The sequence below is a fragment of the Anabrus simplex genome, chromosome 14, assembly GCF_040414725.1.
Source record: "Anabrus simplex isolate iqAnaSimp1 chromosome 14, ASM4041472v1, whole genome shotgun sequence".
Lineage (NCBI taxonomy): Eukaryota > Metazoa > Arthropoda > Insecta > Orthoptera > Tettigoniidae > Anabrus > Anabrus simplex.
In genome coordinates, this window is record NC_090278.1 from 58558923 (window position 1) to 58703101 (window position 144179).

The 144179-nt window shown below is 39.6% G+C and overlaps 3 protein-coding genes across 4 annotated transcripts; 1 reads left to right on the top strand and 2 right to left on the bottom strand.

Moving 5' to 3' along the window:
• Positions 1 to 3325: 3325 nt before the first annotated feature.
• On the bottom strand, positions 3326 to 53968 carry Tango11 (transport and golgi organization 11). Of its 2 annotated transcripts, XM_067158267.2 has the most exons (6): positions 53899 to 53968; positions 53704 to 53783; positions 53354 to 53570; positions 39388 to 39482; positions 20546 to 20694; positions 3326 to 8384 (listed from the first exon to the last, which is right to left on the bottom strand). In XM_067158267.2, the coding sequence occupies exons 3-6, from the start codon at positions 53568 to 53570 to the stop codon at positions 8171 to 8173; spliced, it is 675 nt and encodes a 224-aa protein (XP_067014368.1). In that variant the 5' UTR covers positions 53704 to 53783; positions 53899 to 53968; the 3' UTR covers positions 3326 to 8170. The 2 variants fall into 2 exon arrangements, with proteins under 2 accessions (XP_067014368.1, XP_067014367.1); XM_067158266.2 differs by lacking the exon at positions 53704 to 53783 and having other exon boundaries at positions 53899 to 53934.
• A 287-nt stretch (positions 53969 to 54255) lies between these two features.
• On the top strand, positions 54256 to 69954 carry RpLP1 (Ribosomal protein LP1). The gene is made up of 4 exons (XM_067158492.2): positions 54256 to 54466; positions 54568 to 54721; positions 61625 to 61726; positions 69849 to 69954. The coding sequence occupies exons 1-4, from the start codon at positions 54395 to 54397 to the stop codon at positions 69860 to 69862; spliced, it is 342 nt and encodes a 113-aa protein (XP_067014593.1). The 5' UTR covers positions 54256 to 54394; the 3' UTR covers positions 69863 to 69954.
• A 20083-nt stretch (positions 69955 to 90037) lies between these two features.
• mRpS14 (mitochondrial ribosomal protein S14) lies at positions 90038 to 119226 on the bottom strand. The gene is made up of 3 exons (XM_067158524.2): positions 119072 to 119226; positions 118822 to 118962; positions 90038 to 90365 (listed from the first exon to the last, which is right to left on the bottom strand). The coding sequence occupies exons 1-3, from the start codon at positions 119144 to 119146 to the stop codon at positions 90183 to 90185; spliced, it is 399 nt and encodes a 132-aa protein (XP_067014625.1). The 5' UTR covers positions 119147 to 119226; the 3' UTR covers positions 90038 to 90182.
• Between the last annotated feature and the right edge of the window lie 24953 nt (positions 119227 to 144179).

Below are 144179 nucleotides of genomic sequence, written 5' to 3' on the forward strand. Positions count from 1 at the left end.
TCAACCACAGACGCCCAAGAGAGATCCGATTTACTCTGTCTGCCATCCAGCAGGACTAGAGTAAAACAGAACATCGAAATTGACGAGCAGACAGCCAGATGGTGTCAAATTGAAAATGTCTGCACACGGTAGCTGAGGCCATACGATTATTATTATTACTTTACAAACATTTACAGCCTCCATAACCTCTGTGTGTTCTATGTTAAAAATATTGTGGAGATTGTTAGTTTCCATTCTTTCAATGTGTGCTTAATGGATGTCGGATATTTTACCACGATTATATTACTGCAGACAGTAAATGCCACTGATCACTTGTTGCTATACAATGCTTATACAGGGGTCTTGGTCTGTATAAGGAATTCAGTGAATAACTTCAACAGATGTATACACAGGAGGCTTATACAAAGTTTATTAGTAACAAATTACACATAAACAGGGTATAAAGGTTATACACCATTTATGAGGACTGCTACTGTATACTGCAGAAGCTTGCCTTTTATTGCTAATTCTAAGCACCTAAATTTGCACAAAAGATAACCTAATGTGTTTTGGGATTATTTTAAATTTAAAAAAATACATTCTTTTCCCAAAAGACTGAAATAAAAAAAGTCCTTTTCTGTATGGATTTAGTGATCAATGTTTCACAGTTGTCACTTTTAACTAAACCATTTCCCGTGATCTCTGTACATAACTTTGTACATTCTGTAGCCTTTAATTTACTATAGTAAGTTCACATGAAAGATAGATCCACTTTGAAGAGATATCACAAGTACTGTATTTGGTCCGTAAACAACTTACGGCACCACAGAGAGCAAATATACTGGCAAGGATATTATCAGTCAAATTCAAGACTGGAAGGATGTCTGTATATTACAGTAGGACAGCTCAGTGGAAAAAGAAAAAAAAAAAATTCTTGGTAAGAAGGAAGAAGCCAGAATGTAAGACCTTAAGAGATGGCAATGATTTTACAAATGGTGGGAGTGTAGTTGATAGGAGTAGGTTGGGTATGGATGACAAGTAGAGTGCTGTCATGGAAATTAAATATTACTATTTTTTTTTAATCTGTCTTGCAATTTGCTTTTCATCGCACCGACACAGATAAGTCTTATGACAACGATGGGATAAGAAAGGGCGAGGAGCAGAAGGAAGCGGCTGTGGCCTTAATTAATGTACAGCCCCAGCATTTGCCTGGTGTGCTTATGGGAAACCACAGAAAACCATCTTCACGGCTGCCAAATGTCTACTTTGTAAATCTACCACCATGCAAGTTAAACAGTAATCTCTTCAAATTTGCATTGCAATCCAACCACAGTAACAAAATATTTTTTAAAAGAATTTTTGATTGGATTCACCCTTTACAGTAACAAGAATAGATTGTGACAGGAAATAAAAACAGACATTTTTTACTGTAACCAGAGACAATTAGTATCAACAGGCCAACAGAGAAGACCGGTATTTACAAAAAATGTCTCCCAAATGCAAGTTGACAGCTACATGCCCCAGACCATATGGCCACTCGCTCAGTAATTAAATATTCACTCTACTGAATAGCTTCCTAGCAAGATACCGCATAATACTTACAAGTAGAAAGTGGCACTTCTAGCATATGCTAGATTTTGCCATCGTCCCTGCATGGATCTTATTCCACAAAGTGCATAGTGAGGAGAAACAAGTCAAACTGTCTTGGATAAAACTTCATGCAACTTGGGATATACAAATTGCAAAAGAAGAGGTAGTTCAAACAATGCACTTTTGCCTCCTTAAGTGAGAAAGGGACAAGTGGCTAGGATTCCTCCTCCTGACGTCCACAAAGGACTCCACTGATCACTGGTAGGGTGTCGTGGAAACCAAACAGGGGTATAAACATCGTTCCTGCAAAGCGATTTAAAACCATCCATTGTGAAAAATGTGAAATGCCTACGTGTTGGAAAAAAAATGAGCAAATGTTTCAAAAAAGATTATAATAAAATACTTTACATCGCCCTAACTACTTCTACAGTTTTTGGAGACGCTGAAGTGCCGGAATTTAGTAGTGCAGGTGTTCTTTCACATGCCCGTAAATGTACCGACATGAGGCTGGTGTATTTGAACACCTTCAAATACCACCGAACTGAGCCAGGATTGAACCTGCGCAAGTTGGGGTCAGAAGGCCAGCGCCTCAACCGCCTGAGACACTCGGCCCAGCTGTTTCAGAAAAATCAATGTTGCCTAGATAAATATTGTTTGTCGTGCATGTCAATGCTTTACACTGCACACAACACAATTTAAGAAGGCTGTAAAAAAAAAGTGTTACTACAGTCTGAGTCAATATTATTATAAGACTCAGTGCAAAATTTAGCCTTTTGGAACATTAATAATGGCAAATGGCCTCCGGAGAGGCTTGGTGCAGATCTTTCGATTTGATGCCTTATAGGTGACCTACCTACAGCGAATTCCAGTGCTGAAGACGGCACTCACACCCAGCCTCCAAACCATTGGAATTAACCAATGAACATTAAAATGCCCGACCTGGCCGCGAATCGAACCTGGAACCTCTAGGACCAAAGATCAGCAAGTTAACAATTTAGCCATTGAGCAGGACTTTCGAACATGAAAAAATGGGGGGGGGGGGCCGAGAAAACATTAATCAAAACTGTTAAACATATTTTACCTTGATTTCATTCACATTTCCCTTTGATCAGAATATTTTGTTCAAAAATAAAAATCATGCACTGTAGTGTTAAGAGATGGCAATCGTTTAGATGTAGTAGTGGGAGGGAGATTGACATGAGAGGGGGTGACAATTTCTAAGCATACAAGTCTGTCTCTGAGGCATTTTAAAAAAGAAGAGAGAGAGAGAGAGGGGGGGGGGGGGGGGGGAGCTTTACTATGCTTATCTATTGCATACTTTCCATTGCAAAATTAGCTGCAAACATTCAGCATCCATTTTGCAGTTGTGGACAGGGACTAATACAAATTCAAGTTAATTTTCAGAAACTACACAAATGAGTGATTATACAACATAAAGTGCTGATCTTCACTACTATTACGGTGAACACCACCTCTTAAAAAAGAAAGTTTTCCTTAAACAGAGTTTCCCTATAGAACCGCAGTGTACACTAACAAGCACATTACGCTTGTAACTTAGAAAACAAAATATACAACAGTTTGTTTTCATCTGAAGCAATATACTGATGAAAATTATTCAATCAATTTGGTTAAATCAATTATATTGTTTTATTGCAAAGATGTGAAGATATCCATCATCTCCAATTTGTCAACGCACAGAACAGTGTGGGCCTACATTACAAGATTATGGATTAGGATGCGTAACTAAACAGCCAAGAAAATTAAAACCACTTTACTGAATTATCATACATATCAAATGCAACCTTTCTATGGAAACATTTTTATAATATAGACTGGATGTATAATTTACGCTAAGCAATACGAATTTTATATTGATCTATTAATAGTCACATTTGTTGATTCGAAACAGCTTTCTCATTCACATGAACCGATACGTATTTTGTAGGCAATTCATTGTCCTTTGAAAAGTATTAATTTGGCGTGCATCTGCCTTATAGTCTCTTCCCCAATGATCTGTGTTTTTGCAACAGCAAACCACATGGCCATGCTTTGAAAAGTAAGTTTGTCTTTCTCATAGATGTTGATGACTTCAACTTTTTCCTTTAAAGTCAGTCGTTTGCGTTTCTGGTACATTGTGGCATACATGACACACACTTCAAGGTAACCACAATACTGACTACTGTATTTATTTTATTTTTATGCAATTTGCTTTACATCGCACCGACACAGATAGGTCTTATGACGACGATGGGATAGGAAGCATTGTGGCCTTAATTAAGGTACATCCCCAGCATTTGCCTGGTGTGAAAATGACTGTCTACTGTCTGCACTTTTAGAAAGAGATACATATGGCAGTACCATGAAACGACTGTAACTTCTTTAAGAAGTTTAAATTGCATTACATTGGAGAGGTAGTTTTCAGTGTCCATGTTTGTTATTAAGAATGTCCAGAACTGAGAAGTAATACAGCCACTTAACCCAGGGAATTTTAAAATGTCCATAATTTAGAGGTATCCGCTACTCAGAAGTATCTGTTGTAAGACGTTTCACTGTAATAAATTATGTATGAAATATAAATTATTTTGTAAATCTACCACCATGCAAGTTACACAGTAATCTCTTCAAATTTGCATTGCAATCCAACCACAGTAACAAAATATTTTTTAAAAGAATTTTTGATTGGATTCACCCTTTACAGTAACAAGAATAGATTGTAACAGGAAATAAAAACAGACATTTTTTACTGTAACCAGAGACAATTAGTATCAACAGGCCAACAGAGAAGACCGGTATTTACAAAAGATGTCTACATGGTTTCAAATATCAAAGTTGTACAAATTCTAGGCAGAATTCTTATATTGTTAAGATTTACAAAATGCTTTTATGTAGATAGTTATCCTAATAATTAAGGCATCCATCCAAGTAATCAGGAACCATCCGTATAGAAATGGTAGTTTGTGGCAAATATCTTTGTTGTCATGAACAATACAAGTCATATTTTGCTTTACTGCTCATCATATTTTAAATTCCAGTACACTTTTGTTAATTTGGCAATCTACCATAGTAGAACGTCTATAAATAATTCAAGTTAAATGTAATCATTAACTTGTAAACAATATGCAACAGGCTTCCACTATGTATTGTACAGGGCACAAATTACCGTATATACGCGAATACGCCATGCATAATTGTCTGTCAAAGGCTGGCACCGAAAAATGCACATACATGCAAAGTATGGCTGCAAGTACACATCTTAAGAACAGTTTCACGTTACTGAATATTGGAAATCATGCAGCAGGAAGTGAGTCCAGTATCAGAAAAAGTTGAAGTAACAGCTGTCACAAAAACAAAACTTGTCCGTAAGAAACAAATTATTAATGGCTAGGCAGCCAAAAAGCGAAGCATCTGGACATTGAAAATAGACTGTGCAATTATGTGAATGATAGAACTGAGGACGAAGATAACAATGATTCTTCCGCTGGCGATGATGATGATGAACAGAGGTAAGGAAGCATGTAATTATTGGCTTTAAAAAAGTACTGCACTTATTTGCACCAGTTTTAGAAGTTATAAATTACATGCTTTATTTTCGTAATGGCAAAATTTTAACTGACGTTACAACAGTGTAAAACAAGAGCTAAAAGTTTTCCACTTATTCAATACTCGTTTAAGGTAACCTAAAAAAGTTACATATATTTAAAACTAGTTTTGGTCTTTTTAGAGATCATCATCAGTCAAAATCATAAAGTTAAGGCAAGACGTAAATTATAATAGATAACATTTATAAAATCAGAGTGTGTTGTTGACATTCGGTGCAAAACAAGTAAAGAGTTGAATGATAAACATTCATCACGATCACACTTGTTTCAGCTGAACTGAATTCAGAAGGATTCTCCAAGTGCTAGTATTTTAAGTGTTTGGCCTGATCTTTTGGGAGATGCATTCTTCAAATTGGAAGAAAAAGTTGAGAACTTACACTAGAACAAGTGTGATCGTGATGAATGTTTATCATTCAACTCTTCACTTGGTTTTGCACCAAATGTCAACAACACACTCTTATTTTATACATTTTATCTATTATCATTTACGTTTTGCCTTAACTTTATGATACTGCCTGATCATGGTCTCTAGCAAGACTGAAACTATGTTAAAAAATATGTCAATTTTTTACCTTGCAATAAATGAGTATTGAATAAGTGGAAACCTTTCACCTCTTATTTTACATTATAGGTCAGTGTAGGAAGAGGAAGCAACAGAAAGGTGAAAAGGACAAACACAGAAAGAAATTAAGATCTCAAAGTTTATCATTTTCATGTTCCGTATTGATGACAATATAATTATTGTAGACAAATGAGGTAATCCACCTAATCAATACAATATAAAAATTAGTACTTCAATTTATTACAATATAATTAAACCTTAATTACTCACGTCAGGTCACAGAGACCCGAGTGAATTTTCTTTTATCAATTTTCAGAGATAGAGTGCTATGTAACTTTATCTACTGTTGAGTTATTTGTCATATTGCAGAACGGGTCATTGTTCACAGTAATTTCTTGCCCGTCTGCTACTGTGACTAGATTTGACCCAACACAATTGTGTGTTTTCTGCTACAAGATATATTTAGAAATGACTAGAAAATTAGTGAGCAGCTAAACAGATGTCTTATTTTATGTGTACTGCAAGTGTTACATTTAACTGGTTAGCATTCTGGCCTTTAGTCCAGGGGTTGCTGGGTTCGATTCCCAGCTGGAGCTGGGACAGAGATTTTGACATTCATTGGTTATTTTATCCAGCTTGTGACTGGGTATTTGTGCCACATTCAACAGTAGATTTCATCATGTGCATTGCCCCATTCTCACAAGTGGACAGGTCACCCAGGGGCATCATCTCAAAATACATGCAGCAGGCCATTATAATATATACAACGTTCTGTAACTGTCAGGAGTGTGGTGTGCTATATGTGTATTAAGATGGACACAAATATCCAGTCCCTGATCGAGAGGAATCTCCCATATGAAGTCAACATCCTAGTCTGGCCAAAAATCGAAGTCAGAGCACTTTGAACCGAAGGCCACTACGCTGATCATTCAGCCAAGGAACATATTTCGCATAAGAATGAATCATTTCATTCACATTACGCCAGGAACACACTTATATTTTGTTATTTGGAACTGTGGGTCAAAAAGACCTGACGCCAGTGTTTCTCACATGCGAGTACTTAAGGGTTAATTTTATAGAAGTGTTCAACAAATTATTTATATATCTTTAAGACACTGATTTATATTTATTGAAGTGAACCAAGAGATCATAAGAATTTTCAAGTGTGGTGTTACATCCTCAACACAGTAACTCATTTTAGACAATATTGAATATTGGATCAGGACTATTTTCAAGTATTATGCTATCTGTTTTTGTTATATGTATGGCAAATTAGTTTTTTAGGTGGTTTAAGACCTTATGGCTGACTAGTCCTATGATTATAATAAACTGAAGTACTAATTTTACATTGCATTGATTAGGTGAATTACCTTACTTGTCTACATGAAGATCTGTCAAGATGGTCCCTCAACGACTGTTGATGCTCGCCTTTTGATGAAGCTGGACAACAGAAACAAGCTCATAGGGGGGTGAGAAGAGATGGACGCAGAACTGGGATTGATGAGGGGAGAGCTTATCTACTGTATTTGATGATGGCAGTGTATGAAAATATGGAGACTGTCCTTATGTGTTCTCATGTATGATCTTGTCTACTTTTTCTGTTGCTCCGTCTTCCCACTCTGACCTGCCAATTGCTTGTCCTACTGTGTGTTCCTTTTCTCCTCCTCCTCTCTACGTAAGACTTGATTTATTGTTTCACAATAATAATAATGTTAGTAGCTTTATGCCCCACTAACTACTTTTACGGGTTTTTATAGACGCCAAGGTGCTGGAATTTACTCCCGCAGGAGTTCTTTTACGTGCCCGTAAATTTACCGACTCGAGGCTGACGTATTTCAGCACCTTCAAACACCACCGGACTGAGTCAGGTTCGAACCTGCCAAGTTGGGGTCAGAAGGCCAGTACCTCAACCATATGAGCCACTCAGCCCGGCTATTGTTTTAAAATTTCTCCTCCTACAATTAGGATATGCAGGTTATTCGCATACATACGGTATTGTCAATATATGACATTTCTCTATTCAGGTAAATAAGATGTGTGTGTGCATCACAATCAGTGCGGCTTATGTACATAACAGTTAAAGTCTAACTCCACATCCACATCTTATACACGAACCTATACATTCATACTACACAAGGGTTCCTTAACAAAATTAACATAGCACTTACTTCATTATGTATGTAATTAAGATAAAATTAACAAGTCTACATCTATTCACAGTAAAAAAAAAAAAAGGCAAAGTATGTACAAAACAGTATAACAGAGGGATTATTTCTATAAACCAACTGAAAAAAGTGTCTAACAAGGTATGACTATACGGCACGTGAACAAGAAACTCAAAAAGATAAACATTTCAGCTGAAAGGAAGTTTAACAAGATTCCTATTTCTGTTAAACTGGCCTTTACTAACTGGTTGCTAGTACCACGTCCACTGCACCAACTACGATGTCCGGCTCATCCACAGCAGGGCTTTGATGACAAAGTAAGCTACTCCAAGGGCACACAAGACCTTCTCCCGCTGTTGCCTCTGCAGATTGTCTAATTCGACAGCCATAATGCGCCGGTTTAACTTCACCATCTGACGGCGCAGGTGTGCAAGCTCTTCTGCAGTTGTCAGACCTTCACCACCAGAACAAATAGGAGGAGTACTTTCTCTGCACAAAGAAACACCAACGTTAATGACTATTTATTGGGAGGCACTGCACACAAGCAAGAATCATAAATACAGTCAAAACTGGTTACAAAGACTCCGAAGCGATCGTTAATTAACGGTCATTATAGGAAATTTAGATTAATAAACTTGTTTGTCATATTGAACCAAGATTACAACGTTTTATTAAAAGTTTCAATACCTTACAGTTTTGCTGTGTAGGTGTAATTACAACATATTATATTTCATTCAGTACTAGTTTCGATGCTGTACTGCGTCATCATCAGCTGAACAGAGGTTTAGAAAATTTAGCAATCATAAGTTTATCATCATCAACTTCATCACATTTAAAATCATATTAATAACAATGAAACTGTGTTAAAAAGTATACTGTCTATTTATCCATCCTTATTTTTCAACAAGTCGAAAACTTGCGGGTCTTTATGCAACAAACTAATAAAAACATAAGCAAACCGGTTTGCTGAATTATAATATAAAGTGAATTCAAAGTAGAACAACAGAATAGGAAATAGTCTTGAAAACAATTTGTGCTTAATTGATCGCACTTCGTAAAACATCACGTAGTATCGTAGTAAAAATAAGTTCCTTTGAAAGTGTTCTTTAATGAAGCAAACCTAATAAGGTGGAAATGAAAACAAAGTTCTTTAAGATATTATCAAGAACAACATTTCCCAGTTCAATGTAGACCTCAAAAGGTCGCTGACTATGCGAAGTGCATATTAAGTGTTTTAATGCTTCATGAACTGCAACTGGTGAAAGATTTATACATAACCTAATGTTTTCCTGTACACTGTTCTTTATATTTTAGGTGATCGGCTGATGATGACCCGGAACAGTGGTTGAAACCAATACCGCTTGTAATCAACTAGGAATGTAACATTACATTTCTAATTCTACTTGTATTGAAAAGGTTGAACCATTATATATCTTATTTTAATTTACTTGCAGTACTACACTGCCGATCTAACAGTCCAAAGTTCCAGTGCTGGAATGACCAGACCACAGACTAGAGGTGTGACGGTCCAGAAATAATGTGTCACTGCTCCAACTGCTACAGTGACACGACTGGAGCAGTGACACGCTGCCGGTCCAGTGACAAACCGGTCCAGCCACAGATGGAGCTGAGGACCATGGCTCCGCGGTGACACGCTGCCGGTCCAGTGACAAACCGGTCCAGCCACAGGTGGAGCTGAGGAGCATGGCTCCATGGTGACACGCTGCCGGTCCAGTGACAAACCGGTCCAGCCACAGATGGAGCTGAGGAGCATGGCTCCGCGGTGACACGCTGCCGGTCCAGTGACAAACCGGTACAAGCACAAATGGAGCTGAGGAACATAACATAGTAGGCTTACATAGTCAGCGGATGCACGATTTGCTCTGTTCGATTATGTCATGATCACGCCTGTCTTATCTGATTCAATAATGGCACACTGGTGGTAGGTTGAAAGAATCGAAAATATTTTTTATCTTCAATTAATAAATATACACATAATAATGTTATTTGTTTTACGTCCCAATAAGTACATTACGGTTTTCGGAGACGCCGAGGTGCCGGAATTTTGTTCTGCAGGAGTTCTTTAACTTGGCAGTAAATCTACTAATAATAATGTTATTTGCTTTACGTCCCACTAACTACTATTACGATTTTCGGAGACACCGAGATGTCGAAATTTAGACGCGCATGAGTTCCTTTACGTGCCTCTAAATCTACCGATACGAGACCGACGTATTTGAGCACCTCAAATACCACCGGACTGAGCCAGGATCGAACCTGCCAAGTTGGGGTACCGACCAAGCTACTCCACCCCGCACAATTTTATTTCAAGAAGTAAATTACAAGTAGACTTTTTGGAAAAAGTAATGATTACAAGTAATTTTTTAAATGTAATCGTTAAAAGTAATCCGAATACTTTTACCCAGTTACTTCCCAACTAGGAAAATGTTAATATTTTGTGTGGAATTCTTCCCTAAGATTCTGACATGTGAAGGACCTATAATGTTTAGAAATCGCCGATGATCATTTTGAAATATCTAACGTTTTAAAAAGTATTCAGTGTTGTGAATTTAAAATGTTCATTGATCATATTCGCCAGATTAAATTATTAGTTATAGTATTAAAAGTGACGTTTAACTATATTTTGACTATGTTAAGAAAAACAGTCATTAATAATATTCACAATAAATTATTATTGTACCGGGCGGTACACCTCCACTCCGCTAATTTAAAATGTGCGCCTGTGGAAACTCCTCTGCTGGAGGAAGTCTGAACTTTATTTACCCTATTAATTTTCTAGTTTCTCAGAAGATGTCACCACCGGGAAATTTTTGAGTTTGTGAACTGTGTCATTTTCGACGTACTTTTGTTTTACTTGAAGTAAGAAGTGTGAACTTTCTCTTCTAGAGGACACCACTGAAAAACTACAATAGTGCACCCTAGTGGGAAGAAAAATAACTGTTCTTTGGAGAAAATTTTATTTCAAAAGTTTGTTCTTTGTTAAATTTCTTTCTGTTATTGTTTAAGTTGGCTGTATACCCCTCTCTTTCCCCTTGTTTTGCATTTGACCAATCCCGAATTTCTGGTATTAATTTCTGACCAATCATAGGTATCTTCCCCCAACTTGAATATGTTTCTATACCCTAGCCAATAAAAAGTTTGTGGGAGGGTGTTTTCTTTCCCCTAACACCTAGAACCTTCCGCGAGAGGATATAAACTGCTGATTTTTGGGTCTCCGGGCCACTTCTGTTCCATCTTTCAGTGTATTAAGTACATAGCAGGAGGCGGGAAGCGCCTCTTTCTCCGGCAGCGGTCAACAATAAGGTAATAGCCGATTAATAAATTCTTTCTTTGCTAGCTCAGCAGTTTAAACTCTCGGGGCGGGTGCGAAGCGTTCCTCCATGTAACCTTTTCCTAAAATGTAACGATCTTTTCTTCTATTCTATTTTAAGCTGCATTTTGGGATAGAGAGTGCTAACCCTCTCGAGCTCCCACTCACATTGTCTTGAGGTGAACTTATTTTCTTAACCTATTCTTCGATAATGTAAATCAAATTGCTCTTTTCTAAAGTCACCTCGGTAGTATGGGATTAGCCCTTGTATTAACGGCCTAGCGCCAAGTATGTCTTAATCTAGTGTATTAGGAGTGCAAGTTCGCCTCCTCTCAAATTGTTATTTTAGAGGTCATTTAATTAACATTCTTTTCGTTTAATAGACCTCAGTAGATTGGGTATTTTACCCCTGTTTATGTCCGTTGAGGACAGCTTGAAGGTGAAGTTTGGTGTGGCCTGGGAGAGGCTTAAATTTGAGAGCGAGTGGCTCTTTTGAAAATTGTATGTTGTATGCCTCGAGGAGGCTTTTCAGTGTAATTTGGAGCAAGGGCTCCTAGGTATGAATGGGGTTTTCTGCCCCTCTGTTAAAACTTGTGTTTGGGGTAAAACTGAGCTGATTGCCCAAGCATTGTGAACTCGGGGCGCGAAGCCCAAATTCTGTAAATATTGTAACTACCTTATTTGACTTCCTATTGTGTACCTGCCATGCTTGTTACTTATTTATTTTGAAAAGAAAATATAACCGTATTAAATTTTAAATTTACCTTACAGGCACTATAATTTCGTAGCTTGAGATCCATTCACACCCGCACCTTCTTTCACCTCTACCTACCGCTAAAACTCGGTAACAAGTGGTAGCAGAGCGTGGTTGAATGGGTCTCAATTTAGCCCCTTTTTGACGGCTACACATTGTTTTGATCCGAACTCTAACCATTTTCTCAGTTGCTGGAATTTTTTGACTTTTTCAAAATTGTTCTGTCATCATGCCAGGCCCTCGCGATGTTCTCCATCTTAATTATTTGCGCAAAGAGGAGTTGATCTATGAATTAACTATCAGAAATGTGCAATCTGGAGGCACGGTTGCAGTAGACACTAACAAGCTTAGAGAGTCCCTTGATTTGCCCATTTCCATCCCCAATTTGGGAGAGAAAGAAATTGATGACTCTCTTTCCACGATCGTCGAGAATATTACTGGGCTAGCTTCTGTAGTTAGTTTTTTTGATGAAAATGATCCGTCTCCTAATCAAATTAAGCGTGTGCAAGGCAGGCTATATCATTTTTCGAATAGGGTTAACGATCTGTTGTCTCTAAAACTGAATGACGTTCAGAGGAAAGAAGCTAGTACGCTCCTGGAAAATATTTCCGAATTATCTAGTAAGGTCACTCTATTGTTAACTGGGGAAGTTCCTCCCAAATCTGATCAACCCACCATAGTGAATGCAGGTAGTGAGGAAGCGCCTCCCAAGGGAGAAGTTAATAGGATAACCGTTGCTGCTCAAACTATCCCTGCCCCATTGGACAACGAATCTGAACGTCGTGCATCATTGAGTAACATCCGTTCTGAATTAACTTCCTTGCCATTGAAACCTTTACCTACTATGTCACCCGGGTTTAGCAGCTTGCCTCATCCTTTGGCAATGTTGCTCAGAGGTATTTCTAAATTTTCTATTAATACCACCAGTGATGTAATTTCATTTTTAAGATTTCTAGTTGAATTTCAGGATCATGCCCTTGTGTTTTCTCTTTCTCCATGTCAAATTTTGCAAATTATCTATCCGTATGCTATTGGTATTCTCTCAGATAAAATCGTAAGAGCCATTGCCGAGCAATCATCTATAGAGGATTTCCATGCCCATTTGCTAGCTAATTTCATCCCAGCTAGGGCCAGGTCCTCCCTTATTCAGAAGTACTATTATCGTGTACAGCGCTTGGATGAAAACTTGGCTGATTTCATACAGGACATTAAGTTTTATACTAGGGTGTTTGCCCTTCATTTTCCTGAAGATCAGATTGTACAGGCTATTGTAGAGGGAATTTCACCTCCCTATAGGTCATATTTGTGTTTCGCGGCGTGCCCGCAAAGTTTCTCTGAACTTGAAGCATTGGCCGTCTCAGCGGAAGGAGTTAGATACGCCGATTCCTTGCGTGTCGCGAAAGAACCCCCGCCTTCTTTTAGTAACACTCGGCCTCCACCTCGCCGACCAGTCAATCCCCGTAAATGTTACGCTTGCGGGTCGCCTGACCATCTGCGCAACAAGTGTCCACTGATCAAGTCAAGTGGGACAAGGAATGGAGCCGGGTCATCACAAGGCTGTTTTAAGTGTGGGGCCTTCTCACATATCGCCAAGAATTGCCCAAACTCAAATAGCACCCCCTCCTGCTCAACTTCTGGTGCAAATTCCACCTATGCCAATAATAAAAAGTGACTAGTGCCTTCGGCTGAGTCGTATAATCCACCTTCCCGAGACTCAGCCCCGGGTAAACAGGTTGTAACTTCAGGGAACGAGCAATTTTCAAATTCATCTTTTGAAGGTCCCAAAGAGTGTCTTAGGATTGCGGCGGATACCCCCGCACCTGTTCCTTTTCTTAAGATTGAGTTAAATAACGAGCCTATAACAGCTCTCTTAGATTCAGGCAGTGTTTGTTCGATTATTTCGGCTGAATGGTATTCTAAATTGAAAACGATTTGTAAACTTCCTGACTATGTCTCTTCTCCTGTTCAATACGTATCGGCTAATTCATCTCCATTAGAAATTCTAGGTTCCTTACTGGTCAAAATTCGTATTTTTAAGTTTACATGGAAAGTTAAATTGTTTGTGGCCAAGCAATTGTCTTGCCCCATTATATTGGGAGCTGACTTTATTTCTCACACTGGTCTTGTGCTCGATCTCCAGTCTAGGTCGTGCACATTCAAATTTGCTTCTAATTGTAAAATCCCACTATTAAAGTGTAATTCTGTGTCATGTTCGTCTATTTCGCCTACCCAGGATGAGATGTTGTTAGACCTTAGACATCTACCTGAGGAGCAGGCTGATAGTATTCGCAAACTGTGTCAGTCGTTTCCCGAGGTGTTCTCTGATACTCTCGGTGTTACTGACCTTATTGAATACAAAATTGAGGTCACGGATTCGATTCCTGTCCGTTTTCCACCTTATAGGCTATCTCCACCTAAAATGAAGGCTCTGAAAGAAATTATTGATCAGATGTTGAAGGATGGTATTATTAGGCCCTCTAAGTCGGCGTATTCATCGCCTATTTTTCTAGTCCCGAAACCCCAAGGAGGCTTCAGGCCTGTCATTGATTACAGGGCTCTCAATCGGAAGGTGGTGTTGCAATCTGTGCCCCTTCCTGACCTTCATTCTTGTTTTTCATGGTTTCGTAAGGCCAAGTTCTTCACCATCTTGGACTTGAATCAGGCCTATAATCAAATTCCCCTTGCCGAAGAGTCTAAACATCTTACAGCGTTTGCCACGGACTGGAATTTATATGAATACAACCGCGTACCTTTCGGGCTCCCCACGGGGGCAGCTGTGCTCACTAGGCTACTAGATATGGTCTTCTCCGACATCAAATTCGAGTACTTATATCACTACTTAGATGATGTCGTCGTATTTTCAGAGACTTTTGAAGAACATCTAGATCATCTGCGAGAAGTTCTCGATCGCCTTCGTAAGGCTGGGTTAACTGTTAAGTTGTCCAAGGTTGCCTTTGCTAAGCCCTCTATGTCATTCCTAGGGCATATTGTGTCACCCGATGGTGTAGCAGTCGATCATTCTAGAACACAGGCCATCCGTGATTTTAAACCTCCCAAGGACATTAAAGGTATCGCCAGGTTCATTGGTATGGTGAATTTCTTCAGGAAGTTTATTCCTAACTTCGCTAATAGAGCGGCGCCCTTAAACCTTCTTCGTAGGAAAGGCATCAAATTCGAGTGGGGACCATCTCAACAAGCCGCTTTTGAAGACCTTAAATTAGCTCTCTGTAATGCCCCTGTACTTGCTATGCCTGATTTCTCGAAGAAATTCATCGTCCAAACCGACGCGTCGTCGTCGGCGGTAGCTGCAGTCCTTCTCCAAGAGACTGAACTAGGGAGGCGCCCCATCGCCTATGCATCTAGGACTCTCTCGGCTCAAGAAGCAAAGTACTCCATATATGAGCTTGAAGGTTTGGCAGTCTTATTCGCCTTAGAAAAGTTCCGTCTCTATCTGGAACACGTCAAATTCGACCTGGAGACAGATAATCAAGCCTTAAGCTGGGTCTTAGGTAGACCGCGTCGTACTGGTCGTATAGCCCGTTGGGCCATCCGTATTTCTGCCTTCCAATTTGATGTTAGACATATCAGAGGTATCGAAAATGTTGTTGCTGATGGACTCAGCCGTATGTTTTCTAACGACGTCGAGACCCACGAACCGGTCGACAGTTCATCACCTTCCGAGTCCATACTATCTGAGATTAATGCCATCCTAACAGAGGCTCCCATGCTTTTTAGGGATATCGAGAAATACCAACGTGAAGATCCGACGCTGGCTCCGATAATGGAAACCCTTTCTTCTGGGGAACATGTTGTCCCTTATGTTCTGAGGAATGGGGTTCTATGTTGCCCTTCGAGGCATGATAAGATGATGAAAGTTGTTGTTCCAGCGGTTCTTGTACCTATGATCTTCAAGTATTATCATGAGACCCCATTAGGAGGGCATCTTGGTATCTTTAAAACTCGTGAAAAGATTCGTGATATGTTCATCTGGAAAGGTATGGACGGTGAAATCCGTGAACTAGTAAAGGCTTGTAAATCCTGTTTGCTTAGTAAACCGACCATGTCCACCAAGGTAGGCCTCTTGTCTTCTCAGCAAGCGTCGCGCCCCATGGAACGCCTGTATATTGATTATGTAGGACCCTTCCCCCAGTCAAAGGGTAATGCCAACAAGTTCATCTTTGTGTGTGTAGATGGTTTTACCAGATTTTCTTGGTTATTTCCGACTAAGCTGGCTACCGCTCAGTCCACCATTACTTGCTTAAATTCTATTTTTGCTTCTTTTGGTCCATGCCAATATATGGTATCTGATAATGCTAAGGCTTTTACATCTAATTTATTTCGTAAATTCTGTTTTGACTTGTCCATCTCTCATGTAACTACTTCGGCTTATTACCCTCAACCATCTCTGGCTGAACGGGTTAACCGTAATCTCAGGTCCGCACTTATTGCCTATCATCATGAAGATCCTTCCAGGTGGGACACATCCCTGCATTGGATAGCTTTTGCTTTGAATTCGGCGGTTCATGAATCTCACAAGTTTACTCCAGCTTCTTTGATGTTCAAGTTTGTTCCCAACACGCCGCTCTCTAACCTCTGGTCTCTGAGTGACATTCTACCCGAGACAATAGATCCGGACAACATTAAAGATCTTTGGAAGAAGGCTAAAGCCAATCTTAAAGTGTCTCATGAAAAGGTTAGGGAAAGGTATGATCGTGGACGGAGACCCACCCCTTTGAAGGTAGGTGACCAGGTTATGGTCAAGAATTTTGTTCCCGCGGGCAAGCTTGCCCCCAGATTTCATGGGCCATGCATCATTCTCGATTTTCTTACTCCGGTTACATTGTTAGTAAGCAATCCAGCCACCGAGAGGATATTTAGGGTTCACCTGTCCCAGGTGAAACCGGTGTAAATTTTGTGTCAACTTGCTTCATATAATTTGATAGGAATATGATGGTTATATTTTTTTTTTTTTGAGTTCCACTCTTAAGGCATTCTGCTCCTTCTATTTTATTTTATATGTAAGCATTTCTTGTAAACCTCCCCCGATTGTTAAACTGCCATCCTGTCCTTGTCACGGCCATTACCACGCTCCCGTCTCCTGCTCCACTACACACAGTGGCTGGCTTTGATGAAATGCCATGGATATCTGCACGCCGCTGGCCCCTCAATCTCTCTACATGCCTGTGCCCTCAAAAGAAACATGATGGTCCAACACAATTCTGCCGCCTAGCTTTAATGTTTCAGTGCCCCCGCAGCCGTGCGGCACTGTGCCGCGGCTGGGTTCGAGGACGGGCCCCCTCGGCCCCAGCGAGGACGACATGTGCACGGCGAGCCGGAGCTCTCCTCCCGGCCAAGGCTGATGTGCGGCGCACGACCTGCTACTTGCCCGCAGCCTGTATATGTTCACCGCGGGTGCGGCGTGCTTCAACACCTCTGCTCCCCTCATAGTGCGGGCGAGCGGTATCTCAGGGTACTTGAGGGGTCCGAGCGGCTTCCTTTGGACGCAAGCTGTAACGGCCGGACTGGCCATCCAACTTAGCCTACATCAACTACATAGACATTCCTGTTCAACCTTAATACCGTTTCATGGGAATTCAACAGCAATATTTGGTGGACATTGCAAAATTTTTCTCCACTTTTAAGTATTAAAAGTTTATCCTCAGAATTCACTACTACAAACAGAAAGACTTTACTTCACTTGCAACAACAAAATTTTGAAACTGAAACAAACCAAATTAAGAAAATCTCATAAATGCTTCTGCAATCTATCTTCATATTCACATCATAACTTGGAACTTGTTTCAAACTGACTTCATGTGAAATCCCTGGAGGAACTTTTGGGGGGGGAGGTCTGTACCGGGCGGTACACCTCCACTCCGCTAATTTAAAATGTGCGCCTGTGGAAACTCCTCTGCTGGAGGAAGTCTGAACTTTATTTACCCTATTAATTTTCTAGTTTCTCAGAAGATGTCACCACCGGGAAATTTTTGAGTTTGTGAACTGTGTCATTTTCGACGTACTTTTGTTTTACTTGAAGTAAGAAGTGTGAACTTTCTCTTCTAGAGGACACCACTGAAAAACTACAATAGTGCACCCTAGTGGGAAGAAAAATAACTGTTCTTTGGAGAAAATTTTATTTCAAAAGTTTGTTCTTTGTTAAATTTCTTTCTGTTATTGTTTAAGTTGGCTGTATACCCCTCTCTTTCCCCTTGTTTTGCATTTGACCAATCCCGAATTTCTGGTATTAATTTCTGACCAATCATAGGTATCTTCCCCCAACTTGAATATGTTTCTATACCCTAGCCAATAAAAAGTTTGTGGGAGGGTGTTTTCTTTCCCCTAACACCTAGAACCTTCCGCGAGAGGATATAAACTGCTGATTTTTGGGTCTCCGGGCCACTTCTGTTCCATCTTTCAGTGTATTAAGTACATAGCAGGAGGCGGGAAGCGCCTCTTTCTCCGGCAGCGGTCAAAAATAAGGTAATGGCCGATTAATAAATTCTTTCTTTGCTAGCTCAGCAGTTTAAACTCTCGGGGCGGGTGCGAAGCGTTCCTCCATGTAACCTTTTCCTAAAATGTAACGATCTTTTCTTCTATTCTATTTTAAGCTGCATTTTGGGATAGAGAGTGCTAACCCTCTCGAGCTCCCACTCACATTGTCTTGAGGTGAACTTATTTTCTTAACCTATTCTTCGATAATGTAAATCAAATTGCTCTTTTCTAAAGTCACCTCGGTAGTATGGGATTAGCCCTTGTATTAACGGCCTAGCGCCAAGTATGTCTTAATCTAGTGTATTAGGAGTGCAAGTTCGCCTCCTCTCAAATTGTTATTTTAGAGGTCATTTAATTAACATTCTTTTCGTTTAATAGACCTCAGTAGATTGGGTATTTTACCCCTGTTTATGTCCGTTGAGGACAGCTTGAAGGTGAAGTTTGGTGTGGCCTGGGAGAGGCTTAAATTTGAGAGCGAGTGGCTCTTTTGAAAATTGTATGTTGTATGCCTCGAGGAGGCTTTTCAGTGTAATTTGGAGCAAGGGCTCCTAGGTATGAATGGGGTTTTCTGCCCCTCTGTTAAAACTTGTGTTTGGGGTAAAACTGAGCTGATTGCCCAAGCATTGTGAACTCGGGGCGCGAAGCCCAAATTCTGTAAATATTGTAACTACCTTATTTGACTTCCTATTGTGTACCTGCCATGCTTGTTACTTATTTATTTTGAAAAGAAAATATAACCGTATTAAATTTTAAATTTACCTTACAGGCACTATAATTTCGTAGCTTGAGATCCATTCACACCCGCACCTTCTTTCACCTCTACCTACCGCTAAAACTCGGTAACAATTATTATGTGTAGAAACGTTTTAATGGTGAAGTAGATTACTGCGGATTTCTTTTGTTCGCATGAAATATTGAACACCATACCGGTATGTGTCCGTCCTGTTCTTGTCACAACCTCCCTAACGGTACGGGACGACGACGGCTGTGTCAGTGGACCGTTTGAGAATAGCAGTAACAACACTTCCCGGTACAGCAAACTGCGCATCGCATCGCAACACTGTCACAGTAGCAGTAGACCGGTAGCAGCAAACTGCACGTCGCATCGCAACGCTGTCACAGTAGCAGTGGACCGGTAGAGAATATCCTGGAGCAGGTTGTCACTGCTCCATTCGGAGAATAGGTGACGCGTACCGGTACGCCAGTACCGACACACCTCTACCACAGACAGTCGTGAACACTCCTGTGCCATTATTCCGTTAAATGTGCACACTGCTCATTCCAATCAGTGCCTCAGAGTAGGGACTGAATAACTGGAATGCTATGATGAACCAGTGTGTTTCTTACCAGCAGTATCAGAAAATGTATGAACCAGAGGAATGGCATGCTAAAGAAGAGAGATATCTAACTCCTCATCTACTTCCCGCCAGTATTCAGGCAGGCTGTTATACTCTGTATGCAGCAGTAATCCCATCTATCGGAAATGAGTAGCAACAGACGACACAAAGCTCATCACAACATACAACGGTCACTGTAATGTTATTGTTGATCAATTTTATGAGCTTTCTATATTGTAGGCCTTCACATTTAGTTTTCTTTTGACCCTGTGATATTAGAGCGCCTTATAAAATGATTTATAGCACGGACTGTCGTTCCTTATTCTCCGACTTAACAAACCGATTTTCATTGGATTCTGTTTACCCATTTTCTCGTGACTTGGAGCTGATATGGACTTGACAACAAAAATCCAAATTCATGAATATTTGTTGATAGGATCATTTACAAATATTTGGGAATTAAATGTTAGGCCCGTAAACTACCATTTCACTCAGTGTGAATAAAATTATTTATGGCCTAGATTGTAGCGACTTATTCTCCAATTTTACATACCAATTTTCATTAAATTCTCTTCAACCGTTTTCTCGTGATGCATACATACATACATTATGGTAAATTAAAAAGTACATTTCCTTATTACTGTGGACACGACCAATAGAGAAATACCATTATTTTTAAATTCTGAGCAATGTACAGACAAAACTCTTATTTCATATAGGTAGATTATAGGGTTACCTTGTAGCCATACAGAGCCTTGGGTCGACCCTTTGGCTAGGCCTCGCCACAGCAACCATCTTCTCTTCAGGGTTACCAGGGTTCAGTTCAGGCTCCTCATCAGCGCTAGGGAAGAAGTGATTATCCAAGGTGATCACTCTTGGAGGTGTCTGCAAGCAAACAACAAGCTCAGGAGAACTACGGCTTGTACAGGAATGAAAATCAACATCTTTGAAGCAAATATTTATGTAATAGAAAAGAAGCAAACAAGTGGCAAACCAAACACAAAACTACCTATCACACCCGTCTCGCAGGTTAGCCATATACAGTAGGAAGTTCAGGTAAAAGGAGAAAATCTTATTTGGAGTAAAAGTATGAATATGGCGGTCTGTCTGCAGAAGGTCAGGCTCCTTAGTAAGTAAACTATTAACCTAAAAGTGAGAGTATTGAAGAAGGTGCAAAATACTAGAGGGCGCTACTGAACAACTTTAATACATTTGTTCTGTTAGTAATTAAAGGCTTATGGTACACAAACTGACCATTGTCAGTTCACTTCTAGGTGCCATCAAATGCTATTAGACATATTCATTACGGTACAAGGAAGGAGTAGAGGTGCAAAAATACTGGATTTTTGTACTATTACAGCACATGGCAACCATGTTTACTTGGTGAGGGGTGATGTCATACGGTGTTAGACACAGGGAATTAATATACAAAAACTAAGTCCAAATTTTTGCTACTGCCACTTCTTACCTGTTTATTGACGAAGAAAGTCAATCATATGATTACATTTTCCTGAATATTTGTACTTAAAAATTTCACAATGTTTATTCACCATGCTTATGCATTTTTAAAAAAATCCATTAAAAGCCATGCATATGTGCATATTTATATGAATCCAAGCTCATAAGGACCGCGAGTGTTACGCCCCTTTCCTTCCGCAAGGAAGGGTTGGTGGCCGTGGTTTATGTCACATTCTCGCAGGTGTGCCACGTGTGCTGTCTGTAGAGGTACAGGGGTGGTGTGACGTCATATTTATGTCATGATCATTTTTCTTGTCCACATTGAATAACTTAAATATTGTATTTAAGCGGTCTGCCTATTCAATACACATGTAGTTTATTAAATCTAGAACACAGCGGGTGAGTTGGCCGTGCAGTTAGGGGCGCACGGCTGTGAGCTTGCATCCGGGAGATAGTGGGTTCGAACCCCACCATCGGCAGCTCTGAAGATGGTTTTCCGTGGTTTCCCATTTTCACACCAGGCTGTACCTTAATTAAGGCCACGGCCGCTTCCTTCCCACTCATAGCCCTTCCCTATCCCATCGTCGCCATAAGACCTGCCCGTGTCGGTACAACGTAAAACACATTCTAAAAATAAAAAAAATTCTAGAACATGTTTCTTTCCCTAAGTCATCAGCTAGAATAAATCACACAATACATCAGATATAAAAATTACATTAACAGATTGATAAGACAAATTAAAACACACTTTTATACACATGGACATTTAAAATAAAATATTTACAAACTTGATTAAAGTTCCGAGTCATATTGTCAATAAAATTGATGTGAATTGTTCCATTAAAATTCTTGATCACAAAGTTCGTAGAAACTAAAACTTGCATTCGTAAAATCGTAAAATGAGCATTGGAGTAAAAAAAATTTGATTTAAAATATTACTTGATAAAGGATTCTTAAGATCTTTGGTAGAAATTCTTTTAAATTGCATTTAAGAATGAGCACTTCCAAACTCCAAGTCAAAACAGGGCTGAAGCGGTCAAGTTAGTTATCATCATCATTTCCCAACTCCAGTTTCCCGGGCGTGGTGTACAAGCACTCGCCATCTCCTTCTGTCTTCCTACATCTTCTGATACAGTACATCTCCCTCTCTCCTCCACATCTGATCTTACAGTCTCTATCCAACGTTTTCTTGGTCTTCCCTGTGGTCTTCTTCCTACGAGATCAAGGTTGAAATATCTTCTGGCAGGTCTTTCCCTGTTCATTCTCATTATGTGCCCATACCACTGAAGTCTGCATTTCTTTACGACACTGATAATAAAATTGAATAATGTTCAGTTTGTTTGTTATTGGCCCTGATGTGATGAAAAGGACTCTCCTCTGCTGAGGTATGTGTCTACCTCTTGATTTTATAGTCAATACGAGTTTACATTGTATACAAGAACATTCTTTAAGCGCCAAATGTTTCATATCGTTTATAAGTGCTTCACGTCGTATGTGTAATTTTTTAACCAGTGCATATGTTTCCAGTGTTCTGTGATCCATGAACACACGGCAGTTTAAGCCAGAACTATGTCTTTGTACATTTTATTTCAATGTATATATATTTCATCCAGTTTATTCAGATAGAAACAAGACTATCAAGCCCAAGAACATTCTTGAAACACCAATTGTTTCATATCGTTATAAGTGTTCATGTCACATTTGTGTATATTTTCAACCAGTGCATGTTTCTAGTGTTCCGTGTTCCATGAACACAAGACAGTTTAAGCCAGAACTAAGAACTTTTTAAGTTCCAGGTACAGTTTACCATATGTACATTACATTTCAAGGTAATGTTTTGCAAAAAATTGTTGTGTTTCCAGGCCTTTGGATATATCATTTTTTATTATGATGATTGTTATCAGATGCTTCTTGATTTGATTTCCAACAAGAACTGATGACGACTTTAAGCAAGTCGAAACAGGTCTTCTTATAAATTAATATATTTTACAATGTGTTGAATGGTGGAACAACCCTCAAACTCTATCTTATTTTAAAGTAAACCAGTCAATATTTTTCTTTTTTTTTTTGCTAGTGGCTTTACATTCCACTGACACAGAGCCATTTGAAACACCTGATGAATGGGTCAGAAAAAAAGAGAAACATACAGCTAGCTACACATGGAAGCAATATGCTCAGAGTAGTTCCCTATCACTAGGACAGAAACAGATGCAGCATTAAGAACTATGCCTGAATGACAATCGTCAGGAGTAGATAAAGTGAATGCACACATGATCAAAGCACCCGGAAACAGGCTCTACAATAGCTACACACAACAAAGCACCCGTAGAATGGAACAAGGTGTTATCATTCCTCTGTTTAAGAAAAGGAACTGGCAAATCTGCCAAATATAGAGGGATAACTCTCCTGTCACACGGGCTAAAACTTCTCAAGAAGATTATACAGCAGAGTCTGTGAACAATCAAAGAACTACAGTTAGAAGAGGCACAGTACGGCTTCAGAGGTAACAGGTCAATCATAGATCTTATCTTCAGAGCCAGAATGCTGATTCTTTTTTTACAATTGGCTTTACGTCACACCGATACAGATGGGTATAAGGCAGCGAAGGGATAGAGAAGGGCTAGGAATGGGAAGTAAGTGACCGTGGCCTTAATTAAGGTACAGCCCCGGCATTTACCTGGTATGAGAATGAGAAACAACAGAAAAACATCTTCAGAGCTGCCGAACGTGGTGTTTGAACCCACCATCACACAAACGCAAGCTCGCAGCTGCGCACCCCTAACCGCACAGCCAACTCGCTCAGTTAGAATACTGATGGCAAACCATTGGAAGAAATATAAGAACTTGTTTGTGGTACTCTTGGATGTTGAAAGGGCATTCAACAATGTCGCAAGAGGGAAGATTGGCAGTGCTTGCGAACAGGAAGCTGCCTGAAGGACCAGATGTTGTACAAGGATTGTTATCAGCTGCATGCTAGTTGGAGAGGAGCACACGTCATGGTTTACGACCAAGAGTACAGTGTCCTCACTGCTGTTCATCATAGTTATGGATGATATAACAAAGAACATTAAGGAAATGACAGTTGAACTCAATGCAGTTGCCTTTGCTGATGACATGATTTGGGGGATAACAGAAGAGGAGGTGCAGGCAAGACTAACACGGAAGGCGAAGTTCCAAGGGGTTCAACTTCAAGGTCAGTACAGCGAGACAGAGTTTCACGAACAGGGTGCAGAAAGAGTCCCCTCTTCTACCAACAAGTCAGGATTCTTTTTCAATGATGCTAAGATTTCAACCAAATTAAAAATAATAAGCAAGTTAATTCCACCTTTTCAATACAAATGAAATAGTGTTTATTAAATAAACATTTAATGGGACTAGTTTCAACCTATTTAAAGGTCATCTTCAGCCATATCGCATGTAGAACAAAGTATATGAAACACAGTGGTTTTGAAGATGGCCTTAAAACATAGAAGTTTGACACTGTGAAAAGTTGTCTTTAGAATTTCATGAAAACACTTATGTTGTAAGAAATTAGTTCACTCATCGGTAGGAATATATGAGAAGAATAAGTCTTTTATATTCTTCACAGTATTCAAGAGCGTAGATATAAATCGAAATTCACAATCTTGATGAGATGTGGAATCGGGCACACATTCACAATGTTGTTGTAGTACATGTAGCATTAATAATCTAATAAATATAATTTGGACGAACAGTCTACGAGATATGTATTTAAACTGCGTGCCTTCTGGGCACAGCTTATCTTCAGCGATTTATGCCTTGTGCAACTGAACTCTGTGGACTTGGCCTAAAATATATGTATCGAGCCGTGACATTATTTCTGTTACAATAACCATATTAAATTGGGATCTGACGCTATTAGACGAACTGTATGATTAAATTACGTATCTGTATGACACAGATAATCTTCAGTGCAAGGGCGCATGGAACATTTGGTCTACATGTGTACTATTCATTTGATATGTGGCGATTGGGACATCTCGTCACCTAATTATTCTGAAAGTTATCTCTGGTGTGTATGATCATACTGTGGAGACAGCAACAAGAACTCCTACGCCATCTGGGTGCATCAATTGGAACTGCAATTCGTGTTCTGACAGTGCTCGCCAGAGCGTGTACCAAGACTAGATGGTGTCACCACCAGTGACATATAGCCGAGTACAGTTTGTCGATGGTTGGAACTCCTCGAGAGTGGACGCTTGCTATAGCCATGTATAACTGCTGTACAGCTCCTAATATAATGACCGACTCAGTCGGCAATGGATAATAAGAAGGGTATACCTCGCCAAGGGACGAGGATGAATTTTTTTAAAGTGTAACATTTTCAATTTAATGTTAATTATGTAGGATTTTTTCTTTAAATTTCCTACTTTTAGTATTAGGCCAAACATGGGTGAGTTACCTAAGCATATATGGATTCATGTAAGTACACATTTAATGATGTAATTCTGCAAAGATTATTCTAGTTAGAGTTTTTTAAAATGTGATTTGACTTGTATCTTAGTTTTGTGGTACGGCGTTCTAGCTTCAAGTGTGTGTCATGTGTAACGGAAGGCCACTGTTGTGCTTAGGTAACTTTTGAAATTCTCTGTTGCCTTGATTTAAATTTGTTTCTCTCTTGGATTTATTTTGTTTTCCTGTATATTTGCGGGTATTTTTATGTGCTATGTCCTGGATGCGTGTGCGGTTACTATTTTAAAATTTTTAATATTATAATCTAGCTGACCCGACAGACGTCGTTCTGTCAAAAATAAATGACAATGGAACGAACTCAAATTCAGTCTTACTGCACGCAAAAATCAGAATAATGCAAATGACGAATCATCAACATCAAATGAGTTAATTTTCTACTGCTACCAAAAGTTAGTGACAAACTACTGGAAAAACGTGTTTTCATTACCTGCAATATTAATGTCTTGATTGTGAATAAGAAAATGCTCAAATAGGTCACAGCATATCACTACCCAGAAATAACCCTGATTGACTGTAACGTAGATAGGAACTGTTCAGCAGGATTTCAAATCCCTCACAGAGCCATAATTATACCCCGTTGCAAATCAAGTAATTTGATAAGTTGATGGCGTAAAGATAATGTGCCAAAACTTACTCCTCTTTCATTGTAGGAAATAACTATCATAGAAAACACTGATTCCAATCAACACTATGAAGATATTTTTCATTGTAAAGCTTTAAGGTACACGATATGTTTTGTTTGATTACCTGGCGTGTAAACAAACAAAGTTGATGGTTTTCCAACACGGGAACAGGCAACATACAATTGGCCATGCGAGAAACATGGGTTTTCAAGATTAATGCTGCAAACACTCAATGACTGCCCCTGGGATTTATTAATGGTCATAGCAAAAGCGAGCTGCACTGGAAACTGCAGTCGTTTAAATTCAAATGGTACGTCAGTCGGAATCCTAGGGATGCGTGGTATCAAAACATCTTCTCCTTTATTCTTCCCCGTTAGAATGGTTGCTTCAATCACATTGTTCAGTAACGTTTCCACCGCTGGCCGTGTGCCATTACAAAGACGCGGTTGATATTTCGGAACATTATGACCACTGATCCGACATTTAATTGAAGAATGTGAGGCGGCAATCCTGGCATATCCAGCGAGTTCAAAAATTCGGGTGGATACTTGATGACATCATCTTGGTTAGTAGCGGAATCAACTGATTTGTATGTCCTCAATTCACCGGCAACATCATTTTGAATTTTGAAATTTAATTCATTTACATCCATATTTTTGGCAGTCAATATAGCTCGTTTGCTCAACCAAATCTGATCTGTGTAATTTTGAGCAATGTTTGGGAACACCTCTTGAATAAGTCCGGTTTTGGATTCAGTAAACTGACAAAAATTGACAGGAAAAGTAATGCAGCCAGTCAGAACGTCTGAAGGGAATTTGCCATTACCAATGTCAATGAAAAAAATGAAATGGCGTATGGCTCTTAGTGCCGAGGACACGTTTGGCTCGCCGGGTGCAGGTCTTTTGATTTGACGCGCGTAGGCGACTTGCACATCATGAGGATGAAATGGCGATGAAGACGACACATACACCCAGCCCCCATGCCAGTGAAATTAACCAATGATGATTAAAATTCCCGACCCTGGCGGGAATCGAACCCGGGACCCCTGTGATCAAAGGCCAGCATGCTAACCACTTAGCCATGGAGCCGGACACCAATGCCAATTAGTTGTTTTGAAAATATCTCTCCACATGGATCATTTTGTATCATTTAGTATCTTGACGTGTTTCCACAAAACTGATGACTTTAAACATGTATTAAGTTCATCAGCTGGCATTGACCGTGGAATCACTGGCAATGTTTGACGAAAATCTCCTGCTAACAAAATCATCGCTCCACCAAATCAGTTTTGATTGTTCCGCAGATCTTGCATGGTTCGGTCTAATACCTCCAAAGACTTTTTATGTGCCATGGTGCATTCATCCCACACTATCAATTTACATTGCTGCAAAACCTTTGCCATTGCAGAGTTCTTCGATATGTTGTAGGTCGGAATTTCGGTGCTTTGCATATTCAACAGCAATTTTGGCGCTGAATGGGCTGGTCGACCGCCTTCCAACAATGTAGCTGCAATGCCTGATGAAGCAAGTGCGAGTGCAATTTCACTGTGTGAGCGAATTGTTGCTAAAATCAATGAAATTAAGAAAGTTTTTCCTGTACCCCCGGCAGCGTCCAAGAAGTAAATCCTTCCAGTTCCATCATTTATAACTTTCATTAGATTATCAAATACATACTTTTATTGTTGGTTCAACAGCAGAAGATTTATTCGGAATGATTCTCTTAACACGTTCCGTGCGGTTCGGGTCACCATGTGCCGCGAAACATGTTACTCTTCTCCGTCGGTGCAAACTTCCCAGAATTGCGAAGTAAGTAACTACGTCCTAGTTACGAATTTCCGTTAACTAATGGCAACCTAGTGTTCCAATTGAAGTAAAGGATCGAGGCATACTGCTAGTTTTGATCGGCCCACCGGTGACCCGAAGGAAGTTTTTTTCATCTTCCATTCATATCGCTTCGGGTCACCCTGAGTCCCGATTGTTGTCTGACCTATATTTTTACGCGGGAATCGCTTAGCGCGGTTATGGTGAATGAAGGCTAGAGTGTTGCTTCCCGCAGATGGTAGATTGTTGTTTAAGGAGTAACCCTTCTGATATCTGCTTTCTACATTGCCTATAGAGGTTACTGGAGTAGTTATTGATATATTTATTATCTTCCGAATATAATATTTACAAGTAATTTCACGTCCTTTTTAGGTATGGAGCTTTCACATTCTGACACACCGGTGGCACGGAAAAGAAAGAGGGTTAGGACAGCACTGGGGTAGGCTTATATCACGTTCCGTGCGGTTCGGGCCACCATGTGCCCCGAAATATGTTACTCTTATCCATCGGTGCGAACTTCTCAGAATTACAAAGTGAGTAACTACGTCCTAGTTACGAATTTCCGTTAACTAATCGACAACATATTGTTCCAATGGATGTAAAGGATCGAGGCATACTGCTAGTTCTGATCGGCCCACCGGTGACCCAATTATTTCCGGGGTCATTTCTGTTTTACACAATTGTTGAATCGGAACACTGGGGCACAGGTAAATACGCTGGAATGTCTACTCAACAATAACGCACACAACAAGTGCACATGCATGGTTTAGGATATCATACTAGGGAGTAAACAAAGTCAAATTCATCAGGTCACCGGTGACCCAAACCGATAATATCTAAAGGCACCATCGGGTCACCGGTGGGCCGATACGACGTAACATTAAGTTCACAATTAAGTACTTATTTATTTTCCACCTAGTCGATACAATGATTGCTTAAGGCAATTTTTAATGGTCAAAAGTGGTACATGTTTCGTATATTATCAACATCTTCAGCCACATAACACTGTTTAGATGAAAAATATATAAAATTGACAAAGTAATGCTTTAGAGGAAGTGACCTTAATTAATTAGGTGACTAGGTGGAAAATAAATAAATACTTAATTGTGAATCTATTGAAGTGCGATACGGACCATGAAGCTGATTTTATGTAACATTAAGTCATCGAAATTCACTGCCGCAGGGAACGTGTTAAAGCACCGAGACCACACAGTTTTTCGCGTTGAACTCTTGATTAAAAGCACTGTGCATCGGGCGATTGGGCGCGGCCATGCCTAATTGAGATGATACTTTGTTTTCACATCATCGAGCACATGTTCTCAATTGATAATAACACCTCATTGTACATTTCTTCACTGATTTGTAAATTTGTGCAGTCCGATTAGATTGAAAATTGGTTTGGCTTGCAGCATTTCGAGTTCTTCGTCCGAAGTTGCTCCGCCCGCGTCTTATAGGTGGGATGAGTCTTGAAATAAGTATACTGTATTTGGAAGCACACACAAATTAAACCACTCAACCAAAGAAATCGATGAACTTGTTTGTTGAGAAGCAAAGATTTAAAAACAATCAGGGTAGACAAAAGTCTCTAACTACGACACTGCGTGCGACTGTCTGGAAAGCGTACGTGTGAAATCAAAACCCAAGGAGACATTCTTCCTGTCACAAACTGAGAACTAAGCGAGATAAGAACATAGGGTTTGTTTTAAAAATAACGTCCATATCTGAAGACCATTTGTCTCGCTTTGTCCCCCCATGCAAATTCAATAGCAAAGAAGTTGGACAGCGACTGACTTTCTCGTGCCTGCACATAAAAATCTCTGAACATGACTGAAAAGAAACACAAATAGTGCATGTTCTTATCATTTAAATCTAAAAATAAACTTATCTACGTTGAGCTGAAGTGTTCCTTTACCAGCAGTGAAAAAATTACAAATATAGTGAATACAAAATAGGAGTTATGACATGATAAGTTCTATGCAATGAAGATTTTGCATTTGAGCTAAAATTCCGTTATATTCACATTTTCACACTCAATTATTTTGTAAACATTTTTTTTTGTTAACGGCATCAAATGCGGCTTGAAATTTTGTACATAATCCGATATTCACCTATTTTAACCGATAACATTGAGATTTACGGACATTTGGCAAATGCACTGGATTAGAGGAGGACAGCGTTAAGCGCAAACGTGGGAGAAGGAAAGAGAGACGAACAGTTTGAATGATAAAAGAGAAATGAGGCTTTTACAGTTTTTCCTGGCATTTTCCCATTTTTCTCTTCGTAAAAAAACTTACTCGGACTTCGACAAATATTGGAAAAAAAAATTAGCCGAATTGGTCCAGCCGTTCCCAAGTTTTGTGCTTAGCAACACATTTAGCGATTCATTTTCATTTATATAGATTATCGCTATCATTGCCGTGCTTTTGTGCACGTATTCATGTTAATTTTTGGTTGTGATTCTCATCTAAGTTATTCATGCGTTTCGGCCTTCTCGTGCCCGTGTTTTGACCGAATACTACGCTTACTCTAGTTACCACAGATTTTAAAAAAAATATTATCATCGTTATTTTGTAAATTTTAATTTTTCTTTGAGGCGTATATTTTGGGTTTGGATGCTTTGTTTTCATCTCTACTGCGGGTGTTTTATGCGATTATTGCCCTATTATTTTGGTAGACTTGCATTAATTTCAATAATGTACTTGTAACGTTTTGGGTTTAACTGAGGGTTTTGGACAGCCCTAGTGTGAGCGTTCAGGAGTTCGGTTCTTATCTATTCTTCCTATTATCTCTTCGTGCTTGGCACTTATGTAATTGATTATTACTCATCATTGTCTTGTCTGCGATAGCATTAACTTGTATGTGGCATCGTGAATATAATTGACTGATTCATCTTTTGCGGTGTTCGTGTGTTTCACTTGGTCATGTTAATTGAACTGACTAGTTCTCTTACTTATTAATATTGGGTGTTTTATTGATTCCCTAGCCTACTATGGCTTTGTGATTTAAATAATTATGTATTATTTGGGTTAATATTCTCGATTCTGTGCGGGCTTGTGTGGTCATTATGGTCTGTAATTGTGCACAGTTTTAAAATTTATGTGATGTGTTGTGGGACCAATGTTCATGTGGGTATTGCGGGGAACGATCCTCCACTGGGTTCTGTCAAAAGCCCTCTATTTAACTATCCCACCAGTTTTTCCTTTTAATTTAAATTTTAATTCTATTTAATATATATTAATTATTGATGATGTTTAGAGTAGGCTGGTGCACCAGGATATTTTTGTGTGATAGAATAGTACTATTTACTAGGTTTATGTACATTTAAATTATTTCTTTTTCTAAATATTAATTATACTCCCTACTTATTTTTGTTCTTTGCAAGTTTCTCTTCATTATTATTTTACCAAAGTTTATTCATTTTTCAAATTTAAATTTAATGTAAATATTATTTACCAAATTATAGTGTTAGATTAAATTTTTTTGAAAATGTTGGTGTTGGTTCTTGGCGAGTCCCTCAGTAATTCCTTGGGTTCCTTACCTCTTGTTTTTTTATTTTGGGTGGGTTCCAGTACTCTTCCTGGTATGATGTAATATCGCCTGATTGTTCTGGTCAGTTTGCTCTTTTTACTCTTCTTGTGTGCACACTCTCCTATGATGTTTACTAGCCAAATGCCATTTACCATAATTATTGTTAGGGGGTGTTGCAGTTGGTAGCAGAGCGTGGTTACCTTCTTGAACCTACGCTGAATCTGGTCAGTTTGCTCTTTTTACTTTTCTTGTGTGCGCACTCTCCTATGATGTTTACTAGCCAAACACAATTTACCATAATTATTGTTAGGGGGTGTTGCAGTTGGTAGCAGAGCGTGGTTACCTTCTTGAACCTACGCTGAATCTGGTCAGTTTGCTCTTTTTACTTTTCTTGTGTGCGCACTCTCCTATGATGTTTACTAGCCAAACGCCATTTACCATAATTATTGTTAGGGGGTGTTGCAGTTGGTAGCAGTGTGTGGTTACCTTCTTGAACCTACGCTGAATGGCTAGTCGTAGAATTGCGAGGCAGGCACCCAAAAATGACACCAAAAATAAATGAATTTATGAGCTATGGTGAACCCTACTAATTCTTTTGAAATATTATTGTTTCATGTATCATCCCATGATGGCTGTACGCATCATAATCGACCCCCACTTGCTGAGACATGTGGAGTTGGCCTATGAGTTGGAGATTCGAGGACTTGAAAGCGGTAGGACCAATGCTGACAAAATTAAGAGACTTTGCGAAGCCACCCACCTTCCCATTACTGTACCTGATTTGGACCAACAGTCAGTCGTTGAGTCAATTGCCCTTGTTATTGAAAATCTTGATGAGTTAACGGAATTATGTGCTTCTTTTGCAGACATTACACCGTCTAAGGCACAGTTAAAAAGAATCAAAGCTAGGATAGATCATTACTTGAATCGAATCAAGGATCTGCATACTTTAAAAGTTAGTTCTGATCATCGTTGAGAAATTTCAGAATTGTTATCAAAAGCCATTTCCTTATCATATGATGTCCACACTTGAGATGTTTGTTGATGTACAAAGGCTTACCCTGGTCGATGTTGATACCCAGGCGAGTAGGTTTGAACATGTAAATGCATCCAACCCTTGTCCGGCTGGTAACTTGTCTCCCCGTAGTGAAAGTAAATGTCTGGGATGCTCACCTGGTAATTCTTATTGTACCACCTCCGGTCTTGGATTTATTTAAGGGTTTGTCCGATTTCTCCATTGATTCTATCGAAGAAACCCTTTGATTTTTGAGGTTCTGGGTTGAATTGTCAGAAACGGTGAACATTTTTGAACTAACTTCCTTGAATGTCTTCCGGGTCTGCTTCCTGCATTGTCAGGGGATGTTAAAGGATGAGTTACATGATGCTATTTCCGAAAATGTCACAATGGAGAATTTTCATGACACTATATTGAACAAATATATTCCTTGGACTGCCCAACAGTTCCTTATCCAGAGTTGTTGCTTTAGAAGGCAATCCTTGAATGAGAAATCGTCGAACTACATAAAAGATATCAAATATTATTGTAAAGTTTTGAGGCAATCCATTCCTGAAATTAATTTTGTGAATCACTTGGTCAGGGGCATATCACCGCAGTATCGTTCCTACATGTGCTTTACTGCTAGACCTGTAATCCTTAAGGAACTCGAGGCTGCTTGTGTTGAAGCGGAGAGTGTTCATTATGAGGATTTGTGTCGTGTGGCGAACATTCCTCCACCGTTACCTTGTCCACCCAGTGTTTTTCAGATGTTACTTCCTGCTATTAAGCCCATTAAGAAATGTTACGCATGTGGCACAGGGATCATCTTCAGGACAAGTGTCCGAGCCTGAAACAGCCCACTACATCTAAGGATAGTACCAACCCCAATTTCGCCTGTTTCATTTGTGGATCCAAACAACACGGTAAACGTTCTTGCCCAAATAATCCCAATCAACCAAGAATTTGACTAGCCGATGCTAAGGAAACGGAGTTTTTCTCCATGCTCAACTATTTATATGAACTTGGGTAACCCGTCTAATGATGTTCTGTTTCATGTTGATTGTCAGTGTATTTCTGCCCATGTATATGTTAATTTGCCTTTTATTGAAGCTGAGATCAACGGTGAGCCCGTGTCCGCTCTCGTGGATTCCGGGAGTGTATATTCATTGGTCAACATGTCTTGGTATGAAGGGTATAAATCTCCCTGTAACCTTCCTGAGCTACAACCGCTAACTACAAATTGTGTCACTGCTAATGGTTCTACTGTATTTGTTATTGTTATCAAAATTAGAATTTTGAACTTCACTTGGAAATTTAAATTAGTGGTAGTCAAGGGATTATGTTGTAACCTTATTCTGGGAGCTGATTTCTTGACTCATGTTGGTTTGGTGATTGACCTTCAGGAAAGAAAATTGTTTTTCAAGTTTTCTCCTGATTCTAAAGTTTCATTAATTGGCAGGCATATTATTGCCTCAAGCTTAATTTCTCCCGTCGAGAGTTCTGCTAATGTTGATTCCTCTAAAATGAATCTGGAGCATTTACCTAGTGACCAAGCTATACAAATTCGTGAGTTATGTGCTAAATTTCCTGATGTTTTCACCGATAAGCTGGGATTGACTAATGTTCTCAAGTATAAAATTGATGTTTCCAATAACATTCCTGTCATATCACCTCCTTATCGCTTGGTCCCTCCCCGCATGAAAATTTTGAAGGAGATTATCCAAGATATGCTCAATGAGGGTGTCATCCGTCCATCTACCTCTACCTATTCCTCACCTATCTTTCTTGTGCCCAAACCTAACGGTGGTTATCGCCCGGTAGTTGATTATCGTGCCTTGAACCGCAAGGTGGCTCTCCAGTCTGTGCCACTGCCTGATACCCATTCTTGTTTTCATGGAGCAAAAGTTTACACGTCATTCAATTTGAACAGTGCGTACCTTCAGATTCCTCTTGCCAAAAAGTCTCATCATCTAACTGCCTTTGCAACGGACTGGAATTTGTATGAATTCTGCCGCGTTCCGTTCGTCTTCTCTAATGGAGCTGATCATCATGGCAGGATCCCGCTCTTCTGATGTAGTCTCCGCATGGTCTATGGAGATGTATTCGGAGAAAGTCATACCGACATCGGACTTTTGCCGTAACTCCTCCCATTCATCTTCATTGTCGTCTTCTACTTCTTCTCCTTTTTCTACTTCATTTAATGAACCAAAACCACACTTGACGAAGCAGTTCTTGACTGTCCATGAAGGAACAGAGTTTCAGGCAACTGTCACACTCCGCATTGCATCAATCACGTTCCACTTGCGTATTTCTCCCTCCGGAATATTTCTAGCAACTTCCCGGAGAAAGTACCGCACCAGTCGCTTTCTGTAGGCATGTTTCACAGATGAAATTATGCCTTGGTCTAGGGGCTGCAAGTAGCTCGTAGTGTTGGCAGGCAGAAAAAGAAGACGCACATGTTTTAAAATTAAATTATGTTTGTGTGCAGCACACTGATCCAACAACAGAAGTATTTTCCTGTCCTGGCATGCCATTTTGCGCTCAAGGCATACCAGCCACTCCTCAAAAATTTTGCCTGTCATCCACGCATTTTTAGACGACTTATATTTGCACGGAAAGTGCCTGATGCCTTTAAAACATCGCAGCTTCTCGAACTTGCCTATGACGAGGGGAGGAAGTCTCTCCCTTCCGTCCGCATTGCAACACAGAAGGACTGTGACCCTATCCTTGTAAGATTTCCCGCCATGGCACTTCTCCCCCTTAAAACCATAAGTCTGTTTGGGCTCGGCATATTGTTTGGTGTATACGAATTGATTATGTGAGCCACGTTTTCTCGCCAACTGTCTGCATCACTAGTGTTCACTGATTTGGCTTCTCCGCACACTGCCTGCCACGTGATATTGTGCCGTTCCTTAAAACGCTGAATCCACCTGTTAGAACACAAACTCAAGACCCATCTTCAGCGCCAGTTCATTCGCCTTCCCCTTAATAATCTCGCCATCTACGGGGATATTGTTTGCCCGAACATGCTGAAACCACTCGATCAATTGTACTTCCAAATCAGAGTGTTTAGCTCCTCGAATGCGCATTCACTTTGCTGTATTTACACCCTGCATTTACTGAGCTATGCTCTCACGGTTTTTTAAAAACGTTGAGAGCGTGGACACAGGAATTCCAAAGTCTTTAGTTATTTAAGTTTTCGTGTTTTGTCCTTTGTCGACCTCCCTTATAATTTTCACTTTCTCACTGAGTGTCTTTGAAGAATACGGACACTTAGCCTGAAGACGGACTGACTAAAGTGATCCTATATGGTCATGAAATAAGAAGATCTGAAGTGTTTTTGATGGATTTGTTGGACATAAAATGATAATTCTTTCTGAGAAATTTTTGAATAAATTTTGAAATTTTATATGAGCCACATTTTGACTTATTTCTTTTCAATTCTTTCTTTCTTTCATTCATATCTTTTAATATTTTACATTGCTTAAATTTTGTTAATATTTGCGACATATTTCTATTTTTTCCTTTCTTTTATTTCAGCATTGAACGAGTATTCACTCCATCATTTTAATACAAAGAATAAAGAATTCTTTTAACTTAATTCATATCTTCAAGTGCCTTTACACTTTCATTTTTTAAAGTCATTAATCTCCATGGATACCTTCAATATTTTTTACATTGTTTTCTTTACACAACAAGGCCTATATAAAATTTCCTTTCCACTACAATAATATATTTGTTTCAACTCACATTTTAACTAAGGCAATACTTTACATATATGCTCAATTCTACATCTCTTCAAGATTATAAATGATTTTAAGTGTATCTACGCTTCACAGTGATATGAAGAATATCAAATGACTTCTCTTGTACTACAACAACATTGTGAATGTGTGCCTGATTCCACATCTCATCAAGACTGTGAATTTCAATTTGAACCTACGCTTTTGAATACTGCGAAGAATATAAAAGACTTATTCTTTTCATATATTCCTACAGATGAGTGAACTAATTTCTTACAACAAAAGTGTTTTCATGAAATTCTAAAAACAATTTTTCATAGTGTCAAACTTCTATGTTTTAAGACCAACTTTAAAACCACTGTGTTACAGATACTGTGTTCTACACGCAATATGGCTGAAGATGACTTAAATAGGTCGAAACTAGTCCCATTAAATGTTTATTTAATAAACACCATGTAATTTGTATTGAAAAAGGTGGAATTAACTCACTTATTATTTTTAATTGGGTTTAATCAATGTTCAATAAGAACCCATAAAATGAAATTCATTTCTCTAAGATTTCAAAGAAAGCAATAAAAATGGCAATGTTCAACAGCTACTTCATACAGATTTTAACATGCACCCTCATGATGAGAGATTCGTCATAACTGCAGGCATGAGAGATGAAGTTCCTTAGATCCATTTTCCAAAACACCAGGATAGACAACTTAAGAAACGAGAAGGTGAAGCAAGAAGCTGGGATTAAGACAACTCTGCAAGACGGGTCAGTACATCCAGAATACGGTAGTTTAGACACCAGATGAAGAGGGAGACTGAGTGCACTTATGAGAGGTAGAAGGAAGACCTAGAACTTCCTGGATGGAATTGTCAAGATTGATATTGTACCCAGGGGAAGGACACTGGATGTCATGAAAGGCAGCCGACTTGTTTTGACAGTCCAGCAGCTTTTGACACAGTGAACACATGAGCAAGCAACAGTAAACAGATCTGCATGATAACACGAGTACTGATTCTATTGACCCATAGTTTTGCTTTGAATTTTGTTCACATGTTATTCTCACAGTGCTTCTTTGTTTCTCTAATCTTTTCAGAATCCATTTATGAGCACTACAAATTTTACTCACTTAATGTTTACATTGTTTCGAGTTGTTCTGAGTTTCACTACATTTTATAATCTGATTAAAAGATTTTCTAACTTTTTTCTAAACATAATGAGCCCTTCACATACGGGCACAGCAAGATTATGTCTATACCAATGAGTTACAACAGTTTAATGGACACTATTAATGAACACTGTTGAGTTTTTTTCCTTATCTAGTCAGTATTTTATTTGGGACAGTTTAGTCTAAGAAGACTATTATTGTAAGTAAACACTTCGGCGGTTCAGAAAAATACTATCGTACCTAGCACTTTTCAGATTTTACATTAAAACAAATTAAAAGTTTATGTATGCCAGAAATCACCATGAATACTTAGCGTAATGAACAAACAGTGCCAGTATATGAACATTTTTTTATCAGCAATGTTCAATAATTTAAAAAATTTTCTTTATTGTGTCAATATATTTTATCAAGTGTTACGGCTGAAGAAATCCTATAAACAAGGACAAAATATATACAAAAAAAATAAAAAATATGTCATTTGCAAAAGTGAATAATAAGTTAGAGGTTTTAAGAATCTGATTGGTATCGTCAAGGTTCAACCAGAATAATTTCCTTTTGAGGTTACTGTAAGATAGGATCTCTCTCGGACAATCTATGGATGACAAGTTTTAATTAATTTTGTTTGGTGAACACCAAGCGTGTCACCAAACATCTTTTACATACTGACATCACACAATAGTGTCGAATGGACTTTTCTCACCCTTCAAAAATTGGCCCACATCTTCCGGGTTTGAACCCGCAACCTTGGGATCCGGAGGCCGACACTCTACTACTGATCCACAGAGGGATTAGCATACTGATTGACTAAGCAACCATGACATGGATGTAAAGAAATGTATGAAAATATCATGATTCAGGTCTATCTCAGTGAAACTTACAAAAACACTTGTATTCTTTAATGATATCACTGAATGAAATCGTGAAAACAGAATCTGACTGAACAGTATCATAGGATTTACATACAAAGTTATAAAAATGAGGAGCTCAGAGAAACTTCCCATCAGAAGTTATTCCCATCTACTGTTCCGATACTTCAACAAATATCCAAACACATTTCCACATTTATTATATTAGTAGAGAAGTACAGATTATTAGATATCTAAGATAAAATTATAAAAGAATTTAATTGTATAAAGTCCACCTGTTCAATACAAGTTTCCCATTTGATAAATTGTCTAAAAAGCTACATAGGACATGTTTCGACCTAGGCTAGAAGTCATCATCAGCTAAAATAACACAAAGATGAGACATTAACAAAAGCGGTGAAACATACAATTGAGATAAAATACAATCAACTCTAATGCAATGAAATCCTATGTTTACCGGGCGAGTTGGCCGAGCGGTTAGAGGCGTGTGGCAGTGGGCTTGCATCCGGGAGATAGTGGGTTTGAATCCTACTGTCGGCAGCCCTGAAGATGGTTTTCCGTGGTCTCCCATCTTCACACTAGGCAAATGCTGGGACTGTGCCTTAATTAGGGCCACAGCCACTTCCTTCCAACTCCTAGGCCTTTCCTATCCCATCGTCACTTGTATTGAACAGGAGGACTTTATACAATTAAATTCTTTTAGAATTTTATCTTAGATATTTAAAGTCAATACAGAACTGGAATGACGTTCATTACTTGTAATATTATTAGATTCCAGATGATTATTGCACACAGAATAGCCACCAAGTATGCAACAGGTAAACCAGAGTCACACTGGGTCTAGAAACAGGTTTGAGAAATAAAGTGTGATAACACTAAATCTCACCTGTACTCGAACGATGCCAGGATCTCGAGGCATGACGGATTCCTCCAACACTAGTTCCCTAGGAGGAGCTTTCGTGCCTATATGTTGGTCTTGACCTGAAAACATAACACATGAAATAAGGCGATCTCAAGTTTGTGATAAACAAGCACAAAAATAAATTTTTAAACATAATAAACTTGCCACCTGCCACACACATTGCTAGATGAGCGCATCAGATACTTTGGCATAAATTTCAATGAAGAAATAGTCTTCAATGAGGCAGTTGTAATGAAAGCCTCAGTGAAAATATTGTTAAGCTTCGCTGCTCACGGCTATTGAAGCCTGACCAGAAGCTGTCGATCATCTATCAGTACATATGGCCCAGCCTATGGAGTGTGCCCATTTGACAAAGATCAGAAACAATTTTGTAGACAATGTGGACAAGCTACTGAGATGAGCAGTGAAGGAAATAATCGAGCATCCACACAACTGTCCTGATGGGATGATATATAGTTCACAATAATGCTATGGCTTAAGCCTCATGAAAGCCAAATGGGAGGCTTGCTTACAGTACTTGTTTGCTTTTTGCATCAAAGATGCCCACCTCCATTCCATCTGTGACCTGCAATGTGAGAAACGAGCAGTAATAGAGAAACTCAACCGCGGTGAGCCAACCAACAACGAATGGGCGGATAGGCGAATAAGGAAAGTTCTGAGAGAGCAAGCCTTCCATACCTGGTTCTCTCACAAATTAAGGGGAAAAGGTGTTGCAGTATATGCAAACAGTCCCAAAGCAAATTTCTGGGTGAGCAATTGAACTGGATTATCACACAATGAATGGACAAACACCCTGACAATGTCCTACAACATTCTAGCAATTCAATCATTCTCGAGCAGATGCCCAAGCACAAACCACTGTCATCATCCAGACTGTGGTGAGATCAAAACTACAGAACGTGCTTGAATTCCGTCGTAAGGAAGAACTGCAAAAGAATGCTCACCACCACAAACTGAGAACAGCTTTGGACTCTACCATGTGGGAATCAGGTTGGTAACTCCATCTTCAAGATAAGTTTTGTTTTCTAATAGCCATATTGTTAATTTCAACCAAACTGAAGCAAGAAGAAAAAATGAAATGTCATATGGCTTTTAGTGCCGGGAGTGTCTAAGGACAAGTTTGGCTCACCAGATGCAGGTCGTTTGATGCAACTCCCGTAGGCGACCTGCGTGTCGTGATGAGGGTGAAATGATTATAAAAACGATACATACACCAAGCCCCCATGCCAGCGGAATTAACCAATTATGGTTAAAATTCCCGACCCTGCCAGGAAACGAACACAGGACCCCTGTGACCAAACGCCAGCACGCTAACCATTTAGCCACGGAGCCGGACAAAGCAAGACATGACATACACTGCAGAAGATGTTTTAAAAAACTGTTCATGTATATATGTTTTTCATCATTTTACCATTTCATTTATTCAACACATTTTATAATTTTAAAATGTCATTTCAATGTTTGTAATTGGCTGAGGATGACCTAATAGAGTTGAAATATAACCACATTTTTATATGACTGAGTTTATTATGCATTGAATGCTGGACCCAAAAACAAACAAAAAATTTAAGAATTAAAAACCATGAACTTGTAAGTCAATACAGAACAGTCGTGAAGTTTATCATATGCAATAATGATTGTAATGTCAATCCAACATTCTTTTCTAATGCTTTTTATAGCCGTGAAGAATACTTGGTGCCACATTCCTCAAATAGTCTGTCTATTGGACTTGTTTTCTCCATTTCAAATTATCCTGCTTTTCATAATGAAAGAAATAATTCAGAGTTCCTAGAACACCATTTTCAGACATGTCTGCAGTTGCTTTTCAATTCTGGAAAACAGAATTTTCACAAGTATATGTGAATCCAGAATTCAGTGCAGGCATATCGTTCACGAAGTTTCTACCCGGCTTGCTGGAAGGAAATCCTGATGATGATGATGTGAATTTTACAATGATTATTCCCAAGTCAACTGCACATCCAAGATTCCCTGGGTAATAAGTGACAAAGTTATCCAGTTTTCTTTGTTGATGTTGGAAATGTGTACTGTCCTATTTTGACCAGCTTATGTGACAAAAAGGAAGGCGAGGCCATTGAACAAAGAAAGCAGTGTCCTTTACAAAATTAATACTCAGACGGCCATGAAAAGAATTCTTTCTCTCTTTTTTTTTTCCTAACCGACTGCCTATCTCGAGATCAAATTCACAAGAATATGATAGCTTTCCTTCTGGTTGCTCACACTATATTAAGTCAAGCTTTTCTTTCCAGTAGTTGCAGAGGAGATGCATGCAGAGAAAAACAATTATTTCAGATTCAGATCGATGAATGAGTATAATTTATAATAGACCAATGGTCGAGTATTCTCAAGGGCAGGCTCAGTTCAAACCGTCATTGCGAGAGAAGTCTCCCTCATGGGCAGACATGTTTTCTTTGACATGGCAAAATCCCAAAAGTTAATCATGTCTAGGAATTATTTCATGTTGGTTATTCTGCCCAAATCAATCGTCAATTGATGCGAGTAAAAGGGTGGACCGAAAACTAACTTATAATTCTTCTCTGTTTTACAAAATATTTAATGAGTAAGAAGAACAAAAGTTTTGAATAAAACAAACACAGGCTTTACATACATTTCAACGTGACATTAAGTTTAATGTGCCTTAAGTACCTTCGCATGATCAAATTCCCTTCTTCATCAGAACCAACTTGACCTTGGAATTTTTTCAGTGGTCCGTGGATATGAAAGTCAACTAGTGCAAGATCAGGTCTATTGATGCAAAAATTAAGTAAAGCAAGGAGGCACTCAATCATCCACTAACCAGTCCAGGTCTTGCACTGTCTGACTTTCACCTCTTCACACCACTGAAGAAATTCCTAGGAAGTCGGGTCAGATGACGTGAAATCAGTTGTATGCTGATGGGTATGTTCCCAGGAAATGGAGTTCTGCGGCCAACGCATATTCAACTTGCGAGAAATGTCTCGAGGGACTTGGTTCATTACAAGAAGTGAACTTCACAATTAATCCGTATATCAACCTTAAACAAGTGATAAGGATAATTTGAGGGTCAACTGAACCTTTACAATTCTTCTTTTTTTCAATTCCTTTTCGGAACAGCATCAAACGGACATGTTTCATCTCTATGTGGGAGACATCTTCAGCCAAAGTACAAAAATATAGGACAGATACACATAGAATTCCTAATAAACGGCTGTATCTTAAATAACATGTCTAAACTTAGAGTTATACATTAATAACTCAGTCAAATCCCACAATTAAAAATATACACTTCAACAGACCTGCTTATGTTAAAAGGCGTATTTATAATTTAAAATGTTAGGTCTCCAGAGAAGACCATAACATACGGAGCCATTAGAACAACCATCCAACCTTTATATTTTGAGAGAAGTTCCACGCAATTTAAGCCTATTCCTAATTTAATATCAGAACATCAAGAATAGCAACTCGTCAGCTACGTGTTGGACTATCAACCCATGTTTATAATTGTGTTAAAGTTGGAATCGAAAGAAGTGGATGGTTTAAGTTAACAAATGGTGTAAAGCAAGGAAGTGCCTTCTCAGGTCTACTATTTATAGTGGTGATGGACGATATAATACAGAAGGTAGCACAGACCAATAGGGAGAGAAGAATGAAAGCAATGTTGTTTGCAGATCTACTAATATGGGGAAACAGTGAGAGTGAAGTGCAGGAACAGCTAAATGTATGGGAGGAAGTTGTGAATGAAGTTCTCGGCACAAAAGAGTGAAGTGCTTTGGGAGGACTGATATGGAACAGGGATGTACCACAGAGATGTAAAGGAATTTTTTAGAAGACTTATTTTGTGCCAATTTTGATGTATAGATCAGATATGTGGGTGATGAAGGAGAAGGATAAAAGTAGAATAAAGGAATGGAAATGAAGTTGCAAAGGTGTAGAATAGGTTTAGCAAGAATGGACAGAGTAAGAAATGAGAGAGTTCGGGAAATGGTAAATGAGTTACCCTTACAGGAAAAGACAGAAAAATCAATGCTGCAGTGGTATAGACTTTCTTTTTTTCCCTTTTTTTTTGCTTGTGGTTTTACGTTGTACAGACGCAGATAGGTCTTATGGCGATGATAGGATAGGAAAAGCCTAGGAGTTGGAAGGAAGCAGCCATGGCCTGAATTAAGGTACAGCCCCAGCATTTGCCTGGTGTGAAAATGGAAAACCATCTTCAGGGCTGCCGACAGTGGGATTCAAATCCACTATCTCCCGGATGCAAGCTCACAGCCATGCGCCCCTGACCGCACGGCCAACTCGCCCGGCATATAGACATGTTAAGAGAATGGGAGGAGAGGATACCAAGAAAGATGTTAGAAATGGAGTTGAAGGGAAGGAGACCTAGAGAAAGACCGAGGGACAGATAGCTGAAAGGCGTGAAGAAGAGCATCGGGCAAGAGGAGGGAACTGGATGACAGTGACAGAAGTGGAGGATGGACAGAAAACGATGGAGAGGGTTAAGTTCCAAGCAGACCCAACCTATGGGTTGGAAACTGCTCCTAATGATGATGATGATGATTGCTATTCACAGGGTCTATAAAACTACCATCATACTGTAATCCAAGAAATGCAACCTTTTAACCTTGTAACCTCATTTCAACTTTATGATTTTGTTGAAGAAATGGTGTACGTTACTTTTCAGTTCACCCTAGTGTTAAAACCTATCTAGAACTTTACATTCTACCTACACGGACACAATCAATTTCTGCAAATCTATTCAGACAAATTTGAAACCTTATAGTTATACCTAAAGTTATGACTAATCAGATGTATTATTGACATTAGTCAACACAGACCAAGTGCAATTATTTCATGCTACTTCTTAAATCCAAAACATAATGTTACAGAGAACCAGGCAGTGCATGTCTAAACAGATCAATCAACTACAATAGCTTATGAGTGATGGACTGTTTCATAAAACTTAACATCACTAGCCCATTTTATTCCAAATTATTGAATTGTAAGGGATTAATGACTATTTTCCTTGAAAATGACCATCTGTCCAACAGTGCATATTATTACCAAACATTTTATATCCAAGTACCTACCAAAGACAGCAGATTTGTTAAACAATTAAAAATTCAAGTTAAAACAAGTGACAAATTATTGTATTTCTATTATGGGAAAAGTTATGAAAGGACTTTTGATGTGCAGTTCTTCAGTCACAGAAAACTTGCTTCAACAAAACTTTTTTTTTCAACTTGCTTTATGTCGCACTGACACAGATATGTCTTATGGCGATGATGAGATAGGAAAGGCCTAGGAGAGGGAAGGAAGCGGCCGTGGCCTTAATTAACGTACAGCTCCAGCATTTGCCTGGTGTGAAAATGAGAAACCACGGAAGGCCATCTTCTTGGGCTGCCAAAAGTGGGGTTCAAACCCACTATCTCGCGGATTCAAACTCACAGCTGCGCACCCATAAACGCACGGCCAACTTGTCCAGTTTCAACAAAACTAAGAAAATCAAAATAGTAATTTAATTATAAACAGAACTTCTTAAAAGTTTGATGTATCGAGAGGAAACCACTAAGTCAGCTCGTTGGGGCCTGAGAAAAAATGGATGTTAAAAACAGAGATTGAAAAGAAGAGGGTCTATACTGTATATTTGAAGACAGCAGTGTATAAAGATCACATAAAAAGGAAACTAAGAACATTCAACTCAATTATTTTATTATTTATTATTACAAGTTCCCCCATGCGGAGGCTGCCACAAGGACAAAGTATGTCGACTACACAGTATTTTGTCTTCTAAGTTACTGTTGACTTTGCTAGTGTGCCAGGTAGAAGATTCACCAAAAGGCTCAGGAATAGATTTGCAATACGGTTCTTCAGATGTTATATAGATGATTGCGGAGTTTGGTCATTGAACCTCGTATTGCGGCGATAGCAATGTCGTGAAGTCGTGTCCGGCTGAGACTGAGAGAATCCCATAGCTGTACAAAAAATTTAGGGATTGTGCCTTGAGCTCCAATCATGAGTCCATGGACGGAAATGTTGTCTAGGTGATATTTATCTTTATAGTAGTTTACAGTTGGCTGGTAAATTGACTTCTTTTCGGCGTCCTCCTCTTCGGCCTGGCCAACGTGCGACTCGAAGCGTATTGTGGGATCTAAGATTAGTCCTTGCTTACTAGCTGGTTGAAAGACTATCATGTCAATACGTCTGTTACTCCCGTCGGTAGCTAGGCCAGAGACCTCTTCGTGCACCGTGAAACCGTGATCCCTCAGCGAGGTCGCAATCATGTGCCGTATTGTATGATGGCGGGAATTTCTCAATACCTCCCCATGAGGGCAGGCTCCCAGGACATGGGCAAGAGTTTCGTGCTCCCTGTGGCAACGCCGACAGAGGGTGTTGTCCTGGGACCTTCCTGGCACGGAGCGAACGGCGCACACATTCGCTGTCATCTTGATGGCCTCTCTCCATTCCGCACAGGATAAGCGTCGGTGATCTCTTATCCATTTGTTCCCTGGCGTGTATTCCTGGAAGAGTCCAATGCCCTTTCCTTTGTGCGGCAACTTCGTCCATGACTGAACTTCTCTGTCTCATAGTATCTGTCGGCCCTTTCTTACATTGGGAACATGGCTATTTTTGGACATTACTATATGGAAGCAAGACCTGGAAAGTGACTAAAGATATTACCACAACGTTACAGACCTTAATAAATCATTGCTTCAGGTACAGTATGAGAATATGGTGGCCAAAGACCATCTCAAATGAAGACCTTTTGGAGACCACAAGTAAAAGTCCTATACAGCAACAGATGAGAAAAAAAATGCCTATCGCAGGCAAGACAGACCAAGGATTACCTGGAAGAGAAGCATAGATAGGGAGATAGCTGGAGTCAACAAGACATGGAGAGAGGTGAAAGCATTGGCGGCAGATAGAACAAGATGGAGAAATGTCATCGAGGCCCTATATTCCATCTAGGAAATAAAGGAAATAAATGTATAAAGATGTAGAAATTGACCTGTCCTTTAGAGTTTTCATGTTTATCCTATTCATGGTCCAATCATTCCAAATAAAACTTGACTTGTCACTTGTTTTTATAACTCAAACGGATCTTTGCATGCTTATTACTGTTTTATGGTTTGAGAATAAAACAATTTGTGATATCTGAAGTGATCTCTTCTCAGTTAATGTATAAGCTCTTCAGTCTGCCGAAACTAATTTTGAATAAATAAATTTATAAACTACCTGAAAAAACCCACCTTATTCTTTACATATTTTATGCCTACATTGGAATACTTAAATCAAACCAGTATATCTAAGTCTTCAAAGAATTAACAGGAAATTTAGCCTTCACCATCTTCCTCCTCTTCCAAAACCTCTTTCCGACCTGACAGCCCTTTCTTCATCAGATATGACATTGTTTTCGTTACAAAGTTTTTAGTTTAAGTCTTGTATGTTTTTTCTTCAGCATCCTTTTCTCTTCTCTATTTGCAATTTGTTGCATTGTAATATTCAACTCTTCTAAATCATCTTGGAATTCTTTGAACCAATTATTTTTTGTTTTTCTTTTCCAAAAGTAATTAAATGATTGTTTCAAAGCCTGATTTCATCTAACCTTGATATATGACAGAAAAAGGCAATTCTCCATTTTCTCATTGTGTCTATTACTGACTCACTTTCCTGGTATACTACTGCAATAGGCAACACTCAATAATGATGATGATGATGATGATGATGATGATTGTTGTAATGGTATGAAACGAGATGAAATGTAATGACAATTTAAAAGTCCAAAACTCACCCACTGCCCAGAATTAAAAACCTGATGAAAAATGAATGGATGAATACGAATTTAAAATAATCAACGGATCCAGCTCACAATAATGAAAGTTTAAAATAATTCCAAAATTAATCCACCGACTAGAATTTTTAAAAAAGAGACGAACAATGATTATGAACTTAAAACAATCAGTGAATTCAATCCGTAATGGTCCTCCTTCCCAGAAATTATCTCAAAACAATAGTAAATACTGACCAAGGGGCTGTTTCCAAAGCACAATCCTGAATGGACGATGCTTGTTGTCCAAAGGGGTCCAAAATCCAGGTCAACGGCCCCTCATAATGGTACTTATCGCTAGGAAAGTAAGAACCATGGTATTTCTTATGTAGCGGTACTAATCATAAGTAACGTAGACTTACGGTGTTCCATACATTGTAATGCAGGTAATGCAGACCTATGGTGTTCCTCACATACGTATACTAACCACAGGGACTCATACTATCCTGTGGTGTTCCTGACATAGTGGGTACTAATCACAGGCAACGCCCAGACCCGTGGTGTTTCTCACAATGTTACTAATCATAGGCAACATAAGCCCATGGTGTTTTGCATAGTGGTACTAAACACGGGTACTGATTCACGCTCTGTTGCTACTAATCACAAACATATCGTGTACCTACCATAGTGGTACCACTCGCATGTAAAGGCGACCCATGGTGTTCCTCGCGTGATGGTACTAAGTACAAGTAGTCTCCTGGTTCTAAATCAATCATCCCTCGGTCACCCCATTTAATCACCTCTTACGACAGGCGGGAGATACCGTGGGTGTATTCTTTGTAGGCATCCCCCACCCACAGGGGTTAGGCAACAATATCCATTGTCCATCTGCCTGGTGCTTTTTATTAACGATTGTTCTGATAATCCTTCTGTCAACCTTCTGTAGTATATCCATTGTTGATTTGGTGTTCAATTTAGTGTTTCACTAGTGTAAGTCGTTTCAATAATAATGTTGAAATTTGGAATTCATTGAAAGAGATTTCTTCTTAATATTAATTATGTTGTAATTATAATTTTAATAAGTCATTTCTTTTTCATGTATAATTCTGTTACTCTAGGTTTTCTTTTGCATGTAGTTTATAAATTTACTTATTCAAGATTCATTCTGGAGGACTAAAGAACCTAAAATTTATAAAAAATACACTAAAATAAACAAATGTTAGATTAGTCAGATAAATAGCATCACATACCGTGCCAACTTGTCAAGCTTTATGAATCAGTGCCAAAAGTGTGTAGTGAGTTCAGAGTATGTGGGCACCTACCTTCATCATCAAGCATCCGATTATAATCTGACCAGCCAAACAACAAGTACAAAACCTTATAGAACAAAATATAACACATCATGAAATAAATACATTTGAAAATTTATCATTCAATGGGACCAAATTACTACAAAATCACTCTACTTTATCTAAATGGTTCCCAAATTCTATGCACCGCAAAAGGTGAAGAGCAATATTTTAATTTAAAAAAAACCAAGATGGTTAGCTTATTCCTTTCAAAAAATAGTCGATTATTAGAGATCTATTTGTGATGTTGCTTTTTTAACATTAGTACCAACACATCATTCAATATCAAGAAAAAATCTGCTGCTAGTGAGTAAAACTCAAGAGGAAAGTGTCTGAACTGGGGAGTCTCAGATCATGCCGGAATTGTGCATGTGCACTGGGGTGAGCTCAGTTGGGTGGAACCGTGAACAAAATTAATTCCAAAATTAGCTTCCCTCGTACTAGAAGGTACAATTAAGATTCATCTGTTTAAACTGGCTTGTTGATAGCAATATTGGTGACAATACGGAACAACAATTATGAGATAAATCAACTGTCTGATTGGCTGCAGCAGATGTAGTTTGCCTACCACACAGTCTTCCCATTAGTCTAGTGTTCAGTCACTTGATGGGAAATGACAGACGCTGCAAACACTTAGTTTATTGAGCAAACTCGTCCTATGTATCATAGCACAACTCATTCTAAATATGTCTTAAGAGGTGGAAAGCCGATAACATTGTGGAGGATAAGATCTTCTTAGCAGGATTTTTAACAGCAAGACCATAGATGTTAACCATTTTAATTCTGACTTCATCCACGGGGAGTGTCCCATATTTTGAAAAATGTCAACATTGGAAAAGTTATTTTTTGTCCAGAAGAAATATATGAAGCATTCAAGAACAGGACCTATTGAACAACCTATGCAATACTGTTTCAACAACAGTGCGATACAATGTTCTACTTGCACTTGCCCATGTTTCATAGGTGTGGGTGGTGTAAAACTATGTGGAGTAGCTTGGTCTCTTGTGTACCTACTGGTTCTGGTTAGTCTGTGCTGTTAACAATATTTATTTGTGATCAGCTACATAATTAAAAAATAAAACAATACCAGCAATATATGTTAGAGATGCGACAAATGTCCCATGCCACAGTGCAACTAGTGAGAGTGAGTACAGAACAGTCGTTTGGAATGTTTCCCTTAGCCGCTAACCAAGTGTGAGGAAAACCACCCGCTTGATGAGCATGCACAGTTTGAAAATGTGATATTGATACTCTTACTGTCATCTAATGAGGGTAAGAGTTAATTTCGGAAATAATCTTTTCACGGTTCTACCTAGTTGGGCTTGCCCAACACATGTGCACAGTTCCAGCACGATCTAAGATTTCCCAGTTCAGACACCACCCTCATCACGTGGATTTATATATACAATAGCACATATGTTTAAAAAGCTGAATTTAGAACAACTAAGTGCTGACAAATATAATGGCAATACGTTTCTTTTATCAGGAAGAGAGAGAATCTGAGTTTTAAAAGAAGAGCAAATCCACATTGGATGAAGCTTTGTGTACAAGTTTTCTTCAACGGTGGGATCATACTGTACAACTGGGATGAGAGATAATACCTTCTCCTGTAAGGTATTAGGTATCTGACAAATATTCACCAGTGGAAGCGAGCAGAACTACTTCTGTAAACAGAATGATGGGATGTTACCTAAACACGAGCAGTAGTCACAACACTTGTGAACTGTCCCCGAAATAGCACTGTAGTTGTGAATTGCCGTTGCAGATTAGGTTTTTTTTTCCAAAATTACTTCTGTTATAAGTTACCACATCAAAGCTCTTTACAGAATGTAAGCGCCCCAACAAAATCATGCAAAGTGATCCGATCTTAAGAGTAAACAGATCATACACAATGTCCTAAAATTCTGGACAGATGGTGATTACGATTTTAAGCGGAAGTACTAGGCAACCATCCTCTGTATAACACTAATCAGAGAGGAAAAAATGGAAGAGATACGACACTTTGAAAAATGAAGGTATCGTTCAAAGAAAGAAAAGGGCCACAAAGAGCGTGAAAACGAAAGACTCCCTAGCTCCCAAAATACTCGAATAGTGGACAAGTCGGAAAAGTACTAGAGTTGACCAAAGGAGGACGGAGAGGATAGTTGAAAGTGAGGAGTCTGGTAGAAGTGGAAGTAATGCCAGGACTCAGCTAAGGGCCCCGTGGTTACCAACCCACACTCCCAAGTTCAGAGCCCCTAGGACCTAAAATTCTGAACACCAATGGAAGCCCAGCAGCCTTGGATAAGTTATCAAAAAGACCAAATTCCATGCAAGGTCACATGAGTAGCTTGAGAAGTCGATCCTCAGCAGAACCCAGCATGCCAAGATAAGGCTTAATACTCTAGAGAGCACCTGGTATGTGGAGAGGACCTCTAGCGACTGCTCTCCCAGTAGCCATGCATCACATCGCCATGACCCGAAACTTGTGACTGGGGGAGGATGAAACCTCCATACAAACTTATACTGACCGAAGCAGAGAAAATGTTTAGCAGTAAGAGAAATTGGATTTTAAAAGGTTAGGATAGGAAAGTAGAAATAGAAATGAAGATTTCTTTTTACAATTGGCTTTACGTCGCACCGACACAGATATGTAGGTCTTAGGGCGACGATGGGACAGGAAAGGGCTAGGAGTGGGAAGGAAGCAGCCGTGGCCTAAATTAAGGTACAGCCGCAGCATTTACCTGGTGTGAAAATGCGAAACCATGGAAAACTATCTTCACGGCTACTGACAGTGAGGTTCAAACCCACTATCTCCTGAATGCAAGCTCACAGCTGCGCGACCCTAACTGCATGGCTAACTTGCTTGGTTTTAAAGAAGACAAGGTAAACAACTGATAGGGAATTGGCCACCAGGGCGACAACCTTGAATGCAGATGTGGCAATTGATTGATCTGATTGTTAAAAAAACTAAAATTTAAGTCTTAAAAAGTCACAGGAATGCAACATTTAAGCCCAAGATAACCAGACATAAGAAAACATATTGCAGTTGGTTTCTTTAGTGTGTCAACAGTGGTGAAATATATCCTGAATTGGTGGTGTTTCTTGATGAGGCGTGTTTTTATTTGCATGGACATGTAAATCTCAAAATACGGCAACCAGAATTAGTCACATAAGAATCCAAAAATAATTCATGAAACTCCACTTCATGCTTTAAAATAGGAGTTAGTTTGGTGCAATATTAGTGCTAAAAGAATGAGAAGGCCAATTGATATCATTAAATCAATACTACTCTCCGTGCACACCAATATTAGTGACTCTGCTCCAACGCAGAGTGACTGTCTTCTATTTACTTCCCGCTGTTTTCTCATGGAGTACATGGTTGGGATGGTCGACAAGGCTACGAACTTCTCTAGTTACGAACTAAAACAATGGGGGTAAGCCCCCAGCCTAGAGTGGCTGTGAAGCAGCGCTAGGCCTTTAGTTTCCTGAAAAATTAGTATAATGGTTCCATCTAGTCAAAACTTATAAGTTATTTACTATTTCAAAGTTGTAAAAGCATCTTATTAAAATTACAGGACATGTTTTGGCTGCATTAGGCCATCTTTAGCTGTTTACAATAAACTTAAAACCAATATATTAACAGTTACAAAACATGCATAAAATTCACACTCATATGATACATGGTATTTACAAATTAAAAAGTACATACTGAATCATCATCAGATGAAGAAGTCGCTAGATGAAATGTAATGAAGTTAGAACAGTTCTATGTAAAATTATGATATAATTAAAAGTTTCTTCTGCCCTTAAAATTCACTTCAGTCAGTTGATTCAGTGAAATTGTTGTTCCATTTAATAGAAAACCTTTTTAAATATTATGAATTCACAAACGTGGATCAAAATGATTCAATGCCAGCCAGACTATTGAGTAGGAATCAACTGCCATCCGGTCATGTCATGCAATATGAAATAACAGCTGTGGGTTTACATCATATCATGCCTGTACTCTGGCTAAGTTGAAATGGTTGACACTAAGTCGGTAACACTCTTCCTTACTAAAAAGTAAATTAGTTTTTAGGGCGGGATGATGGGTTCCAGGACATCGCAATGAACACATCTCTCTTCTGAAAGGAATTCAAAGTAAGATTTGCTTAAATTCTACTTCCTAATGGTGCTACTAAGGTCAGTGGGCACGGGCAATATTTCTAACACCATTGATTCTTATCGATGTATAGAATTACAGCTGAATAGTCTTTTCCTCAACTGACTGAACAGGAAGGTCGCTTGGGTATTTTCAACAAGACTGGGCTACAGCACGTAAGTTACCGGTCGTAATTCAATTAACGCAGTGCACGATGTATTTTCGGGGACAGAGTGCAGTTTAATGACCAGCTCGCTTTCATGATTTAATACCTTGCAACTTCTGTTCAGAGAGTAGTTCAAAAGATAGTGTGTAGGTATAGAAGTAGGCCACACCCCACAGAAGAACTAAGATGCAATTTGCACCAAAATGTTTTAAGAGACTGAACTGGAATAACATCACATGCTACAAGGCTTGTCAGCAAGCTGAGGGAGAGTATTTTCAACACTTAGGCTTATTGTAATAGGGTAAGTTTACAGTTTTTCTATCTGGTTTTCAATCAAATTAGTCATACATCGAAGATGTGTTTCTACAGGCATGACAGATTACAATTCTATATGGCAGAAATAAACAATGTAAACTCAGAAGTCACGGACACAAATTGATGCCTGATGAAAACATGATATAAACACAAGAAATCAACAGCCTACATAAAACACTCAAAAGTCGAATGTGTATTTAGTCTCTAAAAATACTAACCTATAACCAATATCCTGTCAGGTACATGCATGTCGAACTTCTCCAGTTTTTCATTGGCAAGGGTGTTATTGTAGTTTGCCGTGTCGAAGTCATCTGCACCAGTGACTTTAATTCTTTTAGGTACTCTCATCTTTTGACTTATGTCTGCTGTAAAATTAGGGTCGTAGAAATGATCCATTTCAACAGATATCCGTGTAGGACTAGCAGACTTTGACATCTATAAACAGAACGAAAAGAAGAATGAAAACAAAGCATGTAAATGTTAACAGGTCAGACAGAATACAAGAAGACACTCATAAGTGTAGTCATTTATCAGTATGAACTATTATTGAATTTAAAGAGATAAATACCGTTCAAAAACAGAACAAAGGTACGGTACGTTAAACTCCAGAGTAGTATTATACTCTTCAATCGAAAAGAAGAGCAGTCCCTTAAGCAGAAAGGTTCATATTAGGGCAGCGTAATACATATAAGGAAGAAAATCTCGTATTTCTGTTAGTAAACTTTGCCGAATTAGCCCCACTTCTTTAAAAAAATATAGATACCTATTTTTTAACTCCCGTTTATCTTCTATTTTCGCCAAGTACGAAATGATAAACGAACATGAGACAAAAGAATAACGATTTGCGTGAAATCGATGAAGAGTATCGACAGTGAATATAACTCATGTAATAATGTATATTTAATGTTTCTTAGTGAAACTTCTCATAAATATTTGCAGTAAGTTTGTTGGAATGCCAATGCAGTTAACTGTCATGAGCACATCATTCTTGAGTGAACTTATGGTAAAGAAAGAAGCCTTTTTCTGAAGTGTCGAAGGAAACAGATCTTATCGATGTCTACGCTATTTGTCGATATCCATACAAGAACAGGAAGTTGGTGAAAAATGAGCAACGAATACACAGGGCTCAGGGGTTGTTCGTTCACTTCCGGCGCATCCATTAGTGAAGTGTGCTTGTTCTCGCATGAGCTAAGGCCAGATCGGCGACTTGCACTCCCGAAAACCTCTCATCCAGAGACCAAAGTAACAAATTTACAAATATGAGTTCCAAAGCTGAATTGGCCTGTGTGTATTCTGCTCTTATTCTCGCTGACGACGACGTAGCCGTCACGGTAAGTTGTTTACACTCACTTGTCGCATGGCGATGAGTCTTGGAAATGTGGTCATATTGTTTACTCTATTTATTTGCTTGTTTTTCTGCATTTTCTTTTAGAGTGAGAAAATTCAGACAATTCTGAAAGCTGCAAATGTGGATGTTGAGCCGTATTGGCCTGGTCTCTTCGCTAAGGCTCTCGAGGGTATCAGCGTGAAGGATCTGATCACGAACGTCGGAGCTGGTGTTGGTGCAGGACCTGCTGTTGGCGCAGGTTAGTTATCGTTTGTGTGATTATAATTTGTAGCTTAACGTTGATCATTACTTAATTGGAGTTACTCGAATTCTGCATGTCTGCTTACACTCAGTTTTGGTTCCTTGAAGCGCTCTTCTGTGGTCATTATGTAGCACCTTTTTATTCCTGTATTGTGCTCACCCTGTTAGGGTTTAAGGCTAAACTCCTTCCTTAATTCGTAGATCCTGTTCAAAAGGAACCATGAAGTCTAAATTGTCTGCCTAAGTTTGTGCACCCAATCTGTGTAGTATGGTGGTAGACATCACGCAGAAGAGGGTGAGGTAGAAATTCAGTATGACTTGCCATACTTTTATAGCATGATAAGGATGTAATATGTTAGAAATCTTAAGTGGAATTCCTTGTAGAGGAGAGATGTGTTCACTATGACAGCCAAGAACCCACTCGCCGTTACCTAGAAATAATTTTGCTTTTAATACAATTTATCACGTGCCATCGTCCATCGCCTAACTACTATCTGCGCACTTTTTAGCGATAGATTTACACCCTAGTGCTGAATTGGTCGACTTCGGTTATCTTCGAGATTTGTATTGGCAACCTATGAAACACAAACTAAGAATCGCTTATCGCTGTGCGACATCTGGCGTACACTTGACGTACTCGTACTATTGTTGTTTACACAGCAAAGCCAAACTATAGAATACATGCTAGGAACACGTTTCACATCGGGAAATATTATATATTCATAGGTTATAAACTTCGTGGTTCTGATCCGTATTGAATTGCAAGTACAATGTAATTTGCTTTCTTCAATATTATATAGTATTATATATTGTGTGTGTGACACAGTTGTTGGCGTTAAGATAATAAAGGGTTAGAAAATTCATATCGATCGATCATATTATCGATTCAATTCAGATTTCATTTCCATTCAGTTGGCAGTATTTACCGGAACCGGCAATGCTCCCTTCTTTCTCCTCACCGAGTGCAAAAATCTATCACTAAAATGTGCGCGTACAGTACATACCAGCATTTCCATTGGGTGAGAGACAAGACTTGCCATTTTCCAGCGCACACATCTAGGCACGATTATACTATCATTTGTTTCTCTCTCCCGCATCGGGCATGATTGTGCGGTGGACAGAGTTGCCAACTGTTCATGTAAAGAACTAGTCCTGGTTATAAAGCCATTGGTCTGGATTTGTTACGGTAGGTTAGTCACTGCCCTTCCGTACACCTTCCTAGATTGTACTTCGACCTCCCGAATTTGTTTTCTTCAATTTCTATGACGTTAGGACCACTTTTTTATTGGCGTCCATTCACACCACACAAACTTCTCTATAAAAGTTGCACCAATCAACGAAAGTTGCTTGGGAAAAACCCTACTCCAACTTCATAGTCTGGCCCAGAAGTTTAGGCAATATGCACCATAAAACAGAAATAACCTGTTTCAAATAGGGATAACTTTGACTCGGCAAAGAAATTATTTTTCTGCGCACTCACGTACCAAGGGCACCATCTTCGTTTTTCGGACGACAGATGAAAACTTTCAGATTGTTTTTCTGGAGCACAGAGAATTTAACGTCACGACCACACTTCTCGCACACTTTCTCCCTAGAAAGCAAGTCGTGCTGCCAATGGAATTCCACTAAATCACTGTATTTCTCATAATTGCACGCAAAAGCACGAATACTAATAACACACCACACAAAGCCATATCAATAACCTACGGAGTTAATGACAAAACAGTTGACAGTCATTGGTGGGCAGTTGTCACCAAACTGGGGGATTTCCCCTGTGCTTGATCGTAGTTCATTGGCTTTGTCACTAACGTATCCAGACCAATGGGCATGTCATGTGATATACTAGAGGCCTAAGGGCTGCTTTGCAGCTTCTAACCTGTGGGTTTATGCCCCCAGACCTCCTTTGCTTGATACAGACCAGTGGAAGCGTCACGCAGGATACTAGAGGCCTAAAGGCCCCTTAGCGGCTTCTAACCTACGCCCCCAGACCCCCTTTGCTTCATCCAGACCAGTGACCCAGTTTTTCCGCCACCAATCGAGATTCCAGCCATTGAGAGCTCTCTTGATGAGACACTCTGCATAGATGTTGTAGAGTTGAGGTGATAATATACAACCTTGCCTTACTCCATTTGTCACATTGAAAATGCCTGAGAGATCACCATCCACCTTTATGTTGCTGCATGGTTTTTATACAGGCCTCTCAATAACGATATTAAATTCAGTGGAACCCCAAATTCCCTTAGTACCTGCCACAACTTGTCCCACATAACACAATCAAAGGCCTTTTTGTAGTCCAGGAAGCAAATAAAGGCAGGGACGCAAAACCTGCGATATTTCTCAATTATCTGTCTCATGTTCAGGATAGACTCTTCGTGTTCCTTTACCTGCAACAAAGCCTGCTTGTTCTGCGGATATCTGAGGTTGTAGGAATGGTTTCAGGCGTTGATTTATCATCTAGAGCAGAACTTTGCTTGCATGGGATATTAATGGAATAGTATGATAATTGGAACAATCCCTTGTAGACTCCTTTTTGTGAAGAGGGATTAGTATTGATGTAGTCCAGTCCTTGGGCCATTCACCAGCTTTCCACACCATATTACATAGCAAAACAGTCATCTCCGTACAGGCCATGAAGGCCCTTGGAGGAGTGGAAGGTAAAGGCTTCCACCATCCATAACCTCTGCAGTTGATGGGGTAGAGTGGTTAGCTCCACGCCCGGCCGCCTTTGCCCCCAGGAATTAACCTAGTACTCATTTATGGTGTAGGCTGAGTGAACCTCAGGACCATGTGCATCTCCGGAAGTGGAAATCTAATTTCTTAAATTTTACGAATTCCTGGTGGGGATTCGAACCCACTTCGTTCCGGGCGAACCGAGCGCGCCTTTACCGCCTCGGCCAGGCATCCCCTACACCATATTACATACCGAATGTAAAACATGCATGCTCTCCTCCCCCATCACTTTCAGCATTTCTCCCGAAATACCGTCCATACCTGGGGCTTTGTTGTTCTTCAGATGATGGACAGCGTTCGCAATTTCAATGAATAATATATCAGGTTCTTTGTCGTACCGCATAGAAATTTCCTGTTCGGCGAATTATTTCCTTTGCAATACAGCATTTAATGCTTCTATCAGGATCCTATTCCACAAAAGTATGGTCTTGTACATTACAAGTAAATTCTCTAGTAACTAGTACAAATACGAGAGTTTCTGTTCCACAAAAGAATTTTCTACAGTGGTACTTTACTACTCCATACTTACAAATTACCATTGAGAAGTATTCTGTACCAGTGAAAGGACAATAATATATAAATGTACTAGTGCTATTTAAATATGCTTATTTCAGATACTTTTTGATAAATGTGTGGTATAGCAGTAGTGATAATGGTGGTGGTGAAAATGAAAACTACCGCCTGTACAGGAAAAGAATAAACTTCCAGTTTAACACTGTTATGTGAATACAATGAACGTTTTAGGTTAAGCACAATACAAGTAGAAGAACTTTTGATAGATATTGGGCATAGGTTAAAACATCCTACGAAATAGAAATAAATCTCTCTGCTAAACAACAGTTACTAACAACTACATTGGCTAGGGAATAGTGGTTGGTTCCATAGTATTTCAGATAGGCATGGGATGCCAAAATCTTCGGTAGGTCAATACATTCTGTGGTAGCTGCAATAAATGATATAAAATTTCCTCAAATTGTTCGTTGGCCTGAAAATACTGAACAAACATGTTCCAAGGAGGACATTCCTGGAATCATTAATGAGCAGAATATCTCGTACATACGTCCAGCTTTTCCCCTCAAAAGCTCCATGAGCTTTTCCCAAGTCAAATATTTCCATCCGTTTTTTCAGACTCGCTGTATGCACCGAAACTAATATCTTTCCTTCTTTCTGTTTCCTTCAAAATGAATAACTTCGTTTCTCTTTACATCATTTTAACAATTCCTGGAGTTTGCCATTTCGTAACAATTAAGTTTGGCGGCCAAGGTGTCAGACTATCGTGAAACACATGCGAGGATCGCGGAAGAACAGAATGGGTGATAATAAACTGAAAAATGACATTGTAGCATTAAGAAATTCACAGGAATATTAGTACTTTGAATCTTTGCTGAATAAGTTACCTTGAAATACGATATTACGATAAATGAGGCAAGCATAACCTAATGCAATGAATGGAATACGAAGATAAACAGCTGATTCATGCTGTGACGTACGTTTATTGATATGTCGTCACTTGTAAAACTTGTAAGAATTCGCTGGTAATATACAAGAGACTTTCAATCTTTTGTGGAACAGAAATGTACAACTCCATACATTACAAGAACCCACACTAGTAACTTGTAATGTACAAGACTTTTTTTTTTACAATTGTCTGAGATATGATGTTCTGCTACATACAATCTGCTGTCTCCTCCAAACATCGATTCTGCTGATCGAGTGTGAAAGGTTGGATGTAGTGGCATTTCTTAACTTTTTGCCGAGTAATTTTATAGCTTGTGCCGCCGTATTCTCCACAGATAAGTCTCAATTCAGGTTGTGGGTTGGGAGTCTCAATAGTTCGTAAAGGCTTATTTGCAGGCTAACCCAACTATGGTGTGTAAGTTAAGAAGTTTCAGTTTGGCCTTGTTGGACTTTCTGCGCTGGCATGGTCTAAACAGGAAATAATTGTAGCTGTAATGGAACATAGCAGGCTTCCCTGGAAGTGCTGGTGTGAGACTTAAGCCTGTTAGTCTCTTAGTGCAGATGACTTGGTTGGTGGACATCAGGCTACCGCCATCTCTCTTCAAAGCATGGTCCCAGAAACTTGCAGATGTTTACTTCTAGAAGGATTGTTTCACAGCCGAAGCTCTGTTTCAGGGTGTGTGTAGGAAATTGAGCAGTAGGGGAAGGAGGGGAGGGTTGAGACAAAATTTACATTTTATTCTTTTAAACAATTTTTCTGAATTTATTTTAATGATCAACTGGTGCAGTCAGTTCCCTATACCTTCCTCTTGAGTGTGTTATTTTCTTAAACTGTTAGATAATCAACAAAAGCCAAAAAATGTTCATAAATAGACACACTACATTGTCTCAAACCACCCTTAGTAAGGGAGGTTTGAGACACATGTATGGGAGGCTTGAGACACGTGTGGAAATTTACAGAACTGCAGTAAGTAATAGTACAAAATTATAAAAATCATTAGAACTGAAACTGTGGACATAAAAAGATATTTCTTGTGCACAAAATGCATATACAGTATATATTTTTCCAATGGAGACCTGAAATAGAAATCTACCGCACACAGTATGATGAAAAAATCAACATCGAATATGAGTTGCTTATGAGCACGCTGTGTTCCTCCAACAGTTATTGGCTTTTCCAGTTTCATAACTATATCCTCAGCTATAACATAACTCACATCTTCAGTTTCGGGATAGATGAATGTCTTACCACTTGTGCAACGTTTCAGAAATGTAATTTTGTATTCATTGTCACTGCGGTTCACAACTACTACTGATCCAACATAATAAACAATGTTCTTCTTGCTTGCAAATTTAACGAGAACATAGTCCCCAGTTTCAATGTTTTCAGGTGTGCGATCAAAGTCATCGGTTGCCAATACCTCCTCGCCGAAGGTAGTAAAATCTAACGAGTCTTCTGAGGCTATATTAAAATCCTCATAACTGGATGATCCATTTTCTTTTGAAAATGCAAGCTTAGATTTCTTCACATTTTTATCATGAAGTGGATTGAAATTCAGCCTCCTTTTCTTTGTATTACGAGCTTCAAACTCCTGGTGTATTTCATGTTTTACTGGAGTGTCTGTCAAAATTCTAGATTTTTTAGGTTTCCTTCCCATAGTTTTCTTCCTAGGACCTGCCTTCGGAAAAGGCCGTATCTCTTCTAATGTCACAATTCTTCCGTTGTCTACACTTCCTGAAGGCTGAGGACTTGATTCACTTGCAATAACCCTCTAACAACTTCTCTTCTTCATCCGAAAACATTTGGTTAGTGACATAGTTTAGTCTGTATGTTAGATTTTGTTTGCTGTTATCATCTGTTGCTTTTTATTTCTTAACATAAGGGCTCAAAGTCTGTTTATCTATGGAGAAACGTCTTGCTGATTCACGTAAGGCTCCACCTTCTATTACCGGTACTGCTTTAACTGCACTTTGAAGTCTATCGGGTGAAATACTGGTCCTCGTCTTCCCAGACTTACTTTTCCAAAAGAATGGCATACTGTAAAGAAGTACAGCAAGTGTAAACCAAGGATAATAGGTAACTGAATAGATAAACTGGCAAACTATCAAAGTACCATTTACAGTGGTAAACTATATATTCAGTTCTGACTGCATGTGACGGGGAGGCTTGAGACAGTGTCTCAAGGCACCCTTAGACATTCTGTCTCAAGGCTCCCAGCACCTCATGTATATGTAAATTCGCGCGAATAAATATAACCTCAAAAGCTAAAGAGTTCATTGTTTGTATAATTATAGCTTACCTCTTAAGTTCACTGATGAAATTATAACAGCTGTTAAGAATGTGTTCACTTAAACAAAAACTCAAAATATATCACGTCACCAAAAAATACTTCTCATATCTCAAAATACATTTATCACTCTAACTTCCACTCTTCAACAGAAATCACCATGAAACTCCATCAGCTCACTCCGGTGGCACATTGCTACAACTGTCATGCAGAAGTGTTGCCAACATATAACATGTCGAGGAGATATCACTGGTGTCTCAAGCCTCCCTCCGTCTCAACCCTCCCCTCCTTCCCCTAATTCTTTCCTGCTGAGATTTCAACATTTTGTATGTGCTTTTTAAAGATCTTGTCAGCAAGCAATATATTTCTGCTTGAATATTTGCTGTGTTGCCCATGAATTTTAGAAATGTTGTATTTTGTTCCAGCTGCTCCGGCTGCTGCTGCGGCAGAGAGTGCACCAGCTGAGAAGAAAGAGGAGGCCAAGAAGAAGGAAGAATCTGAAGAATCAGACGACGATATGGGCTTTGGTGAGTGTGAATCTTTGTTGTTGAACGTAGGAAAGTACAAATGCCAATGCTTATATTTTTTCTTAATATTCACCATACAAGTTATTTTAATGTGTGTCACAGGCAACTAGAAACGTTTTGTTCATTGGTTTGTATTGCACGCTGTAGATTGGAACTGAAACGTTGTGCGATATTGGATGCTGTTGTAGCTACAAGCAGGATTCTATGATATCTTTGAAACTCATTATGCCTACACTTCAGAAAGTATAACTTGGGGCGCTTCCTGCTGCTATGCTGGTTTGAACACAAGGCATGGCCTCGCAGTTCACCCAAAATTATACCTTCTGAAGTAGTTCCCAGGCTATATATAAAGTTTAGCTGGCACGTATTTCTGAAGCCTAGTTCCAAAAGCTGGATGCTTCGCTCTTTGATCGCATAAAACCTGGTGGTTTCTGTCGTGAAATAAGTTTTGCTTTTCTGTCCCTCACGAGATCGTCTTTTCCCCTATGTGACTTCCAGTATTCTCAGAGTTTTCAGTCAGTAACACGAAGTTTGTCTTAGCCGTATATAACACGCAATAACAAGAACTCGTAGCATTTGTTATCCATGCGTAGCGTGCAGTTTGTGCATTTCTTTAAAACCAGATAAATGGTGCAATGTGCAGCACTGAAATGTGAGTGTGCTTTTCAATTGTCTAATTTTCGTTTATATATATATGCAAACATTATACTTTGTCTAATGCAGCAACTCGTAACTGAGGGAAAAGAAATGTAGAATTGTCTAGTTGATACAGGCTACGAAAAACAGGCCCACGCTGCAGTGACTTTCACCAAATTTCACAGTGGGCACGTTCCACTCCAGTAAGCAATGCTCACTTGGCCTTTGCCAAGTCCATACACATCCATTGTACTGCCATAGTATGTAACAGGATTGGTGATGTTTTGCTGTAACCAGCAGCGAGTGTTCAGTTCAGTGATCTTTGGTTTATATGCTGCAGCTCGCCTGTGGAATAAAAGTACAGGCTATAGATTCCTCCTGATGAATTCTACTAATGGAATAATTTCCAGGTGCCAGTCAAAAGTCTTACCAATGAAGGTTGCTGGTTTGACTTCACTTGTTGAAGGCATTGTTTTGGCCTATGTGATGGAGGTGCTGGTCTTATAACGTATTTACTTGCATGCGTAAAATACCCCTTTTTTTCCCCTCAATTTTCAGTTTCAAAAATAGGGGAGGGTATAATGTCAACATTTCACATAATGTATGTTAGATTGGCATGGTTTAAAAGCAGATAAAGGAACTTCCAGTGTCTATATATCAGCACACAAAATAGTTTTTTAAATCTATGTACACATTACCACAGCTGACTGGTCACATGACTGAACGCGCTACTAGCACTGTCTTTCTCAACAAACTTAGCCCAAGCAAGTGTTCTGTTTTGGGGAATTCCTTACAATACAAAATATATTTATTCCTTATCAGAATAACATCTTTACCTGTCTCTTTTTGTGTGTGTAAATATTTAACCCCTTTACTGGGAAATAGTTTCACAACGTCAACCAGCCAGTGGGTAATTATTCAGTGTAACGTGCACTTTTGGAATGGGTACAGTAGCGTGCGGCAGGTGTAAATACTCAACAGAAAAATGTATCAACTTGTGAAAAATTGGATTTTATAATTCCACCTTTACAATACTGTAATTGTCTTTTTAAAAGACTACATTAAATTACACTTGTGAAACATGTTTCTTCCTCTTATGGGACATCTTCAGTCACAAATACAAAACATTAAAATAAGCGAGGACACGTTGAAATAAGTAAATAAAAGTCTTTGTATCATGTGACGTGGTGTGATGGCATCTTGTCAATCTTCAGTGTCAAAATGGTGCGGCGTGAACATGATAATCATATGTTCAAAACAACGAATTGTCAACTATAAAACACCGTAAGTGGCTGTGCAAATAAAATTATGTGGATATTGTACATAAAACAGTGTTGTGGTGATGCCACATTAAAATAGCTTGCTTGATTAGGAGGTGGAGTTATACTGATGCAAGTTGAACCTGATTGTGTGTTGACAATAGGGGCTTAAAAAAAGAATTATTTACTTATTTCAACGTGTCCTCGCCTTATTTTTAATGTTTTGTATTTGTGACTGAAGGTGTCCCATAAGAGGACGAAACATGCTTCAAGAGTGTAATTTAATGTAGTCTCTTTATTAAAGACAATTACAGTATTGTAAAGGTGGAATTATAAAATCCAAATTCTCACAAGTTGATACTTTGACAATATGGGCTCTAATATGAAGTTTATAACGTGCAAGAAAAATATATTTTACTTGATTTACTTGAATTATTAGCGATATAATGTAATTCAATAGCATTATGTTATTACCGTTTTTCTTGTAAACCTGCAAAATATATACATATGTATGCAGTGTGTTCATACAAAAGTGAATATAAAAAGTGTTCCTTTCATTATTATTATTATTATTATTACATTTTTCAAGTTTTCAGATATGCATCAATAGGTTCTACATACTTTCTGGTTTATAGGTCATTCGGAAATTGCACACAGTGTGGTAAATATGGAAGCTTGGGCAAGCACAAAGTGCCACGTCACATTCCTCACAGCAGTAGACAAGTTTCCCGTCGCCTCTGGTTTGACAGGCACACAACACAACGTTTTCTTGAGTGATTCCTACTTCTGGTTGGCGGTTTCTCAGATAATTCAACGTCTTTCTTAACCAAGCCGTGTTCACGTCACACGGAACAGTTTACTATGATACACAGACCAATTTATTATTTATAAGTTTCATATTCCGTATTGATTGGATTCAGTGTAATAGACAAGAAAAATGTTCCACCGATCAATACATTTGTGAATGAATTATTGCACTAGTACCGGTTTTGACCTATCTTGGCCATCATCAGCTAGCGCATCCGGATGTCTCATGAAAAATGGAAGTAAAATATATTGCAGTATGTTGCGTTAAAATATCTCTGATTAAAAGTGGTGATGGTTAGAATAAACTAAAACCTATTGATTGAGCCTGGACATGAGTACATAAACTCATTAAAATATATATGCCACATCATAAGACACTAAAAAATATAGTACATTAAACACATTAAAACATGGTATATTTTAAAAATGTCTATTAAAATTTGAGTTCATGTTGCGTTGCATTCATTCTTCAATCCTCTTGTAGTTCTTGCGTTAAGTTGAATATCGAGAATGTTCTATGGCTGATATACTTTGTATTGGTATGTTATAAGCACTCTTGTCATTAAAATTTGAAAATTGAGTACTGTGCAATTCAACTGTTGATGTAGTCAGGTAAGATTTATATATACAGCAAGATAGGGTTTAATTTTAGAGCAGTTGGTGGTGACACTTCTCTCATGAGCCCCAGACGTACTCGCAGCAGAACACAACAAATCTCCAAACATATCGGTACACAACCTCCGCAGCAACAACAATAACAACCATATAACATGCATAGACGAGAGAAGTGTCGCCACCAACTGCTCTAAAATTAAACCCTATCTTGCTGTATATATAAATCTTACCTGACTACATCAACAGTTGATTTGCACAGTACTCAATTTTCAAATTTTAATGACAAGAGTTCTTATAACATACCAATACAAAGTATATCAGCCATAGAACATTCTCGATATTCAACTTAATCAACACAAGAACTACAAGAGGATTGAAGAATGAATGCAACGCAACATGAACTCAAATTTTAATAGACGTTTTTAAAATATACCATGTTTTAATGTGTTTAATGTGCTATATTTTTTAGGCTCCTATTACACTATGCCGCCAGGCGGCGCCACCAGCTCTGCCACCGGTGACTGTTGGCGACACGTGCAGGGCAGCTGGTGGCGCCGCCAATAACGCGTTCAGTCCTACCACGGCCGCCTTGATGTGTGGCTCAATTAGCTTCCTACAATAGTTCGGTAGTTCTCGCAGGCAGAGAAGTCTAGTCTCTGTTTTTCTCTCACTTTTCCCTGCGCATTGTTTTATTTACGCGAGTCCGATGGAACAGCATCCTATGCAACAGAAATACATGCCTTCGCCAGGATTCGTGAATCAACAACCACAAATTCATTTCTTCCAGACTCAATTTCAACAACGCCAAGATGCTAACATGCCCGTACAATTTCCTCCATCTGCAGACCCTTCAGTCACATCAAATGAAGATTCTGATACTCAAAACATTGAACCTTTGCTGTTCAATGTGTAGTATATGTAACTTACTGTACATACAAACACTCAATATAAACATGTAAAACAATTTGTCTTTTTTATTTCATTTTGGAAATAAATGTTATTACTTTTAGTCACACTTTGGATCAATATCCTTTAGACAGAATAGGATAAGTTTGGTATTAACATACAAAACTGCATTCAGTAATATTAATGAAAGAGGAATAGAAGTATATCTTCAATAAGAAATATTGAACTAAAATATTGATATTCTGTTAATTGTTGCTGTTTCCAAACTAGTTAATATTTCCTAATGCAATGAAATTAATAACTTAAAATAAAATTTATTGTTTTACTTACCTCAAAGTGACTACAAGCTTTTCTTCTGGTGTGATGCACTTTCTCATTTTGGTATCTTCCCCGGTAATATCAACTTTTATCAACGACAATAATTCAAAGAAAGGCGATTTAGACATTCTTAAGTAATTAAAAATGTATTGTCGTCTGAACACAGTTTATAAAATAGAGTATAGTACAACCCTCTAGATTCCCTCAACGATAACATAGAGTATACATGCATGTTTCTCTCCCTTCGCCTTCTCTTCTTCATCAAAAGAAAAAGGAGGAGCATATAAGTATATTTGTTGTCCGACATGTTCTCTCATCACTATTGCACAGTAGACTGACCACGTGGTGGTCAAACCGAGTGGTGGCGCGACTGGTTGCGCCACCTGGCTGCCCAGTGTAATAGGCTCGGTATGATACAATGCCCCGCCACGACTCTCCGCCACCCGTGGCTGCCAACGCGGTCGCGGGGCATGGCAACCAGACAGCAGCCAGTTTGTGGCGACGCCACCGGCTCCCCTAATCTAATAAGCTCCATAACCGCCAATGCCCAATGACGAGCAGCGCCACTGGTGGCGCGGCTGGCTGCGCCACCTGGCGGCCTAGTGTAATAGGAGCCTTAATGTCTTATGATGTGGCATATATATATTATAATGTGTTTATGTACTCATGTCCATGCTCAATCAATAGGTTTTAGTTTATTCTAACCATCACCACTTTTAATCAGAGATATTTTAACGCAACATACTGCAATATATTTTACTTCCATTTTTCATTAGACATCCGGATGCGCTTACGTAACATCTTTGTAATTTTGTCCTATGACTGTAAATTTGTGTGCTAGCTGATGATGGCCAAGATAGGTCAAAACCGGTACTAGTGCAATAATTCATTCACAATAAATGTATTGATCGGTGGAACATTTTTCTTGTCTATTACACAGACCAATTTACAAAACGTTATCAGAAATGGATAATGGAGTTCGCAGAACAACTGTATCGTAATGACGACAACTCGCAAATTTAGTAATTTCAAAGTACATATGCACAAATAAATTCTTTGCAAAGAATTTGGCGCAGGCCGCACGAGGCAACACGAGACAGCTGTCGGACTGCCACCTTGACGCAAACTACTCGGCTGGCGTGAAACCAGATAAAAATGAATTGGACGGCAATAATCACATCCAATATGAATGGAATTAGTTGTAAATTACGATAGTAGATGGCTGAAGTGATTAAGAATAGGCAGACACCTATAGGCTGCTAACCCTACACATTAATTACAAGAACGCCTAAAGGCGTCAAACCCAACACTCGTGGGACCGCTGTTGACGCCTTTCGGCGTCAAACCCAGTTAAGGGGTTAACGGGGTGTTATAGGCAAGTAAATATCGTAACTCCCTGGGGTTACCCATTTCTCCAGTACATCACTTGCTGTTAAACATATCTGAAACTTGCCAGAAATCTCAGATGGAATGACAGAATTGGTAGGCACAGATAATAGTAAAATATCACAAATAGAGGGGCATTTCTCAAAGTACCTGGATGAATGACCACTGCAATTGGCTGAAGTCTGCAGTGGTAACAGTTGGGGAGGAGTTTTGATAGAGACTCACATCTAAGAAATGTGGAGAAATTACTGAATGGTGTGGACACAAGTCTTGGAGCAGGGATACAGGATGAAAAATCCAAAGCACTAATAAGAATGCAGTTCAGTCGAATGAAGTCAGGTGATTCAGGAAATGTTATATTAGGAACATGGAAAGCGAAGTGGATGAATATCATTACTTGGGTATCAGAATAACTTGTAAGATGGCAGAAGTAAGGACATAAAATACAAGTGAGGTAGGCATTTCGTAGGAAATTTGTTTATAGAAGCTTTTGAAATGTGTTGTTAAAGAATGCTGAAGGTGAAATGAGTGGATTGAATCCTGATTGGAGAGAATTTTTGAGATTTGACCAGAAGAGACAGAATGATAGGACACATCATAAGACACCTAGGACTTGCTCAGTTAGTGGGAGTGTTTAGTGGTTGGCGTTAAGAGGAGTAGGGGTAGACACAGGTGTGAATACGACAGATTAGAGTAGATGTGGGATGTGGTAGTTATGTAGAAATGAGGTTTGCACAGGATAAAGTGGCCTGAAGAGGTGCATCAAACCAGAGCAAATCTGTGTGGGCTAGTTTACTTCACAAAGCATCAACTGATGACCACCCACAAAACGTGTTATGTCCTCCAGGTAGACTCCTGGTGTGGGTACCAGAGAGCAAAGGCTGAGGGTAAAGATTGTTCTCATAAACATTCATTACCTTATGCTGTTACTGAAGTCATAAAACCTATTTATATAGATCTTAGTGCCAAAAATTTCTTCGAAAAATGTTTACATGGCCGAACACAGAACCCTAATGAGAGTTTCCATCATTGCATTTGGGAACGTGTGCCAAAATGCATATTTGTAGGTCTTCCTACTCAAAAAATGGGTGTATTGGAGTCTTTAGGAATGTCTCCAGGGGATGATATAGCCTCAGCATTAGCTGCAATTGATCATCGTAGGGTAATTGATGCTGAGGGGGCCGTATTTGAAAGCTTGAAAGAAGCCAGAACGAAAAGGAATATGAAAAGTCAGCAGGATGAGCGTTTCCTCAATCATGAGGAATATGTAACTGGAATGCATTGAAACTGGACGGGTTGGTCACAAACTTACATTTTTACTTCGATTGGCTCTCCTGAAAATTTTTATTTTTTAGAATATTTATTTTACTATCTCGGTGACCGTTAATGATAGATCTCTCAAATTTGGCTCGCGGTTTTAGTGTGCAATTATCTGAAAAGTAGACTACAATCATGAACATAGCTGTTTATTTATGAAGCATAGGCCATAACATAGTCAACAAAATTTATGAAAATATTAATAACAATTTTTGAACTTTTCCCACAAAATAACTATTTTACCAAATATCATGATTGTAGTCTACTTTGTAGCTACATGCTGTGGGTATCAAATGAAAAAATATCATTCATATCACACGAGTAGTTTCTGAGTTTACCCTTCCGACAGCTTGGAGTGATTTTGTAGACTTGAAAATCATCACAAGAAATAAACTCTCATAAAAAATTAACAATGAATTTTAACCAATAACTAATAATATAAAAACAATCTACAATGTTCATTCATTGCACATAATAATTTTTGTTTACCTAGAACAAGTGTATCTGGCCAAATTATGATGGCAAATGTAGTGATTTTCCACTGTTTTACTATGGTCTTCAGACACACGTGCCCTTAAGCTGAATTTGTACCCATTTCTGTATTCATTACTACAGCGTAGTCTAAATATGGTCTCATTCCTGCATTGGCTAGTAGGGATTTGTTATTTGCTGTTGAACCTTCAGTTCATATATTTGCTTTGATCTACTTCTGTCGACTTAAGAAGTGACAGTTAGTACCCAGTGATTACTTGTATTAGCTTCTGATTTATATGTGAAGACATAACTTCGAATGAGGGTATAATCCATTCTTATTTTAATTAAAATGTAATTTTTATTCTTGACAGGTTTGCTTATGGTTGTTGTTTTTGTTGTTACAGGTCTGTTCGACTAATTCCAAAACTCATTCCAGGAGGGATGGCTACACAACTTTTCCTTGTGCAGTTCTAATGTACATGTCTAATATAATAAACTGAATTTCCCATACTGTGTTCCTTATTATCAAATACTGATCTTGACCTGAATGTAGGGCCTACACTGCTACCCTAAAGACTGCAACACTTAGGAAAAAATTAAGTTTCTGATAGGTAATTTACACTTAAAAGTTCATTGCGATTTATTATCCAGCTGTGTGGCTGAATGGTCATTGTCCATCCTTCGGTTCTAAAGATCCCTGTTTTGATTCTCAGGCAGGTTGGGGATTTTAACTACTGGTAAACTCCTGCGATGTTTGAGTTAGTCCCAATGCACCTCTTATACGCACAACATTGCATGCATCCGGCCATTAAACAGGGCCAAAGCCACCTGTTCGATGCAGTTCACACATGCGATCCTATCGTGTTGTGGGGAAAGTTGTCTTTATATTTATTATAACTTAATTTTTTGTTCTTTAAAATCGTGTTCTTTGTAAATATCCACTTGTTCCGCTTTTATGGCTGAGATAATATATTTTGACGAGGCATTTCTGTTGACCTCCTGTGGGTGGGGGTGACAAATGAAGAATACGCCCACGGTATCCCCTGCCTGCCATAAGAGGCTACTAAAAGGAGTGACCAAGGGATGATAAAATTAACCTTGATACTACTTGTAATTAGTACCACCATGCAGGGAACCCCATGGGTCGCTTATACTTGCGAGTAGTACCACTATGTTAGGTACACAATGGGTTTGTAATTAGTAGCAATAGAGTGCATTGGCGGCTTTTACAGTACCCCTATGTGAGCAACACCATGGGATTAGCTACACCCTGTTTCTGCCTTGCCTATGCTTAGTACCCACTCTGAGGAACACCATGGGATAGTGTGGGTCCCTGTGTTTAGTCCACTTATGTGAGGAATGCCATAGGTTTGCGTTGCCTGTAAGTAGCGCCACAGTGTGCGAAACGCCATAGGTCTGTGTTACATGTGCGAATTTCATTACCTGTGCATAGTACCATACTGTGTGGAATACCGCGAGTCTACGCTACTTTTGATTAGTACCTCAACATGACAAATATCATGGTTCTATTTTCCTGGCAATTATGAGGGGCCGATGATCTGGATTTTGGACCCATTTCGACTACAAGCATCATCACATCAGTATTGTGCTTTAGAAGCTGTCCCGTGGTCAGTAATACTATAGTTAAACGCTAAGTTTCTGGGAATGTGGGGCATTGTGGGTCGGATCCACTGATTTGTTATAACTTCATATCCATTCTTCGTCCTCACGTTTTTGAATTCTGGTCAGTGGAGGATTATGGATTTTTAAATTGTTATATCATTTCGTACCATTAGGGGCCGATGACCTAGATGTTAGGGCCCTTTAAACAAGCATCATCAGCATTTCTGTTGTGAATTTATCCTACAAAGATTACTGCGAAATATTGCCGAACACCTTTCTACCGGTAAAGATACTGATAGCTTGTGCTTCCAAGTTACTTTTTTTTTTTTTTCTTCAATTTATTGCGAGGCACAATTCATTTTCGCACTCTTTACACATTGGGTTAAGCTTGGTGCTTTTTCTTTGGCATGTTGTATGTAAATGTGACTTTAACGATAGTATTCGGCATATAAGGCTATACACTAAAAAGTAAATGTTGCTGCCCTATTCTTTTTTAATTTTTATATGGCTCATCGCAGTTTCCAACTTGGTTAATTACATGTTGAAATCACGAGACATAACCATCAACAAACTATTCCCAACACGAGTGAGTCTGTTTTCAAGTTTAGTTAGGAATTAAGGAAATGAACACTCAATTTATATATTTCTGCCTTTATTTTGGTATGTGCATTGTTATAACCATTTTCTTTGGTGTTTGCTGTAAATAATTAAGCTCTCGCCTTGAAATTTGCTCATCGGGCTGAAGTGAAACCACGCTGTAATGATACACACCAACAAATATACTATATATACATATGCCATAAGTCAATAAGAATACACAAAGTCTGTCTGAAAACTCGTTACAAGACTAAGTAACCTTGAAATGTAATTTCCTTCCATTTCAACTGTGCTGATCTTTCTAGAAGAGGTAACGTTTACCGTTTCGGAGGAGTTCTAGCACATTTTTCTTGCTTCTTATGCATCCTAGTTGAATTCTATAGATACGAAATATGACCGTATTAATAAAATACTGCCTTCAACATTTCACACCAACTACGTTATTAAATGCATTATTTGAACATGCCACAGTTATACCTACCTGCTGGTATTACTCACAGATTTACTATCTTATACATACATACTGTATGCACCCGTCCAGGGTTCCAGTGCATAATAATTTCTTAATTGGCTTATGAAGTGGCTGTAAGGATTTATTTGACGAGTCCCCGGAATCGAAGCCCATCACCCCTACTTGAGTCTTTCCTATACTCCGTACGGCTCTACTTCTAAATTGACGTTTTAGCAGATTTTAGCTCTGTCTGGTGGTTATGCGCTGAAGCATAGACATCCAACCAATCCCAAGCAGCCACTCGTATAGATTTATATCGGCAGAGCATGATCTCGAAACCTAGTTGCCAACTCTAATATTTACATTCGCCACGTGGTTAACCTAACTCGCTCAAAGTGTATGGTATTCGGTACGCTTCGCGATCTTTTGCATTTTCCTTCAGTAATTAGTGTGCTTTTTATATTGTTGGAGGGTTCCAGTGACTCTGAGATCAGTTGAGTGTTCCCATTGTAGGCCATAACCTCATTTCTGTGCCAGCCATTAGCTGTTAGTGATGTGTTATTTCCTCATTCTCTTTTATTGTTAATAATATATTCTCTTTTAGTGCCAGATATTGTTAGAAAGTGTAGTTCTTGTGAATTTGTTAACAATCCATATTCACATTTTTTTTCTTAGTACTGTATTACAATTTAAAAGGGATGTTTACCGCGGTCATATTGCATCAGCTGTTCTCGCAGGCGTAGCGCGCTGGCAACAGAGGGAAGGCGATGCTCATTTGTTTTGCGAAACTTCAATTTAGAAGTAAGGCCGTGCGAAGTATAGACTGGTTCAAGAGCTTGGGTACATGGTATGTCCGGAAAAGGGCTTAAACTGTTTAATTCAAAGTAGGAGAAAAGAGTCTCGGATATCAGAGAAGTACGAATATACTACTAAATGAGAAAGAAAATCGTCTATTTTTGCACAAACACTTTTAATTAGCTAAGGAAACACTTTTATAATACATTACATAAAGATATTTACTGATACAATACATTGATTCAGAAATTAGGTTTGAGCTTTGGATGTCTCTTTCTGTCTATCTCAGATAGGCATCTTATCACTTCATAACCTTCAACTGATTGAAAATATATCAAAAGGACGTCCCCTTTTAGAGCCACTTAACACACAGAAAAACCTTATTATAATTGTATCCTATGACAACACTGTACACATCTTTCCTAAAGGCATATCTCTTTTACGGCATGAATTATTTCATTCAGTTTATCCTTTAATTTATATATCACAATACCCTGAGATCATGTTAATTGAGGTTTACTACAAAATTCCTGAGCGCATTTAAAACACATGATAGTTATGTCACACTGTCTGCATTAATGACTGTCTAACTTATCGTATGGAGTATTAACTCCTTCATAACGTCTGCTTCACTGGGATTATCTATACACTAATATTACACATGACATTTCAACGATGTTTCTATAAACAGTGAATATAGCAATCAGCAACCAATATCTTACAACATATGATACATGATAAACACTCACTAGAAGAAATAACATAACGCTCTGCATTGCATCTCTACGCAGGCAACAAGATCTTGGCACTATCCATCTCATTTCCCACTGATGAGCAACAGTCCTCGCCAGAATCTGGGACTTGAACCCAGGGACTTCGACATGTGGGGGGGGGTACAAGTAACTATTCTCATTTTGGTTCCGTATTGAAGATGACGTATGTCTCAAATATTATTACAATATTTATAAGTCCACCTGTTCAGTACAATGTGGGGGGGTGTCACAACCTGAAAACCCTATAGCATTTCTTTTTTTACTTTAATAAACCAAAATAATAGAAAGGTGGGAGTATTTCATTCATTTATCACATCTGGGATCAATACTTATAAAGATAAAAATTTCATAATGTTCTGTATTGAAATGTATCGCAATGAAATCGAAATAATAAGGTAGTTCAACCTATTCAATACAAATAAATATGAAATGTAGTATTACATTCCTATTTAATTAAAAGCGGTACCGGTTTCGACCCTAATCTGGGTCATCATCAGCCGAATAAAATGCAAAAAGCAATGCATAGGTAAATAAATTAAAGAGTCTTTCACAAAAACAGTTGAAGAGGCAAAATATGTTAATGGGGATTGGCACTGCAATTTTAAATCGTAAAATCTAGAAGTAGAAAGTCAGGCACTTATAAGAAGTAAGGCGCGATCTTCTGAATAGTAGCACAACACACGCAAATTTCAGCACTGTCTCATAATGTTTACAAGAAGAGGTGAAAAGTTAAATGAGGCGCAATGTCAATATAATGAATGTGAAGTCCCAAAATTTGTTTAGAAGTCGAAGATGAGTCGCTTGATTGAAGCGAATTGCTAGCTCCTGAAGATTAGCGCAACACACTCGATGTCCGGCACTGTGCTTTCAAATGCCGACTGAACTCGGTGAATAGCTTGACGAACCAGTCTGTAATTGCTTCGGTTGCGAAAATGTGTGTGTGTATATATATATAAATAAATAATACAATTTAATATAATTTAAGAACGTAAACAGGATCTTGTAGATTCTTTAGAACAGTTGACGTAAAAAACAATTGTGAAGAGAAAAATGATAAAAAGCGCAGTACCGGAAACAAATGAAAACATATTTTGCCTCTTCAACTGTTTTTGTGAAAGACTCACTCTTTAATTTCTTATTTACCTGTTCATTGTTTTTTGCATTTTATTTGGCTGATGACCCAGATTAGGGTCGAAACCGGTACCGCTTTTAATGAAATAGGAATGTAATACTACATTTCATATCTATTTGTATTGAATAGGTTGAACTACCTTATTTATTATTTCAATTTCATTGGGATCTATACGACAACGTTGTTTTCTTAAGTTTATGCATGTCTCTGTTGTACTAGAGGGGGAAAAAGAGTGAACCAAATGTGTGTCCCTTCACAAAGTGGCAAACAAACTTCACTAGAGCTACCCCTGACCATTCCCTCATAAAACTGTCAGGCGGGTCAGCCCGCTCATTCTTTTTTTTTTCTTCCCCGCAAGGCAAAGCCTCGTACTTTACCTGCTATTCTTAAATATTTGTATCATCACAAAGACAATCTCTTTCTTCGATTCATTAATATTATCAGTGTAACATCATATACCAGCCTACATTTGGCCTCAATTATCTTATTCTCAAGGCGGCATTCTACATCGCCCTAATTATACATATTCAGCAGGGGACCTCATATATTTAACACCACTGCACTCTCAAAATTACGAACTTGCATATCAGGTTCCGTCTTCTCATTCCTAATAACCCGAGAACATGCAGATTTAAATAGAAGATCCTAACCTTCAAAGAGGGGGGAAAAAAAGAAACACGGCTAATTGCGATCTACATAATTCACTTACACCCCCACAGTTGACCTTTGTTGTCGTGGAGTTTGCAGTCTTAAATCTAGACAGGAGGAGTTTCTACCAGTATGTGACGTGCAATCAAGAATGAATAATTGGAAACTCTTATGATGAATCATAGCATTTAATTGTAACTTCGAAACGACTGGATCATAATACGAAATTTTATCCCTTTACATTACGTCACGTCACCTAGAAGTTGTGCTAGGGTCTTATAGAGTACATCGGGGGAAGATGCCATACTTTTTGGTTCTACATGAAATTCGGACGGGAAATTTTTAGATTTTCAAAACGAGATTTATCTCACATGTTTAGCAAGGTTTTTTCTAACCGAAAACTAGTGTATATGTTAAAAACACAGTATATGTATCCTGTAGTATTTCGTTTTTAACAGGTTAGCGTACTAGGCATCTCACCCCGAAGACTGGGGTAAGATGGCAAAATAAATTTCATACAAATATATGAATGTTACAATTCTAATATGTGATTTATTGATAAAATGTACAAAAAAACAATAATGTATTGCAATTACCAACTCTTCTACGGTTGATGTTTACTGTTTTTCAGCACAGTCGTTACACAGATCTGTTTCATGAAGCCATTTCTTACAGTCAATGCACTGAATCCAGTCCACTTGTGGTCCGTTTCTTTCGTAGTAGTTTCTTTTGCACACAACACAGTTGATTTTCCTTTTCTCCCTTGTTTGCTGGAAGTTTTTCTCGTCCCGGTCCTTCTCTCTTGCGCTTCTTTCAAACATTTTAGATTTTCCTGGTTTGTCAATACAGTTGCAGTTTTCTTCCTTCTTTTTTCTGGTGGTTCCAAAATTGGTATCGGTGCAATATTTTCGAAAGAGGTCCCTGGTTTAGCTGCATCTCTTGTAGTAGATGCAATTCTCGAGCAGGCTGTTTCATGTAGGTCTACGGCGTCATTCTCTTTGGAAGATGCTGTCCTTATGGCGGGAATAGCTGCAGGTATGTTTCCTGTGCTAACAGACTCATTTGGAGCGCTGGTTTCTGAGTTCACAGATCTACCAAGAATGTTAATTTCATTAGGATGTCTCTCAGTTGAAACAGTATCAGAAATAGAAAATGCTTCCTCTGGTATTTTCTGTTGATTCAGTGGAAAAACACCGCAGGCTTCAAATCCACTAGTGGCATTTGATTGCGTTGCACTTTTCTGCCAGGCCTCCTTCAGCAAGGGTGCAAACTGGGCTCTTGACACCTTCCTACCCGGATGAGATACCGTCCAAATCCGCATTGCCTTGTAGAAGTGCTTCAGTGATTTAAAGAAGCACCGATCTAGCAGCTGTAGGAAATGGGTCGAATGAGGAGGCAAGCAAACTAAGATGACATCATGGCTATTTGCAAGTTCCAACATCTCAATATCAGAACTATGAGATGTATGGCCGTCTAGGAGTAACAAAACTTTACCTTGTGGTTTCCTTGGAATGAAGTGTTCTTTCAGCCACAACATGAATATTGCTGAATTCACATATCCCGAAGTTTCGTTCATGAAAACTCTTGAGCCATTTGGAAGAGAATCCTCCCACTCCAGTTTCTTATTTTTACCCTTCAAAGTACAAGCTGGGGGCAAAAAATACCCTTCAGCATTACAACATGCCATTACGGTAATAGTTTCCCCCTTTTCTCCACAGGTCATTTGATTTACCGTTTGGGGAACCCTTTTCAGCAATGACCGATTCAGTTCTGGGGTTCATCTGGAAACCAGTCTCGTCCATATTAAATATGTGGCCTGGTTTATCAATTAAATTATTCTCCAAGAGAACATCCTCTAATAATCTGAAATAATTTCCAATGTCTTCTCTGTTGAGAGCCATTGCTCTATCGATGGAAAGACCTTGGGGCTTCCTCTTCACAAGATCAGGAAAACGTCTCAAGAATGACTGTAACCAATCCCAGCCTGCCATGCAAGCATCCTTGTTGAAGTGATGAGGAATGTTATTCGCTTCGGCAAACTGCAATGCGAGTTTTCGCAAACCTTCTCCAGTAGCAGGGAAACCGGAAGCCTGTAGTCTCTTAATGTAGAGTACAAGTTGTTTCTCATTTTCTGCTCCAAGGCAACCTAGGAAACAAAACACAAACAACAAACACAATATGTTTTACTAAAAAGTAATATTGTTTTATTATGGTAATTAGCATTTATTATTATTATTATTATTCGTTCTGACTTTTTATTTTATTTTGCATATTTATTTATTTATTTATTTATGGTCCAAAACTCAAAATAAATGGTATGATTAAATGTCTTACTTTGAGGTCCCATTCCTCGTTTTTTGTCATCGTTCTTCTCTATCCACCTTTTCAAGGTCCAATAAGGAATGTTATACTCCTGAGAAGCTCGAAAACAGTTCATGCCACCAGTTTTAACATGTTCCATTGCTAACTGGAGGCTCTCTTCACTCCACTGTCCTCTATTCGTAGTTCTTACGTAAGTTCTAGGCATTGTCTGCAAATAAATAAATATGGAAATTTTATTATGAGTGTCCATCTTACCCCGAAGAAAATATGGTGTCTTTCCCAGCGATCGAGGTGAGATGCCAGTTGAAATATGTGATCCAATATGGCAGCAAACAGGTAGTAACTTGACACACATATAGTTCAAGATATGCACTACATGATAAACGCACAGTTACAACTGGTACAGGGGTATAGAAATTTACAGCGTAAATTTTAGTACTTACCACAGATTTTAGGCTCGCAAAGGCGAACAATCTCCGTCACAACTGCACTGAATGCTTGCCGCTCGAGACACTGACTCAAGGAAGTAGTGGACCGATCAGTGCTGCGCTCTGTTGACACCGTGAAGTAATAGAAGCAAATAGGCGTCTTACCCCGATCCAGTATAACTATCATGCAATATTTCCCCATAATGAATTAAATAAGTGGCACAACACCACAAAGAAAATCTTACAAAAAAAACTATAATCCCTCTAAAGCACCGTTATGGCCAAATAGAATTCAGAGTATTTACATGCATGCTACATATTTATGTTAATGTGACTATCATGCTCATATGAATGGATGAAAACCATAACGGTATAAGTAGCATTTTGGTCATTCAGAGAAAACGGCATTTAAACATCTTCAACACCCATATAAAGCATGCTATTTGTAGTTATACCACCCATCCCTAGAGCGCAGAATATTACCACTATCACTTGTATCTCTTTGCTAGTGAAAGGATACATCCTCCCAGAGTTACATCCTGCACTTAACTCATTTTTTAAAAAAATGTCACTTATACCGTTATGGTTTTCATCCATTCATATGTTCAATAAAAATGTACTTAGCACTCGGATATCTGCCATCAGCTTTCCTCAGGAAGTGCTGCCATCAGTATGCCTTCACTTGCGTTGGCTCCCAGAATCCTTCTCTGTCGATTTGTCTGCATGTTGGTTGAAACCTCGTCTGGTGTCGGAAGCTCTTGAATATCACTGCTGTGTTTGTGTAACTACGGCGGACTGCTCACAAGACATCTTCAAACCCGGCGCTCTCAGAGGTCAAATATGCAAATGAGGAAGAACTAATTTGTCATAAATGCGTTAATTATAACTCTGCTATGACTAAGGATGTCCGGCTCCATGGCTAAGTGGTTAGCGTGCTGGCCTTTGGTCACAGGAGTCCCGAGTTCGATTCCCGGCAGGGTTGGGAATTTTAACCTTCATTGGTTAATTTCGCTGACATGGGGGCCTGGGTGTATGTGTCGTCATCATCATTTCATCCTCATTACGACGCGCTGGTCACCTACGGGTGTCAAATCAAAAGACCTGCATCTGGCGAGCCAAACATGTCCTCGGACACTCCCAGCACTAAAAGCCATACGCCATTTCATTTCATGACTAAGGATACTTATAAACTCCAGCACCCTAGTCCTATATCGGTTTTTGTCCTGTAGCCCGATATCGATACTTTCATTTGCATATTCCAGTCTCCACAAGTAATTTAATCTCGGAGCATCCCACACTAGCCGGTCGCCATCACAGGATATGAAATGAAATGGCGTATGGCTTTTAGTGCCGGGAGTGTCCGAAGACAAGTTCGGCTCGCCAGGTGCAGGTCTTTCTATTCGACACCCGTAGGTGACCTGCGCGTCGTGATGAGGATGAAATGATGATGAAGACAACACATACACCCAGCCCCCATGCCATTGGAATTAACCAATTAAGGTTAAAATCCCCGACCCGGCCAGGAATCGAACCCGGGTCCCTCTGAACCGAAGGCCAGTACGCTGACCGTTCAGCCAACGAGTCGGACATCACAGGATATGAATATTAGGTATTAATATTTTTTTTACTGGTCATTAGTCGACCCACTCCGTTTCACTAATCATTGATACGATATACAACTCACTGTGTTTCAGAAAATACGGAGGGTGCCGCCAGATCTACTAAAATGATAGCTAATAAGCCGCTCACTGTTATTGTAGGTTCAAGCCTTACTGTAACACTGCTACTGAACTATCCTTGTATTTAATTACTTCCTTCATTTAACCTCATTTATATAATTCGTATAATTTGACATAATCCACCACATTCACTCAGATCAATTTCATAACTGCACACGTAATAATTCACTTCAATCGACCACCTCTTCTTTTTTTTTACAACCCCGTGCCGCTCTGACACATAATCGAAGTACATTTTTTTAATCACATACAGGTCATAGCAAACTGAATTAAAGACGTAACGAATATTTGGTACTCAGCGCACTGTCACTCATTATGTGTTGTCATTTACCACTACACAATACTGATCAATAAGAACCTTCACAATGTGAAACACTAAATGTTCACTAAAGAATGAGTCTGCTGATTAGACCGAATGCACAGGATATACTGCCTTCTTGCCACTCGCCTTTATAGTGAGAAGCCTTATTTTTTTTGGAAGGGGGGGTCAGACCCCGCCTCCTTGTCCAACAACAAATTAAAGACTGTACATCCTTCTTTCCACTGATCAATTTTCGTTCCGAGTCCTTCGCGTGTTCGTCTGCAATCACCAAAGCGCCAGTATCAATTCTCAGTAGGTGGAGCCTGACTCCTGGGATTTTTGTTTTCCTGGTCCTGTCAGAGTCGGGCATCTGGTTTCACTCTCTTCATGCCATCAACTATCTGCGTACTTCCTATTATTCTTATTATGTAGAATTGTTCTTGGCATGATAAATCCGCATAAAATCTCATTCATCGAAGTCATAACTCGAAATTATCCATCAAGTATTTCTGAGTTATTAATGTTAATATCATCGAAACAGCTGAAGGCTACGCATTGGTACCACAAGATATTTAGGGGAATACATGGGGTGATATCGTCGCATATGTTGAGACGACTTCTTTCAGGTTGTTTCGTGACCTCACTTCTCAGTCATGTGACATGTTTCTCGTTCCAGAGAAAGAGCGAACTTCACTTACAAGTGCTTGTACTCCCTCTTTTCCCAATTACGCGCGACTCTTCGGCGGGCAGCTCGAATCCCGGAACCGTCAAGAATATCCTCGTTTGGCGGCTATTTAACGTAGAACTGCGCGGAAAACCGCATATTCTCTATGCAGGATGTCTCTATATACATATGATGATGTCATGAACGGTTACAATACATACATTATCGTTATAGACTGTTATGCCTTTCAGCGTTCACTTTCCAAGCCTCTGTGAATTTACTAAACGTCGCCACAATCCTCGAATTGCAACTAGTGCTGTGGCCTTACTTAGTTCTATACCTCTTATCTTAAATCGTTGGAAACTGAGTCTAACCATCATCATCTTGGTCTATCCCTACTTCTCTTACCCTCCATAACAGAGTCTATTATTCTCCTAGGTAACCTATCCTCCTCCATTCGCCTCACATGACCACACCAACAAAGCCGGTTTATGCATACAGCTTCATCCATCGAGTTCAGTCCTAAATTAGCCTTTATCTCCTCATTCCGAGTACCCTCCTGCCATTGTTCCCACATGTTTGTACCAGCAATCATTCTTGCTACTTTCATGTCTGTTACTTCTAACTTATGAATAAGATATCCTGAGTCCACCCAGATTTCGCTCCCGTAAAGCAAAGTTGGTCTGAAAACAGACCGATGTAAAGATAGTTTCGTCTGGGAGTTGACTTCCTTCTTACAGAATACTGTTGATCGCAACTGCGAGCTCACTACATTAGCTTTACTGCACCTTGATTCAATCTCACTTACGATATTACTACACAACCTAAATACTTGAAATTATCGACCTGTTCTAGCTTTGTGTCACCAATCTGACATTCAATTCTGTTGAATTTCTTACCTACTGACATCAATTTAGTCTTCGAAAGGCTAATTTTCATACCATGCTCATTGCACCTATTTTCAAGTTTCAATATACTGTATTAGACTGCAGGCTTTCGGCACAATCTGCCATTAAGACCAAGTCGTCAGCATAGGCCAAACTGCTTACTACATTTCCACCTAACTGAATCCCTCCCTGCCATTTTATACCTTTCAGCAGATGATCCATGTAAACTACGAACAGCAAAGGTCAAACATTACAGCCTTGTCTAACCCCTCTTAAGTACCCTGAACCAAGAACTCATTCTACCATCAATTCTCACTGAAGCCCAATTGTCAACATAAATGCCTTTGATTGATTTTAATAATCTAACCTTTAATTCCATATTCCCCCAGTATAGCGAACATCTTTTCCCTCAGTACCCTGTCATATGCTTTCTCTAGATCTACGAAACATAAACACAACTGCCTATTCCTCTCGTAGCATTTTTCAGTTACCTGGCGCATACTGAAAATCTGATCCTGACAGCCTCTCTGTGGTCTGAAACCACACTGGTTTTCATCCAACTTCCTCTCAACGACTGATCGCACCCTCCCTTCCAAGATGCCAGTGAATACTTTACCTAGTATACTAATCAACGAGATACCTCGATAGTTTTTGCAATCCTTCCTGTTCCCTTGCTTATAGATAGGTGCAATTAATGCTTTTGTCCAATCTGAAGGTACCTTATCAACACTCCACGCTAATCTTACTACTCTATGAAACCATTTCATCCCTGCCCTCCCACTATACTTCACCATTTCACGTCTAATTTCATCTGTTCCTGCTGCTTTATGACAATGGAATTTATTTACCATCCTTTCCACTTCCTCGAGCTTAATTTCACCAACATCATTTTCCTCATTCCCATGAGCTTGGCTGTTCACAACACCACTAGGATGATTTCCTTTTACATTGAGATGTTCAAAATATTCCCTCCACCTCTCCAGTGATTCCCTGGGATCTGTTATGAGTTCACCTGAATTACTCAAAACATTGTTCATTTCCTTTTTCCCTCCCTTCCTAAGATTATGTATTACTGTCCAGAAAGGTTTCCCTGCTGCTTGACCTAGCCTTTCCAGGTTATTACCAAAATCTTCCCACGACTTCTTTTTGGATTCAACAACTATTTGTTTTGCTCTGTTTCTTTCATCTACTTACAAATCCCTGTCTGCCTCGGCCCTTGTTTGGAGCCATTTTTGATAAGCCTTCTTTTTACGTTTACAAGCTGCTCTCACTTCATCATTCCACCAAGATGTTCGCCTTTTCCCATATTTATACACAGTTGTTCCTAGGCTGTTTCTACTACAGCATCCCTGTATGCCACCCATTCACTTTCTATATCCTGAACCTGCTTACTGTCTACTGTTCAAAACTTCTCACTAATCATATCCATGTACTTATGTCTAATTTCTTCGTCCTGGAGATTTTCTACCCTTATTTGTTTGCAGACAGATTTCACTTTCTCTACCCTAGGCCTATAGATACGTAGTTCACTACAGATCAGATAATGGTCTGTATCATCGAAAAATCCCCGGAAAACTTGTACATTCCTAACAGATTTCCTGAATTCGAGGTCAGTTAAGATATAGTCTATTATGGATCTGGTACCCCTAGCCTCCCATGTGTAGCGGTGAATAGCCTTATGCTTGAAGAATGTATTCGTAACTGTTAAACCCATACCAGCAAATGCTTCCCATTCCCATTAGCTTCCGTATCTTCCCCACATTTACCAATCACCCTTTCGTATCCTTCAGTTCTATTTCCAACCCTTGCATTGAAATCGCCCATTAGCACTATTCTATTCTTGCTGTTGACCCTGACCACGATGTCACTCAATGCTTCATAAAACTTGTCAACTTCATCCTCATCTGCACCCTCACATGGTGAATACACGGACACATTTCTTGTCCTAATTCCTCCAACTGACATATCTACCCACATCACTCGCTCATTTACGTGCCTAACAGAAACTATGTTGCGTGCAATGGTATTACTGCCCTTCCCTTTCTAACACCCGTCAAGTGCACTTTATAATCTCCTATTTCTTCCTCGTTATCTCCCCTCACCCGAATATCACTTACTCCTAGCACATCCAGATGCATCCTCTTTACTGACTCAGCCAGTTCTACTTTCTTTCTTCCATAAGCTCCATTACTATTGATAGCTCCCCATCGAATTCCGTTTCGTTCGCCAAGTTGTTTCCAAGGAGCCTGTCAAGTGGGAGTGGGACTCCGTTACTCCCATAGGTCCGAGGCGTGATTAAAATGTTCTGAGCTTGCTAAATTCATGAAGCAGGATGCTACCCTACTTGCACATAGTCCAATTGAGGATCTCTCCTCTAACGGGTTATGGACCACCGGTGAATTGTATAGTCCTAGCCGCTTGAGCACAAGGAGGGCCATGACTCAGAATATGTCCGAGATGCCCACTCCCATTCCATAGCAACGGGTATCCCGACTCTCAGGACCACTTACTAGGCCACTCAGTCGTTGCCCATGGTTCACGAACTAGGATGTGACTACAGTAACCCACACCATGAACCATTACCATCTTATAGAAAAAGAAAATATGCTTTACTTATACCCACAAATATAACACTAGTGATTTTCACGATGCGTCAGTGGCAATATGTAAATCTCTCAAGTCACGGAAAAAACTAATGCCAACGTGCAAAATTAACAGCAACTGTAAGATGTCGTGTATGGTTAGCGACACTGATTCAAACACAACAGTTAGGAAATAACTTATAAATCACTACCTTCAGTATTGACAGGGGAGAAAGAGTAAGGTTGTATCCTTTGTGTATACACTTACATGGAGATAGTATACCCAGGTTATTGTGAGAGACCATTCTCTTTTTTTTTTTTAATTCAGTAGGTGCATTAGAACAAAGTTTTTGGCAAATTCAGTAAATTGGTACAAATTTAGAAAAAGTGCTGGAATTTATTTTCTTTTTTTTTTTTCTTCTTTCTAGAGGTTGAACACTGGGTCACTGAACGGTATTTCTTGAGTTCAGTAGGGGTACCCTGCTACTCACCTAAATATGCATATGGCTTAAGACCGGCTTGAGAACACCAGTCAAAGAAAATCAACTTTTGCCACAGGAGAAATTTGAACATGGACATCAAGAGTTGACAGGATCGCGCCATAGTAAGGACGTAACGGTGACACTGCTGAAAAATAACTGGATGTGTGTGTGTGTTTAATGCTGATTACTCGCCAAGACGCTCAAACCGGTCTTAAGCCATGTTTATTTAGCAACACCGGCTCGAAAAAGCCCATTTCAATTCACCCACGAAGTAATCTGATTCGCAAAATTCAGCAGGTGATAAAATTACAATGGCACAAGATACTGATAAGTAATTTGAAAAAGAAATTCCGTATGTCCAAACCATCTTACGCTTCTGGCTTCACGTTATTTCTGACCACCCTGTATAAAGACTTCAGAGGCATAAGTTGCTGTCAAAATCAATTTGTTCAGGAAAAAAAGTTTCTCTTTCAACCATTTACTTAATTAGCTATTTATTTTAATTTTTTAGCCAACATAGGACTACTTAGTTGGGTTTATGGAGGTTTTTCTTCTTTTTGTCACCCCGATACTGTTTCATCCTTTCACTTAATTAGCTATATATTTCAAAAATTTAATTTTGGAAGCAACATGATTTTATTGCATAGTGTCCACATTCTGGAAAGTCAGGAGAAATTGACAAAAATCTAGAAAGTCCAGGAAATCTTCCCAATGATGGATTTGAGTGGATATTTTTAGGCTCTAGTCTGTTGTAATCCAGGCTATTGTAGGATTTCTTTTTCAGGTATTTTTTTTTTTTTCACAAGAAGTGCGTAACAATTCTACAATTTTTGTAGTGCCCTAGTGTCATTTCTTTCAACTATTTTTGTTATTTTTTTTATTTCAGTTCTAGGATGCTTTCTTGAAACTCATGACAATGGCTAACAAGCAGTACATTTAATAAACTTTGGCTAGGCAGTAAAGTGTTTCCCAAACTGAGTGGTTGCTTGGATATACTGGTAAATGATGCAACTTCAGCATATTGTAAAGTGTGTTGTAAATCATTCAAACTTGGTCATCTTCATCATTTCCCTTTATCCAGATGTAGCCAGGTAGGGGCAAATATGGTTCCTCTCCACTTTCTTCAGTCTTTCCACCACTCGTCCTCCAACACTGTGTCCCAGTCCAGGTTTCCTTCTATAACACTGCGTTGGATTGTGTCCTTCCATCTCAATCGTGGTCATCCACGGTCTCTCCTTCCTTGCATTTGCATTTCCAGCCCTTCTGTATCATACTCCTCAAGAACTTCATTTCGGCTGTCTGTATTCGACTCTCGTCCTTCTTTGCCATTGACCAAGTTTCTGCTCCGTAGGTTGTTATGGGTACGTAATACATCTTGTACATAGTTTCCTTTGCTTCCATTGGCTCATCTTTGTCCCATAACATGTTTCGAACTTAGTAATATGGACAAACAAGCAGTCACTTCTCATGCTAAAGGACCTACTCATATAAAATACATGAAAGCTAAGTCGTGCCAGCCAACAATGTCTTTCTTTGCAAAGAATACCTTTACTCCATCTCCACTTGAAGATACACAGCCAAGAGTTAACACTACATCCACAGCTACAAAGGAATTAGCAGTGCAAGGAACAAGTCAAAGGCGTTAAAGATGGATGTTAAGTTGGCTGAAGCCATATGGGCTCTCCATGTTGTCACTGGGAAGATGTTTCTCAACTCTGGTGATGAAACCTCTGCAGCATTCAAAATAATGTTTCCAGACAGCAAAATTGCTCAGAACTTCACTATGGGCAAGACTAAGGCTTCCTATGTTATAAATAATGGATTAGCCCCATATTTTAAGGAAAGATTGCAAAATGACTTAAAACTGCTCTAACTACGTTGTTTGTTTTGATGAATCATTAGACAAATTTGTCCAAAGAGAACTTGTGGTAAATAACATTTAGGGATGTAAATCTTCAAAAGTTGCAACAAGGTATTGGAATAGTGTATTTTTAGGCATGACAACTACGGTTCACTTAGATGGATTTATACATGGACTGTCCTTGTTCTTCTTCTTCTTCTTTCAGTAAATCTGTCCTTACAAAACAATGAATGGGATTGTACAAGATCCACCTGTTCAATATAAGATGTGTTATTGGTTAAAATTACAACCTCATGTATTTATGGTACCGGTTTCAACATCCATGGACATCATCATCAGCCAAGTAGGATAATTATATAGGGATACATAATAAAGTTTAAACACACATAATTGACCCTCATAATAAAAATTGTCTATAACAAGTTAAAATACAAAGCATATATATATTTATTGAACGAATCAACGACTTCCCGCAATTATGGGTTGCCACAATGGACAAAGTAAAGCATATCAGGATAGAGAAAGTTTTTATCACATAGAAATATAGTGATAATACGGATTTCTTAGATTATGGAGGTCCGAACAGGTGAGATTTCAGGATTTGTACAGATCCACGTATGGTGGTGGTAACTATTCTTTCAATGCTGTTCATGGGCAGGTCGAACTTTTTCCAGAATTCTACGAACAAGGCAGGTATTGTGCCACGAGCACCAATCATTAGGCCGATAATCTCTACTTCATTCAGCTGGTATTTATTTTTGTAGAACGGAATGGTGGGCGCGTAGATGTTCTGCTTTTCAAGATGAACTTCAGTAGACTGGCCGACATGGTGCTCGAATCGGATGGTCGGATCGATAATGAAGCCTTTCGTGTCATTATCTTTAAAGGCAATTATGTCAATTCGTCTTGTGCTCCCTGTCGAAGACAAACCGTGGACTTCTTCATATACACGGAAGTTTTTGCTATGGAGTTCTTCTGCAATCAGTGATCTTATCTTGTGGCGACGTGAGTTTCTCAGTACTTTGCCGTAGGGGCAAGAACCCAGGACGTAAGCCAGTGTTTCTTTCTCTCTGACGCATCTGCGACAGAGGTTTCCGTCCTGAGTTCTGCCCGGGATAGTTCGTACTGCAGAAACATTCAATGTCATCTTGATTGCCTCTCGCCATTCGCTACAAGAAAGTCCCTGGTGATGCCTAATCCAATTGTTGGCTGGTGTGTACTCTTTATACAACTCTACACCGATCCCCTTCTGAGGCAAAGAACACCAAGTTGCCATTTCACGACTTCTTAGTTCTTGGCGGATTTTTCTTGGATTTGGAAGGTCACTGCCTTTATTGGAGAATCGGTTAATATCTGTGATGTTGAAGGCCTGTAGACAATGCGTCGTTTCGGATGTCAGTACACGCATCTTTAAAACGTAGCTATTGCTGGCTCGGCGAAGAGCGTTGCATGCGCTTATTTGTTGCAGGTTGCTTTGAAAAGTCCGAGGCCTTTGAATCTTAAATCAGAATACAGAGAACTATCGGGTGTATCCGTGGGTAATTGCAAAATTTCCTTTAGGGAGCTCTTTACCATTTTGTCGGCGGTTTTCAGGAAGCTAAGCGGTACTTGTCTAATTTCAGCGGTCTGAAAAGCATACACGAGAGTGGGACTGACTGCTTTGTTCAAAACAGTGAACTTTTGATCTGCCTTTAACAAAGGTGAGGCTGTAAGCGCATCAACTTCTTGTAAAAGGTTTTTTTTTTTTTGCTAGGGGCTTTACGTCGCACCGACACAGATAGGTCTTCTGGCGACGATGGGATGGAAAGGCCTAGGAGTTGGAAGGAAGCGGCCGTGGCCTTAATTAAGGTACAGCCCCAGCATTTGCCTGGTGTGAAAATGGGAAACCACGGAAAACCATTTTCAGGGCTGCCGATAGTGGGATTCGAACCTACTATCTCCCGGATGCAAGCTCACAGCCGCGCGCTAAAAGGTTTTTAAAGAAGTGTTTGCATCAAAGGTGAGTGTTTCGTTAAAAGTGACACCAAGATATCGAATTTCTTCTCTTTCTTTAACAGTACTGACCTTAAAATTGTCGTGAATATCGAGCACTCCGTCCACAAGTTTCTCCTTTTCAATACATATGCCCACACATTTGTTGGCATTTATCTGTAGACCGATTTCCTGGAACAACGTGATAGCGATGCGTGTCAACTCAAGAGCCGCTTCCTTATTTTTGCCAACAATACATCTCTAAAAGGCAAAATATTGAAGTGGTGTGGATTCAGTTGAGGCTTGGACGGAAGTGTAGAAACTGCAGCTTGCTGTATATAAAATCCAGTTGTTTACATTAAAAGAGGAGTCATGATGTCCGGTGCTGTAAAGTAATGTTGTATGGCATTAAACCTGAGTGGTGGCTCCTTCCTTTTTGTAGTTGTGTGATACTGTAAAGATTATTGCTATTGTTGTCTTGAGGTTGTATATGGTTTGGGAGCACGTTGTGTATCTGTCTAGGTGGATGCCAGTCAGTGAATACCGGGTGCCATTTCTTTATGTCGGTGAGTTGATGCTGAGCCGAACGGAATGCAATTTTCCTCACGCTAAGACATTTCGTCAGTATGTGCCACACCGTTTTATGAATGAGACCAACCTCAACAGACAATTCCAGACAGTCCATCGATGGTCTACAGAAATGAGACCACTCATGTCAATCTGATTTTGAGGAATGGATGGTTGATCTGTGCGGTGCAAATCTGCAATTTCATTCTGACTGGCATGAAACGCCTTCACCCATCGTGCTACCATCCTATATGGTAATGCATTCTAGCCACAGGCTTCACTTAGTCCTCGACAACATTCTGATGCATTTCTGCCTCAGGCAACCTCAATTTTAATCCATGAATGCTGATCACCTTTTGGAAACGTGCTTTAGAGTAGTGAAATCGACACTCTTCACTTCAATGCCACACAGCAACAACACTCCCAACTGGATGCCCGTCAAATGCACGCTACACATCGACAACAGTACCACCCGACCGTTCCCATATCTTTTTTGCACATGCCTGGTCTCCTGTGAATGTCGGTTGCCGCTACTTTATTTAGGCCTACAGCCCTCGTAGACATCATCTTAGGGGTAGAATGAAACAAAGAACCGAAGTTAACCGAGTGAGCTGGACAGCAAAAATTGAAGGAGAGGAGCTTAATGTTAGCGGAAGCAATATCACAACAGCTGGGACCCCAACTTTATCACAGAAATCCGATTAAGTTCTTGGAGAGAAAGGGTACAAGGCAATGCATCTGATAGGTGTAGCTAGAAATTACATAAGTAGTCAAAATGACACAACTATAATTTTTATTTATTCACACACCACTTTCTCAATGATCTTCCGATATTAAATCATTCTCACAGTAAGAAATATAAAAGAGTCTTTGTAGAAATACTATCTCACTAGCCAACACTGTCGAGTCCTTCGTTCACCACATGGCTCTCTGTACTCCAGCCAGCTTGTTGTAGTCAGCGAGATGTCGCCAAGCAATTCTGCTTAGTCTCCACCTCTGCACCACTCCTCTCGGTCGAGACGTGATGGCACACCGATTGCGGACTCGAGTAAAGCAGGAGTCGCGAGGGAAATCAGCAATTTCTTTATCTGCAATTTCCTGGAATAATACAAGTTGAAACATTAATTCTATTCTACGAAATACCATGTTCTATGGTCTACACTGAGAAAAAATATAAGGGGTTGGGACTCTTATGCGCCACTTGGGAAGCTCATCTTCAGCACATTAAAATCTGTAAGGTACTAACTATTAAGCTCAGGTGACGAATACATCCGTGCTACAAGAAATCTGAAAGAAGAAATAACTCACTACAATCCCTCCATCTGACAATTTGCTGCATCCATGCCTAGAAATAACAGATGCCAGAAAAGTGAGAAGAGTACTGAGAGAAAGGGCATTCAGTGAGTGGTGTAACTTGCAGCAGAAAGGAAAAGGTGTATGTTTGTACAATGAATATACTCCTGCCAACTCCTGGATTCGAGACCATCAAGGCTTATCATGTAGTGAATGGCGTGAAGCAATTAAGATGACAGCAAACATTTCAGCAGTTAGATCAGTACCGGGAAGATCTCGGAACGATTCCCTTTGTAGGCGCTGCCTCAAGGAGATTGAAACTCTTGCGCATGTTCTGGGATCTTGTCCACATGGTGAACTTTTAAGGAATGCGCGTCACCATAACATTCGCCCGTTAATTGCGGCAATGCTAAAAGACCATGGTTTCCAGGTATTTGAAGAGGTTCATGGCTTAGCGGACAACGGAAGCCACAGAAGGATTGACATCATTGCTTTCAAAAATAAGAAGAGAGGTTACATCATCGACCCCACAATTCGCTTTGAAAGCCATAAGTCGCAGCCCTCAGATGTTAACCTAGAGAAAAGGAATATTTACTTACCAACAATTCCTTACTACAGGGAGAAATACCAGATAGAGGAAACCGACATAGTAGGTCTGATGATTGGAGCAAGGGGAACGATTCCCGCTTTCGCCGCTAATTTCTGGAAACAGATGTCTCTGCCAGTTACAGCGTTACGGGAGATTGCCATCATAGCCTTAAGGGGCTCACTGATAATTCTAAGAAATCACTGTTACAAGTAGGTTACCTTCAACATTTATCGAGTACAGTATATCTATTTATCTTCTAAAAGTAAATGTAAAAGTATACTTTGTCACAAGGCAGCCTCTGCATGAGAGGAAGTATTTCATAAAATAAATTTCAATCATTTTAGTTGGAATATTTGTTCATATTCTTTCTTAGAAATTCAAGAAATTCCACAAACTCCACGACACTAAAAGGATTTTCAACAGGACCAAAATTTCAAATTTTTGAAGGAGAGGGATTTAAATAGAATACAAGCAGTGGAATTGAAGTTTCAAAGGTGTTGAGTAGGTTTAACGAGAATGGACAGAGTAAATGAGAGAGTTTGGGAAATGACAGATGAGGTACCGTTACAGAAAAAGATAGAAAAATCAATGTTACAATGGTACGAACATGTTAAGGGAATGGGAGAAGAGAGGATACCAAGAAAGGTGTTAGAAATGGAGATGAAGAGAAGAAGACCTAGAGGAAGACTGCGGGACAGATTTTATTATTTACTGATTTAACTTTAGCAGTGGCGAAGTTAGAACTCGTGACCCTCTCTTACACTTAACCATGTAATTTACACATAATACATATATAAAAGAAAGGTACAATTCCATTATAAAATCAAAGATAAAATTACAGATTTGGAAGTGTAATGAAGAAAAAAAGCAAACAAGTTCAGCAAATACAATAGAATAAAATACCTAAAAGAAATCCGGAGCATAAAGGCAAAAAAGAAAGAGACAGTCATAATGAAAAAGTAAGATACAAACTGAAAAATATACGCAATGCATGTAAATGGAAATATAATTGTGGCCATTTATGTACGAGTAAAAAGCTAAATATTATGTACATTTACACTATAATAATAACTAATACGCCCTTCCTGCATCCAGGTTGGTTCACGTAAAAGAAATCCTGACCAGTTTCTCAGGGTTCATAATATATTTTTTTATGTGGGATCAAGATAACGGCGATATGCTAACATACATTTTATTTATCATTAACCATGATGGACATCTCCATCCGACGTATCGTTGGGCTGCAAGAAGATTGATAATCCAACGCCTCGAATTCTAATTTACAATACATTACTATCGAAATTATAAATAACATCTTGTATACATCTTAACTTCTATCATTTATTCAAAAAATATTAAAATGTGGGTAAAGGAAAATGAAATTATGAAGTTAAAATTCAGAAATCGATTAGCATTTGACCTTGAGGTTTAAATTATTTTTAATGATCACATATTCTTTGCACATTAAAAAAACATCACAATTGAAATGAACTATTATCTTACTTTCATATAATATTCATACAAGAAACGGATAAAATAAATGCATATCTGCATGGGAAATTAATGGTTAAGTTAAGATATTACAATTATTTATGTTCGTTCGTTTTGTCAATGTCAATATTCTTTTAGTACTTCTTTGGACAAGATCTATACATCTTCTTTTGGAGTATCACAAGTTAAGCTGCTGGAAAACGATAAGTTTCTTAATCGATAGCAAACGTGCTACTATTCATTTGAAATTAAAATAGACCAATATCATGTCATATATTAACTCATTTTCCAACATAAACCAGTCATTGAACATAACCTACCATCTAGATTCTCAAGTATGTCTAAAAATCAGTATGTGACCTCATGTGAAATAATTAAATATGTAGGGAATATCGTTCTCAAAGATACTATGTGATATCAATTCACTTATATTCTCTATAGAAAATAGTAATAACTATCCATGTTAACCTACTTATGCCATAATTAATTTTTAAGAAAATGCAATTTTACAGTAGAAATACCAAGTCAAAATGGTCAAGTCAATGAACAACTTATTTCATAAGGATTTCTTTTGATGATCTTATCATGCCATATTATTTTATAAATATTGCAATATGGCATCACTATCATACGATATGGATTCTCAACTAAGAAAACATAAATATATACAATCCTAGTTTGCATCAATAATCTCATCTTTCTCTTCAAATATTCCATTACATCTATTATATCATCGTAGCAATACATATTCCTTCAATTCATTCCTCATTACATATCATGTACCTTCCTATTCTTTCAAGTATTCCAACTTATTTTCCTCAAGGCAAGAGATAAGTACCGTATCGACACCTTTCAGATGTGGTGTTGGAGAAGGATGCTCCGTGTACCTTGGACGGAAAGAAGAACTAAGACATCTATTATTCAAGAACTGAATATATCCAAACGTCTCTCTTCTCACGTCATAAAGAGAATCGTCCATTTCTTCGGACGTATTGTAAGACGGGATAGTGAAAATCTGGAGAAGTGTATCATGGAAGGCAAAGTTGTCGGCAGAAGACCACGAGGAAGGACATCGAACAGGTGGATTGATCAAGTTCTGCATACCACCGGTCTGACTCTTCAGCAGGCTTTAAGAGAAGCTGAACAGTCAAAGTTGGTGCCGCTTAATCAAGAATATTGTGTGAAGTCAAATGGGGTCACGACGCTCAGCAATGAGTTACACGACTCGTGACTGATAACTTATTTTGACGCATAAATCATTTTATTCTCGACCATTCATGTCATTGGATCAATATCTTCTTAACTAACATCAACATGTCTGCTGCCAAATCCATATCTAACATTATTCTAACTCTTTATGACGACGTACAACCTCCATATATTAACACATCATTCAACATTTTATCGAAGATACTAAAATATTCCGCTCATAATCACTTCACATACGACATGGCATAACAGGTTGGGATACTTTGATTTCATTGAAATATCATTATCACAACATTATATGCATTCCCTAACTGGAGTTAGTCATGTTTCTTAGGAAGACTACCTATTCCCTCATTACAGCACAATAAATACAGTGGAACCTCGATTATCCGTTCCCGGAAAATACGTTTTCCCGGAATATGCGTTCAAATTACGTGGTCCCGCGAGCATCGTAATTAAATCACATTGTAAAAGTCCCGCATTATCCGTTCCTCGAAGAAACGATTTCCCGGATCAACCGTCCAGAAATTCCAGTCCCATCAACGCTAAATCCTCGATCAATCGTTCTTTAATAAACTGTATCTCACGAAAGGACGGCTGTGGCATATTTATGGATCTTGGCGTTAACGCCCCGTCACTGCGATAATTAAAGCAAGTACTGTACTGGAAAAGCGATCGGCGGTGAACGTGCATAAGGGTACGTCCATAGTGCACCGCTTCCCGCTTCTCGCTTTGTCGCGTAAACCGCGCCAGTTGCAAGCAGCGAGGTGAACCCGCGCGATTCTAGCTGGTGGTGGTTATAGTGCACCGCTCGCGGAAGGCCGGAAGCATCTGTCAGTAGGCAAGATAGAGGTGTCACGCGAGGATCTAATCTGTATGTTGTTGACAACAGATGTTATTTACCATAAAATTAAACAAGAAAGAATTACAAACGTCCACGAAATGAACATTTTTTTGCTAGTGGCTTTACGTTACACCGACACAAATAGGTCTTATGGCGACGATGGGATAGGAAAGGCCTAGGAGTTGGGAGGAAGCGGCCGTAGCCTTATTTAAGGATGCAAGCTCACAGCCGCGCGCCCCTAACCGCACGGCCAACTCGCGCGGTACGAAATGAACAGAACTCGCCTTAAAGTAGGGGAATAACGTACTTTGTTACCTCAACTGAAAGCTCACCCCGAGAAATTTTACGAATATTTCCGAATGGATGAACACACTACATCTTGAACAAAATCGAATACCGGATAAGAAAAGGATGGTGCAACTTTCACCAACAGAAAATTCTTCCAGAAGAACGTCTTACGGTAACTTTGAGGAAAGTAGTTTTGAATTACCGGTATTAGTTTTGATTGTTTTATTTATACAAAAGGGAAAATGAGATAATGTGGTAATTTTGAACAGGATTTTATAACAATAGTTGGGCTATAAACATTTAATTACCGAGCTCGATAGCTGCAGTCGCTTACGTGCGACCAGTATCCAGTATTCGGGAGATAGTGGGTTCGACCCCCACTGTCGGCAGCCCTGAAGATGGTTTTCCGTGGTTACCCCTTTTAACATCAGGCAAATGCTGGAGCTGTAGCTTAATGAAGGCCACGGCCGCTTCCTTCTCACTCCTAGACCTTTCCTGTACCATTGTCGCCATAAGACCTATCTGTGTCGGTGCGACGTAAATCGTCTTATAAAACAAAATAAAAACATTTAATTTCAACGATAAATTAATGGCGGAAGCGTTAAAAGTACACTTTTTCAAAACTAATTTTATTAGAGAATGAATACGAAGTAAATATTAATGAAAATGTTTAGCATTACACTTTTTAACGTAACACAAATTCACCTAACAGTTGCACAATGTCTCAAATGCATCACCATGAAGAGCGGTCTGAACGGTCTGTTCATTTGAGTATGAAGTACCACCATGACTGGAATTAGGGCTGGGAATGTGTGAAATATCCTGGAAATTCGGATAAACGAACTCGTCAACTAATTGCTGAATTCTATTTCTGAGTTGCAGTTTCTAATAGTGCCGTATTTTGCTTACATAAGCCAAAACACTTCGAAAGAACAATGCATCATCATTGTCACATCGGTCACATCTGCGTTCTTGTATGACGCGTTCCAACAAAGAAGCCTTTTTTTCTCAATCAGTATCATTTTCTGGTTATACTTTGAACTTAGTTCGTCTCGCTTCCTTTTTTTTTGGCAAGCCTATGGTTTCATCCTGCTGTGTTTCCTGAGCTGTGCGTTTTTTTCCACTTCCTGAATACTCTCCACACCCAGCTGCAGTGTGAGCAACCATTTCAGAATGCTCATTTTCCTGATGAGCTGGAGTTTTACTGTTTCTCAAGTTGCTCGATGTAGTTCTTGGTGCCCACTTAAAACGTCAGTGATTTAGAATATGGCCATTTGAATTCTGGATGACCGCCAGCATCACCTGAACGACAGGGAGAGAACTTTCCCATTTCTATGGCGAATTGTTCTCTCAGATACTTCCACATTTTCCGCAGAACCCCATCTGAGAAAACAAACAGTTTATCGATTGATTATTTACTTAGTTTTACACTGTTAATAACTCGCTGATCATCTGAAGTCCCGTTCAAAACTATTCAACTATTAGGAAATATCTGAAAACACATTACTGGGAAATGCAGTAATGTTTAGTGACTACTAATGTAGTTGTTTGATATAATAATGACGATTTAATTTTTGTTGATAATAATAATAATAATAATAATAATAATAATAATAATAAAAGTACTGTCTATTTCTCACGTACCGTCTTCAACACCCATTTCAGCAGCTCTTTCCTTCCATGCTTTGTCAACAACGTTGGCATGGGCTTGCAACCTTTTGTCCCAAATTACACTTTTCATAAATACTTTGGAGATTAAAATATCTTTATCCGCTTCTATTTTATAAAAGCAAGAGTGAGAACAACGTGCGCAGTCGGAAGATAAACAGCAGACTGACCGGGCGTGTTGGGCGGTAAAGCGGTTCAAGCGGGGAAAAGAAATAAAAATTATTTCCTGTTAAAGCGGGTAGAAGCGGTTTGAGCTGGTTAACGCAGGTAGGCGGGTGCACTATGGCCGCCCCAATCAGTTTTCACTATCTTTTCTTTCCCGCTCGCCCGCCGCGATAAAGCAGGAAGCGGGAAGCGGTGCACTATGGCCGTTCCCTAAGGGACGATCTTAGCGTCGCATTCGGGTGGTATTGTTTAGAGAATCTCGGAAAATCATAAAGCAGAGAGTGGTCACAATTGCAAGGAGACACGGCGGATTTCGACACCTCTGCTTGAAGACGGAACGAGTTTCGTCAAATGTTCGCACTTATAAAACGTCCATATTATGTCCAGGGTTAGATGTTTATATTTTTACATTTTTTCGATCGTACTGTCGAAGAGGTTTTCGGCACTTTGCTCAGGGCACTGCAGAGTAACTGGGCTTTCAGGCAGGAATCGAAACTGCTCCTTCTTAATACAAATTCAGTATTTTTGATATTATCGTACATGATTATGTTAGCGAGACCAAAATAGATGTTGCACCTTACATTAAAAAAAAAAAAAGAAAGCTATGGGAGGTCTTGGGATTGCCTATTACTGTTTAGGTCCTAATGAAAGACCGGGAATTTTACGTTTTCGTGTTAAAATACCAAAAACCGCAGTCGTTTTATTTGCGCACGTTACGTTTTAAATGGTTGGTATCATCAACTCGTACTGACATGTGCAGCGAGCGCGCTTTCCAGATGACCTCAAGGTCACGAATAACCGTAATTTCTGAAGTTTTGATATTTCTTTTATCTTTCCTATTTGATTGGATTTGTGACGCGCAGAATTGAATATAATGCATTCAAGAACTTTTAAGAATCGATACTTACATTCGAAACCGTGTTTTCGAGTTCAACATAACCTTTAAAAGTCGATGTAGGCCTAATTTGCGCGGTACGAGATTTCCAGAAACTGACTACGAACAGTATACCGGAGACCAAATTACAATGAAAGATTAAGAAATTAAAGGATTTCGCCATCATTTTGGGTGCTTTTGTATCTAATGTGCTTTATTTTATTAGATGAGAGAATTAAAAACTACTTGTGGTCGATTGTCGTTTGGCTTATAGATTAGATTATTATTAGATTTTTCGAAGAGTTTGGCTAGCCTAATCAAAAGTTGCTGAACTGAAAGAAGTTTTCACGGGAAACTGACGAAGATTCCCCTGTAAAATTGAATTTATAAAGTATCGGGATTTTGAACTCGCGTACCGGTAATTAATGCGGTTTCGCGGTCTAACATGCCCGCCTCTCATCCAGAGGGCCCGGGTTCGATTGCGACCAGGTCAGGCAATTTTACCTGGATATAAGTCTGGTTCCAGCTCCACTCAGCCTACGCGATTACCTTTAATTGTGGAGCTATCTAATGGTGAGATGGCGACCGTGATCTACAGAGCCGGGAATATCGGCCGAGAGGATTCGTCGCATTGACCAAGCGCACCTCGTAATCTGCAGGCCTTCGGGCTGAGCAGCGGTCGCTTGGCAGGCAAAGTTCCACTGGGGCTGTAGTTTGGTTTGGTTTAGTTTAGGAGTTTTTGTAAGAATATAATTATACATATTTCATTTTTGTGATGTTTAGCCAAATTGTTGATGGTTTTCATTCATTCCCGGATTTTCCGTTTTCCCGTGTTGTACGTTTTATTTTCATGGTCCCTCGAAAAACGGAGAATCGAGGTTTCACTGTAAATCATTCACGAGAATCTAACACAATTTAGGTCATTCTGAAGACAACAACAATATACGACCTAAATTTTAACTACAAATGAGCTATACTTCTATCTACGTAGCAATTATCCCTTTCAGACCCTACCCACACGTTTGTGTGGGTACGTTTCAACAGTTGGTACGATTCATTGTAGTGACCAAGAGCATTCTGTGCTGTTTAGTTTTAAAGCATAAGTTGGTGCAAAACTCTGTGATATGCATTAGTTGCTGTTGCACCCTTCAATCAATCAATACTGATCTGCATTTAGGGCAGTCGCCCAGGTGGCAGATTCCCTATCTGTTGTTTTCCTAGCCTTTTCCTAAATGATTTCAAAGAAATTGGAAAATTATTGAACATCTTCCTCGGTAAGTTATTCCAATCCCTAACTCCCCTTCCTATAAATGAATATATGTCCCAGCTTGTCCTCTTGAATTCCAACTTTATCTTCATACTGTGATCTTTCCTACTTTTATAAACGCCACTCAAACTTATTCCTCTACTAATGTCATTCCACGCCATCCCCCCGCTGACAACTCGGAACATACCACTTACGATACAGTGGTATAGCCCAAACTTTGCAACATTTTTGTAACGCTACTCTTTTGTCGGAAATCACCCACAACAAATCGAGCTGATTTTCTTTGGATTTTTTCCAGTTCTTGAATCAGGTAATCCTGGTGAGGGTCCCATACACTGGAACCATACTCTAGTTGGGGTCTTACCAGAGACTTATATGCCCTCTCCTTTACATCCTTACTACAACACCTAAACACCCTCATAACCATAATCATTTACAATCTCATTTATGTGATTACCCCAATGAAGATCTTTCCTTATATTAAAAGGCCCATCAACGCAGTAATTAAAACTCAGAGGACTTTTCCTATTTGTGAAACTCACAACCTGACTTTTAACCCCGTTTATCATCATACCATTGCCTGCTGTCCATCTCACAACATTATCGAGGTCACGTGGCAGTTTGCTCACAATCTTGTAACTTATTTATTACTCTATACAGAATAACATCATGTGCAAAAAGCCTTACCTCTGATTCCACTCCTTTACTCATATCATTTATATATATAAGAAAACATACAAGGTCCAATAATATTGCCTTGAGGAATTCCCCTCTTAATTTTTACTGGGACAGATAAAGTTTCACCTACTCTAATTCTCTGAGTTCTATTCTCTAGAAACAGAGCCACCCATTCAGTCACTCTTTTGTCAAGTCCAATTGCACTCATTTTTGCCAGTAGTCTCCCATGATCTACCCTATCAAATGCCTTAGATAGGTCAATCGCAATACAGTCCATTTGGCTTCCTGAATCCAGGATATCTGCTATATCTTGCTGAAATCCTACAAGCTGAGCTTCAGTGGAATAACCTTTCCTAAAACCGAACTGCTTTCTATCGAACCAGTTATTAATTTTGCAAACATGTCTAATATAATCACAAAGAAAGCCTTCCCCAAGCTTACACACAATGCACATCCAACTTACTGGCCTGTAATTTTTAGCTTTATGTCTATCATCACCCTTTCCTTTATTATAGACAGGGGCTACTATAGCAACTCTCCATTCATCTGGTATAGCTCCTTCAACCAAACAATAATCAAATAAGTACTTCAGATATGGCAATATATCCCCAGAAATCTTATCAATTCCGGCTGCTTTTTTAGTTTTCAACTTTTGTATCTTATTGTAAATGTTATTGTTATCATATGCAAATTTTAATACTTCCTTAGCATTAGTCTCCTCCTCTATCTGGACATTATCCTTGTAACCAACAATCTTTACATTCTGTTGACTGAATACTTCTGCCTTTTGAAGATCCCCGCAAACACACTCCCCTTTTTCATTAATGATTGCTGGAATGTCCTTCTTGGAACATGTTTCTGCCTGTAAGTACGTATGCATACCCTTCCATTTTTCACTAAAATTTGTATGACTGCCAATTATGCTTGCCATCATGTTATCCTTAGCTGCCTTCTTTGCTAGATTCAATTTTCTAGTAAGTTCCTTCAATTTCTCCTTACTTCCACAGCCATTTCTAACTCTATTTCTTTCCAGTCTGCACCTCCTTCTTAATCTCTTTATTTCTCTATTATAATAAGGTGGGTCTTTACCATTCCTTACCACCCTTAAAGGTACAAACCTGTTTTCACATTCCTCAACAATTGCTTTAAACCCATCCCAGAGTCTGTTTACATTTTTCACCTAACATAGTTACTTTTTTTAAACTCCCTCATGCCTGTTTTATCAGCCATATGGTACTGCCTAATAGTCCTACTTTTAAGACTTTCCTTTCTATCACATTTATTTTTAACTATGACAAAAACAGCTTCATGATCACTACTGCCATTTATTGCTTAGGTTTCTCTATAGAGCTCATCTGGTTTTACCAGCACCACATCCAGGATATTTTTCCCTCTTGTTGGTTCCATGAAGTACGTTGATTCTACTGGTTTTGGCAGTCATTATGACAACCGGTGCATTCGGGTAGGTCTGTTCCTAACTCCCTTATCTGGTTAGATATTGATATCAAACTACATAATATGGAAACTAATACCATATTATTTTTGGTGCATAGATACAGCAATTATAATTTGTTTATTTTACTGTAGAACTTTACAAAATGTTGCCCATACGTCTGTGTGGGCTTGGACTGAAATATGCTAACCTTATGGTATTTATTCCTCAACTAACAAATGGCCCACGAAAAGGAATATACAGTATTATTTTCTTTAAGTATGAATACAGATTGCAGTGTTATTATTAACTGCTATGTTTACAGCAATTATTTAACATACGCCATAGTTTTAACATAACCTTGAAATTTTAGAAATATATTTGTAAATGAACACTTATGTGAAATGTTTTTCATTGTTTTCAGATTTACCAGTAGATTTTCTAGAGTGCTTAGAAAATTCAGACCTGTAATTCTTATCAGATGAGGAAGAGAAAAGCACATCTCCTTCTCCTGCCAATGGAACTGTGGAGCTTTCAACGGACAGGTACTGTCGATGGAGACACAAAGCCTGGAAATCACCTCAAACAATTGTCCGGCTCCATGGCTAAATGATCAGCGTGCTGGCCTTTGGTCACAGGAGTCCCGGGTTCGATTCCCGGCAGGGTCGGGAATTTTAACCATCATTGGTTAATTTTCCTGGCACGGGGGCTGGTTGTATGTGATGTCTTCATCATCATTTCATCCTCAGGTGGTGGTGGTGGTGATTATTGTTTTAAGAGGAAGTACAACTGGGCAACCATCCTCTATATAACACTAATCAGAAGGAAAAATGGAAGGGGTCCGACACTTCGAAAAATGAAGATATCGGCCAAAGTAAGACAAGGGCCACGAAGGGCGTGAAAATGAAAGACTCCCTAGCCCTCGCAAACCTAATAGCATCGGGGTCGGAAAAGAACAAGAGTTGACCAAGGGAGGTCGGATAGGATAGATGAAAGTGAGGAGCCTGGCACAAGTAAGTGGAAGCAATGCCAGGACTCAGCTGAGGGCCCCGTGGTCGCCAACCCACGCTCCAAAGTTCAGAGCCCCTGGGGCCTCTTTTAGTCGCCTCTTACGACAGGCAGGGGATACCGTGGGTGTTATTCTACCGCCCCCACCCACAGGGGGATCATTTCATCCTCACCACGATGTGCAGGTCGCCTCTGGGCGTCAAATCAAAAGACCTGCTCGTGGGAAGCCGCACCTGTCCTGGGATATCCCGGCACTAAAAGCCATATAGCATTACATTTCACCTCAAACAATTGATTATGATCAAAGTGAAGCTCAGGTAACTTAAAATTGATTGTTCTGAGTTTTAAACATGCCATTAAAATTATCTAAAAATTCTAATTTACCAAAGAATATAACAAGATTTTTGTGTCTATTTGTAGATACAACAGTTGTTAACTCCTGGCCAGTACTTTGAGAAGTATTTTTCCATTGATTTCTTTCATGATACATCTACATACACAAATCAATACAGCATAAGAAGCAGTGGAAGAAACCTAAATACTACTCAGAGTGAAATAAAAAGAATGTTCGGGAATCATCTACTAATGGGAACTATTCCCTACCCAAGAATACGAACTTACTGGGACAGAAGGTACAAGCTGTCTGCTGTGTCAGATGTCATGCCATGAAATAGATTTTTTGCTTTGCGAGTAAATTTACACTTTGTTGATACTGAAGCTGCCTCGGAAGAAGACAAGAAAAATCGTCTTTGGAAAGTGCAACCAATAACTGATGCAGTCCGTAACAGGTGCCGTGCTCTACTTCGTCCTCCGACTGATTACAGCAATGACGAACAAATGATCCCCTTTACGGGTAAATGCTCTCTCAAACAGTACGTCAAAAATAAACCGAGGCCTGTTGGATTAAAAAAATTTGTTTGCACTACTTCAGGTGGTATGGTGATAGATTTTGAAATTTATCACGGAAAGGGTATTGCCGTGCAAGACAGCGGTCTTGGCCTTGGTCCGAATATTGTTCTTCATCTATCAAGGACTCTACCTAAAGGTTCAAAAATTTATTTTGACAGATATTTCACAACTATACCCCTTCTTGATGCCTTAAGTGAGAAAGAAATTTACGGAACTGGCACTATTTTGACAAAGAGAGTGAAAAATGTAACATTTAAACCCGACCAAAAGATGGTGAGAAGTGAAGTTAAGGAGGTATGCCGATCAGATGATGGAATACATATAATTCGATGGAAGGAATTGAAACTGGTGACATGGCCTCAAATTTGCATGGAAAAACCCCACTTGATAAAGTAGAGAGATGAGACAAAAAAGAAAAGAAGTACATTAAAGTACCAATTCCAAACGCAGCCAAAAAATGTAATGAAAAGATGGGCGGTGTCCATATCTGCGATCAGCTGTTGGAAGAGTACTGAACATTCTTTAAAACACAGAAGGGGACATTGAAAACTGCCATTCACCTTATTGATCTGGCAGCCGTTAATGCGTGGATGGAGTGCAGGAGAGACACTGCATGCAATGGAGTTGCGAAGAGGGACATTCTTGATTTAATGAAATTTCGATTAGCCTTAGCTGAAATACTTATTGCAGCAACCGACTTAGTGCCCTTTCAAGAGGAGGAGGAACAAGGAGATCCACCAAACAAGATGATGTGTGCACCACTCCCATGTGTGGACAAAAGGCTCGATGGTTTTGAGCACTGGCCAGTTGTTGATGAATTGTCTATGGCACGCATGTGCCGCATGACCAGTTGCTCCAGCAGAACCACAGTGCAATGTACTAAGTGTAATATTTACCTATGTCTTACAAGTAAGAATAAGTGTTTCAGAGAATTCCACAAGAAATGATGTACTAAGCGTAAGCATTTTTCATGATTATTTATTATTTTCCTCAAAATTTGTGACAATTTCTCACTGCTTGTATTATGTATTGTAACCATATCGGTCATACACATAATTAATTGAAAATTGGTTTAGGCAGTGGAAACTTTTGTCAAGTTCCTTTGTCGAAGTCGAGTTGCATCAAATTGAACAACACTTCCGACTTGGTGGTGCAAACACAAGTCCGTCATAGCTGGAGAGATCCCCAGAAAGAGAGCGAGCAATGAGAATGACAAGGAAGGAAAATATATAGCAATAACTCCGCCCACTAAAAATGGCAGAAACACGGTAATGCCAAAGTGTAAGTTTGATTTGTGTTGTAAGATTTTGAGATAAGCATAGTAATTAGTAAGGAAACCTCGGCATGTCATGTGTTTTTATAGTACACTTCTGCCAAAATTATAATTGTTTGTAAAATTTCATCGTGCGGAAAATTACGCCACCAGCAGATTATATAAGCACCCCTAACGTACCCACGCTAGCTGAGAACGCAGACTCTGGACAGGGGATCCCTGAAAAGGCATCGTATTTGATGTAAATATCAGATAAACCGCCGATTGATTTGTTTTCTGCACATAACCAAATTACTTAGAAGTCTGAGACACACATTTAAACGTGTCGCCAGTGTTGCAGAACTCACAGAACGGTTGATATGCAAAATGTGGTGGGGACCGTTCGCCGCCTGTTGTTCGTGTAGGGGTGAAATTATATAAGAGACCGCCATGTTGAGGAAGGGATGACTTGACGTGAAGTATTGGAGGCAGACACATGGTCTGCTGGTGTCCTGGCCTTACCTTTGCTCGGGAATGTTAATGTATATTTTGCCAATACGCTGTATAAAAGACTGTCCAGTCTATATATATAAAATAAGAGTTTTGTCTGTACATTGCTCAGAATTTAAAAAGGATGGTATTTCTGTATTGGTCGTGTCCATAGCAGCAAGGAAATGCACTTTTTAATTTTCCGTAATGTCTGTCTGTCTATATGTATGTACACGCATCACGAGAAAACGGCTGAAGAGAATTTAATGAAAATCGGTATGTAAAGTCCGGGAATAAGTCGCTACAATCTAGGCCATAAATAATCTTATTCTCGCTGAGAGAAATGGTAGTTCAGAGGAAGGCCTAAAATTTAATTCTCAAATTTTAATTCTCAAATATTTGTGTTATTAGTGGTCCTATCGACAAGTACTACATTACTAAAGTTATACAGTATTAGATTTTCGATCATTTATGTCTTATACATTTTTACCGTATCGGCCGTGATAACAGAGATATTAATGAATTTGGATTTTTGTTGTTAAGTCCATATCAGCGCCAAGTCACGAGAAAGTGGGTGAACAGAATTTAATGAAAATCGGTATGTAAAGTCTGGGAATAAGGAACTACAGTCTTCGCTATAAATAATTTAATAAGACGTCCTAATATCACAGAGTCAAAAGAAAACTAAATGTGAAGGCCTACAATACAGAAAGCTCATAACATTGAACAACAATAACATTACATTGACCATTGTTTGTTGTGATGTGCATTGTGTCTTCTGTTGCCAGTCATGTCCGATAGATGGGATTACTGATATATACCGAGTATTTTTTTAAAATCTGCTTTACGTCGCACCGACACAGATAGGTATTATGGCGACAATGGGATGGTAAAGAGGTAGGACTGGAAAGGAAGCGGCCATGGCGTTAATTACGGTACAACCCCAGCATTTCCCTTAGAGACAACGGAAAACCATCTTCAGGGCTGTCGACAGTGGGTTTCGAACCCACTACCTCCCGGATGCAAGCTATCAGCCTGCCTGAATATTGGCGGGAAGTAGCTGGGAAGTTAGATTACTTTCTTGTTTAGAATGCCATTCCTCTGGTTCATAAATTTTCTGATACTACTGGTACGTAACAAACTGGTTCATCATAGCATTCGAGCTATTCAATCCCTACTCTCAGGCACTGATTGGAATGAGCAGTGTGTATATTTAACGGAATAATGGCTGAGGAGTGTTCATAGCTTTCTGCGGCCTGGTCATTACAGCACTAGAAACTTGGACTGTTAGATCGGCATCGTAGTACTGTTCGTTAAAAGTGAGAAAATGTCCAGATTTTCATTTGAGCGAGTATTTTATATAACAACACTGCTTTTAATCCCTACATTCCTACTCACATTTTTGTAATGGCCTAAATTAACTGAAGTTAGGAAAACCACAAAGACAGTCTTTCCGAGAATCCTGTAGCGAAGCACGGGTACATCAGTTAGTTTACATATTAAGTTAAAGTACTGAAAGTATGTGAACATTTTTATTAACAGGACAAATGTATCGCCAGAAATACGACCGCAGGTACTGTGTTAAAGTTTCAAAAATTGTGTTAGTGAATGACGTAATTTAATTGAACGTCATTAGACTTGTTCCAGTGAAGAAGACCCTAGGATTATGAAGGTGCTCAAGAGGACCAGAAGAGAATTTGAACCAGTGATCCACGCCAGCGCCATGAGGTGTTAAACAATGACAAGGGGCTTCCCAAGGCCTGAACCATGGATTTCTCGACATGACGATGAGTACATTAAATCTGAAGTATTATCCGAGTAAAATACAGGGTTATTTTCATGTAAATATGTAGATCACGTAAGCTAGGTTAGTAAATGTAAAATGCATGTATTTTGAAGAGAGACTTGTGAGTGGTCTTCATATTGTATTACAGTAAATAATGTTTATCTAGATGGGAACGGAAATTCTGTAATATGGGATAAATTTTCGAGCCTATAAAATATTAATTTAAAGTAAAGCATGTGTATGAATTTAGTGATGAATTATCTGAAAGGTTGAGAGTGCTTTAGACTGAAGGGTAAAATATAATTTGTTTTATTGAAGATTTCAAAGGGTAAAATTTATATCTTTCTTTATGTGGAATATTCAATCTAGGCCCTATATTGGTAACGCATGACGATAGTGTCTTCAAAATGCCAGTATTGGTATGATAATCTAGCAATGCACTCTGATTCTAAAGTAAATTTGCATGAGTGGAATATAGAGATGGTTGTATCAATTTGTGTAATTTGTGACAAGTCTCCTCCCATTTTTAGATAGAAGATTTTCTTCTATGTCAAGAAGTACAGTATATAATTTTTTTTTTTTTAATTAGAATAAAGTACGTTCAGATCAATTTGAGATTTTTGTTTGCGTTCAAATTTGTAGGAAAACCATAGGCTGAATTTTCTATGCGATCGATGATCGTATTTCTCTTAACTCTTTCATGATTATTTCTGTAAAGAAATTGAATAACTGGAATGCCAGTATAGTATTGTTTCTTGATCTTTTGAATAACTGAGATAGGGATTTTTAGAGACCCATTTGTCGGTGGTATCCTGGAGACCACCTGTTCGAAGTCCAAGGCAAACCCTGGATTTTCTGTCGCACACAATTTTTTTTTTGTTTCATAAAATACAGCCAGTCACATGTGTTTATTGCTTACACTTCTGTTTGTAGTGTGTGTACATAATTTTTGAATGTGTTCTTTGAGATTTATTTCAGGTTTGATAATAATAATAATAATAATAATAATAATAATAATAATAATAATAATAATAATAATAATAATAATTTCGTGTGGCTATTTCTAGCCGAGTGCAGCCCTTGTAAGGCAGACCCTCCGATGAGGGTGGGCGGCATCTGCCATGTTTAGGTAACTGCGTGTTATTGTGGTGGAGGATAGTGTTATGTGTGGTGTGTGAGTTGCAGGGATGTTGGAGACAGCACAAACACCCAGTCCCCGGGCCATTGGAATTAACCAATGACGGTTAAAATCCCCGACCCGGCCGGGAATCGAACCCGGGACCCTCTGAACCGAAGGCCAGTACGCTGACCATTCAGCCAACGAGTCGGACTTCAGGTTTGATGTATGAATTCGAGAATGGGTTCTGTCTCGTGATTTTTTCATCGGGTTCATTGCGATGTGAGTTTGATTCCATACCCGACATTTGTTTAATTTTATTGTTGGTTGTGATATTGTCTGCTAGTGTTAGCGTATTCTTTTGTTTATTAATTAGGAGTAATTAGGCGACCACTCAAAGTTGTCTCCGATTTTAGCGTACATAGTGTATTTCTTCTAATAGTGAAGAAAGCCTTTGATAAGAACCGTCGCATTTACTTTTTTTTGCTATCTGTTTTACGTTGCACTGACACAAATAGGTCTGATGGCAACGATGGAAGAGGAAAGGCCTAGGAATGGGAAGGAAGCGGCCGTGGCCTTAATTAAGGTACACCCCCAGCATTTTCCTGATGTGAAAATGGGAAACCACGGAAAACCATTTTCGGGGCTGCCAACAGTGGGATTCAAACCCACTATCTCCCAAATGCAAGCTCACAGCTGCGCACCCCTAACCGCATGGCCAACTCACTCAGCACGCAACAATAAAAAATCTCAATATCTCGCAAGAATATTGTACTCACTCAAGTTACGTGTATGTACCTACACAACAGACTACACAAGTGACAAAAGGATTGACAGCAGTTGCCTTAAGCCATGCCATTCCGAGATCTGTGAACAAGTCGTTACGAGCAGCACCAAAGATGGAACTATGGAATGGTGAGCTCTTAACATCGTGTGCACACTGTAGTAGGAGCAGTGTTTATTGTCATTGTTGGTTAGCATTGTTGATATGCTGCTCTTTAATTGTCAATGTTAAGAAGTTCATTGTGTGAAGCGGCCACATGAATTGACTGTGCGAGTGGCGGACTTTCTCTGGAGTCAATCCAAGGGACTGTCGCCAAGTGTTGTAGTGGTCAGCAGCCCTGTGTTCAAAACTGTCTGTGTGCAGCTGCTGTGTGGGAGGTGACTGAGCGTCCGGAGCGAAAGTGAAAGGTGAAGCCTGTCAATAAGGATTATAACGTGTACCAGGTAAAGACCGCCTAGCTGGAGTTCTGCTATAAGAGACTTGTAAATAGACAGCAATTAGCGAGTGTGGTCATTCGTGTTTGAAATAATTGTGTATTAACTGGATTATCCTAGAATTAAATTAGATCAGTAAAATTGACAGTGTTTTATTCACAACAGTACCGTACTATATTGTATTGCTTTACATTTTATACTGTATTTAGGCCAATGCCCTTTAAATTCTACCATAACAACTCTGTTTTGAAGCTGTAATGTGCATTTGACTGTTCTCTTACACCTCCGATTATCAAGAATTAGCTGAGTGGAGAAGCTGATGGACTACGGAGTTGAAGATCGCTTGTTCAAAACGGCCTGATGCCAGGAATTTATAACACGTAAATAAAATTAGTATACAGACATACATAATCATTATAGACTGTTATGCCTTTCAGCATTCAGTCTGCAAGCATCTGAGAATTTACTAAAAGTCGCCACAATCCTCGATTTGCAACTGGCCTCATTTAGTTCTATACCTCTCATCTTTAAATCATTAGAAACCGAGTCTAACCATCGTCGTCTTGGTCTCCCTCTACTTCTCTTACCCTCCATAACAGAGTCCATTATTCTCCTAGGTAACCTATTCTCCTCCATTCGCCTCACATGACCCCACCACCGAAGCCGGTTTATGCATACAGCTTCATCCATCGAGTTCATTCCTAAATTAGCCTTTATCTCCTCATTCCGAGCACCCTCCTGCCATTGTTCCCACCTGTTTGTACCAGCAATCATTCTGGCTACTTTCATGTCTGTTACTTCTAACTTATGAATAAGATACCCTGAGTCCACCCAGCTTTCGCTCCTGTAAAGCAAAGTTGGTCTGAAAACAGACCGATGTAAAGATAGTTTCGTCTGGGAGCTGACTTCCTTCTTACAGAACACTGCTGATCGCAACTGCGAGCTCACTGCATTAGCTTTACTACACCTTGATTCTGTCTCACTTACTATATTGCCATCCTGGGAGAACACACAACCTAAATACTTGAAATTATCGACCCGTTCTAGCTTTGTATCACCAATCTGACATTCAATTCTGTTGAATTTCTTACCTACTGACATCAATTTAGTCTTCGAAAGGCTAATTTTCATACCATACTCATTGCACCTATTTTCAAGTTCCAAGATATTAGACTGCAGGCTTTCGGCACAGTCTGCCATTAAGACCAAGTCGTCAGCATAGGCCAAACTGCTTACTACATTTCCACCTAACTGAATCCCTCCCTGCCATTTTATACCTTTCAGTAGATGATCCATGTAAACTACGAACAGCAAAGGTGAAACATTACAGCCTTGTCTAACTCCTGTAAGTACCCTGAACCAAGAACTCATTCTACCATCAATTCTCACTGAAGCCCAATTGTCAACATAAATGCTTTTGATTGATTTTAATAATCTACCTTTAATTCCATAGTCCCCCAGTATGGCAAACACCTTTTCCCTCGGTACCCTGTCATATGCTTTCTCTAGATCTACGAAACATAAACACAACTGCCTATTCCTCTTGTAGCATTTTTCAATTACCTGACGCATACTGAAAATCTGATCCTGACAGCCTCGCTGTGGTCTGAAACCACACTGGTTTTCATCCAACTTCCTCTCAACGACTGATCGCACCCTCTCTTCCAAGATGCCAGTGAATACTTTGCCTGGTATACTAATCAATGAGATACCTCGATAGTTGTTGCAATCCTTCCTGTTCCCTTGCTTATAGATAGGTGCAATTACTGCTTTTGTCCAATCTGAAGGTACCTTACCAACACTCCACGCTAGTTTTACTACTCTATGAAGCCATTTCATTCCTGCCTTCCCACTATACTTCACCATTTCAGGTCTAATTTCATCTATTCCTGCTGCCTTATGACAATGGAGTTTATTTACTATCCTTTCCACTTCCTCAAGCATAATTTCACCAACATCATTTTCCTCCTCCCCATGAGCTTGGCTGTTTGCAACACCACCATGATGATTTCCTTTTACATTGAGAATATGTTCAAAATATTCCCTCCACCTCTCCAGTGATTCCCTGGGATCTATTATGAGTTCACCTGAATTACTCAAAACACTGTTCATTTCCTTTTTCCCTCCCTTCCTAAGATTCTTTATTACTGTCCAGAAAGGTTTCCCTGCTGCTTAACCTAGCCTTTCCAGGTTATTACCAAAATCTTCCCATGACTTCTTTTTGGATTCAACCACTATTTGTTTCGCTCTGTTTCTTTCATCTACGTACGAATCTCTGTCTGCCTCGGCCCTTGTTTGGAGCCATTTCTGATAAGCCTTCTTGTTACGTTTACAGGCTGCTCTCACTTCATCATTCCACCAAGATGTTCGCCTTTTCCCATCTTTACACACAGCTGTTCCTAGGCATTCCCTTGCTGTTTCTACTACAGCATCCCTGTATGCCACCCATTCACTTTCTATATCCTGAACCTGCTTACTGTCTACTGTTCGAAACTTCTCACTAATCATATCCATGTACTTATGTCTAATTTCCTCATCCTGGAGCTTTTCTACCCTTATTCGTTTGCAGACAGATTTCACTTTCTCTACCCTAGGCCTAGAGATACTTAGTTCACTACAGATCAGATAGTGGTCTGTACCATCGAAAAATCCGCGAAAAACTTGTACATTCCCAACAGATTTCCTGAATTCAAAGTCTGTTAAGATATAGTCTATTATGGATCTGGTACCCCTAGCCTCCCATGTGTAGCGGTGAATAGCCTTATGCTTGAAAAAATGTATTCGTAACAGCTAAACCCATACTAGCACAGAAGTCCAGCAAACGCTTCCCATTCCCATTAGCTTCCATATCTTCCCCACAATTACCAATCACCCTTTCGTATCCTTCAGGTCTATTCCCAACTCTCGCATTGATATCGCCCATTAGCACTATTCTATCCTTGCTGTTGACCCTGACCACGATGTCACTCAATGCTTCATAAAACTTGTCAACTTCATCCTCATCTGCACCCTCACATGGTGAATACACGGACACAATTCTTGTCCTAATTCCTCCCACTGACAAATCTACCCACATCATTCGCTCATTTACGTGTCTAACAGAAACTATGTTGCGTGCAATGGTATTCCTGATAAAGAGCCCTACCCCAGACTCTGCCTTTCCCTTTCTAACACCCGTCAAGTACACTTTATAATCTCCTATATCTTCCTCATTATCTCCCCTTACCCGAATATCACTTACTCCTAGCACATCCAGATGCATCCTCTTTGCTGACTCAGCCAGTTCTACCTTCTTTCTTCCATAAGCCCCATTAATATTGGTAGCTCCCCATCGAATTCCATTTCGTTCGCCAAGTTGTTTCCAAGGAGTCCCTCGCCTGTCAAATGGGAGTGGGACTCCATTACTCCCATAGGTCCGAGGCTAATATGCAAATATCTAAGGGATATAAATAAGTATAACATGGGATAAATGGATACCGGTGAAGTAAGGCGGGAGGAGAAGGAAAGCAGAAAATGGACAGTGAAAGGGGGAAAATTATTCAGTAACTTTTAGTTTTGTTCCTACTTGAAAGCCCTACTACCCAGGAGGTCCCGTAAGTATGTCGTCATAGCTTTGCTGGCGAATTCTGGCCTTGTTCCGACTGTTCTTTTAGGTTATTTCAGTTATTCTGAACTTACACTAATCAGATCAACTTAAACCTATCTTCCCAAATAATCCGGATAAATGAGGTTGAACTGTATTTTAATTCTTTTCACCCAGAAATCACTTCACTGCTTTTAGCCTGCCACTTGTCATGGTTTGCAACATTCTCTGAAGAAGACTTGGTTGTTATAGCTCATATACTGTATTATCTCGCTACAGTCAATCCATAGGAAAACTCAAATTCATAATGATTAATTTATTTGCAACTAACAAATATTTTTCAAGAGACATCTGTATGAAATTCAGAGTCTACAAGTGTACGATTCAGTGCGTCAAAGGGGGAGAACTGATTCAGGGCCTATGAAACTACCACGAATGAAATAATCAGTTCCCTAGAGCAGTGGTATACAAACTTTTTGGTTGGCGTACCCCCTAAATCCAATTGTTTTATCTTCGTACCCCCCAAGTACGAGTATATTGTGATTATACCAGAAATAACAAATTATTGTTGCTGGATGCCAAACAATATTAACCATAATCATCATCTTCCACAGCTTATTCTGCTCCTGCAAGGTCCCTGCACGAACTGAGGCATGAAAGAGTTGTAGCCAGGGATTTAAGATTGCATGCCTTTCTTGACACTGCATGATTTAAAACTCAAAATTCCACCCCAGCAAAACTGGGAATCAAACCACAGTCGCCAGGATGACAGGCAAGCAGCTAAGCTGCTACACCACCCTGTTCCTCAATAACAACAATTGAATGGTTGGGTGGAAGAAGGGCGTAACTCAAAAAACATAGTTTTGAGATAATCAACGAAAACTACCTAGACCTTTTATCTGTTACTGGAATGTAACAATATTCATGCGTGTCTTAGAGATACACTTCCTCATACGATTACAGTGCGTTTTATGGGCAATGTTTCAATAACCCGCAAGACCAGAGTCTTAATACTTTTTGAATTACGCCCTTCTTCCATAGAAGGTCATTGAAAAAAGAAACCGTATGAATGTAATGTTGCAAATTGACTGTATGTACGGTATTTCTTGTGGAGGTACAATACTGCATAATATTTACTACGATGACAATCATTTTTACAAAACATTATGTTTACTAGAAACCTGCAATGCAAGAAATAGATTAAATATTCACAATATCACAATAATATGAAATATTCCTGGCGTTTCTTGATGTTCCTCTTCTCCATGTATCCCATAAGAAGTGTATCCTGTTGTTCTTTGCTTCCACTTCCCCAAAACCCTCCATGAAGAATTTTCTGATCTTCAGCAGACATCTCATAGCATCTCTTCATCGCAGCATTGTTCAACAGGTTTAAATTTTTTCTTGTTAACCTGCAGGAAAATATTAGTTAGACCTAGTATTTAAGTGCTTACCTAGATCTAATGTACAGTATATTATAGTATAAGCCTGCATTAGTAGTACCCTCAATTCATTCGCCAGTGCAATATTAACAAGTAGGCTATTATACTCACCATTTTCTAGAAGTACTTGTATATGCTTTCCCAGAATTTCGTCGGCACTTAATGATCTCTTTCTTCCACAATTTCTTAAAACTTTTTTGTTTTCTACCCTTGTTCTTCTTTTTCTTATCATATAAATAATTGTCACTACTATTTCCTTCGTCAGAACAGTTGTATTCACGTTCATCGGAACTTGCGTGTGGTGACATAGCAGCCATTGTGATTACCTACGTCCATCTTGCTCAAGACAGCCGCGATCTGGAAGACAGGCGCAACTCAGCAATGTATGAGAATTGACTCTCCACTGTCATCTATGAGAACTAGTGTAAAGCCGCTTTCACTGGCTGCTGCAGACACCGCTAGAGAGCATATAGAGTCATTTTACGGATAAAGGACGTAATTCGAGTTACGCCCTTCTTCCACCCAACCCTTCAATTATGTATCGTATATTATATCGTCATCGGGCAAAGGAAACCTTGTAACTCCTTTAGAGTAAACTTTACAGAAGAAGCCGGAAACGGGGCGGTGATCTATGGCTGAGAAACTATTCCTGCCATTTTCAGTGCTTAATGATAGCCCAATTATTCAACCATAGGATTATTATTATTATTATTATTATTATTATTATTATTATTATTATTATTATTATTTATGCAACAATTCTGACCATGAAACAAAATATTTGAGAAAGAGCAATGCAGTGTAAGCAAGCAATTTTACATAACTAGTCAATTAATAATTCGGAAAGGGGATTTATTGCAGTGGTAGGAAAAAACACTAAATCAAAACAAGATTTTATTGAAAATGAGCTGGCTCAACTCTTTTCCGAACTACTCACCGAAAACAGTTAAGAGCTACGATAAATTTGAGTACCCCTTGAGACGAACCTGCATACCACACTTTGAATACCACTGCTCTAGATTATGATGAGATGAGGCCTCTTTAATGAAGGACACTTTTATATGTCTCTCAGCCATGGCCATCCATCAATATTTCACATCAGAGTCTGCACAGTTGCTTGGTAACATGGCGTCACACATTTTGTATTGCTAATTTTGAGACAACATTTTTCAGATGACTCCCAGCCATAAAGGCCGGTCTCCACTGGTGACACCATCAACATGTTAACTGTTAAATACTGGTTTATTTAACATTGTGTCCACACTCATGAACATGTTAAACATGTCTTTGCCGGGCTGAAGAGGCTCAAACGGTTGAGGCGTTGGCCTTTGGCCCCAACTTGGCACGTTCGATCCTGGATCAGTCTGGTGGTATTTGAAGGTGCTCATTTACGTCACCTCATGCAGGTAGATTTACTGGCATGTAAAATAACTCCTGCGGGACAAAATTCTGGCACACCTGCGTCCCCGAAAACCATAATAGTAGTCAGTGGGGCGTAAAGCAAATAACATTATTATTAAACTTGACGTCCTTTGTTTATATACAGGTAGTTCATCAATCAGTTTGTGGTAATACATTCAGGTGGTGTCTTGTATTTTCAAACAAGGACAACGGACTCAGATGAAGAGGATTTGACCTTTGTTATTGTGCTTCTTACAAGATCTTGAGAAGGAAGGAAAGGAGAATGTGGGTACGACAATATCTCAATACAAGAAACAATGTGGATGACATTCTGAATGAGCTAAATGTAGCAGACAGGTTTGGATTTAAAAACTTTGAGAATGTCTGAGCATAATTTTAATGTAGTTTTGGAAAAAAGTACTTCCTACCATAAGAAAGAAGGGCACACAGTTACGAGCAGCTATTTCACCTCACCTGCATCTTAGGATAACTCAGCCTTTCCGCACAGTATAAACTTCATCCAGCCGGGCTGAGTGGCTCAGACGGTTAAGGCGCTGGCCTTCTGACCCCAACTTGGCAGGTTCGATCCTGGCTCAGTCCAGTGGTATTTGAAGGTGCTCAAATACGTCAGCCTCGTGTCGGTAGATTTACTGGCACGTAAAAGAACTCCTGCGGGACTAAATTCCGCCACCTCGACGTCTCCGAAAACCGTAAAAGAGTCGTTAGTGTGACGTAAAACAAATAACATTATTATTATTAAACTTCGTCCACTCCCATCCCCGACTTTCGACATTTCCGAACATTTTGCAATTCTCGACTGTACTGGGAACGGAGGGAGGATAATTTTCTTCAATACACTACCGGGAGCAATTATAGATAATTTTGAGTTCCTGGAAACTGTCGGCTTTCCTTGTTTTATGCCGGTATTCCTTTGATTACACATTCCTCAAAGAAGGCCTTTCTATTATATCACTACTGAAGTCCAGAGTGATCTCTTTGTTCCACCCCATTTATGACTATAAATTTTAGTTTAGTGCAGAAAGAATGACACACATGCGTGTACTGTATTTGTAGCTTGTAACTATAATCCTACATTTTTTCACGAGAAGCACGTCATTTAAACTATTAAACACCACAGAAGTTGCCGAAGCTGTGCCGACACCTCACGAACAACGAATTGACTTCACAAGTTTTCCACTTGGAGCGGAAAACATGCCAACATGTTAAAAGTGTTAACCTTAACATTCTGAGTTAACATGCAAAGTCAATTGGAAGACGCAATGACAACATACATGTCAATTCTAACATTTTCAATTTAACATGTTGGTGTTAAAAGTTAATTAGTGGAGACCGGCCTTAAGACATTGTATGATATTTATATCAAAATATTAATTTCAATTACTGGTTCTACTTATACTATAACATCAATTGGTACAAGTTTACTAAAGGGCCCACAGGCTGGTTGCTAGGTAAGCCAACTATACCGTACCCTGTATGCCGGTACGGTCGTGTGGTGCTCGTTTTTTGATAGCAACATACTTGGTTCATAGGAAATGCTACCAAATGAGGGTTTCCTTACATCATCAGAGGTTAGAAAAATCACTTTTCACCACTGGATTACTTTCAACATACGGGGTTAAAACTTTGTTAGGGTGTGCGTGCGTGCACGTGTGTAATAATTTATTACCATCGGTTTATTGACATCATATTTTTGATTTTGTGTGGTAGTTGGTAATGAAATCAGTGTTCAATTCTGGGAGTAACACCATACTGGATAATATTTCAACCAATTGCAGGTTGGATAGAAAGTAGTGTGATTTCTTTGATTCCATACACTGTTGCAATCGCTCTTTCCCTTGTATGTAGTCCGAACGAGGTGTTTGTGGTCTCTAATGTAACTCCTAGATACTTGAATGCGTTTACTCTTTCCAGAGGGTTTCCTTGTAGTAGAGGACATCTTCGTCAGTAAGCTTTCTCCCTTTTTGGAAGGCCATTTGTTTAGTGAGAAGTTGTTTTCATTTTCTCAAGTTTCCAATGCAGAAGGGGTGAGCTGGATGTCCTGACTATTGGTGGAAGCAAGGATAATATAATCTGCGTACATATATAGCAGAGTAGATTTCATCGTTAGTTCTATCGTCTTGCCGATGTCCCATGTAATTACATTGAAAAGAAGAGGACTGATTGGGTCCCCTTGTACAATCTCATTGTTTGCATTCAGGTCTTTTATTGTTCTTGCTAATGCATTGTACCAATTTTAACCTACGGACTTGATTTAATTGGGCTAAAACTGGCAACCTGTCTATGATAGAAAATGTGAAAGCTCGCTATTTAAAAGCAGCCCTGATCTTATCAAAGTTCACACCCTCAAGACATTCTTATGAACTGATGAGAGAAAATTTGCTTATAGGTGATTTAAGGATACATTGTGACCTGCAATCCAATGAGAAGATAAGGAAACTTACAGAGGAGTGAGAGGAAAAGAAGAAAAATATGGCCCAAATTCTTCTCTACGGATGCAAAGATAGACAGAGGCTGGGTGGGACCCAATCAGAAACTCTGTCAGTCATGTACTAACCCACTTGACAGTATTATCTGCGCACTTTTTAGTGATAGATTTTTGTACTCGTTGGAGAAGTAAGAAGGGTTCCGTTAATACTGCCAACTGAATGGAAATGAAATCTGAATTGAATCGATAATATGATCGATCGATATGAAGTTTATAAACCTTTATTATTTTAAGCAAACAACTGTGTCACACACACAATATATAATACTATATAAGATTTCCCATTGCGAAACGTGTTCCTAGCATGAATTCTATAGTTTGGCTTTGCTGTGTAAACAACAACAGTACGAGTACTTAAAGTGTACGCCAGATGTTGCACAGCGATGATAAGCGATTCTTAGTTTGCGTTTCAAAGGTTGCCAATACGAATCTCGAAGATAACCGAAGTCGACCACTTCAGCACTGGGGTGTAAATCGATCACTAAAAAGTGCGCAGATAATACATGGTTATCACCATAAAATGTGTGTAAAGACTCGTTTCCAGGAACCAAATGTTGGATGATTATGTCACTCACTATGTGAAAGATATCACATAACTTGGTGCCAGCAAAGAAAGATCTCCATCATAGATACAGTATATATTGTAATAATCATTTTCTTGTATGTAGCTTTTGGTTTTCAACTGCAATTAATCCATTATTATTATTATTATTATTATTATTATTCCAGCTAATGGCAGTGGTAATAGCCCCAGGAGGTATTGAAAATGACGTGTGATTGATATTAGGTTAGAAAAGAAAATATACTTCTATTGGGTAGAATGATGGATCCCTGACGTTCATAATGAATACCTCTATCTCACCTCTAAAAGACGCGGCGAGATTAGCAAAATTTACCTTTTGCTATAATGTTACTTAAATTGCTGGCCCTTTAATGAACTTCTAACACCCTAACAAAACCTCAAATATTAACTTCCGTTCTACCTAGTCGTGCGACATAGCCTCAAATCTTAACCTTAGTCGTACAACATAACCTCAAACCTTACCCTTAGTTGTAACGGCAAGATGTCGTTTTTTCGTATGGAATTTACTCTCAGTCTTTCAGGTGCGAATTCCTTCACCATTTTTCTTCGTTTCACATCGCGAATCATTCTCCAATCAGCGTATTTGGTACGAACAGTCTGAACCTGTATAAGAGAACCAGAGCTATAATTTTAATTCTGAAAAGAATGACCCACGTCGCAGTAATACTTAAGCCTTAACTTAGTAAACTATGAGCAAATTTCAGGCACTCACCCTAAATCCTGATAATTCAGAACATTTCCAAATAAAATTGGACAAGTGTGTTATTGTAGCAGTTAACCCCGCCATCTTTTTGCGTGGAAAACAAGAGAGAGATGTTCTTTGATGTCAAACATCGCAGAAAGGAAAGCACAAAGATAATATACGAGAAGATATATTTCTACCATATAATAGGTGGAGTGGCGTGTCTGCGTCTTCCCGGAGGCCCTGTGTTCGATTCCCGACCAATCCACACAATTTAATCCTGCACTGAGGGCTGGAACTGCTTTGTGTTGGTAGATAATTCACTCGTCCGCCTCTTGGGTGTAGCGGTTAGATGCCACCCCTGGAGGCCCGGGTTCGATTAACGGTTTTGCCACGAAATTTGAAAAGTGGTACTAGGACTGGAACGGGGTCCTCTCAACCTCAGGAGGTCAATTGAGTAGAGAGGGGTTTGATTCCCGCCTCAGCCATCCTGGAAGTGTTTTGTCCGTGGTATCCCATTTCTCGTCCAGACAAATGCCGGGATGGTACCTAACTTACGGCTACGGCCCCTTCCTTCTCTCTTGTCTATCCCTTCCAACAGTCCCATCCCCGCACAAGGCCCTTTTTCAGCATAGCAGGTAAGGCCACCTGGGCGAGGTACTGGTCCTCCTTCCCAGTTCTATACCCCAACCCTCAGGCTCCAGGACACTGTCCTTGAGACGGTAGAGGTGGGATCCTTCCCTGAGTCCGAGGGAAATACCAACCCTGGACGGTAAACAGATTCGGTCCCTGAAGCCAGCCAATACTAATAATAATGTTCTTGTTTTTACGTCCCACTAACTACTTTCGACGATTTTCGGAAAAGCCGAGGTGCCGGAATTATTGTCACCCAGGAGTTATTTTATGTGCCAGAAAATGTACCGACACTAGGCTGACGTATTTGAGCGCCTTCAAATACCACCGGACTGAGCCAGGATCGAACTTGCCAAGCTGGGGTCAGAAGGCCATCGCCTCAACCGTCTGAGCTACTCAGCCCAGCACCCTAGCCAATACGTCTGAGGACGTCGTCACACTGATATCTTAACACTTCAATTTCTGCAGGCCTCCTGACTGGGCAGAAATTACTGTTATGGCTTTATGAGATGCCGAGGTGCCAGACTTTTGTCCCTAAAATGTATTGTTCGTACCTTGAAACTTTTTTTTTTTTTTTTTTGCTAGTGGCTTTACGTCGCACCAACACAAATAGGTCTTACGGCGACGATGGGATAGGAAAGGCCTAGGACTTGGAAGGAAGCGGCCCAGCATTTGCTTGGTGTGAAAATGGGAAACCACGGAAAACCATCTCCAGGGCTGCCGACAGTGGAGTTCGAACCCACTACTGTATCTTCCGAATACTAGATACTGGCCTCACTTAAGCGACTGTAGCCATCGAGCTCGGTTTTTCAGATGATTATGAGGGAATTTGGGGGTTGCCTAGTAAGGCCGTGAAAGAGAGAGTATATAAGTCACTGATAAGACCTCAGTTACAATATGATTCCAGTGTATTGGACCCTCACCAGGACTATTTGATACGTACGAGAAATGGAAAAGATCCAAGGGAAAGCAGCAGAATGTGTTCTGGGTCATTTCTGATAAAAGAGTAGTGTTACCTAAAATTAAGATAAAGTTGGAATTCAAGAGGACAAACTGGGGCAAATACTTGCTTAGAGGAAGAGGATTTGGATAACTGCAATACAGTAATTTACGAAGGGAGATGCTTGATAAATTTCGAATCGGTCATGTGGGCGGTATACCTATATGCAGATCAGTGGTGATTGATTGATTGATTGATTGATTGATTGATTGATTGATTGATTGATTGATTGATTGATTGATTGATTGATTGATTGATTGATTGATTGATTGATTGATTGATTGACTTTTTACTCAATTATTTCCCAGCTCTGATTATTACGTTACTTAAAAATCTGGTGAAGTGCTACTTCTGGAGCATTGCACTGTACGGAGCAGAGAAGTGGACCATGAGAAAGAGGGAGAGAAAATACCTACAAAGTTTTGAAATGTGGTGTTGAAGGAGAATAGAGAAATCAAGTGGACAGATCGGGTGACAAACGACGATGTACTGAGAAGAGTAGGAGAGAAGAAAACTATTTTCAGTACAATTCTCCAGAGGAAGGCGAACTGGATCGGACACCAACTCATACACGACGTCATCGAAGGGAAGATTAAAGGAAATGCAGGATGAGGCAGAAGAAGAATTCAATATCTGAATGACATGAAAGATGGGAGGATATACAGCAGACTGAAGGAAGAAGCTGAGGGAACATTGGCGTGGTTTCCCATTTTCACACCAGGCAAATGCTGAGGCTGTACCTTAATGAAGGCCACGGCCACTTCCTTCCCACTCCTAGGCTTTTCCTATCCCATCGTCGCCATAAGACCTATCTGTGTCGATGCGACGTAGAGCGAATTATAAAAAATATTATTGATTTAAGAAGAAGTACAACTGGGCAACCATCCTCTTCATGGTCGGAAAAGAACAAGAGTTGACCAAGATAGGTCGGACAGGATAGATGAAATTGAGAAGTCTGACACAAGTAAGTAGAAATCAATGCCATGACTCGGCTAAGGGCCCTGCGGTCGCCAACCCACTCTCCCAAGATACGAGACCTTAGAGCACTTTTTAGTCGCATCTTACGAAGGGCAGGGGACAGCGTGTATGTTATTCTATCGCCCCCAACCACAAGGGGCTTATTGTGCGTCTACAGGTTCTCGGAAACCGCGAAGTTACAGCACGCGCACTGCAGGGAAATCTGCAGGCTTCTGGAGTAGGAGTGAGTGACCAGTCAGAAATAGGCTTCGAGAGGCCAATTTAAGATCCCGACGACACGCTCTAGTAGTGCATCTGCTTGGACAGAAGACACCGTGGCAGGAGACTGCAGTTTGACCTTCAAACTACATATAACCACAATATATCTGTAAGGAGAGGAAATCTAATATAACCAAACATAACAAAATTCACTTGGCATTATCGGAATTAAAAATGTGAATAATACTTAGAAAACAGCTAATATTATTATTATTATTATATGCCAAAGAAAAATATGAGGAGCGTCGGAACAAAACCTAATAAATCCACTTTTGCTGCACTCATGTTGTGGTGTTTCAGGGGAAAGTTTTGGGTTAAACACACATGATGCATCAAAAATAATTAAAGCAAAAATCATTAAATCTACCTTGAAAAGTCGACTGAAATGCAGAGGTTGGATTACAAACCGATTAATCCAGCAAAGTATTATTATAAAAAAAGGAAGAATATTAAAAAATATATGAGAAGCATGGCACTATGAGGACATCAACTAGTGTAATAGCTGAAAATATAAATACAACGTGATGGGTTTGATGATCAAGGAATCTGGAAAGGACTGGTCGAAAATTGGTGATTTTTTGTGGTACAGAAGCTGGCTTTAGGATAATAAAAGGAACGAAGAAGATGACAAACAGCCCGATAACTTGGCTAAATGGTCAGCGTTGAGGTCTTCAGTTCAGACGGTCCCGGGTTTGAATTTCGGCTCGATCGGTGATTTTAATCGCGTTTGATTAATTCTTCTGGCTCGGGGACTGTGTGTTTATGTTTGCCCCAAAATTTTCCTCTTCATATTCAGACAGCACACCACACTAACAATCGCCACAGAAACACGTAATAGTGATTACATTCCTTCACATAGAGTTGGCGTCAAGAAGGATGAAATGAATGAAAACCTACAACCTGTTTTCCAGTCATTGACCGGGTCAGGGATGTGATGAATGAAACATATATAGGCTGTTATTACAATGGAGTCGCCACTCCCAAGGTGATTTATTAATGAGTGATAGATGCTAAGAAATGATAATGGAGAGTGTTGCTGGAATGAAAGATGACAGGGAAAACCGGAGTACCCGGAGAAAAACTTGTCCTGCCTCCGCTTTGTCCAGCACAAATCTCACATGGAGTGACCGGGATTTGAACCACGGTATCCAGCGGTGAGAGGCCGACGCGCTGCCGTCTGAGCCACGGAGGCTCTCAAGAAGGATATCCGGCCGTAAAACAAGGCCAAAACCACATGTGCGATACAGTTCGCTCCTGACCGTGCGGTTAGGAGCGCGCAACTGTGATCTTGCATTCGGGAGAGAGTGGGTTCGAATCCTAAGGAAACTGGAAACTACCTCTCTCCTGATTTGGTTGGCAAGCCACTTCAGTGGTGTCTGGCCTACAGGGGCGTAGCCAAGGTGGAGGTGTGGGCTACTGTACTCACGTTATAGTTTGTGAACCATGATCAACGACTGAGTGGCCTAGTAAGTAGTCCTGAGAGTCGGGATACCAGTTGCTATGGAATGGGAGTGGGCATCTCGGACATATTCTGAGTCATGGCCTTCCTTGTGCTCAGGGGGCTAGGACTATACAATCCATCGAGGTCCCTAACCCGTTACAGGGGAGATCCTCACTTGGACTCTGTGCAAGTAGGGTAGCATCCTGCTTCATGAATTTACCGAACTCAAAACATTTTAAGCAAGCCTCGGACCTATGGGAGTAACGGAGTCAGACTCCCATTTGACAGGCGAGGGACTCCTTGGAAACAATTTGGCGAACGAAACGGAATTCGATGGGGACCTATCGATATTAATGGGACTTCTGGAAGGAAGAAAGAAAGAAAGTAGAACTGGATGAGTCAGCTAAGGGGATGCATCTGTATTTGCTAGGAGTAAATGCTATTCGAGTAAGGGAAGATAACAAGGAAGAGATGGGAGATTATAAAGTGAACTTGACGGGTCTTAAAAAGAGAAGGGCAGAGTCTGGGGTACGGCTGTTCATCATATATACTATTGCACCCAACATAGTTTCTGTTAGGCACGTAAATGAGCGAATGATATGGGTAGATATGGCAGTTGGAGGAATTACGACGAGAATTGTCTCAGCGTATTCACCATGTGAGGGTGCAGATGAGGCTGAAGTTGACAAGTTTGGTGAGTAACATCGTAGGCAGGAGTCAACAACAAGGATAGAATAGTGCTAATGTGCGATTTCAATGCGAGAGTTGGAAATAGAACTGAAGGATATGAAAGGGTGATGGGTAAATGTGTGGAAGATATGGAAGCTAATAGGAATGGGAAGCGTTTGCTGGACTTCTGGGCTAGTATGGGTTTACCAGTTACAAATACATTCTTCAAGCATAAGGCTATTCCGCTACACATGGGAGGGTAGGGGAGATCCACAATAGACTATATCTTAACCGATTTCGAATTCAGGAAATCTGTTAAGAATGTACGGGTTTTCCGGGATTTTTCCATGATACAGACAGCTATTTGATCTGTAGTGAACTGAGTATCTCTAGACCTAGCATAGAGGAAATGAAATCTGTCTGCAAACGAATAAGTGTAGAAAATCCAAGACGAGAAAATTAGACAGAAGTACTTGGATATGATTAGTTAGAGAAGTTCCGAACAGTGGACAGTAAGCAGGTTCAGGATATAGAAAGTGAATGGGTGGCGTACAGGGATGCTGTAGTAGAAACAGCAATGGACTGCCTAGGAACAACTGTGTGTAAAGATGGGAAAAAGCGAACATCTTGCTGGAATGATGAAGTGAGAGCAGTGTGTAAACGTAGAAAGAAGGCTTATCAGAAATGGCTCTAAACGAGGGCTGTTGCAGACGTAGATGTACGTAGATGAAAGAAGCAGAGCGAAACAAATAGTTCTTGAATCCAAAAAGTAGTCGTGAGAAAATGTTGATAATAACCTGGAAAGGCTAGGTCAAGCAGCAGGGAAACATTTCTGGACAGTAATAAAGAATATTACGAAGGGAGGGGAAAAGGAAATGAACAGTGTTTTGGGCGCCTACGGGCGTCAAATCAAAAGACCTGCACCTGGCGAGCCGAACCCGTCCTGGGATCTCCCGGCACTAAAAGTCGTACGTCATTTCATTTCAGTGATTTGGGTAATTCAGATGAACTCATAATAGATCCCAGGGAATCACTGGAGAGGTGGAGAGAATATTTTGAAAGTCTTCTCAACGTTAAACGAAATCATTCTGGTGGTGTCGCAATCAACTGAGCTCATGGGGAGGAGGAAAATGATCATGGTGAAATTACGCTTGAGGAAGTGGAAAGGATGGTAAATAAACTCCAGTGTCATAAAGCAGCAGGAATAGATGAAATTAGACCTGAAATGGTGAAGTATCGTGGGAAGGCACGGATGCAATGGCTTCATACATTAATGAAAATAGCATGGAGTGTTGGTAAGGTACCTTCATATTGGACAAAAGCAGTAATTGCACCTATCTATAAGCAAGGGAACAGGAAGGATTGCAACAACGATCGAGGTTTCTGATTAATTAGTATACCAGACATACCGGGCGAGTTGGCCGTGCAGTCAGGGGCGCGCAGCTTTGAGCTTGCATCCGGGAGATAGTAGGTTCGAATCCCACTGTCGGCAGCCCTGAAGATGGTTTTCCGTGGTTTCCCATTTTCACATCAGGAAAATGCTTCCTTCCAAATCCTGGGCCTTTCTTATCCCATCGTCGCCATAAGACCTATCTGAGTCGGTGCGACGTAAAGCAGTAGAAAAAAAGAAAAAGTATACGAGACAAAGTATTCACTGGCATCTTGGAAGGGAGGGTGCGATCAGTTGAGTGGAAGTTGGATGAAAACCAATGTGGTTTCAGACCTCAGAGGGGTTGTCAGGATCAGATTTTCAATATGCACCAGGTAACTGAAAAATGCTACGAGAGGAATAGGCAGTTGTGTTTATGTTTCGTAGATTTAGATAAAACATATGACAGGGTGCCGAGGGAAAAGATGTTCGCCATACTAGGAGACTATGGGATTGAGGGTAGATTATTAAAATCAATCAAAAGCATTTATGTTGACAATTGGGCTTCATTGAGAAGTGATGGTAGAATTTCTTGGTTCAGGGTACTTACAGAGGTTAGACAAGGCTGTAAACTTTCACCTTTGCTGTTCGCAGTTTACATGTATCATCTGCTCAAAGGTATACAAAGTGGCAGGGTGGGATTCAGTTAGGTGCAAATGTAGTAAGCAGTCTGGTCTATGGTAATGAGTCTTAATGGCAGATTGTGCCGAAAACCTGCAGTCTAATATCTTGGAACTTGAAAATAGGTGCAATGAGTAAGGTATGAAAATTAGCTTTTCGAAGACTAAATTGATGTCAGTAGGAATGTCAGATTGGTGATACAAACCTGGAACAGGTAGATTATTTCAAGTATTTCGGATGTGTGTTCTCTCAGGATGGTAATATTGTAAGTGAGATTGAATCAAGGTGCAGTAAAGCTAATGTAGTGAGCTCGTATTTGCGATCAACAGTATTCTGTAAGAAGGAAGTCAGCTCCCGTACGAAACTAGCTTTACATGGGTCTGTTTTCAGACCAACTTTGCTTTACGGGAGCGAAAGCTGAGTGGACTCGGGATATCTTATTCATAAGTTAGAAGTAACAGACATGAAAGTAGCGACAATGATTACTAGTATAAACAGGTGGAACAGTAGCGGGAGGGTACTCGGAATGAGGAGATAAAAGGCTAAGTTACGAATGAACTCTATGGATGAAGCTGTATGCATAAACCGGCTTCGGTGGTGGGATCATGTGAGGCGAATGGAGGAGGATAGTTTACCTAGGAGAACACTGGACTCTGTTATGGAGGGTAAGAGAAGTAGAGGAAGACAAAGACGACAGTGGTTAGACTCAGTTTCTAACGACTTAATGATAAGAGGTATAGAACTAAATGAGGCCACAGCACTAGCTGCAAATGGAGGATTGTGGCGACGTTTAGTAAATTCACAGGGACATAATTGTAAAACCAACAAATCTCTTGAATGCGTTTTCTAAGAAGCCTTGGAAATTGGATTTTAGATTGTAATCTGAACATTTAGTTCGCCGTAAACTATTCATCTTGATCATATTGTTCTTGTTCTGTATTTTAATGTATTTATTTATTTATTAATTTATTTATTTATTTATCGTATGAAGAATGTATGTACACACGTGTATATAGTTCAGGGTAAATACTATAATACAATACTATAACTCTAGGTCTAGCATTTTGACCCAATCAACTGCTACATCCGATGTGCGGTGAATGTCCATTAGCGTTCCTTTGAAAGCTTGAATTGGGCAGTCAGCAACAACGTGGTGGATTGACTGAGAAGATGCACCACAATCACAATCTGCAGACCTAGTCCAACCCCATTTGCACAACAGATAACCACATCTGCCTTGTCCAGTTCTTATCCGATTGATGATTCTCCACTGTCGTCTTGGAAGATCAAATCCTTGTACTCGTTTAGAAGGATTCTCAACCAGATGTTTGTTCACTACTGAATACTGATCCCACTGGGCTTTCCATGAACTGTTAACATGAAAAGAGGTTCTTTCAAGATCCATTGCTGTACGCCAGGGTGGTTTCCTTGATTTCAGTCGTTGATGTTCAGTGTGCGTAATATCTTGATGGATGGGTAGTTGGGGGTTCTGCTGAATGTTCTTCCAAATCTTTAGGAGAGCTTCTGATCGTCTTAGGGCTGGAGGTGCAATATTGCTGAGCACAGGATGCCATAGTGTGTTCGTGCTCCGAATGCAACCCGAGATTATGCGCATTGCGTGATTGAGTTGTACATCGAGCTTCTTTCTGTGAACACTATTGATCCAAGAGGGGCAGCAGTATTCAGCAACAGAATATGATAAGGCTAATGCTGTTGATCTTAGAACATGAGTATTGGCTCCCCATGATGTACCAGCAAGTTTCTGAAGAATATTATTTCTAGTTTTTACTTTAGCAGCTACATTTGAAAGATGTTGCTTGAAAGTCAAAGTTCTATCAAGTGTTATTCCCAAGTATTTTGGTGTACTGCAGAACGGCAACACTTCACCTCGGAATCTGACTGTTGGTTTGTAATTAGACTGTCTGTTGCGTAAGTGGAATGTAGATATAACTGTTTTTTGAGAATTTAGGAGAAGGCACCATTTCTTGAAGTATACATCCAAGGCTTCCAGATCAGTGGCTAAAGTAGTTTCAGCATCATAAAAGTTGGAGCACTGAGTCACCAAACAAATGTCATCAGCATAAATGAATTTTCTTGATGATGTATCTGGGAGGTCATATATGTACAGACTGAAAAGAAGGGGGGAAAGGACTGATCCTTGAGGTAAACCATCGTTTAATTTAAACACTCTACTTCTGTCATTATCAGCGTAGATCTGGAAGTACCTATTACTGAGCATATTGCTAAGTAAGGCCGTAAGTTTACGGCATGGGATCACACTCAAAAATTTTAGAAGGAGTCCTTCTCGCCAGATAGTATCATAGGCAGCTGATAGATCCAAAAAGGCAGCCACGCTTACTGATTTCCTCTCATATCCATTTTCGATATACGTGGCGAGAGACAGTACTTGATCATTACAACTTCTTCCAGGTCCAAATCCTGCTTGCTCTATAGGAATGTAGCTGTTGATTGTTTCATAAATTCTATTGTAGATCAGTCGCTCAAGGAGTTTAACACTTAGTAGAAGTGCTATTGGACGGTAGCTTTCCACTTTAGGTGGATCTTTATTTGGTTTCAGTATGGCTATTATCTTTGTTTTCTTCATCAGAGGTGATATGTTTCTAGTTTGCAGAATATTAGTGAAGAAGTTGGTTAACCATTTTATTGTGGCTGGTCCGCAATGAGCCAAAAATTCAGGATAAATTCCATCAAATCCTGCAGCTTTTCCAAGTTTCATACTTTTTATTGCGGCTTCAGTTTCCCCTTCTTTGAATGGAGTAGAGAATTCAGAAAACTCGGTGCTGCCCTTTTCTTGATGTCCAACTTTAATTTGATATCCTTTTTGGTTCGCTTGTCTTTTGTGTTTTTAGAAACTGATATTAGATGATTAGCAAAATCATTCAGATTGATGGCTGTTTTTGATCTCTTAGTTGCAGGGTTTGAAGAATCCAGTTTCCTAATTACAGACCAGGCCTTTCTGTTAGAATGGGTGTAATCTAGGGATTCCACTGTTTCATGCCAGATTCTTCTTCGACTCTCATGCAAGGATTGGAGGAGACCAGCTGCATTGTCGGAATTAGGATGTTCTTCATATTCTCGTAGTAATTCCTCACTCTCTGAACTCCTTACGATATCCTCTAGGGATGCATCGTCTCGCTGCACCTTTTATAATCCCTACAAATCTGCTGTAGTTGTTGTATGTTGGTTTGATCCATGTTATATTGGAGTCTGTTTGCTTTGCAAATTCAGTCCAATTGGCTTTCTTGAAGTTCCATCTTGGTTTAGGATGTGAACGAACAACAGGTAAAGACATCCCAACCTCCAAGAGAACAGGCCTGTGTTGACTATGTGGGAAACCGTTGAGCACTGTACGTCGAACTTGACTGTGTGAATTATGAAGCCGATTTGTGAAACAAAGATCTGGGGTGTAAGATGTTGTAACAAAATAATATACTTGTATCAGTGTCCTTATAACGGCGCTCATGCGTGCGCGCACCACATTCGCACAAGCACCTTCATCATCCTATCATCATTTTGTAACTATAACCCCCTATCGATCGATCCTGGCTACGCTACCGCTGGGCTATCTATGACAGCTGATGTTGAAGCTATTGAGGATCCAACCAGCCTTTCGTCTGAGTGTTCAACAAAGAAACATACAACGACAACTTACAAGTAGTTAATAATGCCTTTAATACCTATTTAAGCTGATTAAAAAAGAATTATTAAGACCTAAATGTCATCACTGGGGAAAAGATTTTAAGATGGAAAATATGGTCAGAAAACGGAGGGAAAGGGTTCTGAAAATACATACAAAAAATGCAAAGAAAGGTGTTGATGAAATCGCGTTATTAAAGTTTAAACCAGTTACATCAACTTTCCTTATCCCATTTACTGGGTACTAATAATTAATAAATTTGTTATATTTGATTGAGATGCCTTTGCTGGCGGGACCTAGTGTTTACAGTGCACTATGTCTTCTGGTATGGGCTAGAGCAATCTTGTTACTTTCATTGATCTGTCTCAGCTTTATCCTTGGCTTTGACAAAATGAAAGTGACTGAGGTATGAGTGATGCTAGTAACGCCATTCCTTCTGCAGCCAGTCCCTGCTATGAATGGTGTGAAAATATTGCTCATAGGGTCGGTTGGTGCATGCATTTCAGTGGGCTTGGCAGACTGATATGTAATAGCAATTTCTGGCTCGGTGAGGAAAGCAACGGGAAACTACCTCACTCATCATTTCCCTAGTACGCCTCTTCAGTGTTGCCTAGGCCATCTATGACAGCTGATGGCGGAGCTGTTGAGGATCCAACCAGCCTTCGGGTTAAGGACTAAACAAACAACATTTGATTGAGGGGCTGCCTGGCCGAGGCGATAAAGGTTTGTTCGGTACACCCGAAAGGACGTGGGTTCGATTCCCCGTCGGGAAGTCGAAACATTTTTAAAGCGAGATTTCCACTCCCGGAGGTGCATATGGCCCTGGGGTTCACTCAGCCTACACCAAAAATGAGTACCATGTTAATTCCTGGGGGCAAAGACGGCCGGGCGTAGAGCTAACCACTCTACCCCATCAAGTGCCGAGCCTTTACCTTCCACCCTTCCAAGGGCCTTCATGGCCTGTACGGAGATGACTTTTCTTTGCTTTGTTATATTGGATTGCACACAACATTGCAATGTTGTTGACAGTAAGTCGCTGGCGTTTTGACCTGAGTAGATTCTGATCTCCACTCGACAACTACAGAAACCAATGAAGCATATCTTTCCAGCACTCGTAAAGGGAGTTCAGTCTTTCTCATCTGGATTATTCTTCAAACTTAATTTGAATTTGTCTTTAGCAAATCTATCAAGGTTCTCCCTAACACTCATCAACTTCTTCCAAACTCTGAATCATATCAAGAGAATGATTGTATACCTATGCACTGTAAAAAGTTCTCGTTGTTGAGTATTTTTGGGCCTGCTTGATGGCTTCTGCGTCCATTGAGTCTAGGACACACATGAAGTATTTAATTATATCAAAATTTTCTTTCTTTCTTTCTTTCTTTCTTTCTTTCTTTCTTTCTTTCTTTCTTTCTTTCTTAATCTGTTTACCCTTCAAGGTTGGTTTTTCCCTCGACTCAGCGAGGGATCCCGCCTCTACCACCTCAAGGGCAGTGTCCTGGAGCGTGAGACGGTCGGGGGATACAACTGGGGAGGAGGACCAGTGCCTCGCCCAGGTGGCTTCACCTGCTATGCTGAACAGGGGCTTGTGGGGGGTGATGGGAAGATTGGAAGGAATATACAAGAAAGAGAGAAGGAAGTGGCCGCTGCCTCAAGTTTGGTACCATTCTGGCATTTGCCTGGAGTAGTAGTGAGAAACGAAACCACTTCGAGGATGGCTGAGGTGGGAATCGAACCCTCCTCTACTCAGTTGACCTCCCGAGGCTGAGTGGACCCCGTTCCAGCTTTTCATACCACTTTTCAAATTTTGTGGCAGAGCCGGAAATCGAACCTATGACCTCCGGGAGTGGCAGCTAATCACGCTAACCACTACACCACGGAGGCGCACATCAAAATTTTCGCCCAAGAAAATCTGTTGAAGCAGAGAAGAAAGAGTCTGTCTAATCTTTAAAAAATGCAGATAAAAGTGTGTGGGGGGGGGGGGGCGGGGGGTCGCGGGGTGCTGAAGCGTGAAATAGAAGGGAAAAGGTGGCAACATGTAGCCTTCTCACAAAAAAAAGTGCAAAATTGCAACAAATTGTATTTATTTTTGCTTCATTTCATATCTCTAAATACGTATATTGATCTATCTGTATGAAAATAGCTATATTTTTCGAAAAGTGGTGCATCTTAAAACCCTTTCACTACCAAACGCTGATCAGACAGAGCTGCGTTGCGAGTTCTGTGGCCCTGATTCCGACTTTATCGACTTGTATGGAAAGCGGTGCGGGCGGGCCTTGTTATTACAACCGTGATGCGTTCGGCAGCATGCCGGAAGTAGCTTATGAAGGAAGGGGAGCCCCGGCCGACCCGAGCCTTCCAGATCGATAGCAAACCTCTTGCTCCTCTGGCCAACAGTCTCGGCTCTTGTGGAATGTACAGTTGGACCCACACCTGCCCACGCCTGAACTGCGATGTTTTCCACGTCTTCGCTAATACCGGTCAGGTCCAGCTCACCAAACCTGTCATCAGTCCTCAGGCTACCTAGTGAGTGGCTGCCCGATTTGTGTCACGTAGACGTAGCTATCAGCTTGCATTCGGGAGATAGTGGGTTCGAACACCACTGTCTGCAGCCCTGAAGATGGTTTTACGTGGATTCCCATTTTCGCAAGTTGCTTTACGTCGCACTGACACAGATAGGTCTTATGGCGACGATGGGACAGGAAGGGGCTAGGAGTGGGAAGGAAGCGGCCGTGGCCTTTATTAAGGTACAGCCCCAGCATTTGTCTGGTGTGAAAATGGGAAACCACGGAAAACCATCTTCAGGGCTGCCGACAGTGGGGTTCGAACCCACTATCTCCCGAATACTGGACACTGGTCGCACTTAAGCGACTGCAGCTATCGAGCTCGGTCCCATTTTCGCATCTGGCCGTTTCCTATCTGTACCGTTCCGATGTGAAGCAAATTGTATACATTTTTTTTAAAAAAATTGCAGGCTCCTTTGATGCAGGCCTTATCCATACCAGACTTTCCTTTCCCAACCTTTTCATTTCTACTTAACTACAGTATAAAACTAGATCCTGCATCTATGTTACTGCCTGGGTCATCAATCAATAGACTGGTTTGTTGCAGCTCTCCATGCTACCCTATGCTCTACTAACCTTTTCATTTCTACATAACTACTGAATCCTACATCTGCTCTAAACTACTTCTCATATTCATACCTTGGTCTACCCCTACCGTTCTTACTGCAAAGGCGGCCGGCTGTAGAGCTAATCACACTACCCCATCAAGTGCTGAGGTTAAGGATAGGCATTAATGACCTATGCGGAGATGACTTTCCCTTGCTTTGCTTTGTTATATTGGGTTGTACACAACATTGCAATGTTTTTGACAGTAAGTCGCTCGCGCTTTGAGCTGAGTAGATTCTTATGTAGTGAGAGAAACTCCACTCAACAACTACAGAAACCAATGAAGCACTCGTAAAGTTGCAAAGATTGTCACATCTGGATTGTTCTTCAAATTTAATTTGAATTTGTCTTTAGCAAATTTATCGCGGTTCTCCCTAGCACTCATCAACTTCTTCCAAACTCTTCCAACACTGAACAAGTCCTGGGTTTCTTAAGATGTGTCCTATCATTCTATCTCTTTTTCTCGTCAAATTCTCACCAGTTCGATTCAGTATCTCTTCATTCGTGATTCGCCCATCTCATCTTCAGCATTGTTCTGTAACACCACATTTCAAAAGCTTCAATTCTCTTTCTTTCTGAACTAGTTATCATCCATGTTTCACTTCCATATAATGCCGCGCTCCAGAGGAAAGACTTCAAAAATATCTTTCTAATTCCCATCTCACTTTTTGAAGTGAGCAAATTTCTTTTCTTAAGAAAGGCCGTTTTTGCTTGTGCTAGTCTGCATTTAATGTCCTCCTTACTTCTGCCATCGTTAGTTATTTTACTACTCAAGTAACAATATTCATCTAGTTCCTTTAAGACTTCATTTCCTAATCTAATATTTCCTGCATCACCAGACTTCGTTCGAATGCACCCCATCACTTTTGTTTTGGGCTTACTTATTTTCATCTTGTACTCCTCTTGTACTCTGTCCATACCATTCACCAATTTCTCCAGATATTTTGTATACTATAAAATAATATTCAATTTCAGGATTTTAATTTCCTCTCCTTGGGTTATAATTCCCTTTCTAAATTTCCTCTTTGATATCCTTTGCCGTCTGTTTTATTTCAATTTTTTAGTTTAATGTTTAATTCAATATTCTAATATTATAAAAATGTAGTTAGTGTGTTCAAAAACCTGTATTGTATATACGAAGACGCTACATAAAGGGGCTTTTCAATCCCAGTGGCATGTAAATCATCAATAAATTCAATTCAATTCAACGCCATGTACGTGGGCTTGTACTTTTTAATTCGATCCTCTAAGATCAGACGTAAACTCAAGATTGCTTCACGTGTTCCTACATTCATTTTTAAACCAAATTGATCTTCTCCTAACTCAGTTTCAACTTCTCTTTCTATTCTTCTGTAATAATACGACTTAAAATATTGCAGGCGTAAGATACTAAACTAATGGTGCGGTAATTTTCACATTTGACAACACCGATAACAACATTCTGCCGAGAATGGAGGGTACTTCTCCTGTATCATACACCATACACAATAAATGGAATAACCTCCTCGTGCTGGTTTCTCCTACGGCACTCAGTAATTCAGAGGGAATATCAGCAATTCCAGATGCCTTGTCCCTATTTAGCTCTTTCAAAACTCTGTCGAATTTTCACCTCAAAATTGAGTCTCTTATTTCATCAACTTCAACAGATTCTTCTTGTTCCAGAACCATATCATCTAAGCCTTTACCTTGATACAACTGTTGGATATGTTCCTGCCATCTTTCTGCCTTGTTATCTTTCCCTCGAAGTGGTTTTCTATCTGAGCTATTATATTATGAAAATAAAAATCCTTATGATATGACAGTTGTTATTACAATCTTTACACTTGTAAATAATTAGAGGTCCTATCTTCAAGAGTGTGTTCATAATATTTTTGTAAAAAGTTGACTATTGGAAGAATAAATACATTCAACATTGAATATAATGAAAACTGTTAAGACTCCCACACACAGATGGGAAATTCAGTTCGGGACGATTATCGTTGTATCGTTCCTGATATATGTAACAGAACTTAAGAGTATTCATTCCGAAGTATGTATAAAATCGCTTTTCATCCTTAGGAGTTGGCGAATTGGGGGATACCTATAAATATTTCCCAATTCCTCTCTACCTGTTTCTGCTCTGTATTCCCCGTCTGACATTCAGTTCTCTTAGGTGTTTTACCTGCTGACATCAATTTAATTTTGGAAAGACTAATTTTCATATTGTACTCATTGCCCCTTTAAGTTCCAAGATATTAGACTGCAGGCTTTCGGCACGATCTGCCATTAAGACCAAGTCCCCCCCTACAGTTTGCTTTACTTCGCACTGATAAGTCTTATGTCGACGATGGGACAGGAAAGGGCTAGGGGTGGGAAGGAAGCGACCGTGGCACTAATTACGGTACAGTCCCAGCATTTTCCTGGTGTGAAAATAGGGTACCACGGAAAAACCATCTTCAGGGCTGCCGACAGTGGGATTCGAACCCACTATCTCCCGAATACTGGCCACACTTAAGCGACTGCAGCTATCGAGCTCGGTAGGCCAAGTCGTGAGGATATTTTTCTTTTCATTTCATTTCATTCCAGTTTTATTTCTATTTTCCTGGGACTTGGCGAGGAATCCCACCTCTTCCGCCTCTAGGGCTGTGGCCTGGAACGTGAGATTTTGGGTCGGTGATACAACTGGGCGGCCTCACCTGCTGTGCTGAACAGGGGCCTTGTGGGGAGATGGGAAGATTGGAAGGGATAGATAAGGAAGAGCGAAGGAAGCGGTCGTGTCCTTAAGTTAGGTACCACCCCGGCATTTGCCTGGAGAAGAAGTGGGTAACCACGGAAAACCACTTCCAGGATGGTTGAGGAGGGAATCGAACACCCCTCTACTCCGGTGACCTCCCGAGACCGAGACTGAGTGGACCACGTTTCAAATTTCGTCCGGGAATCGAACCCGGGATGGCAGCTAATCACACTAACCACTACAACAAAGAGGCGGATGAGCATTTTTTTCGCAATTTCAAATTTTGGCAAAAATGTCCTCGTATTTTGTTTGTCTCGACTGGTTATCATGAAAACGTTTATGCCACATGTTCGAGGCTGATTTCCTCCGAGCATTCAAACTGTAGCTCGGTGCTGGGCGGAGAGTCAAACCCGGTTGCTATGGAGACCACAGTCCGTTACTCTAGTCTAACGTTGAAGGTCACAGCTTGGGATGACCTAGCCTATGAGAACGTTGTGGAGCATAATATAGATAAGTTGACCGCATCACTGGAAGTCGGCTCGCCAAGAAGCGGGAATGCTTCTCTCTTCTTAGTTGGGCACTCTGTGCTGCGCTGTATATAGATCTGTGGAGCGAGATACACTCCGCAAGCCATGCTTTTGTTCGCAGTGACCTTGACTCAATTCTCCGTGCTTGAAACCGCGGTTCCAGCAGCTGGAATAATTTTTTTATTAATTTTTACGAAAGGGTCTTATGGCGTCGTGGGGTGGGAAAGTGTTAGAGCTTGAAAGGTAGCGTCCGTGGTCTTAATTAAAGGTACATCCCCAGCATTTGTGAAAATTGGAAACCACGGAAAAACCATCCTCAGGACTACCGAAAGAGGGCTTCCAAACCACTATCTCCGGAATACAAGCTGCCAGCTACGTGGCCCAACCGCATAGCCACTTCATTAGGTATTATAATTATTATTATTATTATTATTATTATTATTATTATTATTATTATTATTATTATTATTATTATTATTAATTATTATTATTATTGCTTTGCTTTACGGGAGCGAAAGCTGGGTGGACTCAGGATATCTTATTCATAAGTTAGAAGTAACAGACATGAAAGTAGCAAGAATAATTGCTGGTACAAACAGGCGGGAACAATGGCAGAAGGAGATAGGAGATAAAGGCTAATTTAGGAATGAACTCGATGGGTGAAGCTGTACGCATAAACCGGCTTTTCTCCATCTAGTCACCTCCGTAGTATAAGCTTAGCCTCTGTAACGTAGGGCCATCAGCCCAAACAGGGTTTTAGGTAATTTTTAAGTGTATTTCAAAGGAGTGCAAATGTTCGCCTTCCACCATTTTGATTTCCGGCCAATAACTTTAACCTTTTCTTTTTACTAAGGCCAGGTGGAATGGGCACTTATTCCCGTATTAAAGTTAACTACTATTATTCTATTTTCTATGTAAATTCGACTGTTGAGCACATAAGACAGTGAAGCAAAGACGCTCTGTGTGAATGTAGTAAATTTTGGAAGCTCAGCCTCCTTGTGGATTTATTGAAGGGAGCAATGGTACTCTTGTAAAATTGTAACTTGGGAGCTTCAAGCTCATTCGCTAAATCATTGTTTGATTGTTTTTCTAAAATTGTTCTTAAGCCCATGAGCTAACCTGATCTAGTCCATTGTTATCTGTTTAAAACCTGAAAAGAAGAAATAAGAGAAGAAATAAAATTCCATATTTTAAAGTTTTAAATTAAAATTTGATCTCTCTATCCACCCATTCATGCCCGCACCTTCTTACACCTGTGTCCACCACAGCATCCCCGTAGTAGTAGTAGTAATAATAATAATAATAATAATAATAATAATAATAATAATAATAATAATAATAATAATAATAATAATCTATATATTGCCGGGCTGAGTGGCTCAGACGGTAAAGGCGCTGGCCTTCTAACCCCAACTTGGCAGGTTCGATCCTGGCTCAGTCCGGTGGTATTTGAAGGTGCTCAAATACGACAGCCCCGTGTCGGTAGATTTACTGGCACGTAAAAGAACTCCTGCGGGACTAAATTCCGGCACCTCGGCGTCTCCGAAGACTTTAAAAAGTAGTTAGTGGGACGTAAAACAAATAACATTATTAATCTATATATTAAAAATGTATGTAAACTAAAGCCAGTCAGTCCGGCCATTATATCCGGTCGATTTCCTTCATTTTTGTTTTAACTTAAAGGTATTCATGCACAAATTTGTCATCAGGTACTATAAATCACTTAACTTCCACCTTCCTCAAAGTATTTCATTTCTTCAATTTTTTGTATCTTTGAAGCAATCATATGTTTGGTTCTAATTCAGGTACGGTCCGGCTCGTTGGCTGAATGGTCAGCGTACTGGCCTTCGGTTCAGAGGGTCCCGGGTTCCATTCCCGGTCGGGTCGGGGATTTTAACCTTCATTGGTTAATTCCAATGGCCCGGGGACTGGGTGTTTGTGCTGTCCCCAACATCCCTGCAACTCACACGCCACACATAACACTATCCTCCACCACAATAACACGCAGTTACCTACACATGGCAGATGCCGCCCACCCTCATCGGAGGGTCTGCCTTACAAGGGCTGCACTCGGTTAGAAATAGCCACACGAAATAATTATTATTGAGGTACGGAGTTCGTTTTGGCCTAAGAACACTCAGTGAATCAGGTTCTTTCATTTCAGCTCTAAACTATTCAAATTGGTTCATTCTGAGCAAAGTTATGAGTGCACATTAAATCTGAGGTCTCATTTCTTCAATATTTTTTCTCATTGAACCAATCATATCTTTCGTTCTAATTGAGGTACGCAGTTCGGTTTGGTCTAAAAACGCTCAGTGGATCAAGCGCTTTCTTTTGAGGTAATAACTACTTATATTGGTAGATTATGAGAATAGTTATGAGTACATTTGTCTCCATGACGAAGATCTTTGAAGGACTTTTTAATAGTTCGGCGTGTAGTGTTGTTCCAAGGAACGTTTAATTCAATTTCTTTGCGTAATGTATTTTCAAGTGTTTTCTTTTTTTTTTTTTTTTTGCTAGGGGCTTTACGTCGCACCGACACAGATAGGTCTTATGGCGACGAAAGTGTTTTCTTGACACAATATTACATTCTATTACCGCAGCAGATCATGTGCTTTATTTCATTAAGTCGGAACTTTGCAAATACATCCGTGAGGATAGTAACGAACTACACCATACATTCTACATTGCGGGTGGAGCCAGCGGGAAACTGCTAATAATAATAATAATAATAATAATAATAATAATAATAATAATAATAATAATAATAATAATAATAATAATAATAATAATAATAATAATCGTAAAATAATAATAATTCGAGCTCGATACTTGCATTATTTACCCATGGGTGAGAGAATACTGTTTTCAAGTTATATCAGTTTATCACACTTGCGTCAAAGTTAATAAACAATGTTAATGAAAACATTTCCCAACATGTTAATACACTTTTGTTAACAAACTTCTTCAACATTGTGCCCACACCAAAATAGCGTAGCTGTTTGTCAGGTTACAATGGATAGGGTGAGGAAGAAGAAAATACTTCCTTCATTATTTTAGTAAGTACAATTAGAGAAAAGCGCAGACGCAATGTGCGACAAAGAAAAATATTGTAAAAGCTTTTAGAATTAAGTTTGGAGAGAACACTTACGTCAGAACTTGCCCCCCCCCCCCACCACCACCACCACCACCACCACCAAAAAGACAACGGAATCACTCTGGCACGATTCAATTAGCGCGCCGAGACCTTTTCACTCCATTTCAACATAATATATTCATGTGTTTTCATGTATTTCGTAATTCCGTGCAATATACGAGTCGCTTGGGATTCGATAGTCGATTTTGAGACATAAAAAAGCATCGTATTCCGCGCTACGAATTTGCGTGCTCTATTTGCGTACTTGCGCATGTGCGAACCTAAATGTTTCCGAAAATGCGAAAAGTTTCATTCAAAAAGTTAAAGATATTTTGTTTATCAACATACTCGAAAAGTTAACGAAACATCTTGGTGTGGACGCACCTTAACTTAGCGAACGCACATTTCTCTAGTGTCCAAAGACGCTATGTGCTTACGTCGCACCGACACAGATAGATCGTATGGCGGCGATGGGACAGGAAAGGGCTCGGAGTGGGAAGGAAGCGGTCGTGGCCTTAATTAAGGTACAGCCCCAGCATTTGCCTGCTGTGAAAATGGGAAACCACGGAAAACCATCTTCAGGGCTGCCGACAGTGGTCTTGGAACCCACTATCTCCCGGATGCAAGCTCACAACTGCGCGACCCTAACTGCACGGCCAACTTGCCCGGTGTCCGAAGGCGAGGCCCAACATATTGGTCCTTTTTTCGCAAGTTGGCCTTCTTTCGAATACATATTTACTGGCCATTTTCAATTCGAATCATTATTAGTGCGTCCGGCTCCATGGCTAAATGGTTAGCGTGTTGGCCGTTGGTCACAGGGGTCCCGCGTTCGATTCCCGTCAGGGTCGGCAATTTTAATCATCATTGGTTAATTTCGCTGGCACGGGGGCTGAGTGTATGTGTGGTCTTCATGATAATGGAAATTCTAGGCGGGCATTAATTCCATTGTGGAGTTTTATCTCCCGTATGCAGTTATCAGACTGTGCTTCATAAATAAGCTTCTGATATGTTCACCTGCATACACCCCAGCGTCAGTGGGTAGGGTCTGACACATCCCACTCTGAAGAGTCTAGTGTCAGACCTAAGACGAAACGCTGGTAATAGAGCAAACGCCGGAAAAGCCATCCATCTAACTTCATGATAATGCCATCCTCATTACGACGCGGAGGTCGACTACGGGCGTCAAATCAAAAGACCTGCACCCGGCGAGCAGGCCATGTCCTCGGACACTCCCGGCACTAAAAGCCATACGCCACTTCATTTTCATCATTAGTTCATGCATCTAGTAAAAATAGTCGAGCCATATCTGAAAAGAGAGACAATGACATAAAAATGAAATGAAATTAAACTAGTGCTTAAAAAAATAGAGGTATCAAATTATGTGCAAGATAAGTGAAATACTTAAAGGAGAAAATGTTGGCTACAGACAGGGACAGGCCGTTCCAAATCACGCGCCCTAGTGTAGCGTTTTTGATGTTTTTGAAGAGAAAGATCTTACTTGCTTCAAGTATGAACCCTTGACATCCGTTGATGTGGTGAAAAGTTCGTCGATGGATCCCAACGTGCTGTCTGAAAACTGACGATCCTTTACACCTAAGAACCCGGTGATGACTAACGTGATATACTGCAAGGCCAACTAAGACAGTTTCTGAATTCCAATTTCTGTAACCCTAGTGTGGTTAAGCCAAATATGATTCCAGTTATACTTATTTCAATTTCCTTCTGCAGGATGTCCATTGCGCGTTCGCCGAATTCATTCCAGGTAGAAAAAAAAAAGTATTTCACTCTAAATTCTGCAAGTACTTTTACAACAAACACGGAATTCCTTCTTTTTTAAATTACATTCATCTATAAACGTATCCGTTATGATGTTACAGACTTTCAAGGATGATGAAGGACGGCAAATGGATCGATTTGAGATCAGGAAACGTTAGAGTCAAAAGTTTAGCAAAATTCTACTCCTTTAAGTACATTTAGGCTACCTACACAAGTTTCAGAAGCTGCTCCATTAACAACAAATTCTCTAAATGTGGGGTTGCCATTAAGGTTCAGGACGAAATTCAGGACACCAACATGGACAAGTTCCTCGACTCCACGCGAACACTTGCCCCCTAACATATAGTGGTACGGGGAGGCAATCGTGCTTTTGCTCCCGTAGGAATATTTGATTTCATCATTTCCCCCGTGCTCAAGACCAAAAGTTGGCGCCTACAATTCCAACGAGTGTATTTGGGTAATTCCATGTGAATTGTCCCATCCATTACCAAAAGACACACTTGTTGTATGATGTTAATGTTAAAAATCAAATAAATCATACTTTAAGTAAAATGCCTACTTTACCGACCACTCCAAAATTATATAATATTCAATGTAATTTGCATAACTTTTTAAGTAACAGATGGGACATTCCCTTTCAAAAGCATTTGAGCAAAATTTTAAATAATTTTCTCTGATTTTTAAAATTCAGGACATTTAGAGATTTTTAAAAATTCAGTCAAGACGTCGGGACACATGCTCAAATTCAGGACAATCCCGCTTTTTCAGGACGTATGGCAACCCTATCTAAATGGCGTCCCCGTGCGTCAATGAAGACATGACATCGTCGCACAAAGTTCCGACATCCCGTACGATAAACAACTTGGATTAGTAATAACTTTGGAATCGAACGTTTCCGGACTACGGTTCCTGATCTCAAATCGATCCATTTGCCGTCCTCCCATCATTTCTGAAAGTTTGTAACATCCTCACGGATACATTTTGTACAGGCCTACCTAATGTCTCAAAGAAGAAGTATTTCCCTTATATGTTTTTGCATTGTGTGTTGCATACTACCAGAATTTTGCATTTTTGAACATAATATTCCTTCATTAAATCTACATATTTTAAAAAGTTATGAAAACTAAAGTCAGTCAATCCGGCCATTCTACCCGGTCTATTTCCTTAATTTTTTTAACTGAAAGGTATTCATGCACAGATTTGTCATCAGGTACTATAAATCACTTAAGGTATGTATTCACGTTTCGGACCAAAATCTGTACTATTTTAGCAATGTTTTTGAAATTTTTACAATGAAATACTTGCATTTACGGAAGATATTTACACTATAAAAATTTCTCACTTAAGGTACCGTTTCCTAAATAATTGACAAAAACCCCAAAATTTTGCATTAATTTCCAAAAATCATAGCTTCCTGGAAAATAGTTCAATTCCAATTATTTTTGCGCATAATTCATCCTAATAATGCATATAATGTGATGAACTAAACAGAATTTAAGAATTTATTGATATCATATTTTTTATAATATATTTTTCATGGCGGTCAAAATTTTAGAATATTTAGATTTGTTTTTTCATTTGGTAGCTTCTTATTATAGTCTTATTTATTATTATGTTTAGTTCAAAACATTCTACTTTTAATAAGCTTCAATTTGACATATCAATGTATTCTATAACTTAAAATTTGATGACGTTATGATTTTTTGAAATATGAAAACTCTGGAGAAATTCACTGTGTGGAAAATTGAACTTGAACTTGGAAGTTTATTTCGGGATTGAAGTTACTTACTTTGGCTAATTAAAACCCTCCTGACGCATAAGGGCCGGTCCAGTCGTGTGGGAGTAGTGTGCCTACCTCTTAGCCGGAGGCCTCGGGTTCGATTCCCGGCCAGATCAGGGAATTTTACCTGGACCTGAGGGCTGGTTAGAGATCCACTCAGCCTACGTGATTAGAATTGAGGAGCTACCTGACGGTGAGATAGCGGCCCTGGTCTAGAAAGCCAAGAATAACAACAGAGAGGATGCTTCATGCTAACCACACGACACCTCGAAATCCGCAGGCCTTCGGGCTGAGCAGCGGTCGCTTGGTAGGCCAACGCCCTTCAAAGGCTGTAGTGCCAGTGGGTTTGGTTTGGTTTGATGCATAAGTAGGTCCCTCTTATTGTAGTATTTTGTCCTCTTTGAATCGTTTTCTTCCTCAGATACTTTCAGTGGTAACTTCAGCCAGAATCTTGACATGTTCAGTATATACTGCAGGTGCGGGCGGTGAAGGTAAATTCAAAATATACGAAAATTTTCTTGCTTCACTTCGCCCACAACCATTTAAGCGCATCCCATACACAATTCTTCTATTAGTTTCAGGAATGTGACCAATTCTCCATGATGTACACTGAGGTTCAGATTGAAAATCACTACTACTACACACCAAACTAACAAGAAAAGCCCAATTTGTTTACAGAAGTTTTTCAGCGATATTGATCCACATTTCATACAGACAGGACATACCAGCAAATATAACATTTTTTCTACAAATTCCACACTAAATATAATGTTAAAACTACCTTGAGAATCACCACAATTACTGTCATAATGCGAAGTAGAAAGTTTTAGACTCAGAAGCACTACTGACATTGCGAAGTTTATTTTTATTGTTCTCATTTTGGACTACTGTCTCAGTAATATTTCGTTTATTCATTGTATATTTATTTCCATAGCAACGGCGCTTTCTTTTATAGCCACTATGTCTATTACTACCCATTATTCACTTAGCAGAAGTTAGTTACTCGATATAAACACAAATAACACAGCACATGGCATTCATAGTCGGATTGCACAGCATTTATGCAAGATTCAACATTCCTTCACCAGAGATATATCATATGACAACCAATGCTATCTTTTGGTTCACAAAGGTACTACGTGGGGAAACACCAGTGCAATGTATTGAAATGTAATTATGTAGAAAAATCTGCTTGAGTATGGAAAGCTAGTGAATGTTAGCACCTGACCACGCCCCCGGAGCAGAGAAATCATGAACGCAGTGGTCCATTTAAATACAATTTACGGCCTTTCTGTATGTCTCAGGTCAATGATACTTACATATTTGGAAACTAGAAATTCCAGGCTTTA

Coding starts and splice junctions, on each gene's coding strand:
- RpLP1 (XM_067158492.2), top strand. CDS start 54,395: ATGAGTTCCAAAGCTGAATTGGCCTGTGTGTATTCTGCTCTTATTCTC. Junction 54,467..54,567: donor ACGACGACGTAGCCGTCACG/GTAAGTTGTTTA, acceptor ATTTTCTTTTAG/AGTGAGAAAATTCAGACAAT. Junction 54,722..61,624: donor AGGACCTGCTGTTGGCGCAG/GTTAGTTATCGT, acceptor ATTTTGTTCCAG/CTGCTCCGGCTGCTGCTGCG.
- Tango11 (XM_067158267.2), bottom strand. CDS start 53,570: ATGTCAAAGTCTGCTAGTCCTACACGGATATCTGTTGAAATGGATCAT. Junction 20,695..39,387: donor CTGGCATCGTTCGAGTACAG/GTGAGATTTAGT, acceptor GTTTGCTTGCAG/ACACCTCCAAGAGTGATCAC. Junction 8,385..20,545: donor AGGCTCTGTATGGCTACAAG/GTAACCCTATAA, acceptor TTCTTTGTGCAG/AGAAAGTACTCCTCCTATTT.
- mRpS14 (XM_067158524.2), bottom strand. CDS start 119,146: ATGGCGGGGTTAACTGCTACAATAACACACTTGTCCAATTTTATTTGG. Junction 118,963..119,071: donor CTGAATTATCAGGATTTAGG/GTGAGTGCCTGA, acceptor TCTCTTATACAG/GTTCAGACTGTTCGTACCAA. Junction 90,366..118,821: donor TCTTGCCGTTACAACTAAGG/GTAAGGTTTGAG, acceptor GTATTATTCCAG/GAAATTGCAGATAAAGAAAT.